The sequence below is a fragment of the Syngnathus leptorhynchus genome, chromosome 8, assembly GCF_054491065.1.
Source record: "Syngnathus leptorhynchus isolate UIUO chromosome 8, UIUO_Slep, whole genome shotgun sequence".
In the NCBI taxonomy this organism is placed as follows: domain Eukaryota; kingdom Metazoa; phylum Chordata; class Actinopteri; order Syngnathiformes; family Syngnathidae; genus Syngnathus; species Syngnathus leptorhynchus.
In genome coordinates this window covers 8,654,261-8,792,642 of record NC_141202.1, presented here as the reverse complement: position 1 = coordinate 8,792,642, position 138,382 = coordinate 8,654,261, and the positions used below count along the sequence as shown (strand labels likewise).

The window sequence follows — 138,382 nt, the reverse complement described above, 5'->3', positions numbered from 1 at the left end:
TTAATATACAATGTCACACAGGGAAACTGGGGCAGAAATTCGAACCCAGACCTTTATGTTTTGCAATTGCAATGGAAATTCAATTGTTTTATTTCAATATTGACAAGTGATTTATTCAGTGACATACTTTCAAATGTTAATTGTGAGTGCTTTAATCCATTTTGCTCCAATGTTTCCAACGGTATAATGTTCACTTTAACTCATCGTCTACCCGGGACGACACTTTGCTCATAAAGACTTTAATGGTTCCAATAAAGTGATTTGTTGATGAAGTGCAGTCGTGTGCCTTCTGCGGCTGAGGTGTGGTCACGTCTCGGCTTGGACCTGCGCGTCGCATCCACTTGTTGTGTTGACAGCAGTTGTCGCTATTTAGAGACATCAACATGGCACACGGGCTGGCTCGAAAGGAATCCGGCGACCCGTTGATGCCCAAATCAGACGACAACAGAATAACTTTCTTGTCCACAAAAAAGAGAGGCTATGAGGTTACCCGAAACCCTCACCTCAACAAAGTAAGTGTGATGACGTCGGAAAGTTTGAACGAATTTCAATGTAGACTACTAATAGCTTGTCCTGCTGCATTTAGTGCTGTAGGACGTTTAGCAATTCACTAAGTCTTTAACTGAACGAAGACAATAAGCGATTTCAATTCATTTTTTTAAAAAAAGGATCACATCATATTTCAGGCACTGACGTGTTTTATAGCCTCCATTTACTTTGCTGACATAATATTTCAGGCACTGACACGTTTCATAGCCTTTGATTACTTTGATCTTCATATTTGAATATAGATGCGCGCTGCATTTCTCTGTGCGCCAGTATTTTTAGAACTATCATTTCAAACCAATATAGTATAATATACATCATATTATGCAAAGACCTTGCACAACTCCACCAAGTTGTTAATAAAAGTATAATTTTGATCGAAGTGCCAGTATACATGACTCTGAAGGAGCATTTGAACACAGCACTAGCCAGAAGGTTAGGTATCAGCATTAGACAGTTATATTTAGATTTAAAGAGCCCCAACTCTGTCGCCCTGTCATGTAACATTTACTTAACAGTGTCAGTGCTTGACATTATAAATGAGAAGCACCCACACAAAAATGTATACATTCTACTTGGGTGTAAGAGGAAGTCACTGTGACACTTGCAGTATTTGTAAAGGTGAACTCAAGTGCTCACTGTCAATAGTAAACCAAGCTACATGTTGCCCTTTATTGACATTTGTCTCTGCTGAATTGTTATGAGTGTGGTTGTGATGGTACTGGGGACACAAAGAAGGACAGATTAAATATTTAATCTTGAAAGTGGAGTGGCTGAGCGTGTGAGCATTTTTTCACTGCTTGCGGGAATAATCCACTTAAGACTGTCATCCATGAACTACATATGAGAACAATAAAGGATTCTGGGTTAAGCATGTTAGGATAATGCTGTTGATAAAGTAAAATGAGGAACTAGGCTAGAAAGGAGAAATGTTGAGGCAACTGTTGAGTTTGAGAAGGGGCTCCATGTTTATATATCTGAAAAGGCTGCCGGGTTCCATCTATGCAGATGTATATTTGAACCTGTCTCTTTATTGTCTGCAACAAACACATACGGAACAATAAAGCCCCTGTCGCTGCTGTTCCAGCAAATTCTCTGAGGTTGCGTACTATAATAAGGGCCACAGAGGTCATTGGTGCAACTTGGGGTAATGGGAGCTCTGTCCATGGTGCTGATTGACCACTAAACGTTTCAGTGGGGTACAAGTTTTGTCTATTTTCTCTGGAATAGTGACTGTCGTCTGATGCTAATTATGAATAGATACTGTCACACAATCAACTTTGTGTGATTTGTGATGATCAAGTGCTGACTTGGGAATCAATCAATCAATCAATCAATCAATCAATCAATTCAAGTCAAGTTGCAGGGAACATAGCCGATTCACACATAGATAATTGAAGGGAATTGCTAAAATCATATTAACTGCCAATCCAAATGATCAATTTACGACAAAACCTGTATGATCGATATGAATTTTTAGCAATGACATGAATTTTTATTTTTCAAAAGTGCATCAAGAGGGTAGCCCTTCGCCTAAATTATTACCCAAGTGGTAGCAGTTGGTGTTAAAAAGCTTGCTAGTGATCACTTACTGTCAGTAAATGTATTTTTGTCCTTCAGCCTCAATGTTCCAAGTTGCCTGCCGTATATCAACAGCAGTATTTTTTTAAATAATTTTTTTCTTCTTTAACCTTTGCACTTGGAAAGGTATTGCTTTTCCACATTTAGGTGTTTACATTTGTGTAAACTGAAAATATGCAATAAAACAGGAATATAAAATTACATTGAGTGTTCAGCTCAAAATTTTATAAATCGGTACTTGACCAAGTGATTTGATTTGGAACCATTTTCTCCTTTAAACCTTTAAGTATGAATGTTTGGAGTAGAGGTCAAATTGGATACTCCAAGCTTCTGGTCCTGTAAACTGTTTGTTGATATCTCAATTTACACTCCAGGGCCCATGAATGTCTCCACTGTGCAAGAATGCTCTTAAACAGGGCATGATATCTTGACCTAATTCAACCATCTCAGATGTTACATGCTGTTTTGTCTCTTAACAGAAGCTTTTTATGACCTGGGCACTGGTGAGGCATTGTGGCTTTTGTGTTTAAACAAAAACAAGCCTATCCTTTACTCTTTCTTTGTGCAGTGTTGAAAGTGAATGTTACAACACTTTTAATCCCAGTTAAAAGTTGTCCGCCTTACCTCACAATTTGGGTTGCTTTTATAATGCTTGGGAGTCGGAATCATCATGTTTTCGTTCTAATTTTATTTTGTCTATTTATTCTTAATTATGCTGGTGTTTCATACATTCGTAAATGCTATATTTGCTGTTACTGAGAGGTAGCTCTGTCAAATCAAAACCTTCTCATCTGTTGTGACACCCGCTCAGGATTTTGAGTAATGGGTTAAAAAAGTGTTTCCTTTGCAGCCGGGGTGAAGCCTCCACTGTCAGTGCTGCGCCTGAAGTGGGCCCGAGGAAATTGAAGCAGAAGGTCGGAAATGACTACTAAAGCATGTTAGTGGCCAGGCACAGGCGGGCCTCTGTGTCTTACCCAGTGGCACATTGTCGCTCTCCATCTGATTTCAGGGAGCCCTGGGGATGAGGTGTGTTTACCTCACCCAGGTCAAGTCCACTTCACCTCTAACAGTAGCCAGTCACTGCACAACCTGCTAATTGATGATGAGGGGAAGCGGCGCTGAAAGCGGCTGGTCCTCACACTGACAGGCTTTGATTTCCTTTTAATCTCTGCACACACGCTATACGTGCAATATATGTGTCCATGGCCTCACATTGCTCTTTGGTTAACTTTACCTCCTCCTTCTTCGGAGGGCGAACCGGATATAATAGATGTGTTTTTTGTGCGCGCTTGCAGTGCAATAAAGAGATGAAGTGAGGTGCGGGGTGTAGAAAGGGTTCTCTGTGGCGAGCACGAGAGTGCTGGCCACGCTCCACAGACGTTCTCTGTCTCTTTGGCTTGATCACACATTAATGAGGCATCTGTGTGATTCCTGACCCTCACTACATCTCTGATGCCGGTTCCGCCTGCTGCAGCTTTGAAAAACAACATCCTCTCTAAAGGCCACTTATAGCACCCAATTGGGGATGCTGTTTCACCTCAAAAGCTCAACTGACTTACCTTCTGATTCTGTAAGGTAGATGACCATAATATCCAGTAAAGGGTGCAGAGAACTGGGAAAGTTGTTTTTAGGCCTGTTTGATAAAAGGAAAGAGGAGATCGTTTACGCAGAGAGAAGATGCTACTGTTAGAGTCCCTCTGCAGCAAAATTGTATGAAATCATAAACTAAACAGACACAAAAAAATATATATTTCACCATACATTGCCATCTGACCCGCCATAGTATATATATATATATATAGAAAATCCCAATGATTATGGATACTATATAGGATTAATAAAATTGAGATTTTAATGAAAACATTCTTGAAAAGGATTACAAAGTCAGTGTGTGAAAGCTGTGGAAAGAATCCAAGAACCAGATTTATAAACAAATAATGATTGAAAAAAGAAGTTAATCTACTGTGCAGACCATGCCGTGACTTGATCTGATGACCTTTTCAGGTGAAGGACTAGAATTAAAAGCCTTTTGTCAGTTAGTGAAAACCAGTGTATCTGATTGGGCACTGAAGTTGTGATGGTATGCTAAATACTGCGAGTCCTGATAAACCACGACAACAACTGGAAGTCATTAGACTCTCATGTTTGTAACTACGGTTTGGCTGCAACATTCGTCAACTATTGCGCTCAGATTCTTTCACCAGAACTGAATTTTCCTCAACACGTGGCCAACATGCATAAATCTATGAGCAAACAGAAAATTTGCCAACTTACCAAATCTGCAAGGGAAACATGACTTTGGCTGTGTTTGGCTTTAGACTTGTTTAGTTACCATACAATTGCCGTCTTCATTTCAGTGATTTCACATCTGTGCAGTTGAGTTAATTTCACAAAGGTTTAGAAAGACACATTATCTGTCAAGTCTGTTGGACTGGTAGGAAGAAGTGGAGCTCTCCCACACCTCAAAACTCAGAAATACTTACTTTTCCACTTTCGTCACTAACCTTGAAGATCCACTTTTGAATCAAGCCAACAGGACCGCATCATCATATTATAGTGAAATTGTACAGACGAGATCGGCAAGCCACAAACTTGAACGTCCTCCACACCTTGGCCTATGCCTAAAAATGATGTCCTTAAAGATAATCAACACAATCAATTAAAAAGGCAGCCTCAATGAATTACTGGTGATGATGCAAACAGTTTTTATTTCTTGCTGCAGACCTTACTTGATAGACTACGGAGCTTTGTGTTACAATGTGTTTCCGTATGAGTAGGTGTGTGTGGGTGGGGGGGCATTTCAGGTGTAACCAGGTGTTTCAGCTTGTCAACTGTGGTTGCTGGTGGTCAGACATTCCTGTAATGGAGTGGAGTGTGTCGAACATAAAGGAAACACATCCTCGTTCCCCTCCAATAATCAGCATCTTAAGTTTATGTAAATCACTGAAACCCAGGCACAACGTAACCAAAAAAAAAAAAAACTTGTATATTATTGTACAGTGTCTCAGTAGAAGGCACTGGCTGTAATACAGATATCAGTAATATGATCTGACTAACAGTTCAACTCTCCACACAAAGACTTCATCCACATAGGACAAACTCTCCAGCTCACAGTTTTTTCTTTATTGTAAGTCAGTCCTCATTCATGTGAGGACAACAGAGACGCCATTAGTCTTGCTCAAACAGCACTCTAAATCTCGTCACCTGTCCTATGAAGCTCTTCTCAAGCATCGTACTTCTTCTATCCCTCCTTTCCTTTTTATCAATGCTTCTTTTGTTCAGAATATTAGAATAGTGGCCACTCTTAAGAGATCCAGATGCAAGGATTTAAGGCGGTATAGGACGACATTTTCCTAAGGCCACAAAAGATTGCGTCAGTGTGGCTAATGCTGCTTTGATTGACCTTATAAACATAGACAGAGAAAAGAATAAAGCAATGGAAAAGGCTTTCTTCAAAGCACTCTTCACTAGCGTGTAAATGCTCTCACTGGTGACGACTGGTGCATATATAAAAATAATTGTGACAAGATTCTCAAAGAACCCTGAATACAATAACTGGCAGAATGTGGCTGGATAGATATAATGAGACACCAATATGCTGGAGAGTTTTTTGAACAAATCTGTCAGATTAGCTTTATCTATCTCTCTCTCTCTCTCTCTCTCTCTCTCTCTCTCTCTCTCTCTCTCTCTCTCTCTCTCTCTCTCTCTCTCTCTCTCTCTCTCTCTCTATATATATATATATATATATATATATATATATATATATATATATATATATATATACACACACACACACACACACACCTGAACAGGGCATCAAAATGCTTAAGAGCTACTGTTCTCTAGTCATTTAGTTTTTAGGCTCACAGGGGTTAGTTGCCGATTCCTTGTGAAACTTGGCCACCTTCCCAGAAACACTCAGGCTCCTTAGGGATCTGCCTTGAGGAGGATGAAAAGGCCACCTTAAAAGGATCAGCTGCATTTAAGCTACATGGCCCTTGCCTCCACCCTCTCTCAAGGCTGCCCTCCCTATGTCAACAGCAGCTCATTTTTCAAGGGCTATTGGACCAACAAACTTGTCTGTACATTCACAAGTGGGATCTTTTTTATTGAATCAGCCCAGATATTGCATAAGGATGAGGATACTTTTAGGATTCTATAGATGTTGATCTTGAATCACAGATGTAGGTTGAGGGGAAAGGTGTGAAGTGCTGCTGTTTTATTGATTTTATATTGGAGCCCCTTCATTACACATGTACACCAGATCTCCCAGCAGTTTTTTTGACATAACAAGCAGCATTTGTTAGAGGTTAAATGATGGATTTCATTAAGGCTTGATTGACAGTTTCCAGGACGATTGCCTTCACAATTGAAAGACATGGAAATTACAGGACAATGGCATATTCTTATTCTGAGTTGTGTTTACTGAGTATACAAAACAGCAGAATGTGGCAACCAGAAGACATGCCGCTTCTGTATTACTTTCCTAGAATATTGTCGGCAAGTCAACTGTCTCTAGTTTAGTCCCTGAAGAAAACCTTAATTTATGCTGAGCATCATAATTATGAGGTTTTCTGTGACCACTAAAGATGCAGATACTTTGTCTTTGTCTAAAAATCTGTTTCTGGTCTCTTCTAAGTGGAGAAAAAAATTGCCAATGTTTGAGCAGAGTAGAACTGTTTTGGTTAACACTCACTTTTTTGCATAAATAATATTTTTTTGTTCATATGACTTAATTTTAAACTAGTACGTATTTTATGAACAGGATTGCATGCATTTTAAAACACCCCTATGACTCCATTTGATCTGTCTTATTCTGAAATGCACTCGGTGTGGCTCTGCATTTAAAGCAAGTGAAGCAACTGTCTTTATGAGTAATGCTAGAGTTGACCATCTTATTATTGTGTTGGTCTTATTCATTTTACATTCATTTTTGTGAGTAGATTAAGCGTTTAGAAGACAAGTTTCTTGCAAACTGGTGTGAAATACTGTCTCGTAAGATCTCTTGTCTTAATTATGCGTAATATAAAAACAAAATGAAAAAACATGACCTAATAAAATAATGCATAAGGAAGAGCAGTATTACAAAAGCATCTATAAAAAGTATGATGATTTAAAAAAAATACTAAACTCCAAACTGAAACTGGTAACCATGCAACTTTCAGAACTTGACCCAGTAATCAGATAGCATTGTGAGGAGACTCCAAATGGGTGTATAATATGGATAATTGACACTGACACACATCCTGGGACCCCTTATGGTATGATAGCGAGATTTGTTATCATAAGTTGATGACTGATGGCAGCCATAGCCTCGACTGATGGCGGCCATTGCCTCAAAAACACACTCCTCCCTTTTTGTATGTCAAAGTGGTTCCAAGCGATGAATGGAGTTCCAATCTGAGTGAGGATATTTCTGGGGAGACTCGAGAGGTTACTATTTGTGTTGGAACCAGTCCATCTGGATTCAACTTCATGGTGGTTGTATGTTTGGCAAATCAAAAACATACGATAGTAAGCATGAGCAAATTCACATGAATGTGCATTCTGGCATGAATGAAAGCATAGAATTCATTCCTCCATCTTCAGTAAGGAAGGCTTTCACTCGCGGTCACCATCTGCTTTGCTGTCAGCGTGATTGCATGAAAACTACCAGGCTGAGCTGGTAGCTTCTACCTTAATGAAGTGTAGCGGGGATGAAAACATTAGAGTTCAAAGAAGATCTAACTCAAAAACAGCATTTATCCGAAAGCAGTCTGGTTGGAAAAGACATTTCATTAAGCTAAATGCCATGCCTTTTTGTGGTTTCAGTTACAGTTTTAGTCCAGTTATCACTCTCATTCCTTCTCCCTTTACACTCTTAATTCATTACTTTCTGTCACTTCAAGGCAACTATCCATTCATTTTATATATATATGGCTGGCCTTAATTATAGGGGGTCAACATGAGTCTATCACCGTTGACTTTGGGCATGAGAAAGTATTCACCATGTAATGGTGATGAGTCAATTGCTGGGCACATGACATGACAGCAACAGACAAGTATGGATGATTATGGAAGTGTCTTCAATTGACCTAGAGAGAATGCTAAAGTACCCTGAAAAAAAAACCCAAAACATGCAAGCACATAGAGCTTCAACCTATCCATCATCCATTGTGAGACAGGGAAGCTAACCACGAGTACACTGTGCTGCCCGCAGTAAATTATTCAAAATATGATTCCGGAAACTATACTGTCTATTCTAAACTTGAAATTTATAAACAGCGCAAGGAGCTGATAAAGCTGAAGCTTTCACTCCCTTCAGAAAATCATACCAAATTTCTGGATGAACAGTACATGTGGAAAAGACTAAATACAATTGAAATAAATTGTAGGCAAAAACAGATTTCGTAAAAAAATAAAATAAAATAAAATACATGGATGCAGAATTAAGACTTTATTACAATGACAGAGAAGAAGGTGTTTTTGGAATATATGTGTTTATTGGCCTCAATAGTGGACACAACTGTAAATTAAATAGGAACAGAGTGCCAAGACTTAACATCTGTTCATGTCACTGATGGATAGTTATTTCCTCAGCAATAAATTCTGGCTCTGCACAATGTAATAATATTCATTTTACTCGATGAGTTTTGGAGAAAACTATGCTAATATTATTGTGAATAATAACACAAAATGCATTCTTCTTAGAATCTTCTTTTTCCGTAACTATCACCCTAAAGCAGATGAATATTCTTCACATCGTTTGTCGATGCTTCATTGTTTGCGCTTTCTATCTCCATTCGACAGTAGTCAATGGGGCCTGGGGCTTTTGTTTCTATAAACGGCAACCGCCAGACAAGGCCCTGAAAGAACTGTAAATACTGGCCTGCTCAGTGGCCAGTTACAGCTGATGATGAGCTGCTATGCTCGGCAGCCAGATGCTTGGACTCGATTATATATAGATGAGTAAAAAGTGATCCTAACCACATGATTCCCCCCCTCCCCATCAAGCAAATATTCAAAAATCAAAGTCATGTTTTCCTGCAATTTCTCTCTTTCTAATTCTATCCTCTAATCCCAACTGTGATAACTGTAGGATGAGTTTGCCATTCCTCCCGGACATCCACTCTCTTACCCCCACCAGCTGTTTTCACAGCGTCTAGACACACATGACTCCGCTGATAAAACAAGAAGACACTACATTGCGTGACTCGACTATGAGTACACTCTGAGGAAGTTCTTTTGATTGACTGGAGTCATAGCTCATCTGTTTTCACTTGAGATCACATCATAATGTCTTTGTCGTATATACGGTGGACAGTGATCCTGAGCATATGTTGAGAAATGCTCGGTATAGTGTTTGTATACATAACAGAAAACTGTAGGACTTGAAATGCCAACAGTGTCCATGTGTGCAGTGTGCAGACAAAAGTGTGTGTTTGTAAATAATGGTGTGAGATCACTAAAGGAAAGCATTTTATGACTCATTGTTTCTTGCAGCTGTTGGCCGTAGCCCCGTCCCAGTGCGGGCACTGTTGGACACGAATTTGTCGGGAGGTTTCCTTTGATAGCAGCGAGATATTCCAGTTCTGCTGACTCCCAATAAATAAATGCCTCCCCCATTAACTTTGTTGTCGAGATTGTCCTAAAAATTATATCCAGGGAAAATGCTGTACAAGAAGGAAATGGCGAGACTGAATCATGTGGAAGAAATGGGTTTGGGTTTGTTTCACCCATCAGTGGGAGTAACTGAGATGCAGCACTACTTTGGCTTGTGCTGAACTTTTGTGAAGTAGACGTGGCAGTGTTCGAGAAAGAATGGTGCTTGTGTAGAATTTTGTGGGAAAGTTTTAGTGCTCGATGGTCCCTGTTTGGTCAGCTGTTGTAGGTTTTCTGATCTGAGGAGCCCTGACATCACTAGATGAAGTGAATCAAGAGTCACAGATTCAGCCAGTGTGTTCTCATTGTCCATTTCAGTATCACTCAGTACAGTTTAAGCCTTTCATTGGCTTTCTTTTTAACTGCGTTCAAAATCAACATTTGTATTGGCAGCTACTGCGGATGTTTTTAGTGTGTGTGTAAGAATTGTGCGGGAAGATTTTGGACATATTCAAACTATATAACCATCCCCACCAATCTCATTTAATTGAGAAAAGAACCCCACTAAAGTAGTTCAAATGTTTTTTTTTCAGTTATTTTGGGTGAAGCACTAGTACAGATATTTATATCCATGACCTCAAATCACCCATTTTCTGGGATCTGTTTTCTTCACACTGTTCTTGAAAATAATTATACGTGAAAACTGAAATGACATAGCCAGAGACAATGATTTCCTTTTTCTGACAACAAATGGACTTTAAATCAATATTCAAGGCAAGGCAATTTTCGGATGGAATTTTGGCCAAGCAGACACATGGTTTGGATTATCACATGCAGATGATAAAGATCCTTTTTAACAGTAACTAAAATCATCATTCAACCTCGTTATGTTAACTACACTAAAATAAAGTGTGTAGCAAACCTGATTATCTGACATTATATAACTTGAATATATTGCCATTTATTATAACATTAAATTGGTATTAAATTTAAGGATGCATGACTTCACAGACATGCATCTTAGGTCCTAAGAGATAAGTAAATAAGGAAGGAAGGAAGGAAGGAAGGAAGGAAGGAAGGAAGGAAGGAAGGAAGGAAGGAAGGAAGGAAGGAAGGAAGGAAGGAAGGAAGGAAGGAAGGAAGGAAGGAAGGAAGGAAATAAATAAGTAAATAATGAATAAATGAATCATGACATCAATAATCAGTTAAAAATGTTTATGCAAATATTTATTTTAAAAGGGGGATTTGTAAAAAAAAATACAATATCTGAGTGTTCTTAAAAGGAAGACAATTTGCGATTTTGGCATTTTAGCAAACAACATCAATGCACATATGTTGCTTATGGAATGAAACCCGATCTGGACCCTGGGCCTTGAGTTTGACACTTGTGACATAATGCATCCATGAAATTAAAGAGTGGCCGACCGTCACAAAAATACACAAATGTCTTCAAAAGAACTGTTGCCACTTGGTTTTTGAATTGAGATAATCTTCCCATCCCTGGTCTCGATGACTACTCTTACTGTTAAACTGGCTTCTATACAACTGTGGGTGCTTTGGAAAGGCATTCATATATGTCTAGTAACTGTCTTTAAAATAATATCCAATAAAAACATTTTCCATTTACTCCATACATTTGAGAGATTGGATTTGCTCCTACCGTTTAAGATAACTTCAGAATAATGTCTACTTAAACTGACTTAATTTAGTCCTGTTGGTGAAAAATGCTGGTGTAGCACCACGGCAACATAAACACATTGCAAATGAGAGGAAAGTGAGGTTAAGATGACTTTCGCTACACAGCACATCACATTTAGAACAAGGGGTCAAACAAAAAGTCAATCCCATGTTTATTGTCTTGGCCTCTTTAGAAGAAAAAAAAAAACAATCCCACGTCCACAATGAGTAGAAAAGTGCTTTGCAGTGATCTCAGCCAGGCCCTATATCAGTGCCAAACCTTTAAGCCCTCTCCCGGTTGACCTGCCTGTGGACTTTGGTTCCTGTGTCTGACCAGTGACTGTGGTTGCAAAAGGCTCAATGAGGAGACCCTTCATCCTTTTAGGATGAGGCCAATCACAATGGTATTTGTTTCTTTCGGTGCAGAGGGCATTTCAAGTGAAGTGAACAAAAAAGGGAAAAGGGTCATATGAGTTGAATTACCACGACTCAATAGACTTTATTTTGGATGCAGGACTGAGTTTTTTTCCCCCTGAATTACATCATTTTAATGGTTTCCCAGAAAATACATTAAATAATTTTTTCCAATGTGCCTACATTTATAAAATCTGCAAGAAAAACCACCAAATCAGAATTGATTTTTGGTTCTGAAAGAAGATCATTTTCTATTTTATATTGTTGGTGTGACTTTCGGCTTTTCCTATCAAGGATCACCACAATGAGTCATTTGCATGATTTGTTTGACACAGTTTATACAACAGATGCCCTTCCTGATGCACCCTGCCCATTGTTTATCTGAGCTCGGGGTTGGCCGCGGCCTGGTAATGGAGTCCTGAATGGAACATAAACCCGCATAATCTACTCGGATGGTTGCAACATGTACCACATAACTAACTGGACCTATTTGGGATTCTGAGTTTCCATGCAGATACTAACAAAGGGATCACATTTCATGAAATTACTGTATGAATATATTAGATCCGTCATTCTGTTTTATGATAAATCCATATATGGTTGTCAGAAGTCAGGAATAATTGACATTGGGGTAAATTTTCAGGGTGAATCTAAAATGCATTAAAACCTTTACCTTCTCTTGTTGTTCAGCTGTTTGTTGTTTCAGTACGCTGGACAAATTGCTGATCTCTAACAAGGAGCAATATGGTAAAAATCACTACAGGTACTTGATCCATGAAGTGACCTTCACATTTCCATAAATGTTCACGCCTCCGTCTTTTTAAGACTCTTCCAGTCTCTCTGTATCTCTGTTGGGCCCCGCTGATGTGACCCTAAATTCGGGGGCCACTTTTGAAGCCTGGTAAAAGTAGTGTTGATCAATTTTCAGGCATTAGTGTCATAATGTGTGAAAAATACAATGTGCAATTACAATGTTTGGATTATTTTATTTGACGCATCCATGAGCAGATGAATATAGTGCTGCGTCTATGTTTTACACTGAAACTGTCGATGCCTCTCATGTCAACAAACTTGAAAACCTGTTGTTACAGAGCGAGTTTTTCACTCGAAGAAGATAACTACCTCATAGCTGTAATGAAGTTCATGGCGGGGGAAATTACATACACCTGATGAATTAAATGATTTTTAGACTCATGGTGAAATACGAGACATTATATCATGTGACAATAGTGTGTGAGAATAGTTTCCTCAAAGTGTGCATGTTGTGATAAGGAACTTACTCCTTTGGACCAAGTTAAACAAACAGTGGCGTAGAGGAATTTACAGTAACTCTTTCCAGACTGTACTTGTAAGGAAAGGGAGTATCTTGCTGTTTGGCTTCTGCGTGGTTGTGACAGATGGGAATGAAAAGGTTGAAGTAGCATAATGTTTGTTTTTCAACGTTTACCCTGACGCGTTACAATCAACCGACCATTTCAAACAAGTGCGATGCCTTGAAGGAATTTTATCACTTTCAAAGGACTTCAACTTTGATCTTTCCCGTTTGGCAGTCTGGTGAACTAATTAGCTGTTTCCTCTCAAATGAATAAAAGTATGTCGGAAGTTGATGGATGCCCCATGATATTAATTATTTTGACTTTTGGCTTCTGGAATATGATGCCGCGGACATCACTTGTGTCCGGCCACTTTCGATGTGGTTTGCGTAAAAACATTTTTGTGCCAGCGCAAATCTAGTCTGCACTCATCTGGTTGTGCTGGCGCAAGAAGCAGACTTGCCTCCGATGCTCCTGCTAATTTAGTGACAGAAAGTAGTCTTGGCGCAAAAATGGACGCATCATCATTTTCATGGAGGAGCAATGGTTTAGTTCGGCATGTTTGGGAATGTGGTCACCTCACTGGGCGTTTCTGCCTTGGCTACCAGCGCATCTGCAACTTTGGTGGAAAAAAAAGTAGACTAAATTCTAGACTGAAAAAAAGCAAGTCTATTATTTGACCAAGGTGCAGCCAGACAAATCAGTGGTGGATGATAACCCCACCCCCCTCACTATTGTTTGTTTGTATTTCCAATTGTTAGTATTTCCAATTTCCCGTGGTCAACGTAAATGTATTACTTGCACGTTTATCAGATGAGAGGCCAATTAATATCTTGATATAGCCCCTATTCCGCCGAGGGACGAACAATTGCGAATGTTTGCAAAGGCAGAGTGTTGCATTCTCCGCAGGGTTCGTCACGGTTCATTTAAGGTTGAGAATGGTCACCAGACGTTTGGCAGACTGGACTTTTCTTGTCGCAAGGGAATTTTGAACATGTTTAGATTTTAAGTGCGGCAAAAAAAAAAAAATCACTAAATCTGTTGGCGAAAGTCTCGCGAATGTTTTGTGAATATGTGCGACCTTGAACAAACCCCAACAAACTGACGACTAAAAACACACACAATTGTTTGCTCAGCGGGATAGTGGCTTATAAATCCAACAAATTGAAATGATTGTCAGATCTATTTACTTGCTGAGAAAAGACCCATTGCAAAGCCAGTATTAAACTAAAACACAAGTCAACTTTGGCATCCATGGTTCCCACGCCTACACCAAGTCAGTCTCTGAGCAGTACTAAACTTGAAAGCATAGGTTGCTTTGAAATCATGGGAGTTTTCATGCACAATTACAAGATGAGATCATCTGTTTTCATTCTCTTTATCTTTTTTTCCCCTTGGATGACAGTTGGAAGGATGACGTGATTAATACGTTCTGTTGTAGAACAGCTTCAACCAGTGGCTCCAACTTCTTATAATGCAAAATAAGCAGAACACATGATAAAAAATTACATCCGAGCTGAATTCAAACAGAATGTGGAAGGTCTGCTTTATTTTTGTCAATGCATTTCATTATTTACCTTTAAAGCATGCTCACATAATCCTGGCTCTCCATACTCATAGGTCGCACATAGGCCAGAAATAGTGCCCTATGGGCCAGTTACTGTTTCAAATGAATGAAGTCTTATTTGAACATCTGGCTCTGTGAAAAACACAACCCCTTTTATGATAATTGAGGAAAGTAACTCAGCACTGCATCTGTCTGTATGAGGTTTCTTAAATACAGGCTGGACTACAGAAAGGTTCAGTGTAGTTTGTGATTAAGGACTCATATTCATGTGTCCTAAATCAAGCCCCTTGCTGTACCCAAAGGAGAAAAATATACAGGTAATTAATGATGCAATGACAGACACGTGCCCCTTTATAAACAAGTACAATTATTCGATTAAAAGGATGTTAAGAACATGACAGGATTTAAATGCTTTTCATGTATTGTTTTTAGAATTTGTTTGAATTCAATCAGTACAATCAACCCTATACAGTCTGGGATTAAGGCTTGGCTACATGGTCAACACAGATGTAGAAACTAACAATACACAACCATATTCACAAGGCGGTGGCTTGGATTACTGTAATTATGATGGCAGGATTTGGTCCAAAGACAATGTTGTTTACAGTGTGCCCACTACTTTGCAACAAGTTCTAACATGCTGAGGTTTTACTAGGTGGCAGGTCATTTATGGATTTACAGAAGACTCATGAGCTGCATATGCTATTTTAAGAATTTGATAATTGATTATAGGCATCATAACAATTATACAATATAACCTCTGGCACAAATGCGATTGAGTTTATGATGAAATATGAGATAATTTGGTGGCTATTTTGCAAACACGGAAATAAGACGCCTGGTTCACTAAAATGCCTCCGCTCCAACACACTTGATTCAAATGATCAGATGATCAGCAAGTTCTGCACGAGTTGGTTCTACACGTGAGGAGAGTTCAGGCTGTGCTGAGTAAGGGCAGATGCCAATGTGTGACCAGGAACCTTGTGAACACTCACCAATTGGACAATCCAGATGATGATACAGTGGTGAAGGGTGTGTGCTTCTGGGCCCCATCATTTGTTTGGTCTTGGGGTGTGCCAGTATTCATTGGTATTGCTGGTTGGGATTCTGTGGCTTAGTACGCTGACTAGGCTTTCTTGTGTCTTGTGATTCCTTTGCGTTACTGGGAGGTATGACGTTTGATCATCCGCCAATGCATCACCAACCACCATGAGTCAGGCCTCATCCTCGTTTGAGCCCATCAATGAGTGCTGAGTCAGTATTATTGGCCAACAGAGCCACTCAGTGTTTAGTTTCTGGGTCTCCTTGGGTTCTGGGTGGTACAGTAGTCATGTGCACATGCACATGTGTTAACAGTTGTGTCTATTTGTTCCTCTCAGTCCATTGGTTTATCATTGTTTGCTCGAGAAGAAAACATTCTAGTCTGAACACACACCCATTAAGAAATTTCGCTACTTCTTTTGTTTCAAGATTAAAATGTTATGAAACGAGGCTGGAGATGGAGCACTTTATAGATAGCTAATCAACCAAAGATAGATAACCAGCTGACTTAATAGGGGTTTGACGCCCTGGTAAGAGGTTCCGAGCAGGAGCGTGCATAGGTACTTATTGCCCTATGTCTCTGTGTCTATACATTAGGATTTACTCTAGTGGACAAGAATGTAGGATCCCTCCACTTTTGGGTGGGGGAACGGGTACTGACAGTTGGTGTCTAACACCAAACAGCAGCTCAGAGTATCTACCCTTTTAAGGGGGGTGCTGGACTCCCATTGCTAGGGACTCCCTCATTACACTGATGGATTTAAATGCTCATGTGGGCAATGACAGCAAGACGTGAAATGTTCTGATTGGGAGAAACACACTTCCACTCTTGATCAAAAACCGAGCCATGTTTGGTATTTTACATAAGTTATCATCACAGATTGTCTGTATCAGGCCTACCCATGTACAGTCCTTGAGAGCCCCTATCCAGTTTTAGGTGTATCCCTACTTCAACACACCTGTTCAATAAAATACCAAGAAAACTCCACCAATACGTACAGACTACTATTTGGGCTAGACTTGCGCTGGGCATGAAAATAGGGCCCCATGTGGGCCTTTCGCCCACTGACTCTATAGGGAACTTCCTTTTGTCGGGAAGCAAGTTGGCTGTGTTCACGCTCACAACAGCGCAAACCACCCGTTTCAAACTAAACGCGTCTGCAAAAATGCCAAAACAACGGAAACTCCACCCTTGAGCACATTTAGACCATCATTTACCCTAGACTTGGCTGGGAACTAATATAGAGCCCCGAAATTCACACAGTATAGTGTCATTTACAGTTGCAAATATGCACGCCTTTTCTATATTGTCTCCAGTCATTTTTTATGCTATTTTATGTCTGTACGGCGACCATACGTGCCTTGAAAGGCGCATTATAAATAAAATGTATTATTATTATTATTATTACTGCATTTACTGTGTATATACTTTCATACTCAATGTACATGTCCCTTCCAGTGTTAAAATTGAATGAGCTTTATCCTGTTGTGTTTAAAGGGCATGGCATTCTCCCTGGAAGAACGTCTGCACCTGGGAATCCACGGCCTGCTTCCTCCATGCTTCATTACTCAGGATGTCCAGCTGTTAAGAGTGCTTAAGAACTATGAAATGAAGAAAGATGACCTGGATAGGTGAGCCTCAAACACGGACTGAATACTCCCCAGTGTGTAGCCACACTCATGTTGTGCTTTCTTATCTTGTTTCTGGAATTTTCTTAGATTTCCCAGAGGATTGTACCGCCTCCGCCTGAAATCTATACCTGGATAGTTTCGTATTTAACATCCAATATTTCGTTAGACGTACTTGCCTCTTAACTCAGGCTTCCACCAAAAGAAAAATAATCTCTGTATCCTCCCCTTTCCTCCCACGAGTATTTTTCTAAACCCTAAACATAACATTCAACATCAGTCATTTCTGTTTGCATTTTTCATTCCTAAGCAGTGTGTACATAGTACATAAGAGTTGTATGTTGCGATACCAGGCTTGAAGCTGCACGACAGCCTGGTTCATTGGTTTGAGTTATGAGCCAAGTGCTTGGTATTATCGACTTGTGAATTGGCCTCCTTTTCCAGGCTTCTGTGCTTTTGTCACCCATTTTATCATCAGTCATTTTCATTGTCAAGGATGAGTGATTTTCTTGTGAGACGGACTTAAATAAATTCTTACTGCGCTCTTGCATTAACACCATAGCAACACCAGAACATGAAAACCTTAAAATGCTTATAAGATTTGTATCTTGATTCTCTGTTGTATTGATGTCATTGAAGTGCATTCCATACTTTGCTCCCATGGATTCATGTGAATTGCCTGTCACTGCTTTATCGCAGTTCAGTCTGCTTGACAACTTTTCATCAATGTCTTCACTTCAGTATTCACTGAGGCATTCAATTACTGGCCAACATGATGAGTTTCGCTCTATTATGACAATTCATCACAACAGCACTGCAGCACAAGTTCAAATATCTGCATCCAAAATGTTGGCACATGACTCAAACTGGGACTGTCATCAAGAGGGAGTATAAAATAGTCCAAGGCTCTGCCAATTTAAATAGTGCACTAAAGACTATCCTGCTTCCCAGTGGACATATTAGTGAACAACAGCAAACTAAAAATAAATGTGCAGACCAGAGACTTGAACACTCCTGCCAAAAAAAAACTAATAATAAAAATAATAGACTTGTTGCCTGTCTGTGAGATTCCAGGAAAAACTGAGACAAGATACCATTAAAGTTAAGGTGTGAATAAAATTTTAGTCATTGTGTTTTATTATGCCGCAGTGCAATGCTTAAACGTCAGATTTTTTTTGCTCAAATGTGATTTCTTGGCTGTTGAAGCAATAAAAGCCAAATGTATTCAATATTCTCAAGATTGGATTTGGACCAATTTGACATGTGGCCGTTAATCTAATACAGTTTGGATGTTTTACAATGAGAATTCATGCAACCTTGATATGGTCTGTGTGCCAAAGATGCAGACACTGATTTGCAAAAATTAATTGTTTTTGTTTCTTCCTCTCCCTACTCATTACTTGCTCAACAAATGCACCAAAAATGATGTTAAAACTGAAAGTAGTTCACCTAACAAAATACTGTTTGACAAACGGAAACAACAACAACAACACGTCGTCTGAAAAGTCTTTGCAAGCCAGGGCAGCTGCCTCATGTTTTAAGGTTCAGCTGTTGCATTACCTCAATTCAAAGACATGCATGTAAACAAACTTTGGAGAGGCTGCACTCAAAGTGATAAATAATCTAAAACAGTAACCAAACATAAACAATGAAACACGTTTAGGTCACATGCCATTAAACTAACTAAATAAACAAATAGCATTACAGTGAAGACATTAGCAGTAACTTAATATTAAGAATCCCATTCCTCAAATTTCCTTTGTACAATTCTGTCAGATGTGTCAAATCTAGGTCCAGACAGTGTACAGTGCAGTGTACAAGTCGTACAGCATCGGACATTTTTTAAATATATTTCAGACAAAAAACAGTATAGAACATGATATATTACATATGGCAGATTCTAATCTGGTTTTCCAAAATGAAAACATTACTCAAGATCAGCCATCACCATCAGGCAACTTTGCAGCTGCTGCAGTTTAATATGTAGCAGAGAGGGTGTGGAATCCTTTCATCCACACAACAAGCCACCTTGTGCTTGAGAACTTATGGGAACTGTTCTGATTAGAAATAACAGTTTTTGGCATGTTCTGCCTAATTTGGATCATATGCAACATTTACTTCCCATTCAAAGACCTCAAACAATAAAGAGCTTGTGTCGGTTTTTCCCAAGATACAAGTAGTTACTGTATTTCACTTCATTTGATTTTTCGCTAACTTTTGTTTTACTTATTTTGTCATTAGTTTTATTTCCATATAGTCTCTCCCAAGCAGTTTGTCACAGCTCCATTTATCTTGCCTGTTACGTCATTGAATGTAACATCTGACTTAAATAAAACTTCAATAGTTGAGCCCTCCTATGTTCATCAGGTTTGAGTCCTAAAGAGGTTAAATATTAACATGTGCTGTTTTCCACCGTGTTCATCTTTGTCATTCTCAGATATGTGTTTTTGATGGGACTCCAGGATCGCAGTGAGAAGCTCTTCTACCGTGTGGTTTTGTCCGACATAGAGAGATTCATGCCCATCATTTACACTCCCACCGTTGGCCTTGCTTGCCAACAATACGGCGTGATATTTAGAAGACCGAGGTGACGCACGCACGCTCTCACACACGCACGCACGCACACACACGCACACACACACACACACACACACACACACACACACACACACACACACACACACACCAAAGACTGGAAAATGGCTTATAAACACACTTCAACCAAATGAATCAAGAACATCAAAACGTGTTGTTTGATCACAGTTTGTGGCCCGTGTCTAAGATCCAGAAAACAGCAGGCGGACAGGGTGAGAAGGTGTTCATTTGTCAATTTGAACAAGGGAGGAAAATATGTGACCTTGTATGAATTTTGACTTTAGCTTTCATTTCATACTCAGATTTGCATGTTTTTGAAAGCGGGGTTTTTCATATTGCAACATATTTCAAATAGCATCAAAATGCTATGCTTAGACTAGTGAGCCCATAAGTGACGCACTAGCGGTGTAACGATGATCATGTATTTTATTTATTTATTGATATGTCTGCCCTGCAATGCAGCTACATGGATCCGAGCTTGAATAGTTTGCATGGATTCAACCAATGCAATAATAAAGAGAACGCCATGTTTAGACTAATGATGTCACATAAAACATATTCTAGTTCGGAACATTTCTGACTGGACTTTTCCTTTGATGGATTTTTCTTTCTTGAGATATATGTAAATAAAAAAATATATATTATCATTAAATCTGAATTGGGCACTTGGTCCTGCAGGTGTCCCTTTTCAATGTTAATCCAACTCCACTACATTTATCTTCTGTGTGAAAGTGCACATCAGTACACATGAGCAAAACAACAGTCCCACTATAGGTGTGTGTATGCATGCATGTCTTCTAGTTGGACCACCATCACAGCTTGGATTAGGTCTCTAATCACTGGAACTCAGGTATAGAAGCTTTCTGTGTGGAAACTGCAGCCTTTTCTTGGCATGCTTGACTTTACCAGTTAATCTGCTTCATGGAGTCTAAACACCTCAACATCAGCTCTGCACAGAAAGCCAAAGGTCAAGCGCTATTAAGTGTGAAAACACGGTAGATTGACTGATCTTTTGATGGGGTAGAGGGTGGAGGGAGAAAGACATACATTCACATATCAGAAGATTAGCAGACATGCTTACCTTTATAGGTTTTAAGAAACAACAATGTTCAATGTTTAGTGGGGCACATTCATCTTTCTTTGTCACTTTTTTCTTCCTCATCAAAAAGGCATGCTGTTTGTATAGGCTCACAGTTGACCATCTTTACTGTTGATTAATGATTATTTTCGTGTTAGACATTTTCAGTAAATCACATGCCAGCATGTGTCTTGTGAAGTCATTCCAGGAAATGCTCAGTAAGCCAAACTAAAGTAAGTTAGGCTGTTCAAGGTGCTCCCGTGACATGAGTCACTTCATCTTCTGGACAGAGATGGATGACCATAAGTAGGTCAATGCTGGTAGCCGGCTAAAGTTGAGGAAGTCACTGTACATCCATTGTTTGTGAGGGGCTGGAGAGAAAACTATCCTTACAGAGCCATGCAGTGAACAGAAAAAAAAAAAAAGATACATAGTTAATATGATGTCGTATGATGTTATCCATTTAAATCCGTTAGGAGTTCATGGAGTTCATCATATGTACTGTGCATTCTCAAAAGTGATAACACTCCTATTTGAGCACCTTTTACTTTAATTTGGCCTCTCAATCTCTTTATAGCGTCAATTAGCATGGTGCATGAAATCTATTTGTCCAATATTTCTTTGCTTCAACTCATTAAATATCAGATTAATTGTAACAACATCTCTTGTGGTTTTAAATTGAAATAAGTTTGTCCAGTATGCTTGGGGTCGGTGTTATTGTGAAAGAAAAAGAGGACTCTGCCAAGGGTGTAGATCTGGTCCACTGTTCCACAGCTAGAAAGAAAACCACACTGCTCTTCCTGAATCTGAGATTGGACTTCCCAAAGGACCTCTCCCTCCTCCTCCCCAGCATCCCTGAATTGACCTTACCAGGGAGTTTTAGGAATGTGTAGTCTGTATTTGGAACATATCCTATCCTCCCTGGTAAACCAATTCCACTTCGTCAATCCAGAGGTGTTCTCCCCAGCATCCACGCAATGTTGCAGAGGAGTGTCAAACAGGACAGCTCCACAACAGCAAGGGGCTTTGGGAAGTCTGGGCGGATCTTAATCACCTCCTGGAACTTTAACCACCTCAGTAATTTTAGCTCCAGAGATTGAAGAGCCTGCCTCAAATACCCCAGACTCTGCTTCCTCATCATAGGAATTGGATGGAACTGTGGTTGCGTTACATTCTGTACCTATTAAAGCAAATTCAATTTTTGTTTTCGCTGAACGCAGAAAATAAAGTTCTACGATACATTTTAATACATTTTTTTTAATATGCATGCATGCCTACTATTTGATAGAGTACAATGTGAGTTTAGTCCAATGCCAACGAACCATATTTTTTTTCCCAACCAACCTAATGAAAGACATGAGTTTAGCTGCCACGTCTGAAGTGGCACCAAGAGGCTGATGTAGCATTCCACTTTTGTAGATTATGGGTTTTAGTGTTGTGATCTCAATTTACTTAGGCCCACACACAGTGTTACAGTGCAGGTGCTAAGCACAAGTAGGATTGCTTAACATCCAAGGCAAACCGAAATTGCCCTTTTCAACCCTGCAGATAACCTCACACACAGTCAATGTCATGAAGAATGACAATAAATAATGTTTGCTACTAATTGCTACGAATATATTATATGTATTGAAGAGAATGCTTTGTGAATTAGTGAAGAGGAAATTGGTTTGGAATTAAACTGTTGTCTTAGGAAGCACAATTTGGGATGTATTCATACCTTGACCTCAGGTTACATCTGTCTTTATCAAATTGAATTCAGGATTTAGTTGTATTCTTCCTAAAGAAATGTATGCATTTTCCAGATCCCCAGCACAGTGATGCTGTGTAAAGATATAGGTAGGTATGGAATGCTGCCTTTTAGTTTTCATGATTTACAATGTGGCAATTGCTACAGAGCAAGACTTTTGGATTTGGTTCATTTAGGAGGAAATCCACTTTATTCCATTTGGTGCTTTAAAAGGCAAACATCGATAGTATTATTTTTGGAGGTTACAGTGGTGAGATGTTTGGTAACCATGAGACTTAATAAAAATAAAGAAAACAGGCCATGCAATATGAAGAGTGAAAGTTCATTTGTCTTTTTTTTAAGTAACCATAAATTTCTGAACTATAAGTGTACTTTTGTTTAACGATATTGCTGTCATACAATGCAAGTTTTTTCCATACAGCTTTCATTGGCCCCAACTGGTTTTCTGTTACTCAACAATTTTATTTCCCAATTCTGCACTACAAAATATGATTTACTGATCTTATGAAAATGATTTGATACTCTAGTTGAATAGCTCTCAGCTTTATTTCTATAAAACAATCCCAAAGGTGTCATTCATGCTATACATTTTGGCAAGCTGATGCCAGACAAGTTGGAAAGGCTCCATGTTATTTGATGACTTGAATGTGTTTTATTTCCAGTATATTTGAGCAAATTGAAACCTTTGACGGTCAGTGTGAAAGCTGCCAAGACATCCTCCAATCAAAAAGCAGTATTAGTATAATTCTTGATTGCCTTGAGGATCAGCACTCAACCTATAAAACTATAAACAATAAAAATAGTAGCTTACATGAAGTGTTGGGTGGAACAGCGCCATTTTGGTTCTCTGGCAAATTGTTAGTTTTGGCCTCAGCTTAAATCAATCCAAAGTTAGAATTGAATAATATTACTGGTATGTCTATTTAAGCTGTCAAAGTTGAAATGAGTGAATATTTTTGAATAACAAAGCAGATGTTGGAACAAATACATTTGTGGAGTCTCACATTTACATTGGTGACAGATCTTGGTTCACATAAAACATCTAGGAAAACAGGTTCAGGACTGTGGACCCATGACCACATGAAATTCAAGTTTTCTGTATTAATAATTATAATAATAGTAATAAAAAGTCTGTAGCCATCCATGCAGTCTTGTCATGCTTGCTTCTCTTATGCTCATTACTCTTGTAAGCATGAATGTGAGCACTTTACCTATAAGTCTGATCCCCATTCAAAAAGTCATTGTCAGGGTGAGGACATTTTCATTGGTTAGAAACCACAAATGAAAGAGAAACCTAGTTTCATTGGGCTGAAACTCATCTAATAGCCAACTGAGTTCATCAAGCCTGTGGTTGTGATTTCTTTAGCAGTGCCTTCCTGTACTGGAATAATCCCTTTCCTGCTGCGTTATGTAAGGCTGGCTGAGAAGATAAACTGGAAATCCACACCCATCGTCTGGACTCCTGAAGTCTTCTATTTCATGTGGCAGTGGATAGTCAATGTCCACCTTTGAAATTCCAGAACCTCACACTCTGGTTCCTGTTTTCTTCATCTTGGATGGAGGTTTGACTTTTTCACATTTTTGCCACAGTGTTCTAGTAAATGTGATGAACTACTGCTAAGACTCAGTAAATTGTACATTATGACCCACAATGGCCTTGAGTTTTTCCTTTCCCTAACCATGAAGATATGCTGCTGTGTGTTAGACTTGGCCGATTTCAGTGGGCTGCGGTGGAATTAGGTGGGTGCTTTAACTGGTTCTCACTTGTGTAATAAGAGAGTGATTCAGGCAGTGTGTTGAATGCCAGGATGGAAAAACCTCAAAGTGTGGGCACATCAAGAAGGGTGGGAGGTAGAAGAGAAGGGTACATTGTTTCTGGAGGGTTGAACACTGAGAGGAGGGTGTGAAAGGAAGTAAAGAGAACTGTCCATAAAGAAAATTCCTCACGGTCGCATTTCATGTCCAAGTGATGAGAGGCCAGTCTTTGACAGTCAAGTTGCTTCTTCGATCTCTAATTCTGGGAAATAACTTTTGTGTGAAGAAATGATAGAGTTGAGGAAATGTCACGGAATTAGGAACCACATCACCTTTTCCATTGCAATGGTTTATTTCACATCAACTGGTTTATGTGTATGTCAGGCCACATGGCGTTAATGTGTGCAATAAACCCAGGCAGCAGCCTTTTTTCCCCCCACTGACTTCTGGTATTCACTGTTTGGTCATTATTTGGGGTACTTAGTGGCACACTGCATTCTTAGTGTGCCAAAGTGTTGTCTGCAAAGATTCTCAAGTCTTTTCTTCAAAGGGCTTTAGGCGATTACTTTGTGTCATCTCGCATGCAGACTACCTACTTGTCTGGTTTCCCTGATCCATTTCCAAGGGAAATGACGGGTACGGGAAAAACTACTTCCTCTCATATTACATGGAAACATTTTGTTTTACGTAAAATTTTGAACTCACTTTGGCATATTCTGCATAAATGATTTCCATGGAAAACCACTAGAGTATTGAATACAACTTGTGAAAGGAAACAACATTTGAAAAAGAGTTGTATCATTGCTCAAGTATTATAATGCAGCTTGTGGTCCTACACCGCATACAATTTATTTGAATTGTGTGCTTTATCTGTTTTAGCGTTTAATTGTACTATTATGTCGTAATGGAAGTCGGGCAGACATTCTAAAAGATGGATGTTGTACACTTTAATCTGCATGTTCATTCAATGGGGTTGTGTTCTGTTGCCCACAATCCTGGAGCGGTTTCCTTTTTTTTAACCTGTCAGGTCCAACTGCATATTTATGCATAATAGTGGGTCTTTATTGGAATAGGATTTTTCAGGCGTCACCACAGTGAATCAATCTCTCTATGTTCTCTCCATTATATGCATTAACTCCAGCATCTGCAAATATTACCTCACCACACTCTCTCTTCCCCTACGAGCTGATGTCTCCATTTCCAGCATCCCCTTACCAATGTTAGTATGCCGATCTGTCCCTTCTTTGCACTTGAATGAAATATACGCCTTCCATGGTTGTGCTTGTTCACTAGAAACAATGGTTGGTGGTCCAGTCATTCATGGGCTCATATCCTGTACACCTTTGTCAGGTAAGACGGAAAAAAAAAACAAATAGCCCTTTTGAAAACACCTAACGTAGGCCCTGTGACTTTTTGCCAAAGCATTTAAAACAAAATAGAAGTCATCAATACAAGAAGTGATTCACAGGCCATCACCTTTGTCCCCTATAAATATCAGATGGGACTGCCACTTATTTAGATGTATGGTGGTTTGTGTGACCAAAGTTAACGAGTTTATGTATTTGGAACCTAACAACTGTAAACGTATAAACATCCAGTGAAGCAGACCGCAGTCCAAAGAGGTTGTCAAAATACAATTACTAGTAACAAATGGTGACACATAATAAAATGTGGTTTCTTATTGCATTCTAGCAATGTTATTTGTGGTCAGTTGAATGTGTACATTACCTGTAAAATTAGTTACTGGCAACTAAATGCTTTTTTTTCCCCCTGTGGCTGCCCTTTTAACCTTCCAACTATAATATTAATTCCGGCATCCCAGCTGCTGGTCTGGCAGACAAATCCCATGTGTTAATTTTGGAGGGAATGCTACTCTAAACACATTTTGAAAAGCCCTGAAGCTGCACAAGGACATTCACGTCATGCAATCTTTAAAATGTCTTTATTATTTGTCAGTGTATTTTGTTGATTTATTTATTTTTGCATTTTTAAATTTCAAGTGTTTTATACTGTACAAGCGACCACACTTTTAAGAACATAGAGCAAAGTGTCAAAAATGACAATGGTCATTTGCGTGGATTTATCTTCATGTGGCCTGCCTCATTGCATTTCATGCATCGCAACGATGGATCACAAGCCTGTATAAAGTTTCTCAATGCATCTTAAATGAATATACCCCATGTCAACAGCATATGACTGATTGGGATTAATGTGGGTGTAACCGTCTTAATTTATCGGGTTTCTTGGCCCATGGACAACAGCGGCTGTTTTGTGGCTGCAACAACTAGCTCCATTAGCAATATATCTTGAAGATAAGATCTCCTCTGTACAATTTATTCGAATGTATATTCCACAGGGGATTAAGTAATCATGTTTTGGTCAGATTTGTTGTCCTTCAGAAGAAAACTCCTATTTTAACCGAGATAAATGAGATCCTTTAAATAAGCAACACTTGTGGTGCATAGACAAATACAAATTTGATCTTTGGACTTTGATGACCTTCAATTCATAATTTAAACTGGGGGAAAAAAATGCTCTAAACAGACTCCCAGGTTTATCCAATTGTTTTGCTTGGTGGTCATTTTGAATAGCATCACAACAATTTATTGTGACTAAAAATATTCTCCCTTTCTAAGATGCCTCATACTAAAAATTTTACTTTGCATGATTTCGTATAGATTCATATATTTTCAGTAGTCAGCCATAATAAGCCCATCACAAATGTAGGGTGATACACAGCACTCTTCAGGTCATTCCCAGAGAGTTTTAATTGGATTCAGAGCTGAGCTCTGGCAGGGCTTTCGCCTTCTTCTGGTGTCAGTACTATGAATGTGTTATTGGGATGTTAGCATTGGATCACTGTTGTGCTGAAAGGTGAAATTCCTCTTGCTTTTGGAACACATGCCTATGTTTTAAAAGCATTTTTTATGGATCCATCCATGATTCCCTCCATCTTAACTAAAACAACAAATTATTCCACCAGAAGAAAAGCAGTGTGCTACTGCCATCACTACGTATTTGGTGGATTTATTTATTTTTGGATGTTTGGGTGTGTAAAAAGAAATGATTGGTTTGCCATCCAATATTATTGCAGATAAATATGAAACTTGCATTGATCAAACCCTTTACATGGTTCAAAGTAGACCAAAAATCTCAAATGTGTGATCTGACCTCTAACACTGTTATCATTCATAATAGAAGATGTCCAGTACACTGAAGATAAAGTGTTGAGGCTGAAGACTGGTGACTGGTTGTGTTTTGTCTGGACACGGGTCAAAAACAGGAAGCCATCTTCCTGAAGGGGCTCAATGTTTTTTGGGGGGGGGGGGGGGGTCTCCATGTGAACCAGCTTTTTCACAATCCCTGCAGTGGGCTTTGTGTTAGGCTGCAGGTCAGCGGCAGTGCTGTTTCATGTCATCAGGTTGTTTTCTTTACCCTCTCTGTTCTCGCCACGCTCTTACGGGAAAACCAGACACGGCAGCTCTTTGCTTTGTGGTCATCCTTTCATCTAGAAAATGAGGCGACAGCTATGCAGCACTGCTATTTCACCAGCTGCAGTCCGAAACAAACCTTTTCTCCATTAAACAATCCATTGATTATGACATCCATCCATCCATTTTCCGAACGGCATCCATCCCAAAATGTATCCCAGGTTTGTTTTTCCCATGATGTTTGCGCAGATGTCATAGACAATGTTGAAATTTGATTTTAGCCGATACTTGCGCACTTGTTGAATTTATCGAAAACCATACTCATAAGCAAAGAATAATTTATTCTGCTTTTGTTTACTCTGAACACAATTGTTAGTTATGCACTTTCATGACAGGCTTTTAAGTGATTTAATAGCAACAAACTGAATATGCCTACCCTTAAATCTCTAAGATCTTTTGTTGCGATGATCCTTTGATAAAGTGTAGACAGGCTAGAATGACTTCATTTCATAACAATGCACACAGTAATGTGTAATCTCATCCTCTTTCGCTCACACTTCTCTGAAGAGAATAACACTATTTAACACAGTGATGATGGATTTAAAAGACAGTGACTCCTGATGTCATGTATTCCACTTCACCTCTTTGTGCTCTTGTAATTTCTGCCAAGAGTTACGTTCTGTGTGGTGTTTTAAGGCTATTAAAATAGCTTCTCCTGTTGCTCTACTTTGTTCGGGTCAAATGTCAGAGGAGTTCAACAGCTCATCGAAGTGCAAAGAGACAGAAAATGAGAAATGTATGAGGGATACGTCACCTGAAATGTTTTTGTTAACATTGTCTGACAGAGATTAGGGCATTCTCGCCTCTTCGCTTGTCTGCTTTGATCATCTCATACAGTTGTTTTGCAACTGTCATATTGTGGGGCCAAACTTTCTGTGTCATTGCTGCTTGAGCTTCTTAAATCCCGCAGTATAGTCTGGCATAGATTCATTTCTCCTGTTTGCAACAAACAGAAAACATTTCATATCGTCCAAGATAATTGTGTAAAATGTAATACAGCATACGTATTTTTTTATGTTGTGTATCTTTTCAGTTGAAGTGAACAAATGTTTTATTTTGTTAATATGCATCCAGTTAACTTAAAAAAAAATGCTTAAACTAATAATCTTTGCATAAGGTTTGTGCGACACAAAGTTCAATAAATTCCAAATGTGTTTTTCAATTTGGGAGAATCCAATTTCATGGCACTGTTATTATGAATTATTGTAATCTGGGATTAGTTGGAAGACAGTCCAGGATCTACCTTGTCACTCACAAATTGGATAAGCGGTATTCTGTCATTTGTATCTATCATGTACTAGAGTAGTACTAGAGTACCATTCTGTGATTTGCTTTTATGATAATTTAGTGATAGTTACAGTCAGTGGAAAATATTCTGACAGTGTGTCTTTGCTCACCTCAAAGTGCCAAATCACTTTTATAGGACACATGTATTCTCTTCTTGCATTAGACATTTCTGACTGTGTTCTTTGTCTGCCATTAACCATCAATGAATATTACAAATAGTGACACTTTTATTATTGCTGTCACACGGATGAGATGTCAAACACCAACAGATTGGATTCTTGGGAAGCAAAGATGTTGTATCTGGACCCCACATGCAGAAATGATATTCTAGACGACTTTCATGCCAGCTCGTAGAAACAGAAACGGGTGGGGGGGGGGGGTTAATGCTAGGAGGGGGATGATATGAATGAATATTCTGGTAGCCTGAAGGGTTCAAAATAAACTCCTTGCAGTGGCCAAAGCCTCTCTAGGCTCAATGATAAAGTCCACCACACCAGAATGCCTTCAGTCTTTCATATAGTCCCGTTTAGGAGAGCTAAAGGCTCAAAGGCAATGACATTTTCACCGGTGAGTGTAACCACTGGATTTTTTTTCACATCATACAGAGTGCAGTAATATGTTTTATCTTCACTGCATGGTGTGCATATACAACACCTCACATTCACCTATTTACACACACTCATACACCAATGGGAGACTGCTGCAATTTTAAAGTACCATTGCGTTGTTTTTTTGTTGATCCCAATATTGTTTCAATGCAAATATATTTGTCTCAACAGTTGCAAGGAAAGGGGATGGCATGATCTAGTTATATTGGCTAAAATCATAACAATAATCTTGATGTATTATTCATTCTGCATTCCAGGGGTCTATTCATCACTATCCATGACCGTGGCCACATTGCATCAATACTGCAGAACTGGCCAGAAAATGATGTCAAGGTAATGTATCATTCAAACTGTGCCATTTATTCTCTATCAGGTGTTTGTTACTTTGATTTCCATTGTTCAGGATATCAAACTGAAGCAAAGCAACTGAAAAATATATTTGTTCTGTTCATCCTAGCTTAATTCTCATTAAAAAAAAGTCAAACAGCATAAAATGATTGTCTACACCAATATTTGTACTTAATGCAAAAACATAAGAACTAACTTGATCATTTCCATATTTTAATTTTAAACCCAAAAAACTCATGTTATTGCTTTTATGAACAATCAAGTGAGAGGGCCATAATTACCTTCGCCATACTTAATTATCATTCAACAATTTTTTTTTAAATATATTAATGAAATCAATTTATTAAGTTACAATTCATTTTTTATAGATTGATGGATATCAATAGATATGCAAGTAACATTGTGCAATTTGTTGTCAGGCTGTGTGTGTGACTGACGGTGAGAGGATCTTGGGCCTGGGAGACCTTGGCTGCAATGGGATGGGAATTCCAGTGGGCAAGCTGGCTCTCTACACAGCGTGTGGAGGTGTTCCATCACAGCAGTGCCTGCCTGTCCTGCTTGATGTGGGCACAGACAATGAGGTAAGAGCAGTAGACCTGGGCAAATATATACCTCCATCATAATAGAAAGCCCAATTCCGAGTTGTGTAAAACGTAAATAAAACTGACTTACACATTATTTTCAACCTCCTGTATGTTCAATTGAATACCGAGGCAATATATTTAATGTTCAAACTGATGGACATTGATGTTCTTTTGCAAATACTCTCTCATGTTGAATTTGATGCCTGCAACATGTTCCCAAAAACTCTGGCCGGACAGTTGAGGAATACTCGAAAAGCATTTTTCAATGTGCAATTGCAAGGAATCTATAATTAAACTAGTCAGAGAATCTGGACAAATCATCCCATAAGCAGCAAGGTAAAAAAACTCAGTCAGCACTGCATTAAAACAATATTGCAATCATGGGCTCAGGAAGACTATGAGAAAACCATTCTCAGTTAACATATGGTTCATTGCTATGTCTACAGATTCATATTAAAACTCTACCATGCAAAGCAAAAGCCATATGTCAAGAACACCCAGAAACGCCGCCGGCTTCTCTCAGCCCAGGCTCATCTGAGACGTTCTGATGCAAAGTGAAAAAGTGTGCTGTATCATGATGAGTCCACATTTCAAACCGTTTTTGAAAATCATTGATGTCGTGTTTTCCAGGCTAGAGGAGAAGGATCATCCGGATTTTTATAAGCGTAAAGTTAAAAAGCCAGCTGTGATGGTATGGCGGGGAGTTTTGTGCTCATGGCATGGTAACTTTAGTTAATGCAAAAAGGTACACGCAGGTTTCGGAGAAACATATGTTGCCATCCAAGCAATGTCTTTTTCAGGGACATCCCAGTTTATTTTAGTAAGACAATTCCAAACCACATCCTGCATGTGTTGCAACAGACTTGACTCCCGCATTTTGAAGCCCAAAATGCAACACACAAGTTGTACATCAAGCAAGAATGTGTGCGAATTCCATACAACACATTGGTAAACCCAGTGCTAGTGTTTTTGGAATGTGTTGTAGGCATCAAATTAAAAAAATGATGACATATGTTGTCTTTTTAGTGTATTCATTTGGATATAAGTTCAAAGATTTCCGAATCATTGTATTATGTTTTTAGTCAGTTTTACACTTCTCAACTTCATTGGAGTTTGGGTAATCCTCATTCAAGGGATATAAATGGCCAAGTCTCCGTGTTGAAATAGCATCAGCATTTCTGTTAAGTAATGGAAACCACACAGTTGTCACTGAAATAACTGAAAACCAATCATTTTAAAATACAAATTCCTAAAAATATTTTGCCTTATTTTCCAACGGCTGTCTCATCGACTATATGTAGAAGCTTCAGTCTGCTGAAGTACTTTTCAATGTAGAGGACATAGTTATAATTAAACTGCAGCTAAATTACTTTTAGAATTAAGTCATCAGTAAGTAACTAAGCTACTTTTTCAAGATAACTGCGGCAATACTGCTTATACATAGCTCTCGAGGTAGGTAGTTACCGTAATCGTGATGTATTGGTCCAAGAAACAGAAAGAGATCCAGCAATTGATTCCCATTGCATGCTTTCATTTGATTACTAATTCGCGGGTATGCTCATGTGTTCAAGTTTTACGATTATGTTTTTTTGGGCATCATTCATCTCCACTGAGAGAGTCTTATAGGGATTATTGTGGCCCCGTCTACAAAGCCTGTTTCCTTTACATTCATTGGAAGGAGACATGATCATATATATACACTAAGTCAAAGGAAAAGAGATCAACCTCTAGGAAAGAAATACAACATACTGTAACTCAGACAGAGAGCTCATTCATACACTCTACTTAAATTAGAATACTTGACCCTTTTTACTGCACCGCAAAAGCGATGTAATAATTTGCGGCAGAGTTTGCCATTTGGTATATTCAAAGTGTTTACATAAGGGATACATATTTCAAATTACCTTGACAGCACGTTAAGTGATTTTGTTAAGCAGAAGCAATTAATATGCAATTAAAAAACATTTTACTATCAAGCACGAATTATATATAGTAAAGTGCTTTCATCAGAATGACTATTTTCTATCTTTTATGATTAATGCCAAGCTAATCAAATGTTGAGCTGATTCGTAAGTGTACCAGCATGAGGACTATGATAATATAATGTTCAAAAATAAATTGGATAACCTTCAAAATAATTCAAGTTTATACCATAGGTTAGGTCAATGTATAACTAGCGTGAGAAGTGATTTACTCCACTTTACCCAGGCACGCCTTGCCTCACCCAAATAAAGTGGACAAAAGCCCTTTCAAGACTTTGCATGAACACTTGACGGTTGCCAGCTGGGAAAGCTCGTCCCTCCTGTGCCCTGTGCAAGTACCAGCCAGCCAGCCAGCAAACAAAGCACCCACCAAAGCCCTTCTGCAAACTGTGGGCGGGCTAGCGAATGTGTCTGTAGCTTTGAAGAGGCTAAAATAGTCAGCGTGCATGTCTATATTTACACATGTCGCTGTGCACTGTATTCATATCATGTCCATCAAAAGGCGTGTCGACCTTAGGAAAAGTTCCGTGCCTGACACAGATGAACTGGACTTGTCAGATGCTGTCATGTATTTTGCCAAGACAAACCTCAAATGACTCAGCTGCTGCAGTTTCGCTCCAATCCCCCCAAATTTCTGGTTCATGAAATTATATTTATAGTATGTCAAAGAATGGAGATGCAAATAATATTTGCAATACAAATGTTGGTTGCAACAACGACAAGTGGAAACAATGCTATTTCCAGAACTGAACTGAGATTTAAACCTAGAACCTAAACACTTGACTGAGATGTAGATCTGCTCACGACTATTCCACCATTCTGGCTTTATGGAGATTTTGCTCCAAAATATTATCCTCCATACAAATAAGCAATTCTAAAAACACATAGCCATGTGTTTTTTTGTGCTGAGATATGCACACTATGATTACATCAGACCAGAATGGGCTGAAAATATGTCTGGATGAGGATAAACTATCAAGTGTATTCCCATTTAGTTGCTACTCTTGCAACTTTTTGAGAAGTTCTTCAAGAGATTAGACTGCAGTCTGCCCGGCTGTGGTTGAATTTTCCATTTATACGTTATTCCTAAGAGTTGACAGCCTAAATGAGATGTAATTGGCTAAATGGACTAGCTATATGTGTCTAAAGAGGGGCAGACATCCTGCTGAGGCTGCTTTCATTTAAGCCCTGACAGTTTTTAGGCTGCGAGCTAGTAGGAGATCAACACAATGTTTAAAATGACTGCTATTATGGGATTATATCCGTCATGGAGTGGGGGTCTCTCTCTCTCTCTCTCTTTCTATCGCTCTGCTGGAATGGAAAGAGAATGCTTGTCAACATTTTAAGAAGTCAACCTTCAATGAATTTGCTATTACTGTACCTAGGGGTGGTTTAAAAAAAAAAAGTTTTACTTGCACTGTTGCAAACTATGCAAGCTTCCCTCATGACTTTTCTCATTGCATGCAATTGCATCACTTTTGAAATGACCACCAAAGTTGCGCTGGTATTAGTGCACTCAAACATCAAATGATCACGTTTTGCCTGTTTAGGTTACAATTTACCTTGGGCAACTCCTGCCTATTACTGTCCAATAAGTGCCTGCCAGGAAATGACTTGTCAGCTTCATATAAATAAGGTTCTGGGTTGGTTCTTGACCTCGCAATGGAAAGGTGGCTGCTTTTCACTCCATGCTTTGCTTATTTTAGAGCCACTGTGTAATTATATCTTGAAAATGCCTGGGAAGTAAAGGATGCCTGCTCAAATGAGGCGTGAAAGCAGCTGCCAGGATTTTGAGATTAAAACTTCAAAAACTCCTCCGACATTTGTGCATCGTCAGTCTAAACAAAAATATATTGCTTTGAGAGACATTAGGGTCGCAGTCTGGTGATATTTTTGACATTTATAAAGTCATAAATGTAGCATAAAATACATCTACTTTATTATGATTATTTTTTTCAGGAACTTTTACAGGATCCACTGTACATTGGGCTCAGGCACAGGAGGGTGCGAGGCCAAGCATATGATGACCTATTGGATGAATTTATGAAGGCTGTGTCAGACAGGTATGTTCACTTTGGCTCTCAATTCATCATTTGCCCACTTCCTCTTGGCAATCTTCAAGACCTGCAGCTCTCTTAAGCCATTTGGATGCATGCAGTGTGTGATGCAGACTCATTTGTCTGGAAAACAATTCACCAGTGAATGATTAGACTTTTATGAGTGGAATTTGAGGTTCCGTGCTATTCAAGACCGTGCGTACTAACCGACTTTGGTCGTTATGACCAGACCTTATTGAAAAATGATCAGTGAACCACTCAAACCACCAGAGCTATACATTTCATTCACAACCATTAAAATGGGCCAAAGTGATGAATACATGTCCTTGATGACAGTTTTGTCTATATTTAATTCATTAAACATATTTATATGCATATCGTAGGAGGCAACTACTGAAGCACCATCATGGCCACTTATTTGCTTGAGCTAGGTTAGATCTTGTCAGAACTTAAGAAAGAACAGAAATAGCGTTGGTTAAAAAAAAGCCATGGCTCTAATAACTGGGTAGCTTCTCAACTACAGAGAACAGCAGTGCTTTTCCCTAAAAAGTAGGCAAATTGGTGGAAGAAAATGAATAATTACAAGCTCTGGGGTTGAGTGAATGATTATAGCTCTATGGGCTTGTAAGTAATACACGTGTTTACTTTTTTGCCAAACACAACAAGCATGAACCAAATTACTCCCTTTAGCCAACTACATATATATGCATTGGAGAACTTTCCATTGAAATACAGTCATACACAACAAGCACTTTGTATTTGATTGAATCCGACTTGCTTGTTTACGGATTTGGCCACAGACAAGTAAGAAGCAGTCACACGTACGTGCACCCACAAATTATGATATTATACTGTTAGTTGGAATACATAAAACATACATAAAATGGGCGGCATGGTGGAGCACTGGTTAAATCCGTCTGCCTCACAGTTCAGAGACCCGCTGTTTTATTCCAGCTCTGACCTTCCTGTGTGGAGTTTGCATGTTCTCCCTGTGGCTGCTTGGGTTTTCTCTGGGTACTCTTGTTTCCTCCCACATTTGAAAAAATACACATGGTAGGCTAATTGACTCCAAATAGTCGGTAGGTGTCATTGTGAGTATGGATGGTTGTTTGTCTATGTGTTTGTCTATGAGATGCCAACATACACATATAAGATGAGATCCCAATGTCCAGCAGAAAGGAACAACATAGAAAGAAGAAAATAGTTCCTTCATGACCAGTGTACAGGGTTTTGACAAATAATAGTTTCTTGTGGGAGTTATAAGTGGAGGGGGGAATAGCCCGTAGCCCCTCGGGGATGCCAATCAACGGGCAGTATGTGCATGTGTGTCCAGTTCAACAGCTGTGTTTGGACTCAGCATGTGACCACATCACTATCTGTCTCAGCCATGAATTTTCTTAATGGTAATCTCCTCCACATAGGATTTGGGCCATTGCAGTACCATTGCAGACAATTTTTTTTAAAGCTGATTGTTAGAGGAATCCTAATTAATGTTGAGGTGCCCTTGAGCGAGGCATCAATCCGATACCGCCCCAGCAATTTTAACAAGTGTATCACTGTTTGTGTGGCTCTTTCACTCAGATATCTCCTTGCATTGCTGCAGGTAACCAAAGATATAACGTAAACAGCAGTATGTAAATTGAATCCCTCCTTGATTGACAATTAGAACTAATATCATTCAAAAATAATTACCAGAGGGTTTATACACTTAATATGGCACCTAACAGCAATATTATTACAGCACAAGATTTGATTTATGGTTTTTCTGATCTTTGAATGTCAGATTTTACATGTCAGTTTAATAGCTGTTCCGTGAGTGTGTCAATTTGTCAATGTCATATAAATATAAGAACAAAGCAGAAATGATCCAGTATGTCCTTATCCTTGATACTCAGTTCTATTTTGCTCAGGTACTGTCACACTAAAAGGAGTTGTGTGTCACATATTTAGGGAGGTTTTGTCTTTCCCACCAGGCTTGCTGACAGATGCTCACACACTTGACAAAGACTTGAACACACAAACAAAGCAACCTTGCTGCCAAATCATTTTGAGTCATGGAATATCTTTTTTTCTTTCATAGCAGCCATAAACCCAGGCTGGACAGAGTCAAATTACAGTACAAGTGATGTTCACAAATGTTACACTCGTATATAGTTTTTGCTGTTTTGAGCTGGAGTGGGAATTTACAGATGCTGTCTTTTTTACTTTATAAATCTAGCAAGTAAAATCATGTAGCGTGAGGGGAACAGACAAAAAATGACTTTATTCAATTTATTCATGGAAAATAACAACAAAGCATCAAAATATATATGAATAAATGAATAAATAAACACTGATGTCGACCATTAAATTAAGTGATCATCAAAGCTGTTATTTGTGGACTAATTTTGGCAATTTTTAAAAACTTATTTTTCTCACTGAACTTCTGAACATGCTCATTATGGTCAATTGATCAGATTAGAGGATGCACATCATATAATTTGTACACAATCTGTGACACCAGACTGAGGGAGAAAAATAATGACGCATGACTGTACATTTATTTTATTCAATGGAAATCGACCATGGCATGACCTTGACTCAGTCTAGCTCCAGACCGCAATCCACCATTTGAAGATGATTAGTTTGATTGAAAGAAATCAGATGTTTCACAGTCGTTAAAATGAGACTTTGTGCATTGGGGTAAAATGAACAACACAGATGACTTGCACACACACACACACACACACACACACACACACACACACACACACACACACACACACACACACACACACACACACACACACACGCACACACACACATACACACACACACACACACACACTCCCTCGATCTTCACTGTTTACTGGCTAAACACCAAAAAAATTCTAAACTGGGAAGATATTCCTCCTTTTCTTCAATCCCACAACCTCACTTAGTAGTTAGACGGTTAGAGGACGTCGGTCTACATTTTTATTTCACGTTTCCATGTCTATCATTCTGATATTTTTATTGAAGTGACTAAGTTTTCCTACCCTGTCATTTATGCCTGAAAAAGATGATCCTAACATTTGACAAATTGCAGTATAATCTTTCGCCTTGACTGAATCAGGAGAAGAGTTGCAACATCCTCTTCTTCTGTCAGTGACCGTTTCGTCTTAGTTGCGCGTGAACTTTGGTGAACTTGCCAGTAGGAAGCTGCAGGAGCAAAAGGTCAGCAGCGCCCTGTAGTTGCTCTTCTCCATTTACTAAAGGGCCCAACACAATAAAAAGTTTATAGCAACCCTTTCTGCCATTCTCCTTAGTCTCTTTGCAGTCGTGCTGCCACGCAGAGGTTTTAGAGCTGCTCTCTCCTTGATAGAAAACACATTTTCTCCACAACATGACTGCTGTGTTGGCAGCCGGGCTCAGTCCCAGAATTAGGCAGCAATTTCAGAAGGAGAAAAAGCAGCAGAACTCTCTTGAAGGCTTTGGCCTTGAATTAAAAATGAAAAGAAAAATAGCATAGAAATGACAAAGAAAAAAAAAAAAAAGAAAGCAACCTCGTGCGGATTTTATGAAAGAATTTTACCTCCTTGTTAGACAGAGAGCACGACAGGTTTGCAGTGAACTTTCAGGGCAGTTTTCCACTGTTTGTTTCAATTTCCTTCTGTTGCTCACTCACTTTAACATAAGCTTTCTTGATTTTATTCTGTTTCCAACCACCCTTGGTGCCCTTTGCTTCTATTTTTTTGACTGAATTTCTGGGGACTCTAAATGTTTTCCAAATTGTAGTTGTTTTATACACATGAACAACTGTGAAGAGGTTCAGCTTCCCAAAACATCATCTACAACAAAGATCAAATATTTGCAACTTTTTTGTTTAGAAGTAATAATAATTCTTTTTACTTTACTGTAAGATACTCTCACTTGTCTAGTATATTTTCATCTTATATCTTCACCTCAGACAGGCTTCAATGTAAAAATGATCAAATAACTTACACAAATGTATTAAAAAAAAAAACATTCAGAGAGCCACAAAAGCTTTACAAAAAACCCAGTGGACCATAAAATACAAACAAAGGAAAATCCCAATATAAATCCCAAACAAAGGCTCATTCACTTGGTATGGACTTTACTGACTGGGCTATTTTTGTCCAATATCTTTATCACAAATGCAGACAGGCTTTGATGTAAAAAGGTCACAATAACGGCTACCATCTATCATACAAAAAAGAAAATGCTCAAACATCTTCCCAAGGACTAATCGCTGCCCAACCAAGTGCCTGGCATAAAGAACCACAAGCACAAATGCAGCAATAATAGGGAGTGACTCACTCTGTCTGCATTTTACTGCCTATAATGTTTTTGTCTGATATTTTCATTATGGGCTTTGATCCACACACTGGGTCTTTCTGTGAAATTCTAGCTACCCACAAAGGTGTCTTGACATCAAATACATGAAATCCAGCAGCCCACAAAAACTGCCAGGGTATGCAGTAATAATGGAGCAATTCTTACAAAGAATGCTTTTCAACATAAATAATAATAATAATATTAAAAGATTACAAGGGGCATCAAATGCATAAATCAATCTAATCTTGAAACAAGAGCTGCCTTCATGTGACATAAAACCTGTACAACTCAATATATATATATATATATATATATATATATATATATATATATATATATATATATATATATATATATATATATATATATATATATATATTTTGGGGAAAGAGATCTAAAAATAAAGAACTAAGAAAGTCCCTGGGTCTTTTTCCTGCACTTTGTCAAATTTGTCAAAGAGTACCAGTTTGTATGTGTGAGAAATTACAAAGTGTGCATCCACATCTCTCCCACAAAGTTAGATGGGATAAGCACGACCCATGTGACCCAGTCATCAGTAGAAAATAAATGAACAAATCTCGTACGTTTTTGCAAACACTTGTTGCCAGGCAGAAGCCCTTGTTCTAAAACCTAATATTGGCAGTCAGTCAGTCAGTTCATGTTGTTGCCATGGAAACCAGTGAAAAGGTCATCAGAATAACACCTTTATCCAAATCACTGTTTCCTTCCTTCTCCCAGAGTTCCACCAGTCTTTTAATGTTGAAGTGTGAGCAGGCAGCCTTTTATAAACATTCTGTAAATTCCTTAACAGAAGGACCATCTGGTGAAATGCATGGGAACTTGGCATTGCTCAAATAAAATATTGCTTCAAAATCTGATTTCATGGCTCATTACGCTGAACTTATTTTTGTTATTACAAGCTACTCTTGACTCTGGCTTCTGTGTGGGCTATATTGAACATTTGATTGGCTGCTTTAGGAGCAACCTGTTAACACTGCTGGTTTACTGGGGGACACTGGGTGTCCTTAAATGTATTTTTTTGCTCATTTTTATGTGTCAGCTTGTAATGCAAAACAATGTCCAATGATTTTGTGATTTCATTCATTTTATTGAACTCGACAATTGTGCTTGACTTCATTTCAAATCTAAATATGATGTTTTACTTTAGCCCTTCATGTGCAGAAAACAGAACTCTTGAAATATTTGCAACGCCTGGCTTTCGCACTCCAAACTGTGGTGCAGAGTGCCCTCCTCAGGGCTGCATTGAAGCAGCAGTTGCAGCATGTGGATCCCCCCCACCACCACCCCCCCAAACGTGACGTCAACATGACATTAATACGTCACTACAACAATGTTAAAAGTATCCCTCCGTTTTACAGATATGGAATGAACTGCCTGATTCAGTTTGAAGACTTTGCCAACATTAACGCTTTCCGTCTGCTCAGCAAGTACAGAAACATGTACTGTACATTCAACGATGACATCCAAGGTAGCTCGACGGACACAATTGCCTCAATGTTGCCAAGATGAGTTTATTTCCAACTCGGTGTTTGTGTGAATATGAGTGTGAATGCTTGTCTGTGTCTGAGATTGAATTATGACCTGCAATCTAGGATGTAGTCTGCTTATTACCCAAATTCAGATGGGATCGGCCCTCAGCCTTGTCAGGGCAAAGCTTAGGGAAAATAAAAGTCCTTTTCCATGTAACTGATGTTGCCCTGTGATTTCCCTTAGGGACCGCTGCAGTAGCTGTAGCTGGACTTTTGGCAGCGCTCCGCATCACCAGGAGCAAAATGAGTGACCATACTATAGTGTTCCAAGGTGCAGGAGAGGTGAGAAACTGCTTTTACTCCTGCTTTAGGTCCCATAAATAACATTTAAAAAATAAAATAAAAAAAGACTAACATTTTGCAAGCTATAATAATGTAAAAAAAAGAATGACTTGTAAAATGATTTTGTTAAAATCTCATTTGTTTGTTCAACTGTCCATCTACAACTTTTCAATCATATAAAAATTGACCATACATATCTTTTCTCCCGGTCATCTTTGTACCAGGCTGCGATGGGGATTGCTGAGCTGATTTCAATGGCCATGGTGAAAGAGGGCCTTGCAAAAGAAGACAGTTTAAGGAGGATTTGGATGTTCGATTCCAAGGGCCTTATTGTCAAGGTGTGTTTATCGCAATACTACCATCAAAGGTACCAAAATTCCTCAAAAGTGCTTGTTAGCTGAATTGAACAATCATAATTGCTCATAGGGCGGGATATGAGTGTGAGTATTTATCTGCAATTGACGGGTGACTAGTCAAGAGGATGTACCACACCTTTTGCCCAAAGTAAACTGTGATAGGCTGTTCTCACCTGCGGCCATCATGTGGACAAGCATTGACATTTTCTTTTCCTTGACTTGCACGATGTGTTCCTTCCTTCCTTAACAGGTGCATTTCAAAATCAGCACTGAATGATTTTAATCACCAAAACAACCATCAAGGTTAAATAGTTAAGTTATAAGATCCATTAATCACTCACCATATCCTGCTTTGTTCTTCGACCTTTTCACCATTCCTAAGGGTCGAGATAACCTGACGCACGAGAAGGAGAGATTTGCTCATGAGCACCCACAGATGAAAACCCTGGAGGATGTGGTCCGTGAACTGAAACCCACAGCTCTCATTGGTAAATCACAATGACTTTTTTTTTTTTTCTGCAGCGTGTACACACCTATGTAGCTGACACTTGAAGGATGCGGCACAACGGCTGAAGTAGTGGTTGCAATTTTCAAAACAGTTACACATCAGTTTATGGTATTTCTATGTCAATTCTAACACATTATTGTCTAATATGACCCACCTCGTTCCTGTCACTATCATATTCTAATTGTAGAAACCTTTATGTATGTGCTTCCAATCGTGTTTTGGCAACAAAATGGTTCCAATTACAGTAAAAACTTGCATGAAAAAAAATTCAAGAACATAAATATTAAAGAATCAAAAAAAGGAACAGTCATCACGCCGGTGTGCCTTCTTGTCCTGGGAGAAAACACAATTGTACCTTGCTGCACAAAAGGTTGTACTATGAACCCAGGGCCCCCCCTGTGTTGTTCATCTGTGCCTTTCTATTTCAGGTGTGGCAGCTGTTGCCGGCGCCTTCTCTGAGCAGATTATCAGGGACATGGCATCCTTCAACAATCACCCCATCATCTTTGCTCTTAGCAACCCAACCAGCAAAGCTGAATGCACTGCAGAGCAATGTTACACATTCACAGAGGTATGTGGAAACTTATCCTTGCTTGCTTTTATTTGACATGGAAAATGCTTGCAGTTTACTTCAATAGAGGAAAAAATACTTGGCCTTGTGCTTTAGGGGCGGGGCATCTTTGCCAGTGGCAGTCCATTCAACCCTGTCACCTTACCTGACGGGAGGACGCTGTACCCCGGTCAAGGAAACAACGCCTATATCTTTCCCGGTGTGGGCCTCGGTGTCACCACCTGCGCTATTCGACATGTCAATGAAGATATTTTTCTTACTGCTGCAGAGGTAGCATTGACATTTGACACTTGGCACATATACACTGAATAAACACTATGTTCACATATACTAAGCACGACAATTCAGCCTCTTATACTGCCCGTGTAAAAAAGATGGAATCCAGCCAGGTCAGGTAGATAGAACCCTTCCAATGGATAATTATTTCCATTTGCAACTAATTCTAGAAACTTAACTCATACATGTTGTCTATTTACCAAAGTATTTCTTCAACACTGAATGTTGTATTGCCACTGTTAAGGAAGCAATGTTTTCGTATGGGTCAGCATTTCTGCTAGGTTTGTGTTCAGTTGAAATCCAAATACTCGTGTTTATAGCTCTGGTTGATGGTTTGTATGTTTATTGTAAACCAGGCTCTTGCTGACCTAGTGACAGAAAAGGACCTTTTAGAGGGAAGACTGTATCCACCTCTCAGCGCCATCAAGGAGGTCTCTCTTGTGCTGGCAGTCAAGGTGAGAGTTCAGTTCATGTGTAATGACATTTTCTTTAGTGTTTGTCTTCCCATATGAAACATATATGTTGCAGATAATAGAATATGCCTATGAGCACAACATGGCCACACTTTACCCGGAGCCCTCTGACAAAGAAGCATATGTGCGCTCACTCATTTTCACCACTGACTATGAAGACTTTACTGCGGAGTCGTATCGCTGGCCAGAGGAAAGCATGAAAATTCAGTCATGCAAACTTTGACATTGTGAGCCTCTGACAAGCCATTATCTTTCAAACACACAGGACGGATGACCTGTCTACAGTTTATTTTTCCTGAACTGTATAAGTGTGAAATTTATGGTAAACAAAACTGGCATGAGAGCGCCACAGAATTTTTTTTATGCTGCCGAACAGAATTTCCATGCTGTTTTGGACATAATTTTCCCTACAAAATTTTCCTGGTAGTTGAGATTCACTCATTAATTTAAGGTAATAGGGCTTATTGTAGGTGGAATGGATTTTTTTCATCAGAATGTCTTAAATCCGAACCACAGACATTGCAGTGTGCAACCCTATCAAATAATGCACCAATTCTGTGAAATTCTACTGTTAATATTACTGTATTTGCATGATGCCATCTACTGTAGTATGTGAAATTATTTGGAATAAATAGTTTTGAATGTTGTGGTCTTTGTCTTACTTTTGGTTGAGCACGTGATTTTTTGGGTTCTCAAAGAAAAAATAATTCAAAAAAACATTCTAGTCCTGCTTGAAATAAATAACCCGGGGATTTACAATATTTTGTACTTACATGAATAGTCAAGTCGGCAGTCAATCACCTTGAACAATCACCTTGAACATTCTCTGACAATCTTTTGGGAAAGACATTTGTTCACTAATCTACTTCTCTCTAGGGGTCAACGCTTGAAGCTGCAAAGAAAATTCAAAATGCGTAACGTTGTTTGAGGGGGGATGTCGTATGAATCACTTTTTTTTTTCCCCCATTATGTGTCGTGAACTGCAAACTTAATGTTATGCAATGTTTTTCAGAGGTGCAAGCTTGTAAAAAAAAACAAAGACAACAATCAAATGGGAAATACTGACCAAGAGTGGTAAATGTAAGCCACAGTGGAATGATTTGTTCTACCAGTTTTAGGTTTTACATGATTTTCCATATTTATAACTTATATTCATCACTAACTCTCCATTGTTCAAACCAAGAGAATCAGATTTATATTTCTTTTTTAAACGAGCACCGGGTTTTCAAATGATATTAAATGGAAATATCAGCCTTGCCCAGTTTAGTAAGTCATATATGGTAGAGCATTTATTTACATCCTATTTTGTCAACAAGTGTGCTGTGGAATTGTCATACACACATGATGGATGTGTGGACTGCAAGCCACAAGGAAATGTTAGTAACACAACAGTTAGTGTCTGTGAGGTTTGAATTTAAGCAAATATGATTTGACGTAAATTGATTCCCAGTCAGACAGTCACTACCAGAGGCACTGGCTGCCCCACTGGCCATTCCAGTATGGAATCAATATGGAGGCAACTGGACCAGTCAGCATTCAGTGTTCAGCGTCCCCGCCTCTGGCAAGGCTCTGTCAGATAGACTTGTGCGTTACTCACTTTCCTTGCTTGTCCCACCTTTCAAATAGCCCGAAATGGCCCAGGGCACCTACTACTCTCACATGTGGATCAATATGTCTCGATATCAACACCATCCCTTATGCATTAACTGTCTGGAGCCATCAGCAGTACAGCAATCACCATACCCCCAAAAAAGCTGAGTTGATTTTACTAAGGGAAATGTACGTGGAGGTTTCCCATCAGGGACAATACAATTGCTTGAGAGTTACTTTGTAAAGTGTTTAAAAGCGTAGTAAGCAGTCAAGCATATCGGTTTTTCTAGCAAGGTACTAGTAGTAAACTAAGTACACAAAAAAAATGACATTTCATGGAATTGCAGTTAGATTGATGAGTCGTAATGGCATTTAAAATGCACAAACTTTGTTCTACTCTAGCACATTTGACCTTTATAGAAAGTGTAACCTTGGCAGAATAGTTCACTACTATTTTCACTACCAGTGGACTACACATAAAAATTCCATCCATCCATTTTCTGTCCCGCCCGGGCTATATAAAATTTCATTGAACATTATTCTCAAGAAACTATGTCAACATTAAAACCAACCAGACTTGTAAAAATACATTGTGTTTAAATTGTGTTTTCATGTTCCAACAAAGGTTTTTGTAATTGTCAATGAGAAAAGCATCATTCTGGAGACCTGAAGAGTCTCTCTGTCTTCACCTTGAAGCTCTTCCTGCCACCTTTCTCATCGTAGATGGGGTGGGCAACAGCTCCATCTTTTTGACCTTGTTTACACTCTCACATTAAATTGCACCTTGCTAGGACCTTGTGATTGGTGCCAATCAGCAAAGGCCCTGAGGGATTGCAGCCTGTCTGCCCATCCTCCCCAGTCGTCTGTCTGACACTCAGCTCATATTGGCTTAATTGTCACAGCATCTGATAATGAGCAGCAGAGGGCGCTCTAATACACTGTTTAAATACATAAAAATATAAATAAATAAATAAATAAATAAATAAATAAATAAATAAATAAAAAAAACTGACACTTTTATTTATCATAAAATATTCTCTATGGAACATATGCAATCATAGTAATGTTGCAGTATCTCATATAGTATGAAACCATTCATAGAAAGTACTCTTTAGACCTAAAGTATAAAACAAGAACAGAAAAGTCTTAAGGCATCTTTGAGCAGAAGTCTCGTCACATTCCAAACCCTGCCTGATAGGTTAATTAATTGCAAATTATCCATTGGTGTTTGTGGATGGTTGTTTGCCCAGTTGAGGTTAAATCCTGCCTCTTGCACAAAATCATCTGGAATAGGCTAGCCATCCAGTTTTACCTCTGCACTTTGGAAGATAGACAAAATAATAATTACAGAAAGCATCTCCCGTGACCTCCCAATAAATACAACCTGGTTGGCTGAAATTATAGAATATAGATTCCATACATTTTGCTAGGTGTTAGACTATAAAACATTAACATTGTATCTTTGGCCAGGAGTTAGTGTGTCTAAACCAAGTGCACGACAACTTTTTGTATTTGTATGTATGTATTTTTATCATCCTATTTAGGACATCATGGAGGACTAATATAAAGTCAGCATCTCTGCACGTAGCCTTGCTTCCCATTGTGCTGCTCTTGTCAATGATCATTTGAGTAATTTGCAGAGACAGCCCTGTTTCGCAGTTTGCCAGGACCGACCGCACAGGTTTTAGCCTCCGAGGTAGTGATGAGTACAGGTTTCAGACAGCCTGTTGTTTCTTGTGCGGGTACCACACACGGCTACCAAGCAGAAGTGCCGACGCCTCAGCGACTTTTCCATAATTAGATGAGGCCTTACGCTCCGTCTAGGGTTATTTTCCTGAAATTTGACGTGACATGTGTGAGCACGACCCAAAGTCGTGTCAAATTAATTTTTACAGCAACGCGGGGTGCTGGGCATGATTCCCTGCCAGCTTCCTGTTCTAACAAAAAGTCTACTTTGATCACATTTTATGTATTGCTGCTGAAATGCATATTATATGCAGAACTTTGACTGGTCCACTCTCTGAAATCATTCACATGATCTTAATTTTATCATGTTTTGTCTTGGTTAAACTAAAGTGCACACTCCGTCGCCTTCAGCTGCTGAGCATGTCCTTGCCGCCTTTTGAATGTCGGCACATGCTAGCAAGGCTTGTGCTTATTATTCTGCTGTGGGCTCCAGATGGATCAACACATGCTGAAATTATTACAAGGAAGAGATTTGCATCTGACCTAAATCTCTTACTTCTGCTCCACCATGAAAACAAGTCAGTCAAGCAACATTCTGTGACTCCAATTTGGAAGATTTACACAAAAATAATTTTCTTTTTTTCTTTCTTTTTTTTTTATAAATGTCAATTATTATTTACTATAATGAATGGATGCTTTTACTATTTCATGTTTGTATGTTAACTGTGCAACTGCATGATTACATTTTCATAACACACATGGTGAGGTGAATAGAACTGGGTACTCCCTGGACTGGTCCCGGGTCAGTCGCAGAGAACATAAAGTATAGACACAAGTCTGATCTGACATTCAAACCCCTTTGAATGCAGCACTGACGTGCCAGCCACGTTCCACCAAGTCGCCCAAAATATCTTTGAAGGAATTCAATAAAGACAAAATAGTACAGTGGAAAGACTGTATTTATTCTGTTCATTCTTCTTGAGGGAGGCATGAGTTTAATACGAGAAAGTTTTCTTGAGCTTGTAATTGGTTGATGCTCTGTAAAACTCACGGTGCAAAACATTTGTGCTATATATGTAGATTATTCTTTGCGCTAAACAACTGTAAAAGTTACAAGTTTGTTTATTTACTGACTGGTTGAGTAGTAAAAATTGTATGGATTTTTAACATTATACACAGATTAACTAATCACGATTTTTTTTATTATAGGTTCTGATGGCTGTTGAAGGGCATAGGTTAACTTCAGGATCGCGAATGACAGAAAAACAGACAAATTTCATGACAGTGTCATTGTCGCGACTCGTCTGATTGTTTTATTATGAGTTGGTTGTTATGGTTTCTGTCCGCGTCTCTGTGTACTCGGCCCTCCCCTCCTGTGTTTGCCCATATTCTGTCTGATCACCCTCACCTGCCTCTCCTTACCTGTCATGTATTTAAGTCCTGTCTGCCCCTCACTTCCTTTCGGGTTGTTCTCATCTCATGTCTTCTTATCTTTCGTCCAAGGTTCTTGTCTGTAAGTGCCGTTTTTGTTAGACACTCTGTCGGTCCGTCACGTTGTTTTGTAAGGTCGTTATGTTAGTTTGTCTGTCTTTTTCATTTCATCCTCTATTCCAACTCCCCTTTTCCTTCAATGAACCCTGGTCCAAGGTGCATTTGGTCACCCTGCTCCATTCCAATCTGTGATAGTCATAGGAAAATTATACTGCATGCAATTTTGTGCTCGTAGAAGTGTCCCCAGTTTTTCTGTCTGCATATTGTCTATTTTGAGCAGGCACAATGGCCTAGAGACCATTCCATGCTGGCCTGACAACCCCCTGCACAATACCTGTAAACGGTGAGTAACCTAATTGAAAACACAGCATGAAACTGTCTCAGAATGAGAATGATTAAGAGAAAACTGTTTATTTTCTGTATTTGGTTAGTGTGTGTTCTAATGGAAGATTCCTGTATGAATCATATCTTATTCTTTTAGGTAGTTGGTCAAGCTGCTGGTAAACTTTGCAACATGTTTGGTTTTTTTTTTCTTTTTTTTTTTTTTTTTTTTTTTAAATAGTGCAGTTGTTTGGATGCACTACATTGAATGAGCTCAATTCCTTTGATGCTATTTAAAATTGATTGCATTATCCCACTAATGCTTTCTGATTGTTTTCCAATATGGCACATATATACAGTACCGTATGTATGCCCGGAAGGAAGGAAATTGCAGATATAAGAGTTGTCTTGAACATTCCAAATGTGGCCTATATGAACTAGAATGACAATTGTGGTAATTTTCTTCATATAGGTCATTCAGTCTACATCCATCCATCACTTCCACCCACCAGGAGCTGTAACAAAATGAGATGAAGAGAGCAAGCAGAAAAAAATAGAAGCTGCAACCTTGTATTATGATTTAGTACAATTGTGTATGGGCTAACAGTAATCCAATTAGATGGAGGGGGAAAAAAAAAAAAAGAGTCAAGATGAGTGTTTTGCTCGCTATCACTGAAGCTGTGCTCCGACCACAAATGCACTAGTTTGCTGTCAACTTGCTGGTTTCTATTATACTGTCTTCTGATGTTATGGATCAAATTCTTTGGACGCTCTTTCTTGCAAGAAATAAAGTAAAAAAAAATAAAGTCTTTAAAATATGTCTGATGCGCTCGCACCCATCAAAACACAATGCTCTGAATACTGCAGTTGTGTAAAATATATTAAACACCAAAAGGGCTCAGCTTGTGAACGGCACATGACCAAATCCAGAAAACCGCAAAACAAGCCATGACAGTTACCTTAGTCAATGTGAGGTCATTTTCAGTCAACAGCAAGTGGCGAAATGTCTGCCCCCTGAAATGGATACAAACAGCTAGATGTGCTAATTTATTCACATTCCACATACATTATTAATTAGAATGCCATGATTTTAGTTTTTTTTTTTTTTACCTGATTTCCCCTTTGAGTGAGTTTTATGATAAGGCCTAGAAACACTGACTGGCCAAAACATTGCACAATCTAATGAGACCCTAAAACAGAAATGATCCACTTTTATAATAACACTCAATATTGAATGCAATGGTGTTTAGTTTGCAATATGGTTTTTTTTTTTTTTTGGTTTGCCATGTATAATCAAAGCTTAGATAAGTCTTAGAAAACCTTTGAAAGCATAACATTCAGACGTGTCATTTGGTTGGAATTGCATGACACCAACGTGAAGAAGCAGGGAGAATGATCATTTTCGTCAAGGTTTGACAATTGAAAAGCAATGTTGGAATTTCATTTTTTTTTTTTTTATGTATTACTGCTTGTCAAATTTAAGTAATTCCTGCTACCACTGTGGGTTTTATTTAGTTACCAGATGGGTACCAACAATTTTGTCGACATGTATATTAGTTGAGCCTTTGAAAACCAGCCCAATCCTGCTAAAGACATCCTTTTCTGATTGTTGGGATGGAATCCAGATGTTCATTATGTGGAATCTCCATCAACTGCAACGAGGTCATCATGTGACCCTCATGTGTCTGACCATGCTGGTCTTTAGGTCGGTCATTCTCGCTTTTCCTTGCTGCACTTTCGGTTTTTTAGGTTTGAGGGAATCAAGGCTGGTCAGTCAAGTCACATGGCTCCAGGCTATGGATAAACTCGGGCAGGTCTTGGGCCTGAGGTGCCGCATCAGATTTGCAGTTAGTTGGTCTGAAGGGCCACTCTGATGGCTTAGAATATAATCGAGTTGGAGAAGCGCTAATCCACCGAACTGGTTGGGGCGGGTTGCGACTCTGGTGTCCCTTAGAGTTTGGCCTCGAGGATCATAAGGTTACAATTTCAAGAGTCTGTAAAAGTAATGGGCGATATGATCCGAAGGTCCACAATGTAGGGATCGTTGTAGGCCACCCTACCAGAAAAAGTGCTTTAGGCTATCACAGACTCAAGCCGAGAGAGAAAGTGGGAAGAGCATTCTGTAACCTCTTTGAACCAGCGAACAAATCGTTTTTGCTTTGTCCTTAATCAGAGGTGCTGCTTGTAAATATGGGAAAGTTTTTTTTTTTAATGTCCAATTTAGTAACAGGACTTGATATTTGAAAATGTCTCTGGTATGAATACAAAGTCTTTATAGCATTCTCAAGTTTTGAAATGTCCACTGTGAGATGGATGGCCATCTTGACAAGAATTTGCAATGGAAGAGTCAGCAGGAGAAGTAAAACAAGGAAAATATTTGTCAGTTTAGGTTATCCGTGTGAATACTGAGTATAGGAAAAGATAAACCAGTCATTCTTAGGGTACTCATGAAGTATCCTGCTATTGAATAGCAAACATTCCCAGGTGTGAGTATGATCAGTTATTTAGGACACTCACTTCCAACACAAACGTATAGCCTGCAGCCAGCATTTCTCAAATTAAAGCCGATGTAATCACATTCAATTACGTCCAGAGGGAAGGGAATGCCCTTGTTAGATTCTTTTTTTTTTTTTTTTTTTTTTTTTTTTTTTTTTCAGTTTTTCTTGGAGAGTTCAGCTCATGAAATTAATTGGATCCAACCCCTGCTTGCTTTATTAAACATGACACACATAACAGGCCTGCTCTTTATGTCAAACAATATGGAGGAGCGTGATGGGATGGTATTAGGAAAAAATAAGAATAATTAAAAATAAATGATTGACCAGTTAATTTGGCAATTATGGTCAATTAACCAGTATGGGAAATATGTGATAATTGTATCAGGCCTTTAGCTTCAAAATGAGCATTGTGACGCTGTGACCTGCTTTTGCCTTCTGGGGCAAAATAAGGTGGGCTGACTTTCCATCTCAGTTTACATTCTACAGTAATCCTGTTACAAATTATAAAGTTATAATTGTCATGTTTGACGATATTTTTACTCATTAATAACAATGATCAACATCAATTATTGTTTGTGTCGCAAAATGTAATAAAATTGATTTAAAATGTTTACTTTTTTTTCTAGCGCATTGAGTTTTGGAAGTATTTGCTTTTTTTTTTTTTTTTGACTAATAAAAGATTTTGCAAAATGGATTTTACCATGAATAATGTTTTTTTTTTTTTTTTTAGCTTTGATCCCAACTCCAGCCTTCCTGTGTGGAGTTTGAATGTTCTTCAGTTTCCTCCGACATTCCAAAAACATGCTTTGTCGATTGACCACTCCGAATTCTTCGTAGTAGTGTGGATGGTTGTCTGGTGCAACCTGACGGTGGAAGAAAAACTAATATTACTGCTCTACTGAGAAGCCGAGATTGGAGCTGAGTCTCCAGTATGGTATATCAGTATGTCTGTCTTACACAACCAGAAGAACACAATGTAATTATAAATGTGACAAAAATTGTGTGATACTAATTATTTTCAATTCTCTTCAAGTATTTCATTACTGCAGGTTTTTATAAAGTGAAACATAACAGAGCATAATTTCTCCTGAATAAAAAACAGCAATGCAATGGGCGGCTGGAACAGATTAGTGGCATTTTCCTTTATATAAACGGGGAAAGATAATTTGAGCTAGTCAAGATCAAGGTTAACAAATGAATAAAATTTATCTTACGGGACCACTGTAATTGAAAATGATTCCGTGCATTAAAAAAAACTTTCATTACAGGCTTTTGTGCTGCTCAGTATGTAAGCACGTGCTGTGTGTGCTGGTGCCGAGTGAGCGAATAGAGCCGAGCCGCCAGCTTGCAATGGAACACAATAGGAGGGGAGCAAATTGTGCCTGCTCGGAGTTGAGACAAAAGCAGCAAGTATGGCAACCTGGCTGCAAAACTGAAACTATGGTGTCGATCTCATCGCGCTAGTATCGATCTGATATTAATACTTACATGGTATCGATATTTGGATCAATCCGCCATCACAATCGAATATGTAATTTAATGACTTACTGGATCTGTTTGTTCAACGAAACTTGAATTGAAAATTGAATAACTTGAATTGAAAATTGAATAACTTAACCTTAAAGGGGAAAATGCTGCAACAATGGAGTGAATAATAGAACAACAAACTTGCCATTGTGCTAAACAGCACGTCTGAACCTCAAAATCTGCGGTTTGTAAATTTACGCCTGAGCAGCAGAGAAATACAACCTGCCGTGAGAAGGCATTGTGCCAATCGTGCTGTGCTCTGTTCCAGACATAACAGCTTTCGTATGGCTCAGAGGTTGTGGAAGTGCGGAGAGTTGTATATGCCTCACTTCCTCACAGTAATAAGCAATGCAATGTTACCGTACGGGCAGCTCGGTGGATCACTGGTTAGCACGTCTGCCTCACAGTTAGGAGGGTGCAGGTTCGATTCCACCTCCGTCTGACCCTCCCTGTGTGGAGTTTGCATGTTCTCCCCGAGCCCGCGTGGGTTTCCTCCCACATCCCATAAACATGCTTGGTAGGCCGATTGAGCATTCCAAATTGCCCATGGGTGTGAATGCGAGTGCGGATGGTTGTTTGTCTCTGTGTGCCCTGCGATTGGCTGGCAACCGGTTCAGGGTGTCCCCAGCACCCCAGTGGGGGCAATTTGAAAGATTATCAGAAAGACTCACAGATAGTTCGCCTTGCTAAAAAAAAAAAGAACCCAAATAAGACATTCCAGTCAGTTGCGGTATGTTTCACACATTACAATTTATTTGTGCCAGATTTAAACTGTATTACACAGAAAATCCTTTGTCTGAAATCAAAAGATTTTTCATGATCTTCTAGAGGTTTCACTGTAAAGATTTGTGTTTTGGGAACAAACCTTGAAACAGCAAGATGCTTTATTTTTAGATAAAGGAGTATTTGTTCCCAAATAATACCCTCGTGGGGACAAGTGGGATAGAAAGTCTTTCAGGTGCTTTATTTTTAGATAAAGAAGTATTTTTTACCAAATAATACATGACCTTTATAAATAAATAAATAAAGGAATAAATGAATAAATACATAAATAAATAAAAAAATAAATAAGGGATAGACTTATATATACAAATTTAAATTGAACCTCCTTTGAGTTAATTTGTCACCCAAGTAAAAGGCTAAAGGCAGTTGGCTTCATCTGTCATGTTGTCTAAACGTTTAAATTAAAAACATTTACTTTGATGATTCATGGTTAACGCATTGGGGAGGCATGCTGGCACAAACACACTTGTAGTATTGGATGTGCTTGAGCGATGAGTCTCTTCTTTTTAACCTGTTACTAAACCGAACATGGGCAGCTGTCAATCGTGTTTACTCCAACGCAAGCAAAGAGTTCATGGTCATGGTGCAGCCTTGCTGCTCCTGAAGACACGAACAGTACATTTATTGAGGCCAAACCTTTCAACATGCAGTTCACGAGAAGTATATATTTATTTTGACAGAACCCTTGTTATCCTTCCAATTGCTTCATTTCTAATGGTGGGCCATCAGGTTCTTTTTATGAGGTGTGAAGGATAGAGGGACACATGATGGCTGCTCTCTATATAGTCCGCATTAGAATATGAGACAGGCCTTAATGCTGTGACCTTTATGACCCAAACATGCAATCATAAGCATGTCCCCTGAAGCCCCAGGCAATGAACAAACATGCATCTTACCGTGTACTAGAATGCTCAAAAACACATTTATTCTTTGGAGAATTGGATTATTCAATTGCATTTAATGTTATTCTCTGGTGGAATGGACGTCGGTTACAATCGTGTAAATTTTCATTCAAATTATACAGAAAGAAACATTTTCGACCTTATGTGGTGTCAAGAAATATAACAGTACCAACAAAAATCATTGGATTCTTCCTGGTTGTAAAATATTTTTTTCTAATGACTATTTTTGATGAATGTGTGGCTACATTCTCTTTCAGCGATATGAAAGTTACAAAAAACGTAATTGAAAATGAATACCTAATAACCCCTGACACGAAAATGTACAAATGTACTCTCTCAATGTGAGCTGAAAAGAAAATGACATTGACACAGGATCATTATTACACATTGTAAGAGCAAGGAATGAACTAATTTAATTTGTCAACATGTTATGGACATTCTGTCCTAATTTACCAAGTGGCCATCACTGTCACCCAGTCAAGAAGAATAAGAAGCCAATTAATAGGAGCGACACTGGTCGCAAAAATGAACTTCATTTACTAAGCTTCCAGGCATTCTTTGTGTTTACAAATTGCCGGAGTACCATTCACGTGAAAATGTGCACACAGGCAAGGAAAGTCACTTCAAAGTTTTATTCTCAGTACGAATAAATCAGCATTCAGCCTAAAGCAGAGTTACAAAATCACAATGAGATCAGAGAAATACAAGCACAGAGCACAGCATTACGAATATGCATTTCAATCCAGTCCGATGCACTTTTGCAGAGTGGAACGCCTTTACAAAGAAATGTTCCCTCCAGCTTTGAAAATGGTTCAGGCCTCTCTCTCCGACCCCAGGGCAAGGCATTCGTGTAACGGGCCAAGCGCATATTAGACACATATGGTGCCGAAACAGATATAAGAAATAAGCTGTCATCAAATAATCAAATTATTCATGTTTCAGGGAGCAATCATGGAGGAATGTGAGCAGAGGTATGCGGGCGGAACCCTTTTCTAGTGGGATGTCTTTGTGTGGGCTTGGTGTGCCTGCAGACAAAGGCTTGTTACTGTCTCTGGCCCTCTACTCTTCATCATGCATCACAAAGCTTTCAAAACCAAACATCATCACATCAGTACAACAAACAACAAAACAATCTAATCGGACCAGTTCAATTCAAATTAACGTGTATAGCTTTGGGAAATAATTGTAGTGTGAATTCATAAGGTCAAAAGCATTTTCTCTGAATATTTCATCATTGTAGCAAATAACTACAGCTCATTTAGAAAATAATTGTGATTTGCTAAGAAAAAATACACACTCATATATTGTAAGATACTTGAAAAGAAATGTGATTTTATTCAGGCTTTACTAACAAGCCATATCGACATCGAAATATTGGGAATTTTTTATGTTTTCACTCCTCAACATTCATACATTTTTGTGAGGAACGTTTGAACATACAACTCCTCAAATGACGGAACGTCCCCGTTATTGATTCTAGGGTGCGTTGCCAGTATTTTGGCACAAGAGGCTGTCTTGACTTTTACATATGCAGCTCATGCACATACAGAATATACTATTTATTACCTTGATAAAATAATTTGTATATATATTTTTTTTTTGCCTTGATCCTCTCAGAATCTGCCACTTCTGCTGAAATTTTCCATGTCGTCATTTGAACCGATCATGCAGATTCATTGTTATTAATTATTAGGTGATTGGTATTTGCTTCAGATTTGGTGTTATTTAGTGGAGGGGGGGGTATTTTTATTTTACGAATGTCACAATACAATACTCGTGCAAACTTTTGAATTGGCTAATCTATTAATTGTTTATGACACTTTACATATTTTATCTTTGATAACGAAATATCTAATCTTATCCAATGTAATGTAGTTTGCAAGAACGTTTCCACTTCAGAAAGTAGCTCACAGTTTTGTCACTGATAAGATGAACGATGATCAATTCGCATTGATCCAGATAAGCATGCAAACAATTTAATTAGAGCCTTATCCAAGCAGAGGCTGGATATGATGCACACTATGCAAGCACTAGAAAAGACAAGCCGTTGTCCCTGCGCCCTGTCGGCATTCATCCCATCAACGTCAACGGATCGCAGCATCCTCACTGAGAAAACGAGTTAGCAGAGAGGAAACGAGGAAAAAACATGCACCACTAAGCCCACCAAACCCCAGGCTCTGCTTTTTTTAACCCACGCCTCCGCCTCTGCCCCATCTGCTCGCTACCCCCCCCCCCCCCTCCATCCTCCGCGCCACACACACGCACACTCACCGCCGCCACCCTTGCAACCCAAGGCCATGCACCCTGCCCGTGCATGACAGCTCGCAACATCCCCTGCCACAAATGTTTTCCCCGAGCATCCACTTCCGTGACCCTATCAGCAGATCGAAGCTCCCCACAACCCCTGATGGAGGGCTCCTCTCACTTTTTTGAACGTGTCAACAATTTCTGGCTCGTTGGCCAGACACTTCATCCTGGCTATGTACAGTATACGCCCGTGTGTGCGTACGTACACGTGCAGGCGTGGTTTTTTTATCCTTGAACATATTTGTCTTGGTGGTTTTGTCATCTTTTTCTCCATAAATCATGAAAAGAAACGACCATGTCATTCTTCCATAACTTAATCAGGAGTTACACACAAGAGAGCGCTGCGGCAGCAAAGACCTCCCTGATCATGTTAATGAGGTCCCCTGGCGATATAGTCATTGAAGTATAATTGACTTGTTCGTCTCTTATCTTCCTAATAGACACTCTGACCCAGAACACGTTTATTTTGCTATGAGAAATGTCAAGAAGGATTGGAAGTTTCTTCCGTGTGCCCATTAAAACTGAAGGCATGCCACCCTGTCTCCAGCCAGCCGGGGCAGCCATTGGCTCCCTGTCTCATTATGCAGATGCCAAATGTAAATAAATGATTTGCAGATCACTGCTGCCCCCACCGCCCCTCACCATGTGCCTTTTTCCCAAACTGTGGTCTTTTTTCCAAAGATGGGAAAGGAGGACAAACAGTAGGGAAGTGGGGGAGGCAAAGGGGAAAGCACGAAACTCCATAAAGCACCATGAGGACGCGTCTCTTTGGAACAAATAAGTGACACAAAGGTAGTAATTTAAGGAAGACATATCCCTAACTTGAAAACCTGGTGAAGCGCATTGATGTTGTTACTGTTGCGTATGTCTCCTGGCTTTCAGGACCCATCACAGTCAAACAGAGCTGTGCGTAATGCGGCGGGACCATGAGGCAAGCTGCATAAGCGGGCGCCGGGCAAGGACAAACCAGCGACTGTGGTCACATGCTTGTGGATATGAGAGGAAACATCTGGGCAAATCAGTGGGCCTACCATCGTTTCATGTCCACCATGTTTTTTTGGCCTGCTTTGCATCATCTACCAAAGCGCCTTTTCTTCTATAGAGAGAAACAACCTCATTGCATGTTCCCTCTTCTTTACCTTCTCAATGCCATGCTGATATAAACTCTAGTAGAATGTTGAGAGAGTTTATTTTCTTTGCTGAATGGTTATCTCTAAATGACATTCTGTAGAGCGCTTTGTCAAGAGCAAAATAACCCGAGTTCTGTAATTCAAAGATCCATCTCCAAAAATGTTCATCATCTTCCTCAATGTGCTCAATTTAAACAGTACAGTACAATGCATCTTTATTTACACTAGCGTTCAAAAGTTTGCATTCACTAAGAAATGTTCTCATTTTTACAGTAAAATCGCTATTTTTTTCCAATGAGGATCACATTAAAATAATCAGGAATACGCTCTATACATTGTTAATGTGGTAAATGACTATTCTAACTGCAAAGGTCTGGTTTTTAATGAAATATCGACATCGGTGTATAAAGGCCCATTTCCAGCAAACCATCCCTCCAGATTGTGTTTCCTCAAATTTGCTTCATAAGAAGGGAGATACAGTCCTCATCATTTTAACAGTGTAAGAAATAAGACAAAAATGATCAATATTTGTCAGTAATACATTTTCCACGATTCTCATTCACGTAATGAAAACTCCCCCGGCGCACTTGCCAATTTGGTGGGAAAAAGATGAGACTACAAAAAAACATGTGTAACTCTTGGCGCAGGTGGTGTAACATAGTTTGGATGGTTTTGATCAAGGCAAAAATCGACAGATTCGGTGCTCTGCACTAAGGTGGAAGTGACAATAGGGTGGGAAGATCCCTCCGAATTATTGTAGGAGTCCATAAATTGATAGAATTGTCATCATCATCCTCTCCAAAATATTTTAATAGCACCCCTGGCCGCCACTCACTACACGGCATATGCACGCATGCACAGTTGGAGGTGCAAGATGGTCTTGCATGTGAGGTCCACAAGATCATCCACAAAGCAAGATCTCGTAGTTTCAAATAAGATTAGATAAGCGAGTCAATTTCCACAATGATTTTACTGGGAATGAGGGGAGCCACTTTGATTGACTGGGAGTTGCAATGACACGAATGCCCCCATAGGCCCATTTCAACTTTCAGTCTAAAAGAGAAAAAAACTCCATGATTGCTCACAGTTAGACTTGAGCTGGGCACAAAAATAGGGCTCGTGCATCCATCCATCCTTCTACCTTTTTGTGAGTTTCAAGTAACAAGAAAACCATATCTACCCATAATAAACACAGTTTTAGTCAAGCGCTAAAAACTGCATTCTTCTGGAGTGGACTTGAGTGTCTTGTGTACAACATTTACAAGTACCTATGTCACTGCCTACTTGTTGTGCACCATGATAATGCTCTATTTCACAGATGAACAATTAAAAGTGTTGCAATTAATGCAAAAAAGATAAGAGAGAGCTGGTGAAAAGCAAGAGAAAGAAAACTGGAACAATAGTGAAGTGTTATTGAAAAAAAAAAAACACATTACATCGCCTTGAATATCCACTTCAGAAGCATGGTCACAGGATTAAAATGTTTTAAATCATCAACATAAAATATGCAAATGTTTATTCTGTCTATACTCATTGAGTTTGAGAGGTCTGTTTTAATCTCTCTGTAAATGTGGATGGAGCTGAATCATTTTACCATGCTTTAATGAGGTATTCATGCCAAGACCATAATGGTCATTATCTGCATCTTCTTTTAAATAACCCAAAATAAAACATTTCGCTTCCTTTTTTGAAGTAACAAATCATCCCCATAATCTAATTTACACCCATTGACAGAAGGTAGGGAGGACTTTCGATATCGTCTACAAGCGCATTGCGTGCTTAATGCATGCTTCGATTGCTTTACATTGGCACATTGTCCCATATATTGATACTTGTAGTTTATTATCACAAGAGCTGGTAATCAATCACTGTTTGGACCCTCTGCAAGTGTTTCCATGTAAAGTGTTTTTTTTTTTTTTTTTTTGTGTGTTTTCATTTGTGTATGAAAAGATAACAGTGACATGACTATGGGGCAGCACGTGTCCTTGAGTGTGTGCGTGTGTGTTTGTGTGTGAGCGACAGCACGTGTTGAACATGTGCTGGCGTTCTCAGAGGAACAGCAGGGCTCTAATAAGGACTAGTCCTGGATGGCAGCTGGTAAAATCTGTCCTCCGAATAGGTGTCCATTATTCATGCACAAAGGAATGCAAATTAGTCCCTGTGCCGAGTGGACACTGAGAACAAATTCACATGGCACACATTCACTCTGAAACATACATTGAGAGTTGCACCACAATGCAACTTCTTTCAATCAAAAGAAAAAACAATGCGCACTAATGATGTGACCCACCCGCACAGCTGTTTATTGTGTGAGTGCAAATGTGAGCAAGAGTGTTTGTGCACGCGCACGTGCGTGCAAACTTGTCCTTAGTTTTGTGATTCGCATGCTCCTTCACCAAGGCTAATTTGCGGATTTGTTACATTATGTTCTGTTACTGACTGTACATAATGGAAGGTTTAAGTAGTTGTTCTTGCTTACTTTAATTTATTTTATTTTTTTTACTCCTCTTTCAGCACAGGTTTACAGCTCGGTGACCTTTTTTTCCAACTGCAGTGTCACACTCAAAAGTAGTCCCCTTGGAGCACAATGCCCTTTATCAAAAAATTCTATTGTGACATCTTTCTTTTTCTTTTTTCACGTTAAGGCCTTTTCTTGGAACGAAGGGCATTAAGCGCAGCAACAAGTCTAAAAGAACACAGCTATAAAAACACAAGCAGTTCTAGGTTCAAAGTTCAAAAACATTTCAGGAGTGTAAACATATATTTGTCTTTTTTCTTTTTTTCCTTTTCATTCTGTATAATCTTTCAGGTAGGGGGGTCTGATAACTTGTCGACCCGATCTGGTGAGTGTCCCTTGTCCTCCTGCCGGGGTATCTGAAGATGTGGCCTCCTCTGTGGGTGCCTTTTGTGTTGGATGGAGTACATTCTGTAAGACTGCGTCTGAGGTGGCGACAATCCCTTCTGAGTCGAACTCCACCTCATACGATCTGCGGCTCACTCGCTGAACCACCTTCCCTGCTCTCCTGTTCTTGTGTGTGAGGATTGACAATGAAACAAAAACAAAACGAAAAAAGCGTAGAAAAACCACCACACACACATTCAGAAGAATCGACTCTTTAGGACTGTCATATTTTATAGCAAGTCAATGTGTCATGGTTTAGTACTGCATCCAAAATGATATTCCTATTCGAAATTGCATGCTGTATCTCACTGCAATAGTTGAATAGTTACCTTCTTGAATGAAATGGAGTGGTTTGGTCAAGAGTATGCAAATGTTTCGTCAGTCTACGAATGAGAGAAAATAAGCTCTTGAGAGCATACACTACAGTTTGTGTATGTGCAAATTTAGGAGGTAAACTAGGAACTCATCCATACAAAATAGCTGCATGTAACTATGAGGATTTTTTATTATAAGGGGCCACTTATTGCATATTCATCATGCAATAACTATAAAATAATAATGGTTGAAGAGCTCCTCCAAAGCATTCACATCCTACAAGGTCAATTCTATGTGAAGTAATTCTATTCTATGCACCTGCACAGTTGGAACCAATATTTGAAACTTTTTTTGTAAAGATAAATCAATACTTAGATCAAAATCAATATGCAATAAATATGTCATTGAAAGGCAACTTTCTAGTTTTGAGTTTTTTTCTCAGCAAAGTGCAGGGACCTCTTTCGTATGAAAACAATATTTTGCAAAGCAATGATAACTGGGCAGATTTCCATCTTGCAGCAAATATTCTTGTTTGCTGAAATGTACCCAGTGCTGTAAGAACACGTATTGTTTTCATACAAGAGACATCCCTGCATTTTGCTGTTGCCCTTCTGAATGTATGAATGCCCCATCTCCATGGGAGATTCACTGTGGCCTATAAGAGTGACCTTCCAAGACTATGGCCTTTACATCAGGATTTGTTTTTCTTTTGGCAAGTCTCATGGACAAAACCAAAGACTTGGAAAGATCGAAGAAGGGAAATACGCATGGCTAAAAACTCGCCCAATGGCTCGGCGGCATGAGTCCACCGTCCCCCACTACTGAGCGCCACCGTTCCATCTGTAGCTACATCGTTTATTAATAAAATCCTGGCCCATTTATACCATCAACGTGCTGATAACCCGAAAAACTGTATTATGCCTGAAGTGTAAGGCCATGTGTGGAGAGAACGGATGGTGAATTGAATGGTTCAACTGTGAATTGCCTGGTCACTAGCAGCTGTAAGCAAATAGCTCCTAGCGACCTTATGACGGGCATGAGCACATCCGGTATGTATTATTTTAATTGACAGGTGAAGGTTGAGCACGGCATATTTCCAGGACACATTCACACCATCTTACAACTGGAAACTGTGCTCTATTTTTTATGATTATCGAGCCATATTTTATATCTGTGTCAAAACAAAATTTTCTCCTAATTTTAGCTAGTGAGGCTTATATTCCGATGAGGCTTATAGTCCGAAATCACGGTATATTCTGTATGTCACCGATCTGAAGGATGGCACTTTCATTTCTATGTGTCAGTAGACCATTTTTTATTGTTGTATTATGGAGCATGGTGCCATATAGAAGAATTCTACTCTGAGGGAATAGCATGAATAGATACCCTGTCAGATGCAGTAGAGGTGACCCAATGCAGATCAAAGAGTGCCAGCTGTTTTCTCAATCGGAGGAAATAAGAGGCTTGTGAGGGGGTTGGACTGAAGAGGAAGATTGAGATGACACGTTGGATTTCTAGGAGTGTCACTTTGTGTAATAGGTGAGTGGCGGGTATTCATCTGCCCTGAGAGAGCAAGGCAGAATACTCTACATGGACTTCAATGAGACTTCAGTAATTACTTATTACTGCACATATGGATGAGATTGCCGACGAGAGGACTTGAGATGTGCGTGGCTCTTCCTCCATCTGAAATCCACCTCCAGCGTGACTTCAAGAACATCCTCACAAAGCTCCAAGACAAAAGTCTCATTACATGTAATTATGGACGACCGACGTGACCCCACCTTTCCATTTCTGCTGCAGCTCGCTATCTACTTTTATCCCTTCATTCAACAGGAGTATCAGCCTGTGAGAGGGAAGTAGGGATAAAATTGGGTATGGGGATGAGGAAGGGGCTATTACCTGAGGGCTGACACTGAACATGGCCGCTGACGCTTTACTGCACTTCCATTCATGTGGAGTGGCTCACTTGTGGGCAGCAATTATAGACCAAATGATCCAAACTGGGCCTTATGATGAGGTACTATAGCTCCTCCATTCTTCTTTCATTGTCTTCTCAGTATTCTATTATATGATAGCTGACAGAGCAAGGCTCTCAGCTAATAATACTGTATGTGTTTGTGCATAAAGATTTGTGAAATCAGCACCTAAATTATAAATGTGTCTTTTACATTGAGATTTGGACATGAATGAAATGGTGCCATTTCCAGAAGATGAAATGCTTTATTTGCTCTATTTCTATTGTAGATCTTTTAGGTGGGTCAAAATTGTGGCTTCTTCATTTGTAAACGTTGACGACATAAACACTGACACAGTATAGTCTTGCTTTATGTTGCATCAAAACAAAGATGTTTGATTTTGACAAGAATTCACTTCATGTGTGATGTTTCTTGTTGTAATTAAATTGCTAAGCGCAGTCTTGATTCATGCATACAAATGCACAATTAGGGTTACACTGCCATACACAGTTGAAGGTATAGCAGAGATGTAAAGAAGAGACATGAATGGCTGTAAATGTATAGATTTTAGATGGATCGATCCCAATTCATAGATTTGATACTATTCCAGAGCATCACAATCTTAAATGTATCATCCCATATGTCACTGCTATATCAAATAAACCATTACATCATGAAAGGGGAAGTCTTGGCCATTGGCGTCTTTCTAAACAGACAACATAATTCCCCACCATGTTCTGTCAGAGTAAGCGGGGGTAACCCATGCAGGCACGGGGAGAACATGCAAACTCCACACAGGAAGGCCAGAGCCTAACCCTGCCTCTCAAAACTGTGAGGCAGGTATGTCAACCAGTGCCCTACCATGCCATGCCACCTATCACTAGTAGTAGTAAAGAGCTTGAATAGAATTAAAGTCGACTTAAATCACATAAACACAAAACGATTACCCTACGAGAGTAGTAGTAGTAGTAGTAGTAGTAGTAGTAGTAGTAGTAGTAGTATTTCATTTACAGGGGGGTACCAAAAATTTTGATCACGTATGTGAAGATTATGTGTCTGTGCACGCTTGCCCTTCTCTCTTCTCAACAGGAGCTCGCTGGTGCAACAGGCAGGGCTGACATCCACAGACTGAAAGGACAAAGGCGCCTTCCTTGGCCCCTTTTCAATATGTCACAGTGGGAACAGCATAATCAAGCCCATGTCACTACCAGCTGCTCCATCAGGACCACATTAAAATAAACAACATGCTAGGTAGGATCTGGAATAATAATAGGGGAGACAAGTGGCTTCAGAAGAAAGCAATAGACCTCTCGTGTCTGCTGCCAAAGTGCACGAGAACTGCTTGAGCCAGTAAGTGAGTCTGGAAAGGTTATGATGAACTCTTTGTGGAGTGGGAGTGCTTGGACGCATTTAAGAAAATAAAAAAAAAAAAGTCCAAGCGCATGGCTGTTATTAAAAACAGGCACTTTACACTTTTCGCACTCACACATGCCTTTGGAGGAAACAGTGCTAAAGCTGTTCTAACCAGTAGGTTGGGCCACTGTATAAACTCTAACACCATGAATACAAGCACTTGGTGGTATGGCTCAGGTGGTAGAGTGACTGTTTCTAACTTAAGGGTTGAGGGTCGGATCAGGAGCCCTTGTGACCATGACAAGTGTCCTTGAGCAAGGTACTGAACCCCCAGGTCTCCCTTATGCCAAATCAACAGAAGGTGAACAAGGAGACAATCATAAAAGCTTTGAGAACTGTGAAGGTGGAAAAGTGCTCTGCAAGTAAAAGCCCATTTAATATTTTTTTCCTTAAATCTCTGTAGTCCTCTAAAAAAATGTTTAGGTTTAAGGATTCATCTCTGACAAAGAGTCAGTGCGACCTCCACTTGGAAGAGAGCTCTTCCATTTTTTGTAAGTCAAAGTCAAAAAGTCAAAGTCTGCTTTATTGTCAATTTCTTCACGTTAAGACACACAAAGAGATCGAAATTACGTTTCCCACTGTCCCACGGTGACTAGACACATTACACAACACATACGAGCAAATAGCACAAAGAGTAAAAACGAATAGACAAGAGCCATGAATAAGTAATAAGCAAATAACCCAATAAATAAACAATAAATAAATAAATAAATAAATAAATAAATAAATAAATAGACAAATAAGAGGAGCAAAATGGTCAGTAATACATGGCATGTCACGCCAATATGACATGTTACTTTCTCTATATATTTCCAATATGATCTAAAAGGAAGAACTAATCCACAATAATGCCGAGGGCTTCCCCACCATGTTCCATATATAATGAATTACATTAAATGTAGGGTGTGTAATGAGTATATGACTCGCTATTCATTCCGTTTGAAGTGTCCTCTCACTAGCTACGAATTCTTCTTATCTCCAGTACCTGTGAATTACACAAAATGATGCATTCACCATTTATTTTATCAGTCCACTGTAGTCGCCAGTAATCCCATTATAACATGTCTTTTAGTACAATAGCCAGATATGTTCTGAATAAAGGCAGCCTTTCTTTGCCTTGTCAAAGGTAGGCTGTCTTTCAAATTACTTCTTCAGAAGTTAAAAGGCCTTCTGCCTAATCAGTCTATTATACCAGGCTAATAGATGACCAGTAATTGCAACTAATAACTTATGACTCATCTGCACAAATATTCTAATGGCTTGTATTTAGAAGCCAATTTTTTTCAATGGACAAAGTGGAAAAGGGGGTTGACGATTCTATTCACTCGGAAGGGTAGACTGCAACACAAAGAAATACTCCCACAAAAGAAGCTTGGAAAGCAACCTGTAGAATGTTTTTTTTTCCTCTTTGCTGGATTAATATCTAACCTTATTCACAGGGATGTGAAATCTCAGTCTTCATCTCGAAAGATGCTGGAGGCTTTGGCTTTGTTTGGTACTGGGACCCCTTTCTGAGAGTGAGACAGCTCATAGAATGACACTTAATGTCCTTCTGACAGCCTGCAAGGGCCTAGACACAGAGCTCAGTCAATGCCACAAAGTTGGACACGTCAATTTTGATTTTCAGCTGCAACTCCAACATATATTGTCATGACAAGTTAGTCGGGTATAAAATGCAAATTTTGTATTTTGTTTTGGGGGGTTTTCATCCAATGTTGTTGCATTCAGCTTCATTATTACATGCACACACATCCCATGATCATTCTAAAATCGAAACTGTGTATGAATCCAAATATTTAGTGGTTACAGGTCAGAGCAGCACAATGGTCAGAATTTTTTGGGGGATATTTCTTTACATAATTCAATTAAAATCTAATGTGAGTAGCTTGTGGTCATGATTTGCTATCGCACTCATCCACTCTTCTGCTGAAGCCATTTAGTTGTTGATTAACTCCCGCTAATGGGATGTCATCCAGCTTGCTTTTTTTTTTGTGCATGCTTTTTTCAAACTTCAGTTGTCAGACAGATGTTTAGATTTCTTTTTTTCATCTATATGGCAAAACATCCAGCAACCTGAAGCGAGGAAGCAGCCAAAGCCACGATATCCTTTTTTTCTATCATTCACAGCAAGGGATGAGGTTTTGATAGTGATAGCATTTCTTCCAAACAACTCAACTTGGCTTCGATCTGTGCACACGAGTGGCACGATAGAACATCCTAGTTCTCAACTTTGTCGCAATCTTATTTTCTGTGGTGTTCTCCAATGTTCAATGTACCTGATTATAGATTCGCTGACAGAGATGTTATCATGAGCAGGATTTTTCTTCACCTTATTGAGCATCCTGAGCTGTGCCTCTGCTGTCATTTTTGCAAGATGGCTACTCCTAAGGAGAGTAGCTAGTGCAAGTGAAGGACATAACTCCAAGAATAGACTAACGTGAACGGTATGACTTGCTGATCCAGAGAGAGTTGGTAGTATCGGATAAGAATCTGATCATCTACAGTTTTATTGTTCAAATTTGAGTCAAAAGCACAAAAGAAATTGTACTTTATAATCTGTTCATCTGTTATGCAGTTAACATTTGACTTGATATTCTTCTGTCGCCCAAAACTTGTGCACCATTTATTTGAAGTTGCAGGTTTACCGCATGTGCAACAACATGCTTTGAACTAAATCGACTCTTAGGAGGATACATCATTAACAAATATGTTTATTGACCAGAGTGCATTGAAGACTCAATGGACAGAATACAAAAGGGGTAGTTAAAGGGGCAGGACTCACAAAAACCCACTGGGAGTATACAGCCCCTGCTGATCAATGACCTCATCAAGAGTCAGTCTCGCTTTCAAAGGCGGCAAGACCAAAGCGCAACGGGGCCTTTGCAGCCCCACAGATAACAAACCAACACCAGACACCCAATAAAGAGACTTCCACTTCATTTAAAAGCAATTAATATTCTTGGCTGGCTGGCATGATGGCTTTGGTGTGGCAGGTCTGTACACGCCCCCTGCACTGTAATGGAGTTGACTGGTTAACTTTTGAGTCTGTGGCCAATGTTGGCTGCCTGGGTGAGAGCGCCGATGCGCAGTGGGACGCAGTGTTTAGATCATAGTGAATGGGCCTGTCTCACAGCCCACTGCACCCCAAAAGAACCTCCTCTTCTCCATCTTTCTCAATGCATGTCTTGTTCTTTCTGTCTCCCTCTTTCTGGGGTATACGTCCTCTTATTCTTCTCCACGTTTTCTCCCAGCGTCTATCGTGGCTTTTGTTTCCTTTTTTTTCCTGCCTTTCTTGAGGGGTTCTTTTTTTTCAACTTCTCATCTTCAGTCAATATCAATCAGTCTTCAATAAGAGCAAGGGTTTAAATAGTCGGCCTTTGTAGTGTTTGGTAATGATTGTCACCTCAAGATTAAAAAATATGTTGCGTTTGTAAGCACATTCACTCTGCCAAACATCAATGAGGCTACTAAGAGATATGACTAAGATGGATGATCTTATATCGATTTATTTGTTTTAGTCATAAAAAATCTACACACCCCTGTTCCCTATTTTATTTTCACCTTTTACATCAACCATAATGTTAACAAAATCAATGGAAACAAACTGGAAATATTCTATTTTAATAAAATATGATGCCTTTTCTTATCACTGACTTGGGGAAAAGACGTGGCAACTTGTTTGTGGAGTTACAATCGAGAGTGCGGTGAGCAGTGTGTGTGACACCTACTAGGTCAGTCTGCAACCAGATAGTTAGCATCGTATGAATTAAAAGCAAAGAATAGCCTAATTAATACATTTAAAAAATAAAAACTCCGATCGAAAAATATTGAGGAACTGCTGGATACTGTTGCCCATAGAAAAAAGCCCTCATCATTCTCAAAGTTTCTTTAACTTAAGAATAAATGTCATGTTAAGAGGAGCCACTTGGGAGTCTAAATGGAATCAGGCATATGAATTAGACAGCTGTTTTTTATGAATATACCTTTATGTGTCTATTTAAACAAGGTAACCTGTATACAAGCGTGAACAAGTGTTTGTCCTTTTGGATAGTTAAGAGAGGATGGCCGTCAGAGACCTTGTTCAGCAAACTGAATGATAATGGCAAGTGCATTAGCAGTCACTCGCCTTGTTTAGTAGGCTGAAGGTAATAGAAAAATCAATAGACCACTGCATGCATAACCTTCGCAATTGACACAGCTCAATGATAAAAATCTTTGGAAATGAGTTTATTCAGCTCAAGTATTAATAAAAATCTTCGCAGCAACCTAACATATGCAGAATAATGAATCTAAATGTCTCAGAAAAAGATATTCTTTCGAAATGTCAACAAGTTGACAAGCGAAATGTTTTTCTCATTGAGGTTCAATAATAGCTTGTAGCTGCCCGTGGGTCTCAATATAATCCAACTTCTCCAATGCCAATTAGTCAATGGCAGCAACTAAACCTGCCACTTTTACAGTCCTGGAGCATAAAGACCAGACCATCTTCCATCAAATGGTGGAAAATTGGAAAAGAACTTCTTTACACTGTGCACGTGTACATGCATCAGCCACATTAGTACAAATACTGTATTATATATATATACTTATGGTGGTACTTTACAGTGGTTTAGAATTGGATCATGTTGACAGGCTCTATATGTTTAGCCACTCTATTAGTAGTAGAATAAAAGTAGTGGTAATTGTAGTTGTTGTTTCAGTTGCTCATGTTGTATTACTGTCATATAGTTAATCCCCTCCTCCACAAAAATATAACTCTCAGTTTAATGTCTATTCCTAAATTAGTAGTTTACCCAGCGTCATGTGGGATTTTTGATGCAGTTCCTATTTGTCCCTATTTTTTATGGGCAATGACTGTGCTAAGTTACAATACAGTACAATATAGCATATTATAGTACAGTACAGTACAGGATACAGACCTTGACCCTAATGAATAGATGTTTTTGTTTTCTTTTTTAGACCTTTGAAAAATGTTTGATACAGTTAAACATGATCTTCTCCAAGCTAAATTCTTTCAATTCAAACTTTTTATATCACCAATCACAACAATGTGCTTGTGTGTGTCCGTTGTTTTTATTATTTTCATTTGGCTCTGTGCAGCTCTGTGCAGCGCCTGTGTGTTTTGTCGAAATTATATTTTCAACACTGATTGGCTCTCAGTGATGAGGGGCAGGCTAGCCCCATGTGGGGTAGGGACGGAAACTCAGGGATGGATGGACGGACGATGCCCACCTCAGGAAATGAGTCTTTTGAGTAGAACTGGGTGCAGTTACATTCAATTTTGAAATGTTCATGAATGTACAGTGTCCCTAAACAACAAATAAAGAGAAAGAAAGAAGAAATATGAGTCACAACGATGTTTCATGTTGAGCATATGAGCTTCTTCTCAACGACAGTATGGCCACTGTTTGGTTTTTCGATGTTCATGGGGAGTAGCCGTACTGTTAAAGTTGCTGATTTTAACAAATCAGTCTGCTAATGTTGAGATTTGAATTGTAGATGTTTGTAAATTGGACATGAATGGACTCCTGAACACTCAGACCTGACTGCTTTGTATGAGGGACCCGAACAATAGATATTATAGTTTTCACAAACCTGGCCAGATGAAAATTCATCCCTCATTATTCATGACATCAAACAGACAGGGCTGGGGCCCAAAGCGGGCTCATTTGCAGCTGAATGTGGGGAGGCTGCAGAGACAGTGGCCTGTTTAGCATGTGTATGTGTTGCAGAGGTGATGGAGGGATGGAGGAGGAGTGGGTACCAGTGGGCCACAGCTGGTGTGTCACAGTCCCAACCTTCTACCTGCTACTATCACAACTGACACACTGAGGCCAAATCGGGGACTTATCCCGCTGAAGTTGTGGTCCATCCATCAACTGCTTCTGCTCGCTTATCAATCTAAGCCTAACTTGTCATCTCGTTTTCTCCTTCTGCTCCCTGATTCCTGCTCCTGTGCTTAATAATCTTCCTTGCAAAAAAGAAAAAGAAAAGAACTTTCAGGGCAACTAAAACAAAAAAGAAATTCTCTGACCTTTTGAAGCAGAGCAGGCACAATTCCAAAGGCAGCAAATGTTAGTTGATGCACTGATTCAAATGCACAGCTGTCAATTTTCCTGTCTACTGATGTCCTTCTCTTTGCCTCCCTCCAGTTAGTTGTGCATGCATGTCAACTTCTATCACTTTGCCCTCATGGTGCCTTCTCTGTTTTTCCACATCTGCAAGTATTTCTTTCCCCCCTGTGCAACTTTTGGAAACCAGCAGTGTGTTTACCCTACCTGGTTTACCTGCTCCAGGAGAACAGGCTGCCAGCAGCGGCAAAATCAGTCCTCGTTACTCTGTCAGGCAGTTTTTATGTTGTGTGGATGTCATGTCGTTTGTTCCATATCTCTCAAGAATTGTCTGACCAGTTGTGCGTGATGACTCTACCTGTGTTTATGTCCAAAAATACCTGCAGCATAGCAGTCACTCAGTATCATTGGCCTGGTGAAGAGATAGGCATCCACGGTCTCTATGTCAGAGATGCTTCATCACACAATGGAATAGCCAGTTGTGGGCAGTGTGCAACCTGGAAATGCACTCTGAAGGTTTTCTTTTTTTTTCGACATTTACTTTAATCACTCTTGCCAATCACTACTGTTGGTTTTGTTCAGAACAATTTGTTCGTTTTGAAACTTAAAAATGCAAATATTTGGCCAAAGAACAAATTGAACCTGCTTTCATGTATAATTGCTGACAAGATTTATTGATATGTATGTTAAATGTTAGTGTAATAAGTGTGCGCAGGTATGGCATACCCAAAACAACATTGTCTGACCATAGTAGTAAGTCTGTTGTTCAGGGAAAATGTACTACAGGTGGTTAGCACATTTCATCATCAAGTAATGGTTTTATTGTTACTTCCTAAACTAAATGTGGCAAATACCAAAACTTTGTTTTCTGTCAAAACATGCGTCACTGCAGTCAGAATTAGGCGCCAAGAAAAAACCCCGAAGCCAATATCTGTTTAAAAGATGATCGACATTACTGAAGATATGATTGCTACATTAAAGGATGCAAATTTCTTCTCCAGTACTGGAGATGGAAATTTGAAATTATCATGTTCTGCCATATTTTAGGGGGGAAAAAAAGTTTATTTCCATTCAGGCACCAAATAAAAAAACATTTTCCCATATGGATTAATCCCTGGGTCTTAAAGTACTTATAGTTGAAATGCATTGGAGAAAAAATTTATTTAAGCCAAAAGAAATTGCTAACATATTCAATACATAGAACAACATAAAATATTTATAGTCGGGTTCCTGGTTTAGGTTCAGCTACAATGACAAAAAAGTCCTAGCTTGTTGTCCTACCTGCTATGCAAGCATTGTGGTGTTTTTTGTTTTGTGTTTTGTGTTTTTGTTTTTTCCACATTTTGAATCATACTCAAGCTCGGGCAGCCAATGATGCCTGTGTCACACAGCCTTTATCATAACATCATCTTCATAACTCTGTATCCTTGTCAGACTCACATCACTTTACATTACATCATGCAGGCCTGCATGGGGAAGTCAGACAAGAGTCACAAAGCGCAATCACTGCATATAGCCATAGCAGAGTCAAAAGATGCTTGTTTTGTAAAAGTGTTTTGTTAAAACACCCGTATTGCCGGCATCTTTGATTGGTCAAGCAGAAAAATCGGATTCATGTTAAACTGAAATATTACATTGATTTGATGTTTGTGTTTTAATTAGAGGTTAGATTCCTTCTCGACCAAAATGTATAGAATTCCTAAACCTAAAATGATGTTTTTGCTATTGTATTTAGGCCTAATGAATAGAGTGAAATGTATACATCGGTAAATATTGATCAGATTTGGCTCAAATCCCCACAGGAATGGAATAAAACAATAAACTATTTTATGTTCTTAATCAGTTCTATCGGGAAATAAATCAAAAATAAATTAATTCTCCCCCCTCCCCATCCATTTGTTGTTTTGCCTTGTCTAATGAATAGAGTGAAATGTATACATCGGTAAATATTGATCAGATTTGGCTCAAATCCCCACAGGAATGGAATAAAACAATGAACGATTTTATGTTCTTAATCAGTTCTATCAGGAAATAAATCAAAAAGAAATTAATTCTCCCCCCTCCCCATCCATTTGTTGTTTTGCCTTGTCTCCTGCCATTATTACCATGGCAATGCTGGAAGGGCGACTACCTGTCGACTGCCTCGAAATTGAAAACAAATGGTTTCAGAATATACACCAAGGTCACACTTTTGTGGCATGTCGGAATGCTGTGCACCTGTATTGGCAAGTGCATTCACAGCATCATTGCAAAATGCTGTCTTTATTTGTGGGGGGAAACAAAGAAGGCTGATGGCCAATCATAAACAAGTGAAATGAAAACATCCAATGGCTTCACTTGCATCTTGTATTTTTACGATGTGAAAATGAAAGCACCAAATAAAATGCATAAAAATATAAAAGCGAAAATGTCAGTCACTCTATTTTATCAATTAACCAACTGAATGATCGGAATAATTGCTTTGAGTCGTGTAGTAGTAGTCATAGCAGCAGGAGGAATGGTAGTAGGAGTATTGACCAATTAATACCATTTATTAACAGTATGCATTATTATTATTATTATTGATTTAGGAAGGTTTAAACAGTCTAAAAATCATATTCACATTTGGGGGAATTTTACGCTTATATGCATGGATGAGATCAGTCATTATGAATTATTTTTGCAAATATACAAGGTCTCAATTGCTCATATGAAGACGTACAATTGAAATACACCATTTTTTGTATGATTTATTTAAGAAAGACAGCCACATTTAAGACAAGGATATAATATTGTCCTCATTGACAAAATGAGGTATTAACACGCTTGTACAACACTGTAATGTGAAATATCATAGTTTACATAGAGCTATACATTTTTTTTCAGAAATAATTCCATAAATAAAAACAGCTGTTTGCTTCTTTAAGAACAGCGTGCCTCGAGAAAGTGCAAATTTAAGTACGTGTATTCATTAGAGAAGTGCAAGGAGCTGGATCTCGAATGAAGGAAAGGAAATAGGTTTAATTGTCATAATAATCACCAGGCAGCGGTTTGGTTGCAATTCTAAATGTTTTCCTTAAAGTGCAGTTGAGGTCGCTGTAAAGGAAATGTTTTTGGGAATAGTAGGCCAATAAGTCCGTTTTACCAGTCACTTGTAAACAAATTAGAACAAATTTGGCATTTTTCCAGTTTTGTCGGAATGCAGTGTTCTTGTATAAAAGCAGGCCTTTTGTGAAGCAAGATGTATTTAAAAAAAGACCCTCTTTTATCAAAAAAGATTACAAAAAAAGACAAGCTGAAGTCGTGACATATTTAAAACACTTTGATGACTTTAGAAAGCCGGCAGTGCGTCAAACACTAAAACAACCTTGGCTGCATTTTGGATTTCAAAATACCAAGTTTCATTTGTAGAGTCTACGACATGACTTGATTATTTGACAGTCTTTATGGGCTTGTATTATTACGAGAAACGTCCCTTTGAAAAAGAGCAATAAAAATGTCAATGAATTGGGATTCAACTGGCTGACATAGTTTAAAGTGTGGAGGATTAGGATATAAATAAAATGTTGGAGGAGTGGAGGGCAGGATTCAAAGCCAGATTTAATAATATTATTTATTTTTTTTTGTAGTTGAGTCTCAGTCGTTATTCTTGCTGGATTCAGGCTCACTTTGGTCATCAGTAAAGCAGACGTCCACGTCACTGTCATTGTCGCTCTTCAGCTCGGCGTCGTCGAACAGGCCCGCCTTGTCTTCCAGCTTCTTGACGCTCTGACCGGGATGTCTGGACTTGACGTGTCTCTCCAAATCTCTCCTCCGGACTAGAACTTTGCCACAGAAGTCGCACCTGTAGGGGGTGTTGCCCTCCGCATGGAGCCGAATATGCTTGTTCAGGTTGCTGGGGTCACCGAAGGGCCTGAAGCACACTTTGCACTTGAGCGGCTTGTAGCCGGTGTGAGTCCTCATATGGATTTTCAGACCGTATTTTCTGGAGTACAGTTTGCCACAGTACAGACATAAGTGTCCCTTTTTTGGTTTGCCGGAGCTGGAGTTGCCGGTGCTACCTGTGGGCAAGGGGTCCAGTCTGGTCCGGTTCTTCTCATTGGCAATTTCAGACAGCTGTTGCGTGTGCATAGCTATCTCCCGGTCAATGTTGGTGATTGTGCCCTGCATGTCTTGACTGAGGGAGGGCGCGCCAAAGTAGGGCATGGACTCCGGGTACTTTAGAAGATTGCTGAAGTGGAATTTAAGAGGGTAATACGGCGAACTGTACAGAAACTCTCCGTTGTAAACAGTGAAGGGCATCAGGGGGATGTTACAGTCTCCACCGTAAGTCTTGACGCCGTCGAAGTTGGGCAGAGAGAACCTTTCAAAGTGGAGTCCCGGATGCATGTGCGGGTACCGGGAGGGGGACAGCCCGGCGTGGGCTCGGCTTTCGACGTGTTTGAAAGCCGACGTTTCCTCTATATGAGGGAGCAACGGGAAGCCTCTGATGGCGTTGGAACATGGCACCATACTTGGAGCGTCACCTATCCCTGGGGTACATTTTGCTGTGGGATTCGCGCTTCCGTTTAACGTCTCGCCCACCATGTTTCGTATCGGTTTCATGTTCCCGATGACTTTGCCGAATCCCAAGACACCCATCTTGGAGCTGGAATCCTCTCGATGCGTGTCAACTACCGGGACCTTCGCGACACCTGTTGGCTTGAATGCGGAGCGGACACCCGGGTGGAAGCCCATAGAACTCAGCATGGAGGATGTGGCGCCAAAGCCGAGCATGTGTCCTTGGTTCCGCGATGAAGTGACACTCATGTCCAGGGCTCTGTCCTGCTCCTCTGAGCTACTTTTTTTCACCAACCCGGCCTTGCCCAAGAAAGGCGAGGTCAGTGACTTCCTGCTGGAGTCGGAGGAGATGCTTTGAGAGCTCCTGGGTGAGCAAGACGTGTTGGGGATGTCTCCAGACTTTGGAGATCTGCTGAAGTTCTCCGTGCCTCTGGCTTGCTCGCTGTTCACAAACCCGCGCCCATTGCTCAGCGCGCAGTGGAAGTGTACGTGGGCTTTGAGTGTGTTGGGGTATTTAAAGATTCTCCAACAGTACCAACAGATGTAGCGCTCTTCACCTGCACAAAAGAACAAAAAAAGACGAATTAAACATCAATTGTGATAAAAATTGTCAAATAATAATAGTAAATAGATAGTAATAATAACAATAAAAACGTCACTGATTACACTCATGACACATAAGACACTGGTAAATATTTCCAAGTCCAAATAATTGATTGAAACAAATAATAATTATGATTGTTTTATGAACTATGATGAGTCCAATTATTAGTGTATTATGTGATATGATAATAATCTACGATAACACAATTGACAAATTTCACTCAATATCTACACGACTACAGCAACATACTACTACAACTACTAATATTAGCAGTAGTAATAATAATAATCATAATAATAATAAACAATCAGCATATCAAAGTGATTAATTTATTCTTAATGTTTAGTGCGATTGTTGTTCATTCAGAACTGAATTGCATTAAAAAAATCTAAAAGTTGTGTTATCTTATTTAGCTGAACTGGGAAGTTCAAAATATTCGAAACAGCCCCCAATGTATTGCAGTGAAGTTTTACAATACAATCAAAATAATAAACATAATCATTGAATATCACTCCCAATCTCCACTACATGCGAGAACGAAAATGTATAACGGGACTCAAGAAATAGTTAATTTCATTAGTATAGCATGATTACTAAAATACATTTTCCCTTGAAAGGAACTTTTAACAGGTCAGAGCCGATCGGATTTTGGGTGATGCAAATGGTGACAGCCAGGGCGAGTCATCTTTTTAATGACTCCCTGGCGAGTATTCAGAGGTTGATATAGATGTAATGATTTTGTAATCCTCACCCGGGCCATTGTTAACGGAGCCCATCAAAAGAGCAAACGCCCAGCCCAATCTGGCGATGCATTGAAGGTTCTACTTTTCCTTTCCCGTGGAAGTGACAGCAGCTGTGGCTTGAAATCGCAAGTCTGTAGAAACAATGACGCTGGCCCATCTGTTGACGCCTAATAATGGGAGCCAGCGTATGTCCACGAGCGAATTTACACACGCGGTGTGCTGGGCCCGAGAATCAGGGCAATATACACCCCACATAAAAGTTAGTATTCATTAGCTCACAATACCTTAACGCACCCACCTAATTTACCGTGAAGCACTTGTTTTTTGAATTTATTTGCTTTTGAATAAATGAATATTAATGGCACCGTGACATTCGTTAACCCCCAACTGAATAACCAGCCTCTTTTTTTTTTTTTTGAGGCTGCAGAGACATGGACAGTTTTTTTCTTTTTCTTTTTTTGTATGTGATGAAGGTTTTTATTTTTGTAATTCCCAAAATTCAAACACGGTAATCATGGTGTTTTTTTTCCTCTTTTTTTTTATTGTAGTTGCTTGCGGTGTTGATCGGATTTTTTTTGATCGGCTACAAAAATATATATAACCCATTGCCTGTTAATGCAATTTATTTGAAGTGGGTTCTTGATAATCTTTTGATTTATTTTTGAACGGATTAACTCCAAATGAGCTGGTGTTTTGTTGAGATTACAAGGGTTTAGAATAATCCCTTCATACAAAGCACAATACAAAATTGTGAATGCAAGAAAGAAGAAGCCTTTTAGGAGACAAATTGGTAGAAATAAGTTTGAAATGTCAAACTACACATCGTTCCATTTCATCTTGGAATTGATTTTTACAGAAGGGCGCTCACATATAGTTCTTTTTGGTTCATTTAAAGGTTATTTTATTTTTTCTAATAGTTATCTCATTTTTTTAAATCAAGCGGTGGTTGTATAATTACACAAATGTCATAATTATCAAGGAAATGTAATGCAAATACGCAAATGTGATGGGTTTCGAACGAAATAACTTCAGCAAAATAGACATTTAAATCAATATTTTAAAAAGATTGCTTCGGGAAAATTTAATTGATCACCATCCCAGATTAAAGCGCTGGAAAGACTGATATTGGCTCCCTTTAACAGTGCAGTAACGGCCCCTCTAATGTCGATAGAAATGACCGAACTTTAATTTGCCCGATATTTTACCAAAGATTAATTGTGAGAAGGATTTTTTAGGATGAGTTTTGCCTACCTTTCTCGTCGTGCGTAGGGGTGGCCGTCGTGGGCATGTCGTACCATTGGGCCAAAGCGTTTGAATACCAAACACTGAGCTCTTCTCCTGCAGGAATTTCTCTCATCACGCGGTAAAATATCTTCGAAAATTAAGCAAACAAACGGGAGTGTCAAAAGTTGTATGACAAAAATAAATAACGTAAGTGATTCGTGATAAAGAACACGTGGATTTAATATTTACCTGTCCACCAGGTAGATCAGACACAGCCTCTAGATTTTGTTCTTGCGTGTTTCTGGCGGCTCGGATGTGTCCGATCCAGTCTGACACGGGACAGCCGGACTCATCCACACATTCTTCACGCACCAAACGGATCTGATCAAAACAAGAAATTAGCAGATTATTTTAAAATATCAATTAGTCTACACGCGTTTTGTATACTTTTAAATTGATATCTGTTTCGATTCCTCCCTCTAAGCGTGAATATGGCACCAAGAGGTGCTGCGCTCACGCATGACCAAAAAACACGGTTAATGCGTCTTTATCCGCTCCGCTGATAATTTACTAAAGTGAATGACATACAGGCCTAATTGAGTTGATATGGGAAACAAATTTGAGGAGTGTCAGAGCGTTTTTAAACTGTTCAAGGACATTAAAGATTCAAGCGTGACATTTGACACGGAGATTGCACCTGATGAACGCCCTCAGCCCGGGGCCACGCATTTAGATGCATCAATCACCACCACTGACAGCCTCAACAATAACTGGCTCAGCCTCTAGATGCATGTATAGTGGCAAATTGTTAACTATTGTTTCTCAATAAATAAGACTGTGACAATTTTACTTTTGGGTTCAAATATCATATAAAATAAAGTCCGGGACTGATTTGAAAATTGCACATGAATGTATTTTTTAATAAAAATTGTTTTTTTCATCCAAGCTCCGATGACATTTTGGCTGTGGCTATATTTCATTAAAATTAAGTAACTCATTGAAATAACAGGCCCGCCAGGCAGAGAAATGTGAGGCTGCTGAGGGCATGAAAGCCGCACACAGCAGGCCAGCTCGCCCATTAGAACGGTTAAGTAGACGCCCAGACTGACAAGTTGGCCACTGATTGGGCTCAATTATTTCCTGGCTGACAGGCAGAACCGATTGATAAGAGAAATCGATCTTGACAGTGTTCTTTTAAAACATTTCCAAATCGAGTTCTTTTATTTCAACAGTAAAATCAGTAAATCAAGTATTTGCAGATATGTGTCCTATATTTTACAATTGATGTGACAAACAAATCTAAAAAGGTTATTATTTTCTTTCTGAAGGAATTCCGATGTGTAATATAGACTTTTTTTTTTAAATGAATGATCACGGGTTTCATGAGCGAGTCAAAGCTGCACGTGGATATTTTTTTTTCCAAAAGTTACAAATAAGATATATCGTACAAAAAAAAAAATGAAATTAAATGAAAAAGTTCATCCAGTTGTGAAGTTACCTTTTTTTTGGGCCCAACTTCTTTGCGGTCCGACAGGTACTTCCCCAATTTAAAGATGCCAGGGACCGGACCTATTCGGAGCCCGGCCGGGATTCCACAGTCTGAAACCACACTGACGGTGGTGGACGCCCGGGTGGCTTGCATGGCGTGGGGTGAGATCAGAACCATGAAGGCTGATGGAAGCCGAGTGAGAGAGTGCAGGGAAGAAGGTTCAAGGGGGAAGAGGAGAGAAAAAGAACCGGCCAATATCCGCTCTCAAAGTGAAGGGGTGGCGTTACGCACCCCGCTTTTCTAGTGATGGGTGTAGGAAAGGTAACCCCCTCCGCCTCCCACTATCCAACCCTCTGACCACCCCCTCCCCAGCCCGGGATGCTAGTGTGGCTGGCTCGGATGGGAAGAGAGTGGTCCTGAGTTTGCGGGGCCGCGGGCGCGTGCGCGTGCGTGTGAGTGTGAGAGCGCTGGGCAAATTCAGCAGCTGTGAGGACAGTGCGACGCACCGGCCTGCATGGTCACATGGAGATTTTCCCTCGCCCCGCCGAATAATGAATTGCTCCAAACTGGTCAGGAGACACAAAGGGCCAGGCGACCTTCCCATCCCCAAAATCCAATTTGTCAAGGGCAGAGAAAAGAGGATGCATAATCAAAGGTCCAGAGCAACCATTAATCCTCAGCATGTGGTTTTGTCTTCCAGACAGTTCCGATATTTTAACTGACAAATCCACTGTATAATTTGACCATAAATCCTCATCCCTTTCCATTCTCTCCATTCAAGGCAGGTTTTAGGAATCAATGGCTACTTTAAATCTACTCTGCCAGCATTCTTTGGGCTTTTTAGAAACTTCAAAGAGGGGTATTCTTCTCCTCCTTTGTGTCCTCATTTAGACAAAAGGATCAGGGAAGTTTAGAGGACTTGTTAACTTCTATTGACTCTCGGCGTGTGCCGGCTTGAGATCAGACAGGTATACTGAATGGGAAGCACCAGCAGCGGGAGAAGGGGGGGGGGGGGGCGTAAGGGAAAAAATGGGGAAAAAAAAGGTCAAACTCAGCCAACATCTTTCTAATTCTCACTTACACAAATTATCATATTGTATTTTCTATTTGAGTCGCACTCTATATTTTGCGGCACGTGTCTCCCTTATAATGAGCTTCAGAAAAATACCGAATACATTTTTGGGCGCAAAATATTCCGGTAAAATTCATATTCATGTGAGTTCCATCATGACTGATACAATGTAGAGCAAATAAGTCGCAAAGCATGCGTTGCGTTATTTTCATGCATTGCGTTTTGCGCAAAGAGAAGAAAATAAATTTTGTAAAGGAAAAATGCATCAATGTTTTCCTGCTGACTAATATTATTTATTCAACGTAAGATACTAATAATAAAAGCCAAAAAGGAAGTGCGTGGAAAAAGGAGTCGCCAACATGTGGTTCTGCAGTAGTTTTTTTTTTTTTTTTTAAACTGACATAGGTCCTTTGATAATGCAGTGATGAGTCCAAACAAATGAAGAGAGCAAGGACCTGTGGGCGAGCCATTCAGGTCTTGAACATGTTAACATTTGACCTGTCCACGCCGACAAGTGTCGTCAATCCTGGCGCAAGGCCAGCAATATTTTAATACAAAATTAAGTGTAATAGAACGCCAAGCAATCATTCAAATTGTAATCAAATGCGTTTAATTGAAATGATAATCACAAGATTTTTATCACTTTGGAGATGATGATAGATCAAACAATTCACATCGATTTCGATGCATGCGTGGGTGAGTGAGTGAAAGGCTCCTGCTCGGTATTGCGCCTCCCTCCTTTGCGCACCGTCCACTCAAAGACACGCGAACAATTTCATCAATACACGGAATGTTAGCGCCTGACTGTGTAGGGGAGGGTGGGGAGGTTATTTATTAACGCATCGCTTTTTTTTTTTTTTTTCTCCCGCCGGTTCCCATCCATGCCGTGTGCTGTTGCAAAGCATGTTCCATCCCTATCTCTAAATCCAACCCTGCATTGTTCAAGGGAGGACTTTTCTGATTAAAAGTCACTCTGTTGTGCACAGAAGCCAACAAGAAAAGTCACAGGCTAACTGCATGTGTCAAGCATGAAAGCAGGCTTGGAAGCAATTGGGATGGAAAATTAAATTAATTTAAATGGTTTGACTAGCGGTATTGTCTCTTCTCTTTTTTCCACAAGAAAAAGAAACATTAATTACATGGTTGGATCTTTATTCTATGACAGTATTGTGGAGTCAATCAAGAGTGACAACTTTGTAAAGCTATTTAATTACGACCTGGGAAGAACTGAATTATTTGAAGTGGAAAGGAAGGTTTTATGGGTGCCTAAGCTTGACTCTTGCCAGTCCTTTTTTTTTTTGGGGATGTTTTACTATAAGCGGTGGGGCTCTTATTTAACTGGTTGGCCATTATGAGCCATGAATATAGAGGAACAACCTGTCTGCAAAGCAAGGCTAGAGCAATACCCCACCAGGGATCTCCATTCATGCTCGCTGACTATACTTGAGCGGTGCCAAGGGTTCACCACCACCTCTCCTGGACTGGTTTCAATGGCCCACTATTTAAGACCCCTGTGAGCTCACAAGAAAACACATTTTTTATGTCGACCCATAAAACTTTGTTTGGCTCTATTCAACACGGCCCAATCATTGTCTCACATTGCAGTGTGGCCTATTTCTGAAAGATTCCCACGTTTTAGAAGTTGCTTTGAGGGGAAAAAAAAATGAAAGAAATTAATTATTTCTCTTCATGGAAGTGGACATCTCCGCATATATCAGTCACACCTCTTTCAGCAGACATCATTGCACCATTGCATTTAATTCATCTTTTACTGATTTGAAGCAACAAGAGGACAAAGATAAAAACAAGAACAAGTTGTGTGTTTTTTTTTTTGTGTGTGTGCACCGGTTGTGTTTCCTTGCTGAGAGTACAAGAGAAAAATGCAAGCTGCATCAAGGACCGACCATCTCGTTAATGCGGGTGGGATATTAGCGACCCCCGTGAATAGTATAATTGAGCTTGTATGGGATTCCCACCATGTGACATGATTGTGATACTAATCCAGATTCATACTCCAAAGCATATTCAAGGCATATCACAGACTGTTCGTGTGTGGTTTTATTCAAAAGTTTTGGCAATCCAGTTTCTAAAAAGTTTCCGCGCTGGGACTTTTTCAGTCCCATTTCCCGGGGTTCAAACTCACTTTGTCTCGCATGAGGAGATTCGGACAAAGGCGTGTGAAGTCTTGTGAATTGATGTGTTTCGCTGTACCTTATAAATTCATACCTTTTCTCACTCGAGTGCCTCAGAAAGAAAGTGTCACTCAGGCCGATTCTCTCTGGTGTCCGACGCATTTAGCGGCACATCCATTTAAGCCGTTCATTCCCCAGCAAATGTATGCAGGCAGGGCCGCGCATGAATAGAGCAGCGTGTCAGCCGACTCTAATTGGGATTTAGCCACCAAAGCATATGCACAAAAGTGACTGAAGATCACCAGTTTCTAAGAGAGTCACAACTTTTGCCTCCTTGATGAATACACAGTTCCTTCCCGCTTCTCAGGGTAAAACCTGCATTTTTGCCGCGGAATGAAGGTTAGTGACCCAGTTGAATGTGCGGCATGTTTCTGCAAAGCAAAAGTCTATGCAAAACAACTAATGGCAAAGAGCATGTTTCTAACACGCAACCCACTGGCCTATATAGACTTGAAAAGGACCCGATGTTTTATGGCTTTTATCTCACGAATTTCATAGTGGTTTGTTAAATGTCCTCATGGTGGACCACGGATTGCCCGTTACTTAACGTGGAAATGGCCACAAATAGAAATAGTCACATCAACTTGCATTTTAAAAAATAAAATAAATTAATAGAATAAGATAAACATATCATACAAATTCTAGGATTTTAATTTGCCAACAAAGAATAATTGCAAGTATATTTTGTAACTTGTTTGTTACAAAATATACTTGCAATTTGATTGTGACATTAAAAACCAAATTCACTATTTTTTAAATGTCACAATTAAATTGAACCGAAATGTAACAGCAATCCCCTTACCAATAAGGAACATTACATCATTTTGTAAAAAAGTCTGTATCGTGTTTTTTTTTTTTTAATTAGCTAAATTTTAAACTGATTTAAATTTGAGGTGACCCAAGCACAATGATTCAAGAGGAATTTCGTTTACGCTTTGATGGAAATATATTATTTATTCAATTTTTATTAACCCTGATCTATTGCAGCGCCGGCATTTTGTCAGGCACCATGGAGAGCTCCGCTGTCAGCGCGAACGATAAACAGTGCCCGCTCACGCACACACTGACGCTGTTAATTAAATCCATGATGAATTTCATCCTTTCCACCATTTAATACTATTGTAGCTGATTTCCTTAAGTCAAGTTTACGTATATGAATATATACAGTCCCTTCAGATTGGATGCGCATTAGTAAATCGTTTTAACAAAATGTGATCTAATGACATGACCGCACGTCATTATGGGGGCGATTGACATTTCTACAGTCGAACTAATTGTCCCCTCCAAGCATGAGTATACATGCAAACAATTAAAATTTTCAAATTAAAAAAGGGCCATCCATTTGCTGTAACCTTTAATTTGTTTCTTAAATGTCTACATGGTAACTCTGGCATTTATTATGTTAAATGTGTCAAATGTGTTAGGTTTGTCCCATATGGAATAATGCATACTTTAAATACAGTTTTCTTCACTCTCCTTCAGTGTGGATAGACCCATTAAAACCCCAAAAAATCCTGAGACTCCATGTGCCAAACAGAAACAATTCACAGTGACATCCTGATTTCATTCATTTAAACTCATGCATTTGTGTAGCATTATTAAAATTGGAAATGACGATCATGTGTTGCCTTCCTTATCCTTTCTTCAGCTTCTCTGGGATTGGTATGCTTCATTTCTCTGCTACAAGCCCCTGAAGTAGGACACTGAGCATGTTTGGCATCTGCTGGCCAAATTCGATCGCTCTCAATCAGTAGCAGGAAGAAAAGGTGTGGAAGTGGATGGAATGAGGACATGAAACGGCTGTATGCTGTCATTCAGTTGTAAGGACAAAATTTGACCGATGGAATCTTTGGCCTTACAGAAAGTGTCAGGTTAACTGCCATATTCTTTCTCAGTTGTACTATTTTTTTTAGCTCAGTAAAATATGAGCAAAACAAAAATGTATTTAGGATTTGAGGATGGTCTGTCCGTCCATCTGTCCATGTGTACATAGGAAAATAGGCTTAACATGACTCCTGATGAGTTTAAAATGATGGTGCACGTCACTTAAATGTTTTAAAAATTAGGTCATCATTGCAAGGCAGAGGTATATTTAACTCTCAGGGGTCAATGCCATAGCAAAGGCCATTCATGGTCATCTGCTCAAGGGCAAAGGTCATTACCCAGACATGGGGTTTGGTCACCATGGAAGTGTCAAGGTTTAAGGGTGAGAGAGAGGGTCACTTGGGATTTCTTGCTGTCTGTCATCAAAGGCATCGCTGTTTTTCCAATGGTCACCCTCTACCATGTCATTCTTGTCTCTTCATAATGAAAAGAGAACGGTACATTTTCATAAAAGAAACATGTTATAAACAGCCTGGCCTCGAAAGGAGATATGTAGATGTATGCCAGCTCATTTAACAAGTGCATATGCATATCCTTGCATATGTTTTCAAATAATCAAGGTCATGGCGAAGATGGAGCTCATCCAAGTAAATTTTGGATAAAAGACATACGACATCCTATATTGGTTGACAATTGATCCCAGGGCATTCAGAGATTGGCGACAACACACATTCACTTTGTCACCTATGTAAAGAGCAAGAAATGAACATGCACTTGTTTGTGAAGGTCAGCTTTGTGAACTATGACCCATTTAGTTATTTCTGATTGTATGCGCTGAATTACTTTGGTGGTGATTGACATGGTGTGCTACCATTTTTATTCACGCTTCTGAAATTAAAAATTTGCTCAAATTACCTTTAATGATGTTATTATTAATATTTAGTATTCTATCAATAGCAAGAAACAGAAATGTTTATGATTTTTTTAATTACAATAGTTATGAAGCATCATTTGACAAGGTATGAAATAGATAAATATTCAAATACAAGACTGTATCTATAAATTTATGCAAATGTTTTACGTCATACAGGCAACGTTTTACAGTTCCCCTTCAAGCAATTGATCTTGGAGCACAAACAGTGGAGCTCCACATGTAGACAGAAATAAAACTGAACCTATAGGCAAGCATCCTTGATCCTTGTGAAGATTGACGAATATTTCTGCTGAGTTGTGATATTTCTTGTCTCTGTGTATGTATGTATATCAGCATGTACGTGTATGTGGGTTGAATAATTATAATCTATCCCCTCATCCATCAACGATGAGGGTTCACCTGCAGGTTCACACTACCTTTGAGGATACACAACGGCAGTCGACAAACATGAAGACCAAGCTCTGGCCAGTCAGAGGAGGGAGTATATGACATGATCTGCTCTGATGGGACGAGGGACTTTAATTGAATGCCAAGCAGAAGCTGGAGGGTGACCTGATGAGGGCGGTGGAGGGACAAAGAGCCCTGGCAAGATTTGACACAAATTAGTACTTATTAGTCTGGTCTGTTTTTGGCAGATTAAAATCAAGAGTATGCAGAAATGCAGAAAAACAGAAAATGGAATTAACTACTACTGAGGGGAAATAAGCCGGCAGAAGATGGGGGTGGGCGTTGTAGTCTGATTTTTACAGTTGACATGGCACGGTGATATAAGGGGAGAAAATAGTGGTCGGGTCTGCTCAGTGGGGTTATCTATTGTTACCTAAAGCATCACTTGATCAGAAATTATACAGCACGCAATCCTCACAGGCATTCTTTGCAGGCAGCAATTAGTCATGCCAGGGTTAGGCCCCCCAAGATTGACATATATATGAATTGGACCATTTCAATCAAATATATATACACAACTGAAAAGAAAAAAACTCCTTGGTAGATCAAAACTTTAATAATTCAGAGTTTTGCAAATATTGAATGGATCTGTTTACAAAATCTTGAAGATAAACTCGAACGTAGCATTGTTCACAGTATTTGATACTTTTTTTTTTTTCAACATTGCATAGGAAATAGCTTGCATTTATTCAAGTCAAGTGTAATCATATTGATTGGCATTGTTTGCATGTCATCTATCAAGTACTTAATAATTAAAAGGATTAAATGTTACCGGTGTGTGGTTCGTCAATAATGATAGATCAAAAAAATTCATAAATATTTCAAGTATTATGTGTATAGACAATAAATCAAAATCTCAAAATCTCACTCTTATTACATACAGTATGTAAATTACAGATAAATTGCAGCATTAAGACAACAACGGAAAAAAGCTCGAGTCCGTGCTATCCCTTCACTTTTGATGTTCATTTTTTGCCCAGTCTTGCCATCCACCCGGGTAATGCTGAACTCTGAAAGAATGAGGGAAAAAGTGGCGGGTTATAGATGCATGTTTCCCCCCCACATATCGATTGTAGTCACATTGGATTATCATTTGTGAACAACTGGTAGATAAGGTACTAATTGCATGCCTTGGGCTTCCAAGTATGCTTTTGAAAAAGACTTATAAGACTTAAATGATGATGATGGTAGCAGCAGAATGAATCATGAAGTCTACAAAACCATTTTTTCCGTCACATTACAGAAACAAAAGCAAATATTCATACATAGGAAATAACCTTGTAGATCTTTTGGAATCTTACTCTTTGTATCCGAGTTCGGAGGCCATTTCTAATGCATTCTTGCTCCTGATGCCTGCCAGGCAGGTGAACACAATGTTGTCCACCTTCTGGGGCATCTCGCCGCCGTACTTCTCATTGAACTCTTCTGGATCTAGCTGCAGAGCTGTGGTCACCTGTCCCACTGCAAAGACATCACTACACAGATGACCCCATCAGTGTTTCACAGCTGGTATGTTGAGACCTTCAATAATGGGTTGTGAACATATTATAGGTAAGTCACGGACAGGAGGCAAAAATAATACAGCGAGTCAGTTTCCGACGGCCCCGAGATATGACATTTTGAGGTTCCGAACGGCACACAATAAACTGGATTGCTGGATCGCACACAAAGGCGCGCTCAGTTACTGCTATATTTACGGTTTCTCAACTGAATATTTTAGATTTATGGCCAAGATGTTTTTTTTAATACTTGTAATCACTACAATTATACATCATATCATTTTTCACATTGCATTTAGCTGGGTATAGACACTGGGGTCAAAATTGTGTTTGTTTGTTTGTTCGATTAGGTCTTGCAACAAGTCACTTCCATAATTTGACATTAGGACACAGTCATGAGATGAAAATATTCCATTTAGGTTATCTTATAAATTTAAGACAACGGTAAAATGTGACTTCTTTTGTAAGCATATGTACAGTGCATTGTCGATGGAAGGGGGCGCCATACTTCTCGAGAGAGGCGTCACATGGGCGAGGATCCACACTTCTGTCATAATATTTCCAATTATGGAATATCAACACTTACCGGGAACGTTTAAAGAGCCAGGGATGGAGCCATATTCTCGAAGCTCCCATGGCTCCCTGACATCGATAACAACAGCCTTGCCGCTGACCAAGAGCTTCTTCAACTGCTTGTAGGTCACATCGGTGATCTGTGGCACCGAACTGAATCTTCGGCAACCGAGCCACAACGCTGGAACAAAACAATATACCACATATGCATGAGCCAAAATGATCAGTTTTTGTGTCATACTAGTACAGGTACAAATAAAAACTGAGTAAACTGGTAACGACGCAAAACAGAAAAGCCCACTTGCGTAAAGACGTGTGTTGACAGGTTCTGGTAGGGGGATTCGGCTGCTCGAAACAAAGGTACTATGAAGAAAGTTAGTGTCCCCCAATAGTCGCCGGGCGACTATAGAACTACCTAAACATATTCGGAAAGCCATGTGCAAAAAGTAGCGTCTGTAAGAAGACAAATTCTTCTTAACAAAATTTATAGATATACCGCAATCCGTCAAGTGCACAATACGGACGACTGAGCATGCGCACTTGCGCAATATGAGCAGTCGACGGGTCGCGCGAAGGACCAAAACATATGTATGGTTCAAGGGGAAAAGGGTTTCAAGCAATTTATTTTCTCATCACTTTGTTTGCTTCTATGACAAATCATACATTTAATTTGGTGCGCACTAAATTGGCACATGATGTGTGTTATTGACTTGACTTAAATCAGAAAAATATTTATTTATAATAGTACGAGAGCAGCTACCCTGCAATCTTATAGTTGTTGCTGGTAAATTGGAATTACCAGATTTTTTTGTCTTTGTATTAAATGCATATCAAAATATTTGATTAGATTTAATTTTTTCTGCTCAACCCTAGTTTAATGTTAGAACGTCATTGAGCGTATTGGTGATATTCAGTTTCCTGATGTACCTGAATGCAACAGCACAGATTGCCATATTGCTTCCGAGTGCGTCACATGTTTATATTGCCAGTGCTTGCTACAAACTCTACTTAACCCAAGCAGAGGATGTGTCCTGTGTAATTGTTATTTCATGGGTCCATCTTTAATTCGCTATACACTCGTTTCCAAGCGTATAGGCAGTAAAGTAAACAGTTCTGTTAATTTGATTGTTAGTGGTAAAAGCCTGTAGCTAACATGTTTGCTAGCCAGTGAGCGTTAGCATCACTGGTTTTAGCCAACACTCAATCACTGGATCGAAAAAATAAATAGGTGAGTTACTTGTTAATTTTGTTTTTATGAATTCTGAATGTCACGAGAAAGGTGTCACTGAGTACATTTATGGCAAGAAAATTGGTTGTTACAAGTTTAATTCCAAACTGCTAATTATCATCCCCTGACAGTGTATTATTTCAACGAAGAATACATTAAATATTATCTTGTTATCGACTATGATCATTATAACTAAGGAGAGATTACATTCTCATCGAGATGGACTCGGACGGGTCAGGGTATACCGAATGGGGTCTGTACATGCAGCATTTTTATTCCGATCAGGCTTATATTCCACATAAATATGTACATGTAAATGTAGACTATGTGTTACTGTCACATTGAATGCAAATGAAATTATTTGAATGGACGCTGAATTGCATTTAACCATATTGGTAAAATCCATTAGAATTGCATTGTTCATGGAGATATTTATAATGTACAAATCACCCTGACTCAAAATACTAATCAAATTTAATTTAGTCCTAATGACAAGGTGAAAGAACAAATTAAGGGACACCGGTTGCTTTGTGTCTTAACGTCAAAGTCTTAACCTGCAGAGCTCCAAATGCGTCTGAAGGAGCCCCTGTCCTTGACACCCGCCAACATGACGAAGCGGACAAATAAACCACGAAAACCTCGAGATGACGAATCATCAGATGAAGTCAGTGGTAAGTTATTGGAGTAGACCAGTTCAACACGATGTGTGTGTGTTTTTTTTGTGTTTTTTTTTGTATATTTGTAATAACTGATCATCACAGATACTGAATGAATTCTCTTTCCATCATACAAATGTACACATCACCTCTGTTGCAATGACACGTTAATGTGTTGATTTAGTCCAGACAGAAAATTATTGCTTGTTTTGGTGACTTACAATGTTAAGGCAATCACACTGCTCAGTTTTCTTACGGCAATGCCAGGGGTCACTTGCATTTGAATCAAATATAAAGTACCAGTAGGTGACCTTGACAACATCAAACAGAAAAACACCAAATGTTCATCGCCTTTTTCGTACTATTTATGAAATCATGGTGCTGGTGGTACATATGCCATAAGATAAATTGTGGAAAGGGAATTAACTTGTACCAGCAATATCGGGGACATGTTAAGAAATTGGTTATGACTTTTTGTTCTCTGGAGTGCCTGCCCACACAATTATTTTATGCAAAATGGCTTTCATACAAAGTCAACCAAAAAATTTATCAAAGATAATATTTGATATGTCAAATAATTGTATGCATTTTTTTTTTTAGCTGTTTGCAAAGTTTATTTGAACGTTCTGTGTTTTTTAAACAGGGTTGACTTGCCAGCATGTGACAAAGGCTGTGGACTTAAGCTCAGTGAAGAAATCTGTGTTGTCCAGCTTGTGGTTGGTGTGTTCAGAGTGCCTGAAGGAAAGAAGCATGATCAACAGTGAGCCAGCAGCATTTCAAGACATCTTAGTTTGCCTCAAATGTGGTTTCCAAGTAAGAATTTCTTCACACACTCACTGGAGAATTTAAGGTTTTAGTGGTTTTACTCAGTGTAAGGCTAACGGCAGCCCACCTGGAGTTTGCCGAAAGGAACCAGAATGACTCTGAGACCATGAATTACAAAATGTTCTGGTCGGATGAGACAAAGATTAACTGTATGATGTTAGTTAATGCTAGATGACATGTTAGGTCATAAGACCAAAACCATGCCTCACAGTGACTCATGATATTCAGCAGCAGGAATTGGGAGACTTGTCATGAAGGAAGAGGGGGCGGGTGTAGCAGTGTACAGAGACATCCTGGATGAAGACTCTTGACCTAAGCCTGGAGTGACCCTCATCACACAGCCAAGATATTAAAGTAGTTGCTTCAGGACACCTCTGGGAATGTTCTTGACTTCCTCACCCATACTTGAATCCGAATTTGAAAATGACTGTGTGGAGATTGACTGCAAAGAAATAATGAAAGCAAAGCTTCATATGTACATGGATGTGTTGTTTCTGTCATATTTTTTTGCAGGTCTGTAACCACTCAGAGATTGAACATGCTGTGAAGCACCACCAAGCTTTTTATCCAGAGTCTCATTGTATCACCATAAGCCTGAGCACTTGGAAAGCCTGGTGAGAAAGCTTCCTAATTCAGACAAAATGTACACGCAGGATGAAAATCAACCAGCATGACAAAATATGCAAATTGTGTTGTTGAAAATATGTGCCAAACTTCATTGTCAAATGCATGTAATGGTTTTGAGCATAATTGACTTTTACAGTAGCTCACAGACATTTTCCTGCCTGACTACTCCCTGCAGGTGTTTTGAATGTAATGAGGAGCTCTCCACTCATTGTAACAAAAAAGCCTTGGCACAGACGCTGGATTTTTTGCAGAAGCACTCTGTCAAGGCAACGTCAGGTAGGGTGTTTGTGTTTGTCTCACAACTCCTAGAACTAATTACCATTTCATCAATGCTAAACTCATCAAAATGAAATGTATTCATGTACACCACGCAACTATGGCACCGATCCAAGTATTTAAGGATAAGGACCTTCTAACAATGACAAAGTATATTCATAATCAAGTATACTTATAATTCATCAACATTGTTTTGACATCGCCATCGGGAAGTATGAAGATGCGTAACAGATTCCCAGGGTTGATGAACAACAATAATAAATAATCCAGATACCATTATTGTGTCAAAAAATGTCAACGTTGTTTGAAATAGAAACAAATTTGGTTTAGAGAGGTTTCAAAACGTTTTCAATTTGTCAGATTCAGGTGGCCTCATGAAAGTGAACTTCAGTATACCTGCTCTCCCTGCTGGTAAAGATTGTTAGCTATCCTCAATTACACCTACATACTCACTACTTAGGAGCAACCATTGTCAGTCTCGGTTCAAAACGGTTGTTTATAATAATAATAATAATTATTATTATTATTCAAGTCAAGTTTATTTATATAGCCCTCAATCGCAATCAAGTCTCAAAGGGCTTCACATGTACAAAAACTGACAATTATTCTCAAACATCCCCTGATCTTAATGCAGATTTATATAACCCTGGACATTCAAAGATGCTGTACAGTGAATACATTCTTCATGTACCCACACTCACTCTGGTGGTGGTAAACTATAAGGGCTACGGCCTTCCCTGTCCACCACCACACTTTGCACACATCAGTGTGAGTGGCACTGGAAGCAAAGTGTGCAAAGCGTCTTTCCCAAGGACACGACATATGACTCGGAGAGGGATTTGAAATGCTGACCCTCTGGTCACTGAATGCCCCCTGCTCTACCACCTGAGCCACGGCCGCTACAAAACGTATGTCGATATAAACTTTTGAAAAATTGTAATATCACATTCACTGTACATTCTCCTCAAAAAGTCAATAAACACTGATAGACTGAGGGCATCATTCTTGCTCTTACATAAGAATTCTTGCTCCTATCATCCTCTCGATGGCTGTGATGATGGTTATGTGCAGCAACCAAGACCAACTGTGATAGTTTCTCTTGATTTTCCCCATTCTTTTGTCACTTCACTTGTCAGTCCACATTTTGGACAATCATGAGCAGTACCTATTGTCACAAGTGTGTAAAGACCTGAATAAATCACCTAGTATCTTCTATCCATTCCATTCAAGGAATAATATCGCATCAGAATTTTAAAATGTTTTACGATATGTTTTGGACTATAAATCACAGCCATAAAAATAAAATATTTACAGTACAGTGCTATTTGCTGGCCCCTAAATAGAAAAAAAATAAATCTATTTAAAATTGACACCCGTTAAAATGCATCGATGGAAATTTGTATTCTTTTTTTTTTTTTAAACCCAAAGTATTATTTGGTGTGATGGCTTGTGGTCTCACTAGTTTCAACCTAAGCCCCCTGAATGTCCATTTGTCGATTTACAAGTGTCCGTAGACTAACCAGCCATGCACATCCAGGCTGGTCTTGAGTCAGCTGAAGAGTTGCAGGATTGATTGAACAGTCACCCACTCTCTCTGTACATTTTGCATGACTGCACGCATTAACGAAATTAGGCGCTTGAGTGATGCTTCCCGGCTGGGTTCCCTGAAGAACGTGAGCAGCTGTGAACGGTTGGGCCTCTGCTCCGTGATCCATTGTCTTTCCCACTCGGTCGCTTGTCCCTTGTTCTGTTCTGCCACCTCTGGGCCCTTGTGCAGCACGAGTGGGAGTTCGAGAAATTGTATCAGTCTCCACAGCTGGAGTGCACGAACTCTCATGTAGAGACCATGTTGAGAAGAACATTCATTTAAAGCAAACAGTTGTTTGTAAGCTATCACACGTTTGCCTACTGTGTCCAACTGAGTTTGACTCCCAAACTAAATAACCATGTACTCTTTCCCAAAGGGTGTGCAGGCTCTGAAAATCACAATGTAATAACATTTGTTTGTCAAGAACATAATTAACCTATCGTATTTTAGTATAATGGGCTGCAAGCTCTTTTGATTTTTTGGCTAATGGGCAAGTTTAATTTCGTTGACAAAACCTTAAATCAAAAAATAATTTCCTGTATTGGTTTGGATCCGATGATGATCCTCCAGTATGTTGGCAAAGTTATCATCACTAGAGCTTTACAGGTAACTTAGCATGTTTGGCATAAATAGTTAAAGGACTTTAGTGGATCTGTGGTAACCCACCCACCGCATGTGTTTGAACGACTAACTGTTAACTATTAACTGATTGGATTCGCCTACCTACTGTTTCGACTATAAATTACCAGTCACCTTTCCTACCACCGAATTGTACTTCACCCGTTGGCCAAATGGCTATAGAAATAGACAGCCATTATTGTATAAAATAGACTGTTATTTGTTGAGGAGCTTGTAAAATTGCATTTCAGTCTGAAGGCCACTTTTTTTTTTAGAGAGAGATGTGCTTCTGCCATACTCCCCAAATCACAAAGGAGCTTGGGCATGGGTGTTTTCACAACCCACAATAATTTGTTACAACAGCTCATTGAAAACTAAAAGTCGATTAACTATGCTCTCTCACCATCAAGGTCTTTGGCTCAAGTACCAGAGTCCCGCTAAAAGGACGGTTTACCTCAGGGACCTAGGCCCTCTCCCACAATGGAGATGCGTTGTCTTTGTGAAATAATTGAAAAGATTCTAAGTAGACATGCAATCTTTCCCACCATTATCCTGTAATTTATTGTCATGATATCTATGATACTAAATAATTACTCTCCTCATAACTGTACACATGGTATTTTATTTGTGTGTTTTTTATTTTACTTGGTCGGTCTTTTGTGTGTGGTTTTTCCTCATTTCATAAAATAATGTGAGAAGTAATTATTTTTTTCCTCAATATGTTGGTAGGTGTCAAGGTATTCAGGGATTCAAATTCTGTTTTCTACTGGCAGTTATTTTGACCCATGATGGACTTTGAATAAGTGTGCCATGGAGTGATGTATTAGTTTGAGGGACTTTTGGCGAAAGCTTCTACCACCAAAAGGTAGAAGATGAAATGTGCACCAAGCTTTTGTCCTTAACTTGTCCAGACGAGTCAGTGGCCAGCAAAATGCTTGTTCCCTGGTGGGGCTTTCATGGAGGTAATCAAGGGTGATCCTGTCTTAATTCCCACCACTGCGCATGAAAGTAGGCCAGTGTGTGCACTTGTTTTTTTTTTTTTTTATTGTTTTTTTTGTCTGTCTGTATGATTACTGCCATGCAGTCTTCCAAATGAGCCATAAAAATCCCATCTCACTTCGATTATTTCATAAATCCATGGTAATTCTTCTTTTTTTTGGTACAATTCAGCGTAAGCAAAATCACATGTCTTACATTCCATTTTACCAAGCTCTGCACTTAGTATATTGGCATGTGTATGTGTCTGTAAATAAAATGTCACTGAGCTCGCCTGGCCTCAGATGGCAAGGAAGCAAGCTTTTTATGCCCTGTAGTCACAACAAATTAGTGAATTAATAAGACATTTGGTGTTGCTCGTCCTTCCTCATGACTGCTTGCTCTGCATGAAAGGAGCTGCCTTTGCTCTGCTGCACTGAAAGCAAAAATAGAAGCCTAAAACCGACCGGCCAAATGTTTCGATTGTCATATTAGGAATCAACGGAATAGCCTCTCGACGTTATTGTTCCATTTGCTCTTTGTTTGATGAATTGTTTGCAGTCATTGAGAAATACAGCATATAGTATGCTGTTATTTTGGATGCTTGATCAGTGCGGGAGGGAATGAAAATGGAAGAAAATATTGTTGCTCCTCCATTGCAGTGAAAAAACCCCCCAAATCTGGAGTCTGCCTTTGTGAGTTGAAGTCATTTTGTCTGGAATAATATTGGTGTGGCTACACGTCATCATCTTATTTATTTGTTTGTTTATTTATTTGATCCGATGTCATAAACAATGAGTCTGTCCCTGTGTGAGAACAAGTAGGGGGTGCAGGAGACGTTGGTGTACATGCGTGCACATATATGATGAGTCTGAGTTCCGTGATGTTTTTCTCCACCCTGGGGAAAGCCCTCCACTCTAACGGTGACTGTTGCCCATACTCGTTGGCTGTGCAAGAAGGGCCAGGTGGTGGTGCTTAGTGCAGCACAGTCAAGCGTGGACATGGCGCATGCTGACATTTGCCATCGTTGATTGCTGCAGGGAGAGGAAAAATCTGCTTTTCCATATGCTTGTGCTCATTGCAACCCTTCCCTCCACCCACGACACCCCTCAACTGTCCTCCGCTGCCCCCCCCTCCTCCTCCTCCTCCTCCTCACACACACCCTCCCTACCCAGTCTCAACCAGATGGCTCCGTGAACATTGTTTACCTTGGGTGATGGTCCCAGATGCAGAGTGTGTCCATAGGCATCCCCATTCCGCCCAGTTAGTTTCCTTGTCCCTCTCCTCCCTCTCAGCTAGTGCCAGTCGCATCTCTCTGACTCAAGCTGCATCAGGGCTGTTGACACTGTGTCCTTCAGCTCCACACATACCATAGCAGATGTGTGTAATTCCACATCTGCTTCAGTATGAATTTTGCTTTGAGTTTGTTGGGTTTTTCTCAAGTCTAGGTTTTGTTTTTTGACTTCGGTCTTATGTTATTTCGTCATTGTGTGACTTGTCACTGTTGTGCTCCAGTTCCAACATCAATTGACCTTTTAGTTTCTGATTCTGAAAGAGGCACTTATTTTTTTTCCTCTATTGTTCAATCATCATTTACATTTCAACTAGTCATATATTTTCAGTGTCAAATGCAGTCCGGAAAAGCACTTTATTTTCTCATCCAAGTCTTCCAAATTGTGTGTTCTGACATATGGGCGTTCCCTTATGGAATCGCTGGAAACCCCAGATGTTGCCAGCACAGGCCAGATGTAATTAGCAATACTCAATGGAGTGCTGCAACAGGGTACATCTCAACAAGATGGACCTCTATATTCCCAAAAAACTATGGGATAGGCCATGAAAGTCATTTAACATTTTCCACCTCATTTCAGGCCACGTCATTTGAGCAGCAATAATGTGAGATAATCACGAGATGGACTTGAACCTGAAACTTGAAAATTACAGCACCATGTGATATTCTCTTACTTATGATCATTGAATGTGAATCGCCTATGAAGTTTCAGCCTATCTTGAATTATGGCCTTTCCCTTAAATAGAAGAGTTCCTTGGAAATAGCAAGTTCATTACTAATTTGTTTTGGATTGCTTTTTCAATAGAGTGTTGAATTGGTCAGTGCTTAAAATGTAATATGTTCGAAGATAAGATCATATATGAGAGTAACAAAACACTAACGCTCACTTTTTTGCTTTAAAAAATAATAATCCAAAATCGAAGGGAGGTGGTACCAATATACTGTTTTTCTTCCATTTATTTTTCTTCCAGAATTCTAGTAGATTTCACCCAAAATCTGGGTAAAATATTCAATTCATCTTCAGGGTTAAATGGATTTTGTTGGAGCAAATGAACTACTGTTTGGATGGTCCAGCGTTTGGGTTGAAAAAAAAATATGACTCACCTGTTTTTGTCCGTGTGTGCAAGAAAGGAAGAACTTTGTCAAGTTTGAAATTCACATGTTAATCTAGCCAATAAATCAACGTCACTTTGTGTTCTCGTGTTCTAGCGACATCCCCCAAAATCCAGAAGCTGAGAGAGGAACGCTCTGATTATAATGAACCCTCAAGAGGTAAAAGCTCTGTCATCAACAGTGCCTTGGTTCCTGTCAAAGGCATCAATAACCTCGGCAACACCTGCTTCTTCAATGCTGTTATGCAGGTTGGTACATTTCTAATCTGCTGAGAGAAAAAAAAAACCCATCAAGGTCCTTCACGTCTACAATTTTCTAGCTGCTCGGGTTGAGAAAAGATTTACTTGAAGAGGTCAAATTTAAATGTATCAGAGCAACACAAAGCAAGGCTTGAAATAATATGCGTGTCGCGGCTTTAGTCATCAGGCACTGTCCAATTATACACTATACTGTACCTATATCTAGCTACAAATCACACTTGTGACATGGCCAAAGCATTTTTTTTTTTTGCCATAATAATAATCACAAAATTACTAAAATCAGCTTGACTACCATGTGAGGAAAACGGTGGCGATATTGAAACACAGCTTGATGCATGTTTGTTTGGTCTTGTGTTGTCATGACCTGCTTTCTTCTTATGTTCTTACAATACGTGTAAACACAAACTCTTACAATGACTTTTTATATAAACGGGCCAGCTTTTGAGGTCACTTAGCAATACATTAAATGCAGTGACAAATGCAACGCAAACTCGGACATGTTTACCTGCCCACACATACAATTCAACCATAAACCCTCCCCAGTCTCTCTCTGGTTGTGTCATGGTCACTGCAAACTGACATGCCTCCTGAACAATAAACCTGTTTTTTCCACCATTTTGTTAATCACCCCTAAGACCTTCCTCTTTGATTGAAATTCGAGTGAGTGCGAATGCTATTCCCTCTCTGGCACACTCTTTTTCTTTCGTATTGTCTCCTTGAAAACTGCAATCTTTTTTGGTGAAAACATGTAATTGTTAGAGGATGAGCCGTGTCTGCATTCACAATGCCTGCTCCATTGTGCCTTTTCCATAGCAACTGTCTTCTTTGCCAAGATGTGACCAAACAAATCTCTTGAAAGCAAAGAAGAGATGCTTCTCTCTTACAGGACACTGACTACTCTTCATCAAGACGCATCCTTCATTTTAAAGCAACACATGATAAAATGACAACGAATCCTTCTAAATTGGTCCAACATTTCACATGGATGTTTTAAATGACTACAGAGTTGCAACAAGCCAAGAATGCTTTAAGAAATGTCCAGAAGAATTGCAACAAGCCAAGAATGCTTTATTAAATGTCCATTTGGAAGGTCATTGATAATACATTTGAAAATTCTTGTTTTTGCAGAATCTGTCCCAAACGCATATGCTCATTGACCTCATCCAGGAAGTGAAGGAGAAAGGGTATAAACTGAGGATCTGCCCACCAGTTGAGAGCAATCTGGTACCGCTATCATTTTCTCTTCTTGACTGATTTTTTTTTTTGTTTGTTTAAATCATACCTTGCTTAAAACGTTTGTAAATGACAAATAGGTAGCATCTGAGAATATTTCTACCCAGCACTAGCCTGAGACCAATACATTTTTGGGAGTTACTTGAAAAAATTGAATCTGTTAATTGTTAGTGATAAATGATAATAGCACGTTTTGTTACTTTGTGACTTTTTGCAGGCTCCATTAGTAGCAATGCTGCCCAGTCCTGAGCCCCTGACTGCAGCCATGCTTCTCTTCCTCCAGTGCATGAAAGAGCCAGGAAAAGGTCCAGTGAATCCCAAGATCCTTTTTAATCAACTCTGCCAAAAGTAAGGCCCAATTATCATTATTATTATTGTTTTCATTATTAAATACTATCTTATATCAGTCTACCATTTGCTCTTTCTAAAGCTTAACAATCACAATATAAATCTGTTTTAGGCTTGCATGGCCTACTTATTTTGATGATACTATCGTAGACCTCCACATACTTATAGTTTAACACCCATGGATTGGCGTATATGTATTTTTTTTATTTATTTTGTCATTTATCGTCTTAGATGTCGTGGTAATGTGGTCTGGGCTTTGTTCTTGTTTAATCATGGTACATTGCAGTAGCTTGGTATTGCACTATTGTGCAGGTGGGTGACCAGGATGTTTGATGCTGGGTGACTAGGTACATCTCTGGTGCGGCTTTGACATTTATTCTGGTACCTAACTTTCATCAAAGCAGGCGCTTGTGCATTTGTTCTATGCACATATGCATGCATGCATGCACGCAATCTCACCTGGTACCATTTCAGCCGACAGCGTTCACGCAGCCCGTGCGCATCGCAACCACCTGTATGCAGTCAAATGTAACTAATCTTACGTTGGGCTAATCTATTCCACTCCCATGCATTTGAAATGAAAAGTATTGTGTTAAGCCTCAACACTCATTTCTTTCAACAAGTATTGAATCAAATAGAACTATAACAAAAGTTGGATTTTTCTCAATTGTAATTGGGTTTTAAATGAAAGGTTCAACTTTTGTTTGAGGTGTAGTTAATCGCTGTAGATGTTACTAGTATCAGTATCTTGATGATGATGATAGCACTTTATTTATCCCACAGCAGGGAAATTTACTTGTCACAGCACTGAGTGCAAGAATAGAGACAAGTGCCAAATGTAAAAATGGATGAATAACAGACAAGGACAAAGACAAGCGCCACTCGTAGCGGTAGAGACGAATCAATGGCTTTTCTGCTCCTTGTATATAATGCACAAGCTATACAATAAAACGTCACCATGAACCATTTATTTTCATCTTTTTTTTTTCCTCTGATTATTTCAAATTTTAGGATGACCAATATACAAGGTTATGTTGGAAGAAAAAAAAGGCTTTGTTTTTTTTCCCTCCTCTATCTGTTTTTTTTTTGTGTAAATGTCAACGGACCTGCATCTTTACAAGATATTATTTAAAATCCTTTATGGGAAGCCTTACATCCCTGATGGAAGTAGCCAAGAGCAACAATGAATTCTCTCTATTGCTATACACGCACGATCACAGACACACACACACACACACACACACACACACACACACACACACACACACACACACACACACACACACACAATATGAACAACATCCGACTGGATGAGCATGTTTGTCTGCGCAGGAAGCAAGACATCTATCAGTTTTGATAAGAAAGATATTCACAGTTGCTTGAAATAAATAGTGGCTTGTTTGCTTTTGATACATTTAGATGACTGGTATACATTGTCTTGTTGAGTCTTTTTAATTGTGCTCTCGTTTTTGGTAATATAGTCATGTTTCTCACTGTAAATGAAAAAATAAACACTGTAAAACCTGCAAATACACACAATATACAGTAAAATACAATAGCTGGATAGAATATTTTCAGCCTACAGGTTTAGAATTCGGGGAATGTGGCAGCGAGCCAGAGTTGGAACTGAACAGAGATTCAACGCCTCAGCCTTTGGACTGTAAGGCAAACACACGAAGCACAGGCAACAATCTGCTGCCCACGAAAACCTATTCTCAAAGCTAATGTTTTTTTTGTTTTGTTTTTTAATCCAGAGGAGCAACAAAATTACCCTTGTAATAAATCTGACATTTTTAATTTATTTAGAAATTTATTAGATTTAGATTTATTTATTTTATAGATTTATTTATTAATCTTGTAAGGGAAACAAATCATATTATATAGTATTCTGCATCCCTGGATGGCTGGCTAGGTGGATTATACTTGGTTACTGAAATTATACTTGGTCATTCGAAGGTTAAATCTCTACAGACTGACGGCCACGACTTTGAGCAGCTCTTGTAAATTGTAAAGGTAACTTGTATTCATCTCTTTAAGTCTGAATAAAATATTTGTAAGTTTTCCTTTTACTGACGTGTATATACATTATTTTGGCTGATTATGTGGTAGTGCAAAACAAACAGCTGTTTGTTACTCATGAATAGTACACGATTACATTTTTTTCTTTTTTTCATATTTAGGTGACCATACTGTGATGGAGTGTTTATGTCCTCATGTGAGTTAGTGTAGGAATAGTTGTAATTATTTTCCTTGTTTACGGGTGCATGTTGCTCAAACGTGTGTGTTCAGGGTATGAGCTTGTGTGGCCTTGTGTCTGGTAGTAACTCATCCGGCTATAAATTGTGCAGCTGTTTGTGATGGCCAGATTGAGAGCAACGCTACAGGGCCCTTCTGCTTCCCTCCACTGGGACAAGCTTCCAGACCTTCTCTTTCCCACAAATTCAAACCAATTGTTAACTTTTTTTTTTTTTAATTTGTCCATTTTATTTTTATTTGCCCCTGTCTCCTTGTGTGTTTCTGATATTCTTCTTTTACTCTGGTCTGCCCGTACTACCAGAAGGACAGATCACACAAGAAAAGGCTATTTCATTAAATGGTGTTTGTATTAAGGTCTTGCAAATAAATGACACGTCCGCCACAATTTTCACCCCTCCACCCATCTCTTTAGAATCCACGAATAAGGACCAAATATTGTGTCGGTATTTTACGGTAGGGGCATTTGACACTAGACCGATCTCCTGCCAGTGACCTATGTGAAGAACAGGTTGTTGGCCCTCAAATAAAGCATCACACCACAAGGACTTTGTGTATATGCTGATTAGGGACTACCATAGCATAGCGTACCATAATTTATTGAACGCACTAGATGAACACATGAACTGCTGCTCTCTTAAACCACAAGTGTTGCTTCTGACTTTGTACTGTGCATATATGTAATACCAGCTTGTCCTGTGGTTATGTGGCTATTTTGGCCCAACAGGTTGATGTGGCTCTGTTTTTCGCTGCCCATATGCCCCTGACATCTGTCCTCACATCTGTTCAATGTGGACAGCCAGGGGACGGATGCAGAAAGAGTCCTTCCAAATGGGCGTGAATGCTTAGGTTGTACGACTGTCCGACAAGTTAATATGGAGCTGACATGACACGTGTATATTATGAATAACTGCTGATTAGTTTGTCAATATTACAAAATGTGTAAAAATGGTTACAGCATCTTATTTTCATTCATGGTTCTTTCATGTTATTTCATGTTTTCTATTTTCTCTTTTTTTTTTTTGACTAGGGCGTCACGCTTTAAAGGGTACCAACAACAGGACAGCCAGGAACTCCTTCACTATTTGCTGGACTCCATAAGAGTAGAGGAAACAAAAGTGAGCACGAGCCTTTATACTTTTTCTACCTTTGATAGGAAAAAAAAAATATATATATATACATATACATTTTTTGGGCTATATATATATATATATATATATATATATATATATATATATATATATATATATATATATATATATATATATATATATATATATATATATATATATATATATATATATATATATATATATATATATATATATATATATATATATATATATATATATATATATATATACATACATACATACATACATACATACACACATACACACACACACACACACACACTTTGTTCATCAAAGAAAGAAAAGCAGTTTTTTGTAGTATTGGTACAATACAGATTTAATCTGATGTTTTGCTGTGCTCATGTGCGTGTGTATGCCTGCGAGGCTACGACGCTTTGCCACCTCCAACCCTTCACAGAGCAATTAGCAGACCCAAAGCCGCTTTTTAGAAGAGGTTCCCTGTTGCCCCACCAGTAGCTACGTGAACCTAGCAGGGGAAGTTAGCGGGTGTGTTTAGTGGTCAGCCCCAGGCCCCACTGTCTCGGCTCCCATTCAATCTTGTGAATATTTGCAGTTGTGCCACTTCAGGGACTTGCAAGTGGCAAAACCAAAATCATTGTGCGAACTTGGGAAACCCACAGCTGCTGAATGAACTCCGGCGCTGCCCCATTGTGCTTGAGGGTCACCCATCACCCCCACCCTACATACACACACGCTCATCAGCCATTTTCCAATTTAATCAAGGACGCATAGAGGATGAGGTTCAGCCTTTATTCAATGTAATCAAATGCATTTAATCAACCAGGCGTGTTCACCAATACAGTGGCATAATAGCTACGCTTCTGCGTTTGAAATAAAAAAAAAACAACAACCCCCACATATTTTGGAGTAAAATCCGATGCTTAAAGAAAAATCAACAAACATTCTTACACAAATTTGTAATTAGTTTCTGGTCATTTATACATATATCATTTTTAACATTTCATTTTAGTCGTACATTGCAATTCAATGTTCATGCATACTACCATTTATGTAGTTGAGCATGAGAAAGGAGATGGGTGTGACCATCCTTTGATTCCTTTCAGAGGCCCTAAGTGTTTGTGTTCATTGGCTATTAGTATCAGGGAGCTAAATATGCTAATCTGGCCCCAGTCAATTATCAGCAATTAACTGAGATGGTAGTTATTACTCTCTCAGGGCATGGACTGTCCTTCTTCACCCCATCTTAATTTTTGTTTCCACTCCTACACCCTTTTGCCAGGAACCCTTCCCACCGCCTCAGAGCCCCCCTCTCCTTACCCATGTGGGAGCATGCATGCTGTTACTTTGGAGAGGAAGGGTGGGGGTTGCTGGTAATTAATTAGGAGACCTTCAGCCTCATCTCACTTTGCTGACTGAGTGGGACGGGGAGACTGGCTGGACTAGGATTAACAAGGTTTTTTGACCTAAATAGCCAGTCCAGTGCGTGGGTCCCGGGACAATGGGGGCTACTGGTCTCAAATACAGACACAGACCATGGCCAATTATGTATTGATTGGTACTTTACTGTGGCTACGCCTCTTCACGGCTCTCTCACCAACAACTCACTGACCATGTCATCTTTAATCAGAAGACCCCTCTGAAGAGACCCCCCCCACACACACACACAAACACACACACACATGAAAAGAAAAAAAACATCTTACAGTTTCAGACAAGGGCAATAATTATTCTACTAATGATGCTTATAATAAATACAACTGTCAAAGAGAGTTTATGCAGGGAAGTTGAAATTTTTGTAATGGATGGATGTAATTAAAAGAAGGTAAAGAAACACAAGAGGACTCTCGCATGGTCGCTAAATTGCAACATATCTAATTCAAATTCTCCAAGGAATCTCATGTGAAATCACATTTGTTTGATTTTTTATTTTTTTTTTCCAGAGGGTGAAGGAAGGAATCCTCAGGGCTTTCAACAATCCCACTGAGAAAACTGCAAATGAGGAAACCAGGCGCCAAGTCAAAGGTTCATTATGCTGAACGTTCACATGGCTAAGAAACATAGTGCCATCTACTGATCGTTTAAGGAAATGCTATTACTAAATCGAAACAGAATGGCTCCACTGTAAATTGAGGGATTTCTAAATCAAAACTTGCAATCTGCTGTAGCAGACCATGTTGATCCCCTCCTGACTGACAAAATGTGAGACAAGTTGCACGGTTAAGTGGGCCAATGTGGGAGAGACATAAAAGGGGTGAACTGCATTGTCTTGTTGAATGTGGATTTCATGTTGCATTATCACTTGACTGTTAATTGCAATCATATAGTGTTTAAATATTGACTGTCTCATCCCACCAGCATATGGAAAGGAAGGTGTAAAGATGAACTTTGTTGACCGCATCTTTGTTGGAGAACTGACCAACACAATTATGTGTGAAGAGTGTGAACATGTAAGTGTGGCTGGGTGAACGTGATGTGTAGAAACCAATCAAGAATTGACATAATCAGAAGAGAGTCTTTGCTCCTAATGTAACTTTACACACTGATTTTTCTTTCAGATTTCAACGGTTAAGGAAGCGTTCATAGACATCTCTTTACCCATCATAGAGGAACGGGTAAGATGCTGAGTCTTTTGAAGAAATATTGATTTTATTCATGGAAGATTCTTAATTATGCTTACAATTGAAACTATTTATGAACAATTGATGGTGATGATGGGTTACACTGTTGCCGCAGATATCAAAACCTTCTAACAGCGTCAAACCAGTGAAAGGAAGTCGGGAGCAGGAAACGAACACTTCTGTCCTTTCCACTACAAACTCAGCCAACAGAAACACCAGGAAACTAAGTGGACAGGTGGGTCACTGCTATTAATATTTTCTAAACACATTGAAATCCAAATAGGTTGTTTGGCTGAGAAATATTTCATTGATGGTAATAAATAAATCAATTAATTTTCGCATCTCTAGTATGTGGTATTAATAATTAGGAATGTATGCATTGCATTTTGAACTGCATCGTTGTCAATGCAAATGCAAACATTTGAGTTTTTTCCCCCTCCAGAAACATCATGGTCGGAGGTCTTCCAGTTTTATGGATGGAAAGGGGGCAGGCTGCAGCGTGGAACAAGCCGAAGAAGAGGGAATTGCAGGGGGGTCGGCCCGCTGGGTCTCTACTCACAAGATGGCCACTTGCGGAAGCCTCTCAGATGGCAGTGAGAGAGGCGCCGGTCCACAGGACAGCAGTAACGATGCCGACAGCGAGGCATCAGAGAGCGAGTGGGCCCCCCATACCTCCTGCTCCGGTCATGTCCTATCTCACCCGACACCGACTGTCAATTCATTCGCTGTATCTGTTTCTACCTCATCATCCTCTTCCAAGCAAGGTGATACTGTAGAGCCGCTTGTAAGCAGTTTGTCAAAAGTCAGCCTCGGCCTTAGTTCAGGAGACAACTCGCCCCCTTTGCGATGCTCTCCGGAAGAACCGGAAGAAAAAAAGTCCCGAGAGAAGCTTCACCATCCGTACCACCAGGGGGCATTTCAGGCACTCTCCCAAAGTTATAATCCCGGCTCCAAGGAATGTTCCATCCAGTCATGCCTCCACCAATTTACCTCTGTGGAGCTGCTAATGGGCAACAACAAGCTGCTTTGTGAGAGCTGCACTGAACGCAGACAAAAGCAGATGCGCAAGAATAGCTCAGCTGGTGAGCAAAAATCACAAGCCACAGTTTACCTGCACAGGATTCTAAAATGGTTTCTTTGCTATCAGGCAAATAGGCCAATTGCATCCTTGTTTTGTTTTGTTGTTGCTGTTGTAGATAAAAAGGTGGAAAAGGTCTATACCAGCGCAAGAAAACAAATGCTCATTTCCTCACTCCCTCCTGTCATTACGTTGCATCTGAAACGCTTCCACCAGGTTTGTTATTGTTTTGATAGATGATGTCTCTCACAAACCTTATTGTACAGTTGTGAATGTTTTCAAATTGTGCTCTGAGAGTCAATCCCCTCCTCACTGCCGTTTTCTCTATAAAGGCTGGAATGAATCTACGAAAGGTGAACCGCCATGTGGATTTTCCTTTAATCTTAGATCTGGCACCATTTTGCTCAGCATCATGCAAGGTATGTATTTCAACATTAGGTACATCACTCCTGCACTCATCTACATTATATTTGCTTTTTCTTGATGTTTGTATTTTTTAAATAATATTCTTTGGGCGCAACTGTGGTTTAGGGCTATTTGCCTTTTTTTTGTCTTTTTTCTTTCTACTTTTGTTTCTTATTTTTCTCACTGCTAATTGTATTCCCTCAACTTTAGCAGAACTTGGTGCATGGCGACCGTGTCCTGTACAGCCTGTATGGGATTGTGGAGCATAGCGGCTCTATGCGTGGCGGTCACTACACCGCATATGTAAAAGTCCGCGCTCCCCAAAAAAACCCAGAACATCACCGGAAGTTGTCAGGTCAGAGTTTTTTTTCATACGGATTGATTGACTGATTGGTTGACTAATTGATTGATACAAAACATAGCAATATAAAAAGAAACATTTAGAAGAAAGAAAAAGTTCAATGCAGTTTACAAATAGGGACAAATAAACAAAGCTATAATTTGAGAGAACATTTTGACTGTGTCACAGCCAACTGTTTAAAATTCTATTCTGTGTTATAGGTGCAAAGGACTACAGCAGCAGTTCCCAGGGCCAGTGGTTTTACATCAGTGATACCACGGTCCAAATGGTACCAGAGTCCAGAGTTCTTCTCTCTCAGGCATATCTGCTCTTCTATGAGGAAATGATGTGAACAAATTTCATGCAGGACATAAATTTGACTAGTATAATGTGTTCAACTTTTCTCAAGGATTGGAAAAGGAAAAAGATTATACTCGTTTTCTATTGCACCATCTTCTCCAGATGAAAAAACGTGTTTTGGTCGCTGATAGTTTGGGTGACTCCAACAGCGTTCATAACACAGGCTGTCAAATGGTAATTTAGGAAATATTGCTATCAAATATTATCATTTGAAAAATATAGTCATTGATAATAGTGAAAATTCATATTATGACACTGTTGGACTTGCAACACATAGAAAATAAAAGGGATTGGCAAAACTGTAGAAAAGTGGTACAATCTATATATTATATATATATATATATATATATATATATATATATATATATATATATATATATATATATATATATATATATATATATATATATATATATATATAAATAATATGTAACAAAAAGTATTTATATATATTTGTCTTTTTAGGGCAGCCGTGTTGTTGCACATGTAAAATACTGCATCATTTTAACTAGACTGCATTTATTGTGCAGTATTTGAGCTCTACTTTAGTAGCAAGTGTTCAGACACTTGAAATGTCTACACCGTTACTATTGTTTAGGTTTAACTTAATCATAGGAATGAGATGCTTTAAGAATTCGAGCCTTACTACCAGTAAAATAAAAAATATTAGTGTAATACGCATGGAGTCAATACTCCACACTCGGTGTGTGCAACAGGGAGACATAGACAACATGCAGGACAAAAGGCCCTCGAGGATTGTAGTTGTCTACCCATGCTCGCAATAATATATTGATTATTCTTTGATCATTGAATTAGACTATTTTAAATAAAGTGGTTGTTTTTGGGTGATTGATGAAACATTTGCCAAAAGGGTGTTGGTTACCATGTACATTACAGTAAAATAAAGTTCAGAGCTTTTTGATTTAAAATGATCACAAATTCAGTGCCTATGCTTATTGTTATGAAATGTGCATGGTGAAAAGGAAGAGATGCAAAATTAAATGCTCTGATGAATATGTGACATTTATGTATATTATAATTTGTAACAGTATGATAAATACACTTGTATCCGGTATATATTTATTTAAATAAATAAATAAAAACAATGCAAGATCATGGTGTTTAAGGCATGCAGGGTTTTACCGGGATCAAATACTTGTTTGTATGACATTTCATCTTGAAATAATGAACATTTGGTATGCATTGATACCGTGACATCCGAAACTTAATTAAATGTATGTATCAAATCTTCCAATCATGTCTGTGTTTTAGACACAACTTCCTGAGTTTAATGCAGAGCGTGATGAAAATTGTATTTGATCTTGGGACTTGGGATTGTTGTCTTTCTGTTTTTTTTTTTCCCCCCCCTCTGAAATTGTGTCAACAAACCCTCTGTCGGTCTGCGTCCCATGGTGCCACATTTGAGCTTTCTTGCCTGCTGATGTGGCCTGACAGGTGCAAAGCAGATCTGCTCCAGAACATGTCGAGAGCTGGTGAAGAGGAGGTGGGTGTGGAATCAGGAAAAGGGCAACGTCCACAAACATTGCCATGTGTTTCCTCTTGTTAATACAAGCTGTGACACACAAGTCAAGCTGCTGCAACGCTAGAACAGGTTGTCAAGCTGCCACCAATGAAAAAGCAAATATTTTCTGAAATGTGTTTGGTTATTTTTAAAATACGGGGGTAGCTGCCATGGCCTTTGGCTCAGGGAAATGCTGCTGATGCATTAGACATGAGTTAATCTCAGTTAACAAAAATACCCCCCCCCCCTCCACTTTTCGAGACAGTTGTAAGAAACGAACGGGTTGGTGCTGGAGGGCTCATCACTGTCGACCAGCAGTGCAGGTTAAATTTTGCTGCTCTCACCATTCACGCCATCATCTCTGCAAGCCTTGCCCAGTTTGACGCCACATCTCACATCTCCAAATTAATAACAACATAAACACATCCCTTCATGTAAAGCTCTGCACAGTGCCTGAGGCTTTTCTCCTCACAAAGTATATACACAAACTCAGATCACAATCTTACTTAAATGTTACATGAAATCTCTGAACTGCATTTATGTCGTGAAATGTAGAAAAGCAACATCCATGTGTCACAGATAGCAACAAATTGTTGGATTATTCTGCTGACTACTCAATAATTATTTTCATATTAAATGTGTATCCCCAGTTTAATAGATTGAAGTTGTGCCCCTCAAAATAATTCCAGTAGGATTTTTACTATATTTGTAAATGACACCACGCCAATTATGAAATATTGAAAAAATACTGCGAAATGTTTGTGGTCATGCGTTTTTCTTTAGACTTTCACGTGAACATAAATTGCATTTACTGTAAAACTAAAACTATTATTTACCAGACAAATTCTTATAGATTTAGTATTCACATCAATTTTTAAACTTTTTTAAATATACAGTTAGTATAAATGGAATGTGGCAGAGTATTAAGGGATCTAATCATTCTGCATTCATGTGGAAATGACTGGAAAGTCTTAGGTTTCAAAAAAAGGTCCCCAAGATCGAGGGTGACCAGAGGTCACCAGAGGTGACCAGGGATGACCAGAGGTGACCAGAGGTGACCAGAGGTGACCACGGAGCTCCGCACCTGCTTGATATTCATGTTGAAGTCACCTTCAAAGTAAATCTATGTATTGTCATGGTTTTAACAAAAAAGATCATGATTAAACATTTTCCTGCTAAGTACGTTAAGTTTTTGATTATTATTAATCAAATGTTAAGATCACTCCAATACTTAATTTATGGAATCTTGTTATGCATGTATGGTGTCGTCCAATTGTTTAAAAAGAAAAAAAAGAATAATAATCCTATTTCTTAAATTTATTTTAGAGTCGTATAATAGGCATGTCCAACTCCAATACCTTGTGGCAAATAAAAGTAGTGGACAGGAAGCGGCGGAGTGTCACACTTGCGTTCGGTCTCACTGGTTTGCTCTCCCAAGGCAGCCATTTTGGACCACCAGCGCCTGAGAGCAATCGTTCGGAGAAGGTAAGTTGACGTGTTTTCCCCTTCCATACATTAGCACGGTTTACGCTTCTGCAATCGCATCCTTTAGAGACGTTATTTGCACGCGAGGGAAAAGAAATAATCAACGGTCTAGCTCTAAGTGCAGCGTCTTAGCCGTCATTCTTAGCTTGGCTAAAGCTAGCTCCGGTTAGCCTGTTTAAACCCCCTTGGGTTCAGAATCTAGCTCCAGGTACGTGGTTCGGGTTTCTTAGGGTTTTTTTTTTACAATTCGCGATTTTAATTGCTTAGCAGTCAGTATGCACTTTTCCCCAATAATATGCAGCCTTACAACCATAACCAATTGATTGTAGCTAATTTTAGCACGACGCTAACGCTCGTCCCATACAACTCTGTAGTCGTAGTGGTTCCTGCCAGCAATACTAATGGAGCAAATGTAAATCAAGTTTGCTTCTTTTAGAGAGGAATGTGGGATCAGGGAGGCCAGCCCTGGCCGCAGTGGCCTCTGAGCCAGCAGCAATGGATGCAGTCATTCCAGCACCAGCAAGATCCAGGTTAGTAAGCAGGGCCAGTGTTCATCATCTTCCTCTCAAATGATTTTTTGGAATATCAACAAGTGTATGCCTACATTGCATGCATGTGTCTGCATAGGTCAGGTAGACTGGGCTGCCCTTGCACAAGCTTGGATAGCGCACAAGGAGTCTACTGGATCAGAACCTAACATTCAGCCCAATGGACAGGACATCTCAGGTCTGGAACAACCTGCACAAGGCAACCGTGGGTCCTTCCAGGGTGACTCTGCTTTTGGCAGAGTGTGGCAGCCAGGTACATGTCTAAGAACAAAATTAGACCAATAATAACTGAACCTTTTTGGCCAGTGAACCATGTTGTGGTAGCCCTCCCTGAACTGGCAGCGGGCTTATTCATGGTATAATACACTAAGCTTCAATAGATGTCACTTACTGTTATTACTTTTTGCATGCTTTTCCTTTCATGTAAAATCTAAATTAGTATGACATTTTATGCACTTTATATCTTGTTCAGATCCTTATGGGAAGATCTTGACTCTGCCCAAAAAAAAAAAGTCTGCAGCGTGGTATAAAGATCAATGGCAGTTTTTTTTTTTTTAAGTAAATACAACTCAAAATACTGAATATGAAATTTTCAAAAAGCAAACACATGTTACTGTCAATGTATTCATTTATGAAATCTGTCCTGAAGCAGACAACCTAGCTTCAGTGAACACAGTTAGGTAGTGTTTTATCTTTTAATTGATCTTTTAATTTAAAGGAGAATTTTGCTCTTTTAAAAATAAAATGTTCATCTTGAGCCCTGTAATATGAGGTAAACTGCTGCTTTCCTGTTGACATTTACCCTTAAAGATCTTTAATCTTTAGTTACTTTGTAGTTTACTAGTGACTAGTTTACTTTACTCTCCACTGCCGCTGCCACTAAGATTTTGTTACACGATAGAAAAATTGGAACCTGTTCAAATGTTGTCTGTTTGTAACAGTACTTGTGATCTCAACATGGGCCAAAGAGGTATCCTTTTAAATTCTCATGAAGTGATGACATAAATTTGATTCATAAAACATTTTCAGCTTACGGTATACGAGTTTACTGTATTCTTTGAATCTATCTCTTTGTGTTCTCTCATAGCATATAAACATTTTCAGGATTCCCAATAGCGGTTAAAATTTTAGTTTATTTAATTCTGGAGTGTCCATCATCTGTTTTTCTACCTGCCTAGGTTTACCACTTATATTAATAAAGAATTTTATCATGAACAGAATGGGGAATGCATGGCCAACGGCCACCGCGCCCTCCACCACCTCCTGAACAAACCTGGATTCCGCCTGGTTCAGCTCAGATGGATGTTGCGAACCCCAGTGAAGATGGCAACAGCCAGGACAGTGCAGAGTTCAACTCTGAAGCGCACCGCGGGGTTTTCCCCCAGAACAGCCATGGGTATGGGGCACAGCCCGACAGCTACGCCATGGCCCCCATGGCCATAAACCAGTTTGATTATCAGGTATGCAGATGAGGCAGTGAAATTTGTTGAAGCTTTTGGGTTTTCCATAGAAAACGTTGCCAGATCCAATCATCTAAGGTGTTTCAGTCATTGCCTCCTTGAGGCGGTTGAAAGGATATTGGCATGTTGAGGAATCCAGCATGGTTTGGTTTTCTTTTCATAGATTTTGAGCCAAACAACATAACCAGCACAGGCGTGAGTCATTTAGGATATTTAGTATTCCAGGAGAAGACGACTCCAACCCGGCATTCAGCATTTCGGACCTGTGATTATTTAATCTAACTTTGATTTCTTTTGTGCTGTCTCTTAACAGCATGGAGCTGCTTCAGCTTTTGCCCCGCCGCCTTCCGGCTTCCACGCCCCATACTGGCAGGGTCCCCCTCAGAACAGACGGGATGCCCGACCACCTGGCTTCAGGGACCGACCCAGATCTCCTCTCCAGCTTCCTATTAAACAGGAAGCGCCACCGCCACTTGGTAAACTGCAAATTTGGACACAGCTATTGAAAACGTGCAGGACACCGACCTGTACTTTATGCGCTACAACTCCAAGATGAAAATGCAAAATAATTTTCCAGAGAGTTACTCTTAGTATTTTGAATGTAAATGATTTCCTCATTTGTATTTTCTAACGAGTATTCATTGCAGGAACCAAACTACCAGATAGGAACTGATGCAATATTGAGTGATTAATGCATGTCAGCATACAAAGTCAGTGAGTGCCAATGGCAAGCGTCTTATTTGGACCTATGACCACCTCCAGATGCGGTAAAACGGCGTACGCTACCTGCCTGGATCCGAGAGGGACTCGAGAAGAGGGACAGAGAAAATCAGAAGAAGCTGGAGCGGGAGCGAATGGAGAAGGAGCGTGCTGAAATGTCCAAAGAGGATGACCAGGAGCACGAGGTGGATGAAGGGGGTGATGGACCTCGTGTCCCGCGAAAGAGTAAATTTGTAAGCAGACATTTTTTTTTTTATAGGTGACATTCTCTTGGAGAAAACATTATGTCATAAATGTTCAGGAACTGTTTAAATTGTCTTCTTCTGTCTTTATCAGGACAGTGATGATGAAGCGAATGAAGACAATGATGAAGAAAAGCCTCCTGTAAAAAAAGAGTTTTTTGCACAAAGCCCGTCGCCTCCTGCAGAAGATAGTGAGCATGAAATGACTGAGGAGGAAAAAGAATTCCAAATGGTCTGTCCTGCATTACAGATAATGTCATAGTTGGGAGAGCGCGACTGACTGGATTTTTGTTTTGCTATTTAAAGATCATCATCACAAAAACACTCCTCACAGAGATCCTTCTGGAAGTTACCAATGAAGAGATCCAGCATGTTGCAAAAGAAGTCCACCGCAAAGCAACACGAGGTCTGCTGTTATCTTGCCCCGGCTAATGTATTATTGCTTTTCGAGCAAACAATTATCATTTGGACAGACTCTTAAGAAGTGCTCCATAATCATGTCCGGTAAAGTAGCAGCAGCAGCTGGGCATAAAAAAAAAAAAAAGTGGAATATGATCCAATTGGCATTGCCAACCATTCTCTGCTAATGCATCAGTGAGAACTGAGCATTTGAAACCTGTCATGGTCCATGGCACTTAAGGTCCTGCTGCCCAGCAGCCACCAACGGAGAGGAGCCATGTGATGCACTAGTGCAGAGTGGTTCTTTCCCCTCCCCTCACACTGCATTGATGTGGATTGTCTGACGGAAGTTTGTTTGTTAACCCTCTCTCTTTTCTCCCATTTTTTTTTTTTCTTTATTTTATTTTCTCCTGTTACCAATGGCAGCTCATGTGAATAGTGCTTTATCTGTGACTTCGCCTCTCCCCTCCCCACCCATTCTCTAGCGACTCTTGCCTTTGAGAGAATGGCAATATGTGTTTTAACATGTTGTTCCTGTTGTTGATGTGAATCAAAGCTCCTGCAAAACAGCTGGCACAGTCAAGTGCACTGACTTCTCTGACTGGTCTCAGTGAGTATCCATTTTATTACGGCGGGAGGGAGGGATGGAACAGAATATATTTTCTTGATTAATTATATAGTTTGGGGAAAGATGCCGGACGAATCGCACAAATATTCAACCTAAGATGTTACACTTCAAATAAAGTAGTTTTTCCCCATTTTTATCACCGAAGCATGCAATTACATTTCCTATTTGTTTCGTCTTAAGTTCTACAAGTTGCTAGGGATGCACGAAAAAAAAACGCCTTTCCTAACGGTTACTTTTTACCAGTCCGTGGCCTGGTGGTTGGGGACCACTGGCTTAAAGTGACTGCAACCTGACCGTTCTTATATTTCAAGCGGCTCTTTATGGGTCCAGTTTTGTTCAGCGGACCGATGAATGTCGGGGTTTTTTTTTTTTGTTTGGTCAATAATCAGTCAGTTCGTGCATCCCTACAAATAAAGACTTTGAGTTCAAATTTATTGTTTCACATATGCAAGAATTTGATGTTAATGATTGTCCAACACTAAAAGACTGGGCTTCTGTTGTGGCAGGTGGGCTGGGTGACTATGGTTCAGAGGAGAGTGCTGAGGAGGACGACCGCAGCGCTCGAGGCTCAGAATCCTCCGACACTGATGAGGAGGAGTTGCGCCATCGTATCCGGGAGAAGCTAGATGCCTTCTATCGCAAGGAACGAGAAATGCAACAGCTCCAAGAGAAACAGGCTCAGGATGCTCTTCTTGCTCGTGGTGAGACGCTATTGTCCCCAAAAGTTTCAGTTATGATTACTTCTTGTCTCCTTACATACTCCTAACGAGCATTTTCACTTTTTGTCTCTCCAGAGGAGATGGTGAAGGAACGATTGAGCAGAGAAAGGCTTGAATATGATGAGGGCCAGTCAGAGGAAGGAAAAGAGAGGCAGCCAGAGCCCTTAGTAGAAAAGCGTAGGTCCCGTAGTGAGCTCGAGAGTAGCGAGGGAAGGCATTCGGGCAGGGGGAAGGAGAGATTAGGCCGAAGCGGTAGCGATTCCCCAGCCGACGCCCACAGCAGCAGCTCTCGGTCGTCCTCCAGCCGCAGCAGCAGTCGGTCGTCCTCTTCATCTTCGTCGTCATCTTCTCGTAGTTCCTCGCAATCCTCTTCCCCTCGAAGGAAGAGGAGACGTAGTCGATCTTCTTCCCATAAGGCCCGCCGGCGTAGTCGCAGCAACAGCTCTCGTAGGCGTCGTAGTGAAAAGATTCGGGACAGGAGGAGAAGCAGCACGGAGCAAAGAGCGGGACACCGTAAGAAAGACCGCAGCGACTCCAGAGAACGAAGAAACCGCCGGAGTATTTCCAAGTCCAGAGATCGGGACAAGTCCCGGGCCCAAGACAGCCGTAGTCGCAGCAGAGACAAGGGTAGGGCAAAGGAGAAAGAAAAGGAGAGGGAAGAGAAAGACAGGAAAAGAAGCCGGGATTGCGGGGATAGTAGTCACGGCGGCAAACACAAACAGAAGGCCTCCACCAAAGACGAAGAGAGGAAGCGAGATCGAAGCCGTAGCCACGAGCGAGATAAAAAAAGGAAGGATAAAGATAGGGAGAGAGAGTCCGAAAGAAAGAAGGAGAAACCAAGGACTAAAGAAAAGACCAATCCTTCCGTCAGTGAGGAAAATGGCAAATTAAAGAAACGAAGAGAGACGGACTCTCACGCCGACCCGCACGGTGACAAGTACAGCAGGCAGGATAGCAAATCCAGCAGAAAGGGCTCGGCCAAAGCTAGCAAGAGACTGTCCAATTCCGATTCAAGCAGATCCCCTACGCCGGAACTTAGTAAGGAAAAGAAATCTAAGAAATCCAAACGTAGTCGCTCACGGTCAGTGGAAAAATCGCACAAGTCTGGTAAGAAGGCAAGCCGCAAACACAAGTCTAAGTCGCGATCAAGGTAGTATTCCTTTTTTTCCTCTTACATTCCTATTCTGTGTTCTCATCGTATGTCTAATTGTGATTTCTCCCAAGTCATCTTAACCGACATCTTTAAATCACGGACAAATGTTTTGGGAAGCTGACTATCAAATGCAGTTGTGTAGATTCCACATTGGCCCGTGTTGCAGTGCGCGCGCAGGCCTCTTCTGCAAGTGTACCTTGCAAACATTACCCAGCTCAAAAGCTTTGGGGACCATTTTTGTAGGTCAAAGGGGAATCCGCACATAACGTCCGACAGCATGTTTTGCAGGGTAGACTTTCAGAACAGTCGTTTGTGAACAAATGTATTTGTTACTTTCTTAGAATATCTGGTGGGTGAGGCAGTATAGCTGTATACTGCATGTTTTTTTTTTTTTTCTTCAATCTGAGTGTATGAGCGAGTTATTAATCTGTTTTTGTGCATCCATTTTCAGGTCGATTTCCCCCAATCGTCGTAGCAGACACTGAGGATGTGCTTCCCCACCGCTAAATTCCACCGTTCAAGTGGCTTGTCTCATTACAGAGGCAGTTGTGTAGGTGGTCATCCCTTTACAATTCTTTCTCCATTGTAAATATATTATTTTTAAAGTTTGTCTGAGGAAGTTAGAGGTTTTTTTCTTGTATCATTGGCAAAGCATAAGTCTTAGCTGACACTATGAACACAAATAGTTTTAAATCTTAACAGGATGCACAGATTTCTCCACCAAACGTTATTGTACGATGTCCAATAAAACTATTTGTCCTTGTCTTGCCTCTTTGGTCTCTAATGTTGACTAGAATTAATATGAAAATTACAGTCATCAATTAAAAAAAAAAAAGATGTGATTGTTGTAGGGTGTGAATTTGTCCTGGTTGGTAGTATTTTACGTGTTCGAAGTCATGAAAGGAAATGGTCGTTGCTAGAGAAAATGACATCAACAGTGGTTGCTATAGTGACGCTCGCCTGTTTCTTGACTACCTGCCAAGGTGCTTTTTCAGCAAGGCACTGTCCACCCTCTAGCTTAAGAGGTGCAGCACTATTTGAAAACGTTAAGGGATATTTGGCTTTGGGAGTGACATTTCATGACGGACCTAAAAAGTTTTTCAAATGCACTTATTTCATTGCATAAATCTCAAAGGTTGACCGTTCAAGTCAACATCTTGCATTTCTCGAACAAATGGATAAGCAGGTATTTCATCCATGAACTGACTGAAACATTTTATTGTAAGCATCTACTTGCATGTTTTCAGAGGTTTTTTTTTTTTTTGCTGCTGCTTGGCTGTTGAAAGGGCACCATGTTGATGCACATTTCTGAAAAAAGCTCATTGGGTCAAATTATCTGAATAAAATTACCTAATAAATATTCAGTAATTATTTCTCATGGTCCCTGTGACTCCTGGTTTAGTGTTATCAGCTTGTTGCTACAGTGAGACCGATAAGATATTTTTGGGGGTTTAGGAAAGGGGAACCTTAAAACTGACAATAGTAATTTAAAAATCAAAACTATAATTCATTTTTTTAATGCTGTATGATCAATTAATATATGGTGTAGATTTTGATGCTTAATGCGTACTTTTTTTTTATTAACTCTCTTTTCAAACCTGAAGTAATTCTTTGCAAGGAAACGAACTTTTTGGAGTTAGTCAGTCATCACACACAAAAAAATACACGCGTCAGCACAAATCATGCAAGTCGGGAACCTTTGTCTACTATTCGCTGTTTCTATCCGAACAGTTAGCATGAAAGTACCTGTCATCTTTGAATGTCAAGTACTGATTGTCATTTAACATGCTTGCAAACAAGTTTGGCCGTACCGTGGTTAGGTTGTGTTGCCGCAACGCAGTGCCCTTATGCGGTGTTAGCCAGAGACATATGGGTCGGCATCGATCTGGTTGGGCTGTGGTGTGTCAACAGAGGACATTGTGGCTCCATATGAATGTAGTGGAGCGGACAAAACAGGATGCCGTGCACCGTCAACTCAGGTACTTTGCAGGAGTTGTGTAGCATTGCCTGCCAAAGAATCTTATATTAACAAACACCAAACCCGATTGAGACAACTGGCAATGGAAGTCGTTGCATGTTTTATGTTTGTCTTGTTAAAATGTCTTAACTTTGAGCTAAATTATAATTCTCATGACTGTGGAATCTGTCAGAATATATACTGACAGCGCAAATATTTTCAACCTCTACTGATATATGAAAACTTGATGCTGTCATAATCAACGCCTATTTGTGACATCTGTATTTTTCCCCTGCCAAGTACAAGAACATCCCATCAAACCACAGTGGACCCCGATGAACTGAAAAGGTTTCGATCACTGGCCAGCAAGTGGTGGGATGAACATGGCGAGTTCAGAGCCCTTCACTCCATGAATGACCTGAGAGTGCCTTTCATAAGGTATGTTTGTACAAATTATGTATTGCAATAAATCTATTTGAAATTGCACTGCTTCCAACATTTCAACCAAGTAGTCTTGTAAATGTCTTAAGTACAACCGGAGCTCATCTTTTCTTATGGTTTAATAGACCCAAATAGACACATTGAAGATGACAGGATTCCTCCACACATGTGCACATTTGCAGCCAATAGCATTTCAGCCTCCCTGGCACCGCATACTTGATTTATGATTTGATTGATAAGATCTGCTGCTGGGGCCGAGCATGATAATCACAACTTGAGCCATCCTGCGCATCTCCTCCTCTACCCCCACTATGGTCTCTTTGGTGCTGTTGATGTTTCGGCATCGTGACAGTCTGACAGATCCAGTGGCCGTGTTTTGAGTGTGGCTGATTTGCTTGATGCATTTCTGCCCCGAGGACATGTCTGAATGAGACGCAGCATCATTTTTACTATTGCTGCAGGGTTGTCACCTTCTGCCATTCTTACTGTGATGTCGTTAATGCCGCTGCGGTGCTTTCCTCTTGTAAGGATCGAATGCACATTTGGAATCATCCCTTGCACTCCATCCACCGAATGCGTACCAATCAATGGATTCTTCTTCCCGTTTCAGATTTGCACTCTTCTGTTGTCTTTGCTTCTAACATTCAGGTTGTCATTATTTTTGTCTTATTTTCCTGATCAGAGATAATCTGCTGAATGTGCACAAAGCACACCAGCCTGGAAAACCACTCGCCGGACTAAGAGTTCTGGATGTCGGCTGTGGAGGCGGCCTGCTCACTGAGGTATTGGCGTTTGATTTATGTGTATGCGTGCAGAGCTGGTCCCTTCAACATAATTTTCCGCAATTGTTCAAATGACTTTCTCGTATGTCGGATTGCCTGGTCCGACAAAACAAAGATCTGTCGCAGTGTGAGAATGCGCTTTCAGTACTCACTGCTCATCCAAACAATAAACATTGAAGCGTCCGTCTAATTTGTAGTTTCTGTTGACATGACTGGTCTCAGTTTGGTGGAGTGGACAGTCGGTCGTTTACATTTGTTGATGCGTTTGTTAGTGTTGATCGCTGTCTCCAGCTTTCACTCACGCTGAGCCTGTACTAGCTGCACTGTGTGATCCGCAAAGACAAAATCAGGTCCCGTATTTACGCGGCTCACACTAACTGTCATTTAAATGCCGACACGGAAGCAAGTCACAAAGTCTGTCTGTGGCAAATGCAACTGGGAAAGTGTCTCTGGATGTTTTTGTCAATGGAAACCTTCCCATCACAAAAGATCAAGTTTAAGTCTTAAGACACTTGCTTTGGGCTAAGAAGTTCACGCCACGCTGCATTTTTAGCCTAAGTCCGTTAGGGGGCACTAAATTGCAATCCTAATCACTCCTGACCAATGTTTCCCAACGTTTTTTTGAGCCAAGGCACACATTCCACATAAGAAAAATCTTACAATACAGCGCCAAACAAAAATGACATCAAAAGTAAGAATACTGAAATAATGATTATCTCAATTTACTCCTAAATTTTCTTCGTCAATGGGCTTGTTTAAATTTAACACAAAGCTGATGTGGTTATAGAAAGGCATGACTAGTATGGATGATCGATTGTATGTCTTTGCAAATGTCTTATTTAATTTTTTTATTTCCATATGCAATGATAATAATAATACATCTCTCCTTTGTACCACTCCACCTCCTCCGTTCCTCCCCCAGCCTCTTGGTCGCCTGGGAGCCAGCGTGTTAGGTATCGACCCAGTGGAGGATAGCATTAGCACGGCACAGCTGCATTTGTCGTATGACCCCGATCTTGGCGAGCGGGTCGGCTATCGGGCGTGCACCCTGGAGGAGCTGTCGGCAGATGCGGCGGGAGGAGAGACGGACCGCGGAGACGTCCTGTTTGATGCCGTCGTAGCGTCCGAGGTCGTAGAACATCTGGCTGACCTGGAAACATTTGCAATCTGCTGCAGCCACGTGCTGAAGGTGTGTGCTCGCTTCCAGCTGCTCCCTCAAGCCAGATACTGCTCTGCATCCCTGAGGCACATATGGTGACATTACTAAGGTACCCTTTGCTGTGCCTCAATGGGAATACATTAGTTTGTTTTTCAAATTACAGTTGGCAAGTCTCAAAAGCAAACTCAAAGTCTCCCTTTTGATTATTCCTTCATTGTTTCTGCATGGATGGAGTTATTTATGACATTGTCGCGAGTGGGGCGATTTATAATGATGCTTTTTACGATGATCTCTCTTTTTTTATGATTATCTGTCTCGATCTGTACGTCTCACTTCTGATCTTGTCCCCATGCAGCCAGGCGGCTCACTCTTCATCACCACCATTAATAAAACCAACCTGTCATATGCTTTGGCTATTGTGGCGGCCGAGCAGCTGATGCGTATCGTTCCCAGAGGGACGCACGACTGGGAAAAGTTCATCAGCCCAGTAGATCTGGAGCGCCGTCTAGAGTCCAGTAAGTTACCTGAGAGAGCATCAAAATTGCGTAGCCATAGCCTCCACATTTACGTAACAGTGCTGTGATCCTGATTTTATTATGATTTTAACTGTTATTGTGTTCAAAACAAGTTAACCACAGTGATTATGATGAGTGATGATGTACCTAATGTGAAAATGAGCCTTGCCTCTCTCATCAATTTTTAAAAATATTTTATTGTGCAGGTTAAAGTGGAAGTCAGTCCAAAAATCTTCTTTGTAAAAATACCTTCTGCACATCCCAACTAGAAACACGATGTTCTGATTAATGTTTCGTATGTGGCATACGAATTAAATAAGAAAAATCCACCTGTTGTTATCACAACCAATCACGGCTCACCAGTTTTGCGTAGTTGAGCTGTGATTGGTGAAACTTGGCAACTGTGATGACATTTTCGACCCCTGAGATGGATAAAAACGGGGAATTTGGCTGCTTAACCCATTCCACAAACGTAATATTAATCAGACTATTATTGTAATTAGACTATGAGGGCACATACAACATATTGTATTTATTATGTTCAGACTACAGAGGGCCACATACAACATATTAGGTAATTGTGCATATTTCCAGCATGTAGCTGTCATCTCTTTTTCCTTCTTTGACCCTCATTTTACTTCCTCCTCCATCAGATGGTTTCTCGGTGCAGTCGGTCCAAGGTATGATGTACAATCCAGCATCAGGAGGCTGGAGCTGGATCAACAGCACTGCCATCAATTATGCCCTGCATGCTGTCAAATTGGCTGAGGAGCCTAACTCAGACCCCAAAATGGGTAACCCGGAGAACTCCGCAGCATCACACAGTTGAGCCACTGGATCTAGACATTGGTCAAGATATTTTGAGCCACTTGCTGATTTGCACATCTAAGCAGCAGACAGTTATGCAAATGAGTTCATCAGAAGCAAAGTTGCAAGCTCCACATTGCATGTGCTTGAATGCTCATAGCTCTTCGAGTCACCGAATATTCTGAGCATGAGCCAAACATGTTATTTGTGTCGAGAATGCCAACACTAAATAGTGAGTTTCCCGCCACAAGCGTGAGTATTTTTAGCGTGGAAGCAAAAAAAAAAAAAAGGGGGTAGTCACATGCTTGTGAGGCTGGAAATCATTTCACGTGCCACTATTATGTAATAGGACTTAAGGCAACGGCATAGAATAGGTCACGTTTTGTCCGATATCCGAATAGATGTGATGTGATAGCTGTTTTCAATTGCTCTAAATGTATTTTGTTGGAATCCAACCTCATACAATAGGGAAATTATTATTTCATCCCTTCCTGAATTGGTATGCTCACTTTTAAATAAGATGTTCTGAATCTCCAATTTTTGGAGTTAGTTATGGATTATGGTAGGTGACAGACTATCAGTCAAAAATGCAGAAAGAAAATCAAATTCAAGGCATGGATGCGTGTTTCAGCACGACAACTACCCCAAATCCAATAAAAGTAGTGGCATATTGAGGTTATGGCGCAAGCATCTCTCTTTTGATGTCAGAATTAAGGAAAATCTGTGAAGTGAGCAGAAACTTGGGATTTCCTAACTGCAGCCAAGAAACCTGAAGGATTTAAAGAGTTTCTGTAATGAGGATCAAAATCTCTTGCAAGGTCTCATCGCTGTGCTTGCCAACAAGAGTTTCTCTACTCAGCACAGTTTTTACTTTAATTTAACTAGGTCTTCACCTAATTTTTCAACTCTAGCTACCCACGCCATGCAACCTCGCATTTAATAAATGCTGAAGTAGTTAAGGCTTTTTATTTACACAGGAGCACTTTGCCAAGATAATCCATCCACCTCACATATTGGCTCGAAATATAAGGCTCACTCTAAAATGTGCAGTTTAAATACAGAGCACAACTGTTTTCATCGTACATGAGTGTTTGGAATTTGTTTTTGTTCATGATGAAGATAAATCAATTTAAGAAGAAAATTTGAAATCACACCAATAATCCAGAAATTTTAAACAGTTGGCAATTTGCCTCACCTAGCTCTTCCTTTCTGGTGTGTTCAGTAAATTAAAGATGAATTTCAAAGTAGCCTTTATCGTCCTAAATGATTTCTGTCAAAAAAAAAAAGTTTGGACACCTATTATTATTATTTTCTCCTGCGCGCGCACTCAAGCCGCGGGTGCGCGCCTGTAAATTGTGGTACTCATGGCACACCGACGCAGATCACCCCGCTGCTCTCCCAAAAGGTGATCTTATTGACTTAGACACGTCGCCACCTGTTGACTGGCCCACAATGTTGGAAGGATTTGGACGAAATCTTATTTGAGCAAGTTGTCTGCAGCAATCTGGAGGCATGCCCGGCCAACGTTCTCTCACGACACGCGATGGTCGGCGGCTTCAACATGAATTACCTCCTATTCTGCCGAGTGAGTGCAATACTAAAATCTTTTGATAATACTTTATACTCCTTATAATATGTCACCCTGCAGAAGTTAAAATATTAGTTTCTGCAAGGAAGTTTCTTTGTCTCAGTGATTACATAAGATTGAGAGCTTTAAGGGAATTTGTAGCAACATTCATATGTCTAACGTAGTTAGTAAATAAAAATATAACCAGTGGTTAAAATATAAAGTAAGCTCATGTACGCATCTGAAGTACTGCAAACTACAGACCACAATACTAGTTTTAATCAAAAGTAAGCAATTATGAAAGCTGAACTTTCAATGTACAGTTTCTCAAATATTTGTCTACAGTTAGAATTAGACTTTTACTTAGCACGCCTAGAATGACCTGCTGTTTTGCACTACTTTTAACAGGCCATATAACAAAATAAGTTGAGTTGATCTGGTGGGCCACTGGTCTAACTGGGATGAACAGGCTCGTCAGGGCGGGGTAGCTCCTCCACTTCACCAAACAATAGACCGGCAGTGTTAAGTTGGCTCTATTTGCTACATTACGACCGGATCTCAACCATAGTATACCAAAATAAAAGCAATGAAGACCAGGGACAATTATGAACGGGGCAATTTTAAAACTTGCAATTGTTCAAAGTAGGAGCGAGTTCTAAATTACCTGATGTCATTGTCTCTAATGCACGTGGATAAAGTACTGTTATAAAATAGACATTTATTTGAGGAAAGATAGTACTATATATTTTGTATGTATTGCCAGACAAACATAGTACCTAAATAAAACCCGAATAATGTCAAAGTTAGAGCGAGATATTTTTTGTGGAGAAAGAAAATGCACACATTGCGCTCTTGCACCGCATGTCCATATTTAAAATGGCATTTTTTTGTCATACGTCTTGTCATTCACCATAGTTTAAAATGTAGGGTGGTGTCCATTGTTCATTCAACACATGAACGTCAACTAAAATAGTATTTTGAAAAACGTTATCCGGAAGTCAATCTGTCATCCTTGACTTGACGATGACAGACGCTTCAATGGAAAGTGAACTCAGGGGGCGATGAGAATCATCAACCTGGGGAAGGAGAATCCAAGTGTTTACTCCTGCTAGTTTTGCGGAACTATATGAGCCCCCCCAACACATACTCGCTATCATGCCGTAGACCGGCTTGTACATGAAGCCTAGCGGGGAGCGCGGCGCCGAGGAAGAGGGCCGGTTGTGACCGACTGAGGGAGGATGTACTGGGCTGCTGGCTTCGCCTCTTCCCGGCCGTGTGTGGTGGATCTCGGGCGGAATCACAGCCTCCCCCTCGGGCTGTGTGTGTCCGAGCAGCCGCAGTCGTTATATGGATATATCATCGCCTTCCCTTTGCAGGATTACGGTGGCATTATGACAGCTCTGGGCTCCGACTCCTGGTGGAAGAAGACCCTTTACATCACCGGGGGGGCCCTCCTGGCTGCTGCAGCCTACCTCCTGCACGAGCTGCTCGCCATCAGGTATTCTCGATCCCTTTGCTTTCCTGCCCCCCCCTCAATATTAGTGCTCTTGTGAAATTTACTCAATTTGACCATTTCATGTTTCTTGCTTTCTGTTTTGTTCCTCACTGGGGCTTCCCTGTCTGCTTCCTCTTTCCAAGGGCACGAGTAAGGGAAATATATATTTAAATAACATATAAATCACGCGTCTGCTCATGTGCCATCTCCCGTGCCCGCCCATTCGCCACCTGAGCGTATTTAAAACGAAGACCTCCTCGGGCCGACCTTTAATGAACCCCCCCCCCCCCCCCCCCTCCCTCCCCTGCTGTTGCTACTTCTCACATCCACTGTTCAGTATCTTCTATCCCTTTAGATGTGTAATGAGATGTGATCAGTCCTTGGCATACCACAGATTAATGGAGAGTGCTAGGATGGCAATTACGGGATTATTTTAGGCTAGACTGGTCCAGAGGAATAAATGCATCCGGTGTAAACAGTGTCTCGGATCTCACTTTCACGTAATAATCTTAACCTTGCATTCCGTGCACAAGAAGTGCCGCAGAATCACGTGCAGCCCACTGAGGCTGAAGCCAACCTACCAGCATCATCTGTTTGGGACATGTGATGTCATGTTGGCGTAATGCAGTTGTTGTTGTTCTTGCTGTTTTTCTTCTTCTTGTTATTGTTTTTTTTTTAATGTAATGTAGCCTATGTGGAGGGCACGTCGTAGATCTGTTAACATTGAACCCTGCAATGTTTGAGTTTTGTGTGACTGTTTCAGCACCACTGGGCAGTGGACAGCGACACAAAAGCAGCCGACTCAGCCCAGAAGTGAATTGACGTTTATTTTCATGTCAGCAACCAACCAATAGCATCAGAGCAATCTAAGCCTCCATTTGGATCTTAAGCATTTTGATTTTTGGGCCAGAATTAAAATGAGTACAGTGGCATCTGTGTTGAGATACGAGAGAACCAATTTCCGAGGTTGATTATTCATTCAGTCAGTTTGTCTTTGCTTTGCGCTTTGACTATGAGCAAATATTTGAAATGTTCCAGTGAATTCATCTCACTTCACAACAAGCTGTTTAAAACAAACATACAACATCGCTCACAATTAGTATAATATTATAACCCTTTAAGGAACTCATGTTAGAACACAAACTGTGGAGTAATATGTAGACAGTCAATATTTCTGTCTATGCAATATTAATGACTCCACAACAAACCATTTTATGGTTCAGTGAAAAGTGATCCTTCTGGAGATTCCATTCTATGTCAGCAATCTGTAGGACTGTACTGTATTATCACTCTTGAAGTACGTTATGAGTCTTTTCTGAGAAAAATGCCATGTAAATGAAAGCTACTTAGTTACATTCGTCAGTTCACTTTTGATTGACAATGCATTTATGATTGTTTTGTGGGGCTGCATTGTATCACACTTTGTGATATTTGGGGTACTTGATTTTAGTCCAGGAATCTGGATTGCACTTTTAAACGCAAAATATGAAATCAGTTGTATTGCAATTAAGTCACTAGAAAAGTCGCCTGACTTCCTTGCGGAGTGGGTTCAATACCCCAAATAAAATAGTGGGAGTGTGAGTGCTTGTTTGTCTCTCTCCGTGCCCAACTGAAGACAAGTCCAGGGTGTCGTCCCGCCAACCCCAAGTCAGTTCGGATAGGCCCCGCATCCCTAATCAGAATAAGCTGCATCTAAAATAGATTGGTGGATGAATCTAAATTGTTGTTTAAAATTGTCTGGATTTTGTTGGTTGGCATTTGATTCCATGGTAATTATCATCCAAGGTGACCATAAAGTGATAAAAAAAAAATCACCAATGCTAATAAACCCTCAAATTATGACAGTGACTGAACAGCCTCCAAACACTCTCTTAAAAGTGAGTACATGATTTGTGCTCAGTGTATGACTCCATGACTTGAGTGATACGGGAATTCTTGAAAACTGTGCGATGACTCAGTCAAGTATTGATCGGCTTACAGATTAAACTGATTTGGTTCGATTATACTCACTGACTGACAATATTATGGAACGACAAAGAGAATTAGATGAGCTCCATTTGCCTACCAAATTCTCACTGTGTGTGCAGGAAGGAGCAGGAGTTGGACTCGAAAGACGCCATCATCCTCCATCAGTTCTCCAGACCAAAGAATGGTGTTCCCAGCCTCTCACCTTTCTGCCTCAAAATAGAGACTTATCTGAGAATGGTGGACCTGCCGTATCAGGTCTGTGCTTTTGGCTTCGAAAAAAATGACTCTTTCCTGTTTGGAGACAATTCTATTGACTGTACGTGTGTTGAATTGGATTGTTGAGGATAAGCGGCAAAAAAACAACAACAAAACAATGGATGGCCTCTGACACACTGTTTTGTGTCTCCCTAGAACTATTTTGATGGGAAACTGTCAGCACAGGGCAAGATGCCTTGGCTGGAGTACAACTACGAGCAGGTCTCAGGGTCCGAGTTTATCGTTGACTTCTTGGAAGAGAAACTGGGGGTCAACCTCAACCACAACCTCACACCGGAGGAGAGAGCCGTGTCTCGAGCGGTCACCAAAATGGTTGAAGAACATCTATACTGGTAAGGCTTTTCCACATACAACATATTACTGTAAAGATTTTTTTAGGGGTTGATGTCCTCTTTGAAGTATGGAAACTTTGGCACACTTGTCACTTTAAAAAGGACATATCAAAACTTATCTTCCGGTATTTACAGCGCATTTTTATTTCGTGACGTGTCCATGCAGCACTGACACACTCCTGCCTCCAAACAATGAAAGCGCTCTTGTTGTCTTCAAAGGCTCTCGTTTTTTTTTTTTTTTTTTGGTGCACTTTGAATTTTGATTCAACAAATAGAAGCAAGCAGTTAGGCTCAGCGCCGGCTGGATGATGCTGAAAAGCTAGCTAGAGAAAGACACCATTTATCAGAACTCACTTTCCATACTGAAGCCTTGAGTGTTTTTCCATTACTTAGATGTTCCACTGACACACACGCACATATATTTATGTGTATTTTGCCTCACGACACGCTGACTTCATCTCTGAACTGTACCTAGTGTATGTTGTGCACAGTATTGTTCAAAAAGTGACCTCCTATCCACAGAGGTCATTGCTTGATGCCTCTCACTCATTTTATGATTTCTCGCTACTTCTGTCCACCCGTTTCCGTGTTTAGACATGCTCACCTCCTGGATGAATTATTGATGTCAGGGAAGGGCAGTGCTGTGGCATGGTGCTGTTTGTGTAACAAGATTCAGGCTAAGAAGTATATCTGAAATATTTTGAAAAATAATTTCATTGCACCCCCCTCAATTGTTTTTTTTTAAGGTCCTCTTCCCATGTATTTTGTATGACAATGAACAATGTCGGATTTATTATGTATAAATGATTTGATCCTTCAGGTTCTGTTTTGATATTTCTGGTCAAGGACAAGTTTTATGTTCCTAAGGATCATTGAATTGCCATATTTGCTGTTCACAGTGAGACTATTAACTATTGTCTCTTAATTTGAGGCTACGTCCTAGTTGAATTTGCTGAGTTTATGAGCTTTAGAGGTTCTGGGAAATTTTGGACATTCAGACCTAATTAAATTTGTGCTTGATAAAGGATCATCTTTAATGTTCTTGAAGTTCTTTTATCAATATTAATAGAAGATCGCAAATATCCATATTCAATGTAGTCTTCTCCTAATATTTGATTTATTTCCTGATTATTTGAACAAATTAAAATCCCCGACAATAGCTATAATATTGTATCTTTAGCTGAGTATTGACTGAATGTGCCCAGATGGATCAAATGCATCAGAAGGGCCGAAACAGTAGCATGCTTGATTTTAGAAACGACAGTGATGATGTAATGGGTCACTTGCCTGGCTTCCACACTTGGTTCAGTTCTCACTCAGTGACAAACCAGGCTGTACATGACTGGGATTGTTGGAGTGATGTGCTACAGGAAACGGATGAATAGTGCATGCTGGGCGGGGATGTGCCCTGCATAGTCCTGAAATAAAACTCACCAACTGAATATTTATTCATTTTGGTCATTGTGACCAAGGTCCTTCTGCAAAAATTATTATTACTTTTTTTTTTTTTTTTTAAAGAAACACACAATTTCCAAGTTTTCTATTTATTTTAATTCCCCCCAGATTCGCAAATATTACAATCTGAACATTTCTGCAAACGTGTGTTTGTTTTGGAAATAGAATTATACAAATGTTATTTAACCTCTTAGACTGTCTTACTTCTCCGAAACACTTACTCATCTCTTTGAAGGGGAACAGTCGGGTGCACATTCAACTCAGACTGATTCAGCCTTTGTAGTGGACTAATGAATTACATAAGCGTGTAGAAAAACAACCCCCACTGCCCCTTTCGCTAAATCCTTTTTTTAAATTATATATTTTGCTCACATAACTTGCACTCATTGGCTTTTTTCAAATCTGCAAAGAAAGAGCAGCATATACGCTCAGGGACAAAGATGATAAACAGGAAGTGGTGTGTGACCCCTCTAGTCACCAGGCCCAACTATAAAACAAGCCAGATGCTTTTATCGAATTTCCACCATGCAAGCAGAAGAGCAGACGTTTTGTTCCAGTCTTATCATGACTATCCTGACTACCTATAGAATGATGCCATTGTACTAAACGTCTCGCCTCCCAATTGGACTGAACTAAAAGGTCAGTCTCTAATCTGTTTATCCAAAGACTGTGTGAGGAAATATAAGTCTGTATGTTTATAGAGACTTAATCTTGTTAGTGTCTGCACGCAAGCGCACTGACAGGGATTTTGAGTTCCATTGAAAAAAAAAAAAAAAAAACAGTCACATGGACCCCTGCATTGAAATCAGTCTAGAACTCTCCCCTTCAACTTAGGTGGTAAAATTTACCAGCGCTTCTCCGTTCTCGGATTGATGAGGTCTAGCTAAATCTATGGTATTGTATAGCACTGTTAATTATTGCAGTTGTACTGCAGTGTTTCATCATGACCAATATTTCCCATTATTTATATGCTCCGAAGCTGAACAAGGTACCTTGTTTGGATGCATCTCCACCAGAGGATGCTAGCGAGGCACCTGAGATTCTCAGTATATGAAAAAGTGAATCCAGTTAATTTCAGAAATGATTTGACTTATGGCACCACCGTGAACAGGTCAAACATATGTTTATCTATAAAACGTGACTGATGACTGCATGGATTTGTTTCACTGTGTATGTTGTGTTTTTTCAGGACGATCGCCTACTGTCAGTGGGTGGACAACTTGGAAGAAACCCAGAAGCTTCTGGCAATGAGCGGTCCTCTTAGCGACACACTAAAATGGCTGCTGAGCCGCCTGAACGGCAGCATGGTACGCAGGGAGATGTACGGCCACGGCATCGGTCGCTTCTCCGAGGAGGAAGTCTACGCCTTGATGGAGAAGGACATGAGGACACTGGCCACCCTGCTGGGTAGGAGATGACAAGTTTAAAAATTCTGGGTCAAATCTAGTGGAAAGTGCAGACTAACTGTGCGCATAGTGAAGGTTTCTATTTTTCTGTGTTTTTGTAGCGGGGCGCATGTAGAAAGGGGTGTATGCGCCATTGTGGGAGTGACCAGAAACTGATTCCCAGACAATTTAAGCGGCTCCTCTGATTCCCTTTAAAATTAGAGGCATACAGAGGTCCTATTTTCATTCCGAGTTCAGTTCTGACACACACCGCGGTGCAAATTTTCAAGGGCGGGGCCGACGCAGCTTTGACGCAGGTAGATAGAGGCTGCTGCGCCATTTGAGAGCCACCACGGCCAACAAACTCAATGTTCTTCACTTAATTAAAACGACACTAGCGCATCAGTTTTGAATTTGGATTTTAAAACGTGCACTTTTTTAGTGTGCTTTGAAACTTTATTCATTCATAGTATTAACTCTGATAATAAGATACAAGCAAATCCGGTGATTGTATTATTTACAAATGGGAAAAGAAAAATGCTTTTCAAGGGTAACGGCTGTGGGGGGGTTGTCTGTGTACATAAAGACACAATAAATGGGGTTGTCTCTTCCGTCCAAAATATAGGTGATAAAAAATATTTCATGGGCTCCAAGATATCCACATTAGATGCCACAGTGTTTGGACATCTTGCTCAGGCCATGTGGACACTGCCTGGTACGCGACCAGAACAACTCATTAAAGGTTTGTGGAATGTCATTTGAAAGAAATTCAAAAAAGAAAATGAAATAAAAATCGGTACTTTTGTTCTTCTGTGTACTTAAGATCTTAACTGAACTTATCTGTTGTCATAGGGGAACTGATCAACCTAGCTATGTTCTGTGAACGGATGCGAAGGAAGTTCTGGCCCGAATGGTTTGTGGAGGTAGATGATCTTTATTACGATGGCGACAGCGAGAGCAGCCGCTGCACGCCGTCGCCGACCGGTCTGCTGGACTTCGGGCTCTTCTCCAGAACTGACACTTTGGACGACAGCGACGCCAGCAGCCACTCGGCCGGACACACGCACGCACACACACCCGGCTCTGACCACTCGCTATTTGACTCGGATGTGGGCACGGGGTCGGACAATGAAATCCAGCTCAAGGATGAAGCGATGCCCGATCTGGAGGTTTGACGAGGTCTGATTGGAGAATGGAACAGCTGTCACCACAGCCTGCTGAGCGCAGAACAACAGAATGGCTGTTCAGATTGTCTCGAATACCCAACATGTTCCAGCTTCCATTTTGGACAGTGTTGGTATTGAGATGCACAGTAAGAAAACTCAACCACTAATTTTGCATTTTAGTTTGTTCTTTCCCAAAATGTCACAACTTGTCATGGTGGCATTTTGTCTCTGCCTTATTTGTGTGGTCTTGTGATACAGAAGATAAGCAACAAGTAAACAGCTCGGGTTTGTGCAAGTTCAGCGTCCATTTTTACCAGTTGTCTTAATCTCATTCCAACATTTTATCATTCTAGTTCTTGTAGGCTTTTTATATATGAAAAGACTACATATCACATGTATTTGCATGTCTACGTCAAATTTCAAACAGGACCGAACTTCTTTGCTGACTGGTTGAATGGAAATGAATTGATCAGCATCTCTGTGCCTGTTCCATGCATTTTATTTTTCTTTCTTTCTTTTATGCTTTTGGTCATTGGCAAAGCGGTTGAGCAAGGTGGTTGTAGTTAATAAAAATGACCACTAGATGGCAATAGCACCTAGCCATTCATTAAGAAGGCAAAAGAGCATTGTTGCCACTAATACTCAATTTTCTTACTCCAAACAGTACTTTCATACTTGTACTAAATGCAGCTATAGTCCTGCCACCGTGCTTGAATCAAACATGGTTGAAAGTTTGCGCTTCAGTTCACCAGTGCCGCTTCATTTTTCTTCATAGAAGATCTTATGTGTCAAATGCATATATATTTTTGTTAGTATTTTATTTATTGACCCTGAAAGAGAAATTATTTTCTGCACTATTTTATTTTTTATGTATATGAGAGCTTGGAGCATAGGGACATTAGAGTTGAATTGGACCGAACAAACAGATTATAATGCATTGAATTCATAAAGCAGTTTGTGCAGAGAGCTTTTTGTTACTTAAACCTCCTCTGTGTGGATGTGAATGTTTCTGGATGTGTGAATGTCATCAACTGACCAGTTGTTGGAAAGTCTTCATTGGATGCAGTAATCAGGATACCAAAATAACTGTAAGGGGACTGTCACTATGAGGTTACTTTCAAATATTTGTGACAAACGCAAAGGGTCAGCGTACACCTTTGTTCATGTTTTTTCTCTTTACTTTGTATTCTCAGTTTGGGGCACTTTAAAAAGAAAATGATTGGATGTATATCACTGATGTAGATTGCAAGATTTTCCTGTAAGTCATACTAATTTCATAATATATTTGATTGTCATTCTTTATCATATCTCGATATTATTAATAATAATTCTCCCCTGATTGGCTGGGAGAAATCACATGGTTCCAGTTCCTGATTGCGAGATGTGCTGAGAAAGATGCTCATTGCCCGATAATGTTTTATTTTATTTTTTTTAACCCTCTTCCATTTGTGAAGAATCAACCCAAGCATATTCATAACTCATTGTGCTTCTTTTATAACGCACTGCTTCCATATCTAACTCCCATTAGCACTGCGTTCACCCTCCAACAGGAACTAAAACAGTCTTGTTAGGTTCAAATGGCGAAAATGTTTTTAGAGTGGTGCATGTTGATGCCAAGGACTGCGACAGTATGCACCTCAGAAGTTCATCTACATTGTATGCACCTATAGAATTAATTTAATGTTAACCCTGGCTTGTAGCCTAATTAACTAACCAGTTCAAGAGTTGGACAGAGGAAAAAAGGCAAACAACTTCCATCATGTTGTCCTGTGGTTTGTCCCCTTCAAACTCTTACTTCATTTGGATTGCTTTCTACCAAGCCATATAAATGTCTCAAGCCGTGTCTTCTCTGTTGGTTTCATGTAAATATTGTATGTGTGACAAAGTGTATCATGATGTATGTAGAGCAGACTGATCGATCACACTGTGGCTGTGTAGTCAGAAAATGGGTCGACTGACTTATTTCAATAAAAGGCGTTGACAATTTTAAAAGTCCTCTCTTTTGTAAGGCAACATACAGAAAGAAGAATTTTCAAAAGTCAATACCTTATCTGCCTATCTCTGAAAATGTGCATCATCGACTAACTGTTATGAAAAAAGTGAGGCTATAACATAATCTAAATATATATAAATATATAAATATAAATATACAACTAAGTTTTCAAGATGAGTTGGAGGGCACCTGGCATAATTACGTCAAGTGGTTAAACAATTGGCCATTATTAAAAAAAAATGAGAAAATGTAATATCATTCTTAAAGAAAATGTCAGCGGGAATCAGTGAGGAACAAGTTGGATGAAAACAAAAGAAAGGTGTTAAAAGGGTGAGAAGTAGCAGGTGGTGGGAACAAGAAGAGGCCAGACGAGTGGCGAGAAGTTTCAGAGAAGGAGGACAGGAACTTAAGGAGTCGTGGGTGCAGCGAGAAGAGGGCTCGGACTGATAGAGGAGGATGTGAGAAGGAGGCAAAAAAAAAGGAAAAGAAAAGGAAGAGGCGCTCGGGCAGGCAGCCCGCAAGGAGAAAGCGAGGGCCACGGATCAGGTAGCGAGCTCCTCGGGGACGGAGCAGGTGCGAGCTGCGAGCGAGGCCTTTGGGCCTGAAGGGGCTGCCAGAGCTTAAAACAATCTGCACGGCTTCTTTTTTTTTAATTTGGCTTTTTTGAAGAGCCCACCCTCCATGCTATCGCTCTCTCTCTGTCTCTGAACAGATCAGCGAAGCACAAAAAGAGGCAAACAAAGCTAAATTAAACCGGGGAACTCCCTCGGTAGAGCAAAACAAATTAGTGCAAACAAATTACACAGAGTCAACATACAAACAGTCGAGCATCTGTGACTCTTTGAACTACTGGAGTTGGTGGATAACATCTACAGTACATATTTACCAATACAGCGTACAATTATTTATTTTTCTGACTTTTATGCCATTGTATTCTCAGTTTGTGGGCACGGTTTGGGCATGACCTTTTACTGTGACAGCCAGACTTTATAAAGAGGAATCAAAGAAGGGAAAAAAATGAAATGACCACTGATGTATGAATGAGAGCGCCTGGCTCATCTTCACGATCTATTAGTTTGTCCTAAAAGTGTTCGCCTCGCAACTCCTAAGTTGTGGGATCGATCTGGTGCCCAAGTCGAAGTGTCCTTGAGCAAGACATTGAACCTCAATTTGCTCCCAGTGTGGACCTTCCCTGCATGGCAGAAGCTTCCCATTGGTGTATGAATGGATGAATGTGAGGCATTGCAAAAAAAATATATACATATATATATAGCTCTAAAATATTTTTTTTGCAATGAAAAAGAGTGAAAATGTATATATGTATATATATATATATATATATATATATATATATATATATATATATATATATATATATATATATATATATATATATATATATATATATATATATATATAGAGAGAGAGAGAGAGAGAGAGAGAGAGAGAGAGAGTAAACATGGGGTCAAAATGTCAGCCATATATTATTATTCTGTTGTATTTTTCTCTTTTTTTCCCAGTGTTTGTCTTTCAGCTCAGTCAGACACCTCCCTTGGCCCCTTGGGTCCTTTTGCCCCTCTGGCTGTGGCTTTGGCCTGTCCATCTGCCTCCCACTATGCAAGTCTGTTGGGAAGGGGTCCGTGGAAGACCCCTGCACCCTTTTCAAACCTCATCCCCATGCAACGCCCTCACCAGCCCGGAGGCCAGCTGCTTGCTTGCCAGAATGTGCACATCGCTGCCAGGTGCGCCCCGGGACTCGCAGGAGGAACACCACAACACACACTCACAATACCAACACATATGCTCGATAAGCCTCTTTACAAATGGAGGCCGTACAACACACATGGTTGTACGACTTGGCCAAATATAACACACACACACACACACACACACACACACACACACACACACACACACACACACACACACACACACACACACACACACACACACATGATTTAATGTACCGGCTCAGGTGTTTCTCCACAGTCCTTCATAATGGCCTGAGCTTAGAGGGGTGAGACACCAACAGGTGGCGCTGTTTTCTTAACTAATTGCAGTTGAAAGCTTCCAGATTACTTTGGCTGGCCTATTCCATTTTGAAAAGAGTTTGTGTGTATGTGTGCCTGCATGCATGCGTGTTGGGCCAAGGCAAAAGCAAACGAAGCACCTGCTTGAGGCCATCTGACCACTAGGGAGACGGAAAGCAATTAACACTGAAGCAGTGTGTCATATTATTTTTCATATTATCTCTGAAGTAGTATTGAAGCGGAACGGTGCAACTACACTTAAATATTTGGATTAATATATGGTGTTTTGTCTATTATGGATATTGTATATTTCGTTGGGGTTAGTTAGTCTCTTTTGATCGAGCAAAAGTGATGTTGTGTATTGGAAAGTGTCCTTATGGGAGCTTTTTCTCTACAGAGATGTTTGTGTGTTTGTTTTGAAAATTTTAACATTCAGGACTGTCAGAAAGTTCATCTTTGGCAAGTTAGCAAGTTCATCTTTGCACACTGTAGTTTGATGACTCATGGATGGGAACACTTATGTAAAGCGTACATTACAGAGTGATCTTTTCAACTAAAAATGTTATCGTTATTATTTATTTCTGTACACTCTGTACTCAACAGCCGGTACACAGACCACTGGACTGATTTATTTACGATAAGCTTTTTGGTCACCACATCACACCTTAATCACTGGTGTCATCATAAGAAAAAGGCCACAAGGCCTCAAAAGTGTCTAGATATAGTGATGAGGTTCTTTTTAATCGGAAAAAAGATGACATCGCTATAGATCTGTCATTTTGTTTTGACCCTTTATCTCTTACACTGCAACTCATATCCAGCCGTACTCTTCATCCTCACCTTCGTCAAGATCTTATCTAGTAGTTGCTTATGCCCAAATATCCCAATTGTTCAGCTCTAAAAAGAACAATAATTATATATTCCAAACAAGACTGTGGGAGCAATATAGCAGCTTTCTTCTGATTTGCCCCATTCTTTTTTTTCTTCCCTTAATCTCCCCCTCCTCTGTTTCATAAGAGCCAAGGGAGGTGGAAAAAGGAGTTTGGGGCGGTGGTGTGCTGGCAAAGCCTTTTCTAAACTCTCCGGCATTATGGGGGATTATTTTGTGCAGAGATCCTGGCTTATGCGTCTGTTTTTTTTTTTTTTTTTTCACTCCCTCTTTCTCCTCTTGCTTGTGGCAGACATGCTCGGTAAACAGGTTGTGTCACACTTGATTGCATTTGAGAAATTAAAAAGCAGCAGTGACAATAGGCCAGTGCTGGTGGATGAGGACCCTGGCGGGGTGGGGTGGGGGGACACTGACACTATAAGACCCAAGTCTTTGGGGACCCCTGCTACGCTGTGTGACAGAAGCAGCCCTTGCTGCCACAACAATACGAGGGCTCGTCCTTCAGAGAGCACTCCTCCCGTGCACTCAGCAAGTCTATCTGCAGCAGGCCATCTGCTCGCCTTCTCTCTTTCTTCTTATTCCTCTTCTGTTTGAATTGGGCTCAAACATTCAAGTGTTTACCAGCACCAACACTGTTTATGAGTGTTTTCAAGACATATTTCCCCTTGTGATTCAGAAATAGCGTGTATACATAAAGAGTAATAACATTACTGCGCTTCTACATATTCAGTGCAAAAATCATTTACAGGTAGTCCGTTACAGTTAACAACTCAAAAGATGAACATTTTGGTTTTTGAAATGCTCTGATAACTTTTGCTTCATGTTCCAAGGGTAAAGCTCCTGCAGTTAGGGGTTTGTCCTATAGGAGACAGTGTTATACTATAAAACATGGACAACACTACATGAAACTAATACAATTGACAAAAGTTGTGTAAATGGGGGTAATGACTTTGCCTTAAAAGGACTAGGTTAGAATCAATATTACAGAAAATGGTATTAAGGTCACAATTGGCAGAGTACATGAAAAGCAGTATATTGTATATACAACAATAAGTGGCCGACATCTGACATGATGTCACGGTTGTTCGAAATCCAAAGTTCCGTGATCATTTTCCTTTAAAATAATACAACCTCAGACACCTTTAACATTAGTGCTCTCACTGTATAACTCTTATCGAACACGTTTGTGTAATCTCTTTCGTTTGATTTTCATTATATGTGCTGTCATGAGAGTGACAGCCAGTTGCAATACTTCACAGGAACAAGCCAATTGTGTTTGTCAACACACTCTGCGCTCTCCCCTGCAATAGTCAGCCATGTTTAATTTGATACGTCTCACTCGGCTAAATTTAATCTGGAGTTTTGCAGCATATTTGTTTGCAGTTATTTGATTTTGACAAGAGTGAAGCTGACACAAGTTCCGTCGCGTCCCATCCGAACACTGCGCCTCCGTCAGGGGAGCGACCTACACTGGCCTGTCTCCAGCGTGGAGGCCTCCCTAATATATAATCTGTTGATTTACTGTCACCTCGAGGAGCACAGTCAACCCGAGGAGACGCCGGCGAAATTCATTAATCTAATTAGATGTGTCATATTGCCCGAACGAGAAGGTGTTCTAGCTTTGCTGCAGGATAAGTGCAAAGTAAGACTGGGTCCCACAAGGATAGCATGCAGCCGCCGTGTGCTAACGCTACTGTGCTTCATTACACTCTTAATTACCTATTGTTTCTAACCAGTTGGTGGCTTTTTAATGAGAATCTACAGGCAGTTAAATGTAATCTAAATTTTCTAATCTACTGGTCCATTACCAAAGAGTCAAAATGTTATTGGTTTTGTGAGTAATCAGACTTTTAAATGGTGCTGATATCATTCCCGGAGGGCAGGACTGGGCTTCTACTGTGTAATTGAATTCAGATTTCTTCTCCTTCTTCCTTTTCTTCCTTTTCTTCTCTTTGCAGAAGGCTGAGAGGAAGATTTTTCAGTTGCGGATGATCACTCGGGTCGAGGAGCGTGTCTTTGGTTCTGGTTGGATCACACGTTTTTTTTTTTTTTCCCTACAGGCATAGGTCACATTGGTAACCCCTTCAAGAAAGAGTGCGGAATATGCACATAGAGACAGCGTGTGTCTGTGTGTGTGTTTGTGTGTGTGTGTGTGTGTGTGTGTGTGTGTTTGTGTGTGCACGTGTGTGTGTGTGTGTGTGTGTGTGTGAGTGTGTGCACACGTGTGTGTTTGTGGCTTCGCCTGTCCGGTGTTCTGCTGTGCTGTCACCTGCAGCCAGATAAGCCAAAGGATTTATCACCTAGTGAATTGCCTTTGAGTGCTGGATAAAATGGTTCCAATGCATCCTCAGACGAAAATGCTGCGAGGTTAATGAGAGCCAAATTCGCAGAGGGCTAAATCTATTAGGTTTTCATGGATCGAATCAATCAACATGCACTGCACGGGGGCTGGGGGGGATTTGTCGTTTTGAAGCATTGCCCGTTTGAATTCCAAAACACAATCTTCTACACGAAATGATTCACTTTGATTTTGATAGCTTCTTCATCAAGAAGATGACAGCTATGAACTAATTTCCGTGACAATTATGTTCCATACACTTATTAGCCCCAGCTTTTTTTGGTAGTTGACGAATGTTCTCTTTCCACATCTAGAGAAAGCAGATTTGGGGGGATTTGATGCTTGTTTGAAAAGAAAATAATGTTGCTTTCCGTTTTTAATCATAGCAGTGTTTGCAATTTTTATGCAATTTTTTTTGCACTGTAGTTAAATAAAATGGTTTCAACATTATGTTCAGTTTTGACTCACAAATCACATATTGACACCAGGTACA

The 138,382-nt window shown here is 39.8% G+C and overlaps 7 protein-coding genes and 1 long non-coding RNA gene across 13 annotated transcripts; 6 read left to right on the top strand and 2 right to left on the bottom strand.

Moving 5' to 3' along the window:
* The first annotated feature begins 276 nt into the window (after window positions 1-276).
* On the top strand, window positions 277-43,864 carry me1 (malic enzyme 1, NADP(+)-dependent, cytosolic). Its single transcript, XM_085919049.1, has 14 exons — window positions 277-512; window positions 17,219-17,352; window positions 19,787-19,936; window positions 30,171-30,246; window positions 30,681-30,842; window positions 34,787-34,890; window positions 40,581-40,690; window positions 40,936-41,033; window positions 41,258-41,371; window positions 41,772-41,877; window positions 42,326-42,468; window positions 42,565-42,738; window positions 43,101-43,199; window positions 43,273-43,864. Exons 1-14 carry the CDS (start codon window positions 384-386, stop codon window positions 43,438-43,440), a joined length of 1,767 nt encoding a protein of 588 aa, XP_085775175.1. The 5' UTR covers window positions 277-383; the 3' UTR covers window positions 43,441-43,864.
* Window positions 43,865-48,020: 4,156 nt separating this feature from the next.
* Window positions 48,021-49,111, top strand: LOC147052282 (uncharacterized). The gene is made up of 2 exons (XR_015066924.1): window positions 48,021-48,327; window positions 48,778-49,111. It is a non-coding gene; the product is annotated as an uncharacterized LOC147052282 (long non-coding RNA).
* Window positions 49,112-73,726: 24,615 nt separating this feature from the next.
* Window positions 73,727-78,887, bottom strand: prdm13 (PR domain containing 13). Of its 2 annotated transcripts, XM_085919072.1 has the most exons (5): window positions 78,720-78,887; window positions 77,471-77,602; window positions 77,249-77,369; window positions 74,708-75,207; window positions 73,727-74,665 (listed from the first exon to the last, which is right to left on the bottom strand). In XM_085919072.1, the coding sequence occupies exons 1-5, from the start codon at window positions 78,885-78,887 to the stop codon at window positions 73,727-73,729; spliced, it is 1,860 nt and encodes a 619-aa protein (XP_085775198.1). The 2 variants fall into 2 exon arrangements, with proteins under 2 accessions (XP_085775198.1, XP_085775197.1); XM_085919071.1 differs by having other exon boundaries at window positions 73,727-75,207.
* A 6,829-nt stretch (window positions 78,888-85,716) lies between these two features.
* On the bottom strand, window positions 85,717-87,778 carry tstd3 (thiosulfate sulfurtransferase like domain containing 3). 3 transcript variants are annotated; one of them, XM_085918774.1, is made up of 4 exons: window positions 87,553-87,778; window positions 87,265-87,432; window positions 86,481-86,640; window positions 85,717-86,189 (listed from the first exon to the last, which is right to left on the bottom strand). In XM_085918774.1, exons 1-4 carry the CDS (start codon window positions 87,686-87,688, stop codon window positions 86,132-86,134), a joined length of 522 nt encoding a protein of 173 aa, XP_085774900.1. In that variant the 5' UTR covers window positions 87,689-87,778; the 3' UTR covers window positions 85,717-86,131. The 3 variants fall into 3 exon arrangements, with proteins under 3 accessions (XP_085774900.1, XP_085774899.1, XP_085774898.1); XM_085918773.1 differs by having other exon boundaries at window positions 86,457-86,640; window positions 87,265-87,778; XM_085918772.1 differs by having other exon boundaries at window positions 87,265-87,778.
* A 418-nt stretch (window positions 87,779-88,196) lies between these two features.
* On the top strand, window positions 88,197-106,807 carry usp45 (ubiquitin specific peptidase 45). Of its 2 annotated transcripts, none has more exons than XM_085918771.1 (18): window positions 88,197-88,479; window positions 89,040-89,150; window positions 89,779-89,948; window positions 90,474-90,574; window positions 90,763-90,863; window positions 96,545-96,696; window positions 97,837-97,932; window positions 98,159-98,289; window positions 101,573-101,660; window positions 103,598-103,679; window positions 104,013-104,104; window positions 104,213-104,269; window positions 104,391-104,510; window positions 104,718-105,357; window positions 105,472-105,569; window positions 105,686-105,772; window positions 105,972-106,113; window positions 106,320-106,807. In XM_085918771.1, the coding sequence occupies exons 2-18, from the start codon at window positions 89,048-89,050 to the stop codon at window positions 106,448-106,450; spliced, it is 2,391 nt and encodes a 796-aa protein (XP_085774897.1). In that variant the 5' UTR covers window positions 88,197-88,479; window positions 89,040-89,047; the 3' UTR covers window positions 106,451-106,807. The 2 variants fall into 2 exon arrangements, with proteins under 2 accessions (XP_085774897.1, XP_085774896.1); XM_085918770.1 differs by having other exon boundaries at window positions 105,969-106,113; window positions 106,320-106,806.
* Window positions 106,808-109,349: 2,542 nt separating this feature from the next.
* pnisr (PNN-interacting serine/arginine-rich protein) lies at window positions 109,350-116,097 on the top strand. Its single transcript, XM_085918826.1, has 12 exons — window positions 109,350-109,465; window positions 109,902-109,995; window positions 110,093-110,266; window positions 111,232-111,473; window positions 111,787-111,949; window positions 112,236-112,426; window positions 112,530-112,667; window positions 112,742-112,841; window positions 113,391-113,444; window positions 113,969-114,163; window positions 114,257-115,331; window positions 115,786-116,097. The coding sequence occupies exons 2-12, from the start codon at window positions 109,908-109,910 to the stop codon at window positions 115,817-115,819; spliced, it is 2,454 nt and encodes an 817-aa protein (XP_085774952.1). The 5' UTR covers window positions 109,350-109,465; window positions 109,902-109,907; the 3' UTR covers window positions 115,820-116,097.
* A 940-nt stretch (window positions 116,098-117,037) lies between these two features.
* On the top strand, window positions 117,038-122,204 carry coq3 (coenzyme Q3 methyltransferase). The gene is made up of 6 exons (XM_085919173.1): window positions 117,038-117,313; window positions 117,592-117,729; window positions 118,415-118,514; window positions 119,437-119,703; window positions 120,029-120,188; window positions 120,842-122,204. Exons 1-6 carry the CDS (start codon window positions 117,120-117,122, stop codon window positions 121,015-121,017), a joined length of 1,035 nt encoding a protein of 344 aa, XP_085775299.1. The 5' UTR covers window positions 117,038-117,119; the 3' UTR covers window positions 121,018-122,204.
* A 124-nt stretch (window positions 122,205-122,328) lies between these two features.
* Window positions 122,329-132,607, top strand: faxcb (failed axon connections homolog, metaxin like GST domain containing b). Of its 2 annotated transcripts, XM_085919172.1 has the most exons (7): window positions 122,329-122,580; window positions 123,939-124,060; window positions 126,145-126,280; window positions 126,437-126,633; window positions 129,278-129,495; window positions 130,099-130,215; window positions 130,326-132,607. In XM_085919172.1, exons 1-7 carry the CDS (start codon window positions 122,539-122,541, stop codon window positions 130,646-130,648), a joined length of 1,155 nt encoding a protein of 384 aa, XP_085775298.1. In that variant the 5' UTR covers window positions 122,329-122,538; the 3' UTR covers window positions 130,649-132,607. The 2 variants fall into 2 exon arrangements, with proteins under 2 accessions (XP_085775298.1, XP_085775297.1); XM_085919171.1 differs by lacking the exon at window positions 122,329-122,580 and having other exon boundaries at window positions 123,649-124,060.
* The last annotated feature ends 5,775 nt before the right edge of the window (window positions 132,608-138,382 follow it).

Bases quoted from the DNA above. Each gene is read 5' to 3' on its own strand.
- me1 (XM_085919049.1), top strand. From the start codon at position 384: ATGGCACACGGGCTGGCTCGAAAGGAATCCGGCGACCCGTTGATGCCC. The intron at 30,247-30,680 runs GTAATGTATCAT...ATTTGTTGTCAG, and splicing joins GGCCAGAAAATGATGTCAAG to GCTGTGTGTGTGACTGACGG. The intron at 30,843-34,786 runs GTAAGAGCAGTA...TATTTTTTTCAG, and splicing joins ATGTGGGCACAGACAATGAG to GAACTTTTACAGGATCCACT.
- prdm13 (XM_085919071.1), bottom strand. From the start codon at position 78,887: ATGGTTCTGATCTCACCCCACGCCATGCAAGCCACCCGGGCGTCCACC. The intron at 77,603-78,719 runs GTAACTTCACAA...TGTTTTGATCAG, and splicing joins AAGTTGGGCCCAAAAAAAAG to ATCCGTTTGGTGCGTGAAGA. The intron at 77,370-77,470 runs GTAAATATTAAA...TAATTTTCGAAG, and splicing joins CTGATCTACCTGGTGGACAG to ATATTTTACCGCGTGATGAG.
- tstd3 (XM_085918772.1), bottom strand. From the start codon at position 87,688: ATGGCTTTCCGAATATGTTTAGGTAGTTCTATAGTCGCCCGGCGACTA. The intron at 86,641-87,264 runs GTAAGTGTTGAT...ATGTCTTTGCAG, and splicing joins TGGCTCTTTAAACGTTCCCG to TGGGACAGGTGACCACAGCT. The intron at 86,190-86,480 runs GTAAGATTCCAA...TCATTCTTTCAG, and splicing joins TCCGAACTCGGATACAAAGA to AGTTCAGCATTACCCGGGTG.
- usp45 (XM_085918770.1), top strand. From the start codon at position 89,048: ATGCGTCTGAAGGAGCCCCTGTCCTTGACACCCGCCAACATGACGAAG. The intron at 104,511-104,717 runs GTGGGTCACTGC...TTCCCCCTCCAG, and splicing joins CCAGGAAACTAAGTGGACAG to AAACATCATGGTCGGAGGTC. The intron at 105,773-105,968 runs GTATGTATTTCA...CCTCAACTTTAG, and splicing joins TTTGCTCAGCATCATGCAAG to CAGAACTTGGTGCATGGCGA.
- pnisr (XM_085918826.1), top strand. From the start codon at position 109,908: ATGTGGGATCAGGGAGGCCAGCCCTGGCCGCAGTGGCCTCTGAGCCAG. The intron at 109,996-110,092 runs GTTAGTAAGCAG...GTGTCTGCATAG, and splicing joins CCAGCACCAGCAAGATCCAG to GTCAGGTAGACTGGGCTGCC. The intron at 113,445-113,968 runs GTGAGTATCCAT...CTGTTGTGGCAG, and splicing joins GACTTCTCTGACTGGTCTCA to GTGGGCTGGGTGACTATGGT.
- coq3 (XM_085919173.1), top strand. From the start codon at position 117,120: ATGCTTGCAAACAAGTTTGGCCGTACCGTGGTTAGGTTGTGTTGCCGC. The intron at 117,730-118,414 runs GTATGTTTGTAC...TTTCCTGATCAG, and splicing joins CTGAGAGTGCCTTTCATAAG to AGATAATCTGCTGAATGTGC. The intron at 119,704-120,028 runs GTGTGTGCTCGC...GTCCCCATGCAG, and splicing joins GCTGCAGCCACGTGCTGAAG to CCAGGCGGCTCACTCTTCAT.
- faxcb (XM_085919171.1), top strand. From the start codon at position 123,801: ATGTACTGGGCTGCTGGCTTCGCCTCTTCCCGGCCGTGTGTGGTGGAT. The intron at 124,061-126,144 runs GTATTCTCGATC...CTGTGTGTGCAG, and splicing joins CACGAGCTGCTCGCCATCAG to GAAGGAGCAGGAGTTGGACT. The intron at 126,281-126,436 runs GTCTGTGCTTTT...GTGTCTCCCTAG, and splicing joins TGGTGGACCTGCCGTATCAG to AACTATTTTGATGGGAAACT.